We start from the raw sequence: 121,896 nt of genomic DNA, 5'->3' as shown, positions 1-121,896 counted from the left end.
AGGAAGGTATAGAAAGTGATATTCCTGCAAATTTTTTAGTCTGCTTATCCTGAGTTAGGTGTTTGAAGAATTACTCATACTGCCACCACTCCTGTTACCTTCTTTCTTCTTCACTGGACCAGAAGGATTGTGTGTCCAAAGTCCATGCGCTAATGCTGTTGGGAATTTTTTTTTCTTGGCACTCTTTTAATATCTACCAATCAATCATGGTTTCAGTGTCACAGGTGAACATATGACTCTCTTTATGACCATAATTTACCATCTTCTGGTTATTTCCAGCCTCTCAAACTGGTTTCACAATGTGACAGCTCAGTGCACTTCAATGAACACTTTAGTCACCAGATCTGAATTCATTGTCTTTGTATGTGGCCGTTACAGCATGTTAAGCATGTATGTGAAAAATCTGCACAAATTATGCAACGCTACCAAGTCAGCAGAATCTTAAAAGAAAAAAAATCTTGAGATAAAGAAAGAGGAATAAAACACAAGTTACATCTTGGAAAAGAATCCAAAATTTCCAAAAGGGACGTGTTGAAACAACAGTCTCAACACTTTTATTGATTAAATCCATGGAAACTACATCCAGCTGGGTTTTTCTGCTGTGATTTCTGCACCTTTAGGACTGCCCAGTGGAATCAGGATAATTGAGTCAGCATGCATGTACTGTACTCAGAAATCATGCAATTATGGCTTCCTCTTTCCAGAGAAGACAGTGTCATCGTCAGAGTTACTACTGGATATTTATCACTTCTCATCTGCGGTCAGCAGAAGTAATGACATGCAGTTTGGGCTGTGAAGTGCATGAGAATTCAAGCTCCTGTGGTTTCAGAATTTGCTGAAAGTGCAGTAACAGAATAATTCAGGCAAAGACAGAAGAATAACTACAGTATAACCTTTGGAAGTATTAAACCCGTCTGAGTGGAATTTCTGTGACTGTAAGGATTATTTACAATTATTTGATGTGTGGTTACTTATTAGTATTACAAATTGATCATCGATGAGGAAGAACTTAAAGTGCATGCACTTTCCAAATGTGAATTTGTAACAATTTCAAAACACCTGCCGCAATCTGGAACTTGAATGGGGCTCTCCCATCAAAGACAGCCAATGTCAACTTCTGCCTCAAATAATGACTACCGTTTGATGTTTTCCAGAGAAAAGGTCAATCACGCTACATATTCAGTTGCAACCTCAGCAAAAAAGGAAAAAAACATTTCCCAAAGCTCTGGGTGAAAGGATTCTGACAAGAGAAAGTACATTTTTAGGAAGAATGTAGGGAATTGGATGTCTTGCTGTATGCAGCAGATATAATTTATTTATCATACTTATCACGGACCACTTTAGTTAAACGAAGGTTGGTATTTCCAGCTACAGAAAATTATAATTGGCAGTGTCTGTTCTGAAAGCACATCCCCGCCCTTCTGTGTGCATAAATGGAAACCCAGAGGGAGGGTGAGACAGAAAAGAACAGACATTAGTGGCACAGATACAACACTGATTCAGAGTCAAGTATAAAAAAAAGAAAGAGCAGCATAAAAAAAGAGGAACCTGGGCTGGAGTTAGGTTGCAAAGCAGCTTTGAGATTCATAGCAACTGTAAAGTAAATAGCACGCCATACGTGAAAGATGGCATTTGGATGGTATTTGAGCAAAGAGCTGATAAGAGATGTCATGTTGACAGTATATGCCATATTTGCTGTGTGTACATTTTTTCAACAACAGCTTAAATCCCACCAGCTGTGTACATATGAACCATATGAGACGGCAAGCACTTCAGAAAACTTTTTGCTGTATTGTCATCAGCAGACTAGATTCAACAATTTCATATCAATAACTTTAGAGGGCATCATTTTCTTGAGGCAGTGTGACAACACCATTAAAAGTAATTGAGCTTGCACTCCACTGTCCACATTGTTATTCATGACAAGTCAGTCCATCATGTCATTAAACAAGCATGTTGGAGGCTTAGTTCTGTCAGCGAAATCCTCACTGCTGCTCAGACTCTCAAACCTAGCAGTGAATTCTTTGACAATATTGCCAGTGGAGTTCAGTGAGCCTGTAATTAATTAATTAGTAACCATTCATACGCATAGCTCCTGCTGTCCAGTGTGTACCAACAGAAGCAAAACCATTAAAACTAAGTGCAACCCTTGTTTCTTGTTGTGTTACCGTTCTCTGCGCTCTTTGAGCTGTGGGTATGGGGCAGGAAACAGTTTCTCTTAAAAGTATCTTCTACAGATACCCAAACGCACACAACACAACCCAACACAACACAACACCCATTATGTTTTTCCACTTGTGTGCTGTCCTTTTATTTTTAATGTTTTCTAATATTTTCCCCATTTTCTTTCCCCCCTCTTTACCACTCCCATCCTTCCCACCTGTCAGCTTTGGAATTGCTAAATTACACATGCACTGATGTAAATAATAAAATAAAATAAAATTAGACTAACATGAGGAACCTTTAGAAAGGTTATAGAGCAAATATCTTTAGCACAAAAGTGAGTTCAGATCCTGATTCCTTTTAATTGGTGGGCCACATACAGCCCACTTTAGTCTTAGTCTTTAGTCCAGTGAAACTCTCTTTTCTGTCAGTGTAGAGAGGTTTCCTACACATTTAATCCCTGAGATATCTTAATGGGCAACAGTATGTCTCAGTTTTTCTACATATTAAAGAAATGCAGCTGTACAAAAAACCAAAGAATTCACCAAACTGTTTCTGTTGTCCTCTTGTAAAAAACTTGAATATTACATTTTATCGATTACTTAATTACTTTGGTTTAGCGTGGATGGCCAGGAGAGTGTTCTTTATCAGTAACAAAAGCTGTAAAACTTATGAAAACATAGTTAGTCCAAAGTTAATGCCCTCACATTTTTGCAAAGGCATCCAGTGGGCCAGATTGGAATCTTTACTGGGCAAACTCTGGCCCTGGGCCTTATGTTTGACACCTGCGCTCTATAACAAACACCAATACATCAGGACAGTGTTAACTCAAAGTTTTGCTCAGTTGTGTTCCCAAAACACTCAGGATGTTACACTTTCATCAGTCCCACCATAAACACTATCAGGTAGGAACCAAAATTAATGTTCATATGATGCTATAACGAATAAATACATACATAAAGTAAAATAAATAAATACATAAATAAATAATGAAGTTAAGTGCTGTAAATAATAACAAAGTAATTGATTATATAATAGTTATGCAAAGTCATAACATTGCGCAGCACAAAGTGATGTTCTGTTACATTAATAACTGAGGTTACATAAGTTTTATGGGTTCTTCAACATTTCTGTGACGCCATCAGCTGGTTGTGTAGCTCTTGACCTTCTGCAGTGATGCTCTTCTGTCTTTTAGCAGGAGATGGCGCCATTTTATCAGCTAATTCCCCAAATCCACTCTGGCTCCTGCGCAGTGGCACTAACAAAAACATAATTGCATGATTTAATACGATGATGGTAATCATGCTCTCAGCGATGATAAGCTTCATACCTCCCAGGTGCCTAATTTGGTTTTAATAGCTATAATCTTTCACATGATCTGCGCCCTGCAGATGACTGGAATTCTATTATAATAGGGCCCCTCTCCCTTCATCTTTCCCTAAAATGTGTTGACGCTCCTGCGTGTCCTATCAAAGTTCTGCATGAAGGAGACTCTATGGAAACAGTCCAACACTTTGAGTCACTGTTAACATTCCATATCAGCCTCCCTCTACAGTTACACGACTGATACTATCACGCAAAACTGGGTAAGGCTACAAACTCAACACAAACATTCACGATTCACACGTCCATTCAGGACTATGAACACACACAATTAAACACAGTGCTGCGAATATAAACACACACAGACGTGCCAAAACCATCAGCAGTCCCTTTTTTCTGACGCCAATCAACATTTTATAGATAAAATTTACAGGTGCAGGAGTCAGACACACACACACGCCTACAAACTCCCTCAAAAACACATGGATCTGATTGCAGCGCCAGTGGCATTGCTCAGAATAGCATCAAACAGAGTGCAGCGTCGTGCATGTGTGGACCTGTATGCTTTAGTCAGCCTATTTCACCATATTAACCCTCGTATATCACACTGTCACTGAAGAGAAAATAAGCGAAGCGGAGATCAAACACCTGAAAAGCTTTGTCTTGGTACGACAGCGAGTATGCCGTAAAAGGGAGACATAATAAAGTGTTTGGGTGTAACACTTTTAAATGTACTTGTCCTCTTAAGAACAAGATCATATGTTTTTGGATAACAGGATCGTTTTTACAAACAAACTGTACTGTGCACCCCTCGTTTCTTCATATTGGTGCAGCGACTAATTGAAATGTGCAAACATAAACTTTAAGGATTCTTGGAGGACATCCACAGCTCATCTCTGGATCTTGGCTGCTTTTTGCTCTGATCTCTGTCAAAATGATCTTCTTTAATACTGTTGAAGTCTGGGCTTTGGGGAATCCAATCAATGATTGATAGATAGTGTTCTGGTTTTCCATCCTTTATGCTTTTCCTGCAGTGTGTTTGGGATCACTGTCATGCTGAAAAATAAAAACTCTGCCATATGGTATTTCATGGTGGATCAGAATCTAATAGTTCTTATAATTCCATCAATTTTGACAAAATCCCTAACTCCACTGTCAGAAATGCAGTCCCAAACAATGATAGCATCCATTTTGTCTCACAGATAGCAGTAGACACTCATTGTTATACCTCTTTGATCATGATTTGAACCAGAACTTTAAAATTTGGATTCATCGCTCCATAAGACCTGTGGCCACTGATTTTCAGTCCAGTTCTTGTGTAATTTGGCATACCTCAACATTTTCTCCCCATTTTCCTTGCTTAAAAATAGCTTCTTGACATCCACCCTTCCACCGAGACCATTTTGATGAGGCTTTGGTGAACAGCAGAGGGATCAACTGAACAGCCAGATGCATCTCTGAGGTGTTTTTGTGACAGGCCGCTTGTTACTAAGCGCCTAATGACATAATTTAAAACTGGTTCTTTGCCAAGTTGTTATATGTAGTCACGATGTAGTTTATCCCTTGAGTTAGGTGCCTTTTTAAAGCTCAATTCATTCATGGGTCAGTGTTAAGTGGCTTAACAAGGACTGGACTGAAAAAAGAACCCTGCTTATTGTTAGGTATTGCACTACTAATAGTACAAATATTAAAGCCACACTAAAACATTTTGAACTGAAATGTTTCATTTTATTGACTACTTTTCCTGTTTTTATTTTTTGGTAAGGAGATTTTTCTCACTGTATGTCAGCAAGCCCTGCCACAAATGCAGCTATTTTACACAGTTTTAACACTGGTGTAACATGTGATATAAACACGTCAACCTTAGTACAACACGCAAATTGTAAATATGGAATAATCTGTAGTCAAATACCTTATTTACCTGAAAAAAAAAGCACAAAAAGCATGACACGTTTAAACCGAGAGCATAACCTGTTTAATTATGAAGGCACAGAGTGGATGGGAGGCATGCAAAACAGATGTGCAGGGATATCTTAAAAAGATTGTGTCACTGACTTTTTGATCTAAAGTTTGTCACGAGGAAATAAAGGATGGTTCTGAAGGTGTGTTACAGCAATGACACTCAACCCTGTCCCACCAGGCTCTTATAAAGCTTCGCTGAACTTAGTGACTGAGCTCATCCCTAGAGGGTTATTATTGTCTCATACAAACACACAAATAATTCCACCACCCTGTTTTGTCCACTCACAGCAGCCCCTTTTCTCCAGCCTCTTGCCCCACCCGTGTACCCTGGACCCCTTACCTCATCCACCGTCCTCTGCTGTTCTTTTTTTCATTCATTCTTCCCTTTGTACTGTGAGATGGAGAGAGGAAGAAAGGGAAAAGGGGTGGGGGTGAAGGTAAGGAGAGAGACCTTTGGTTGGCTTTCAGGTGGTTTCACATGAAAAGAGAGCACACACCTAAGTTGCCGCCACCGGTAACCCATAGCGTCTCACTTGCTTCCGTTGAGTATACCTGAGTTAGCCTTCAATTGCCTCTGAACAGCCCAGGCATGCACACATAGAGACAAAGGCATTGTGAACACAAGAATCTCTAAATGCACATACAAGTGTGCAGACATACACACACACACACATAAACTTCTATCAACTTTCGGTATGTGGCTTAGATTGGAGAGGCACTGGTAGGTGTTTGGTATGCAGGAGTATAGTGGGGAAGAGATCTTGCAAGAGGGCAAGGGATGTGGGTGAGGAGGCGTGCTGTTATGGAGTGTGTGTGTTTTGTGGGAGTGGGGGGGGCTCTGTTTGCACGGCTACTTTCTCTGATCTCCCCCCTGAATGGATGCTTCTTGCCGCAAGGAGTTCAGGTAGCTTTGTCTGTGTGTGTGTAGTTTATTCCCAGGTAGACCACGGTGAGTGCTCTCAAGTTAGTGTCAGGTGTCAGGTAGTTACTTGTCTTCGTGTCTTCAAGGCTGCCATTGCTTGGATAGTGTTTACAGCCCACAGAGCTTGGCGCAGAGGGGGGAGGAGTACGCAGGGAGCACTGGCTTTGATCTGATGCAGACTGATAGCATGCGTATGAGTGACTGAGTGAGTGTGAGAAAGAAAAGTGAGAGATATAGATGAAGTATATGAGTGCATGCGTGCTTTTCCACTTGCAGATATTTGAAAACACGCGAAACAGCTTAAACATTCACGCCATGAGCGTGAATGTTTAAGCTGTTCATTCACCACAGGGCCGGATATAACCTTTCTGGGGCCTTCAGCAGAATTTTATTTGACACCCTTCATTTTTAACATGTTAATTGTACATTAATAACTCACAGTTCTCATTATTCCCAAAGTGCAGCATATACTGGTCCCATAACAGATTCGTGATTTCTGCAGAAGCATTAACTGAGACACTCCAGTGTGTTTCGGTGAAAAGGCGATGTATTTGTTAAGACACGATGGGTGTGTGTGGCCCCGAGTTTGATTAAAAAGAATATTTTTTTTAGTTTTATTAAGAATTTGGTGTTTTAAACTATATTTTACTCATTAAGTTGTCCACTTTTTACTCAAACAATAATAATTCTTATATTTTCATTCTTATTCCTTATGGATGAATCCTTGAGATATATAAACATATAGCCACCTGATGTTTAACAAAACAAACAAACAAAAAAATTCTGTTATTATTTAACATTTTGTAGCTGAAGAATTCTAAAAATGTCCAAGTGAGTGTAGTTAACCAGTCAACAATGTGAGACTTTTTGCTGGGTAAAATATTTACTGAATATATAAAATATTATATAAAATTTATGGAACTTTATTTAGCTTCTTTTTTTACAGAAATGTGTTGACAGCTAACGTAGCCATATCACACTTTCCATCACTGTTTCAGTGAATATTTCAGTCTTGGGAAACAGTGGGAACTTTTTTAGCATCGGAAAAACGAATGCAGCAAAATTAAACTTGTAACCAAATATCAGATCTATCAGAAGCAAGATAACAGATCCTTGACTTTTGTTCCCTCAAACAGCGACACATTAACAATATAACATTCCCATGTGGGTGCACAGAATTACAAACGAGTAGCGACCATCTTGGTTACCTCCATTGTGGCAGTCTTGGTGTTAGTTCGCTACATTTACCTGTTGTAGCAATGAGTCCAGCGGATACTACACCACAACCTGAAACATAAAGGCTGAAAGGGCTTATTAGGGAGTTGTGAATGTTCACACCACCTTGAACTTGAAATGGGCTCCTCCAGTAGAAATGCTGAATTATGTAGGAGGCCACACAGCATGTTACTTTATAACACAATACAACTTAGGGAGACAAAACCAACAGCAGCAGCTTCACATAAGCAGATTGTTACTTTGTTCTAAATCACCTAGCTTCAAAACATTTTAATGAAAGATGTTCATGGCTACATGAATAAAATGGAAACTAGAAACCTGGATATTTCTGGAAATATGCCGACTTGTTGATCATGATAACAACATGATAGATTTTCTTCCTATACTGTCAAGAATATAATATCATGTGTGCCTACATATTATATGTGATTATATCAATGTAGTACTTTAATAAGAAATTTTCTCCTGCTAATGCACGGCAATCTGCGTTAAACTGCCTCACATTTAAACATGCGCAAATGCATTTAATCCGTCAGATCAGGTGCAATTTGCGCAAATATGTAGCACACCGGTCACGATTTTCTATTTGTGACTAAGTATAAAAATGAGACCAAAGAGACCATTAACAGATAAAGACAGAGAAAGGCACGGAGACAGGCAGGAGACCAGACACGCAGGTTTTTACACTATGTGTGTTTTAGGGCTCCCCCGAGGCCAGACAATTAGAGTATTTAAAAAGATGACAGAGCTCGATGCGCAAAAAATGGGAGAGGTCGAGAGCTCAGGGAGTGGAGAAGTTTGCAGGTGTATGAAGAGCGTGTGTATGTTTAATGTGTGTGTGTGTATGTGAGTGTACTGTACGATCACACAAGGTGTGCCTGTGAACAGTCTTTTTTATGTGCATTTGAGGTACTGAAGAATAAAAAAGACTTCATAGTAACTCACGCAACATTGTAAAACTGACAATACACAGCCGTAACCCGCTTTCCACTACAAAGAAGAAGAAAAGAGAGAAGAGAGAGAGAGAGCACAAGAGAGAGAGAGAGAGCGTGAGCAACACACAGAGAGGGAGACATTGTGAAGAACAGCTCTGAAAGAGTTTTTGTGGGACTATAACAAAGGCCCCTCAGAAAACACAGTGGCATAGGAATGTTAATTAATTAATGAGAAACTATTCAGCCTACAGAGGATAGTGGAGAAAGAAAGACAGAAGGGGAAAGATGGATAGACATACAGAGAGACAGACAGGCCGGAGGGCCAGAAAAGATCTGTGTAGTTTTGCATTTGAAATAGCACGCTGTGCATGGACTCTATGTCCGGTATCCATGAGTGGGTTTTCAAACCCTTTCAGGGATTGTGCTTGTCATAAATTTACATCCTTGTACTTGTACTTGGCTTTGCATCTTTGCAGTTGTGTGTGTATAACATGCAGCATCTGTCAAATGAAAGCCTCGCTTTCTCAAGCCTCACTTTTCCAAGAACTGGGAAGCAGCCATGCTTTCCACACTGACTGCCATTTTTGAGTTAATTCACCAATTTTCTTTACTGGAGATTTTATAAGTGCGAGTGGTTACTTTTATCATCTCTTGGATGACCATGTGATCCCTCCAGTAAAACATGAAAATAGCTAAAAGTAGAGCTATTAGGGATAATCAGTATAGTGTTTTATTGTACTATTTTTGCCTATTGGAATAATAAATTTTTTTTTCCCTCTTTCAGCTTCTTACAGATTAGCACTAGATTAATACCGGGAGATAGGTTTGAATGATGATAATGTATACTTTATAGATCCCCATGGGGAAATTACTGTCTCTGCACTCAGTGAAGCAGTGGGCAGCCACTCATCAGGCACCCGGGGAGCAGTGTGTAGGGACGATACCTTGCTCAGGGGTACCTCAGGGTAGCTGTTCAGTGGATTCGAACCCCCGACTTTCCGATCATAGGGCGACCATGCTACCTACTGAGTTATCCCTACCCCCAAATGACAGAACAAAATCTGTACTGCTTTTAATTCCAAGTCAGTTTTTCTTGAGCTGTTATAATTATAAATTGCACCATTAGGCTCTTATGTAACATTCGGTACTTACAGGCGCAAAGCATGTAAAGCTCAGTTGTGTAACAAGGAGATTTATGCATTATAATAAAACAAAGTGAGGTTGGATGAGACTATTGTCAAGATTCTGTGGAAAAACTGTGAGTGAGCACGGATAGGCTGCCACTAACTTGCACTTCTTCAACAATTCCAAACTCTCCTCTCTATAGACTGGAGTGTGTGTGTGTGTGTGTGTGTGTGTGTGTGTGTGTGTGTGTGTGTGTGTGTGTGTGTGTGTGTGTGTGTGTGTGTGTGTGTGTGTGTGTGTGAAATGGATATGTGAGATCCTTTGGACCGGTCACTCATGATCTGTAATTTATCTATGGGCATCCATGTGCATGTGTGCATGTGTGCATGCTTGCATGCGAGCATTTTTGAGTGTGTGCAATTGCAACATTCCAGCAGGCAGAAATCTGAGAAGATGGGACTTACGAGACACTCGATTCTGCTCTTTCTGGGTACTGAGGGGTGCTGAAGTGTCAGAATTCCAATTTCCTTCAATCACTTGCAAGCCATTGGAACCCCCCCCCCCCCCCCCCCCCCCAAAAAAAAAAAACCCAAAACAAAAACAGGAATTTCTCATTGCATCCAAGAAAATGTTTGTATCGTAAGACATATTTATCACAATATAGTTTACACATGTAAGTGTCTGCTTTCATATGCTTTCATATTATAGGCATGAATTCATGAAAAATTCTTATATGTTCACTTGATGTACACTTAAGTTGCACGTGGAAAAAAAGATAACTGGCACATCTGAGTTCCCTTATTATGACACATGTAAGCTTTATGAAACATACTACATAAAACATAGACATTCACTTTAGTTTTTTACTATGTATATTATGGGCCGTCACAACACTCTGACCCTTTGTATCACTCTCATACATCCACACACACTCCTTTTCATTCTGATTCTCCAGAGCTTGCTTTTTCCATTATCTTATATCAACTGAAAACAATACCTCATTTTTCTCCAAGTTTCCCTCACAAGGGCTTTATAAGGCCTCACAATCAATCTTGTCGCACACCACTGTACTGCACTGTATTGCAATTACCTCGTTCTTCCCTTTTCCCTTCTTCAAACTGCACACTCACCCTTTCTCTTCAGACTTCTAGCCTAAGTAAAGAATGGGAAAGGGAAGAGAGGGAGAACGAGAGGGAAGAGTTTGAGAATCGCGGGTCCCTCCCACTTTCCGGAGATGCTCCAGCCCATCCCTAAATTGTGGGCCAATGAGCGTAGCTCATTCACAACTCATGCGCTCCTTCTACAATAGGTAAGGAGAGAGAGACAGAGAGAGCAAGAGATACATACAAGGAGAGAAAGAGAGAGGGAGAGACATATATACAAGGAGAGAAAGACAGTAAAAAGGCAAGGCCAGAGTCAGAGGAAAGACAGACAAGAGGGAAGAGGAGTTAGATAAAGTTGAGCCAATGGGACTGAAGTAGTGACAGAGAGATAGGTAAATAAACAAAGATGAATAGGTCAGTGTCTTGACAGGACAGATTTACAGTGCGGACAACCTGCAGTGAAGAAAAGGATAGGAAGGGGCATTAGAGGAGCGACGGGAGTATTTAGAAGAGAAGAAACTCCTCATTTATCAGCGCTGCATCTTAGAAAGAGAGTGAGACAAGTCGGGAAACTCCACAGGTGTAGATGCAGACAGGTGGTCAGTCAGACATGCCTCTTGTGCTTCTGTTTCTCTGTGTGGCCGGAGGAGTCTGGGGGTCCGCCCCCGGAGCGTGGGGGTACGGACGGATCCAGGACAGACAGGGTACAGCGGCAACAATGTGCCCATCTCCGTGCCACTGTGAAGAAGACGGGATCTTTATCATGGTTGACTGCTCAGAGATGGGACTATCATCTGTGCCAGCCAACCTCAGCCCACTGACCACATACCTGTGAGTAACACATCACTGTTAGAACAACAGAGGACTCTCCGGTTGTTTCATTATTAAACCCTTTAAGTTTTTCACCCTGTGTTTCCTTGACCTCACTAATCATCTCCCTCGTGTTTTGAGTCCTAACCTTGATCTTCAATCCTCCTCTCACTCATCTTGATCTGGTACCCATTTGTTTCAGTGTTGTTTGATAAATGAATTAATGCTGCCGAGATGTGGCTGGTATTCCATCATTTTGTAAAAATAGAGCAGTGGGCAACAGTTGGCTGGATGTGAAGCACTGGCATAGCCCACATGTAGATAAAAATGGACAGGCGGGAACATGTGTACGCAAGGGAGCGAGAGAGAGCGTGTGTGCTGGCCACTATGGCAAAATAACTGGACCACTTTCAGTGTCAGGTTTCTGAGCTCCAACTGGAGACATGCCATGAGAGAGACTGTGTGTTTGTGTGCACACGTGTATGCTGTGCCTTTTGTGTTTGTGCTTACACATGCATGTGTGTGAGCTGCAAGCACTTGACACAAGCACGTTTTTGTGTGCGCGTGAATCAAGAAGGGTTTGAACACAGATGTCAAAACGTGTAAAAGGCTTTGCAGTCTGCTTTGCCACTACTCTGTGTCACACTGTGTTGTAATTAAAGCACAATGGCAAAGTAGATGAAAAGAACAGAAACATGTGCAGGAAAGGGTCATTTAATTATGTTTTTTCAAAAAAATATCTTGATGAAATAACTCCTTTCGTTTTTAAATTAAATTTGTATACGTTGGCTAGAGCGCATGGCAGATGCTGTAAATACAATGAAAAATGTAATTGCCAGCCACTTTAAGGGTAATAAGAAGCTCTAGACATAATATTATATAAAAGATAGTTTCATACACCACCCTGTCGTGGCTTAAAGCCAGATCTTTCAAACTGCTTTACTGCGTAAGACCTCAGAGGACAGATTACAGACACTTTGTGATAACTGATACTAAAGTCATAGAAGTCAAATCCAGGAAACAGGGCGTGATAGAGCAGCTCTCACTAGGGGCTCTGCAAGTATTTCGAGAGCAGAGGAGCAGAATTCGGGAGGAGGGGAGAAAGATCAACAGTTTATGTAGCAAACGACTTTAAGAGAGGTGCATAAAAGAACTCCGCTTGAATGATGCTCGCCTCTTGTGCTGTCATGGGAGCCTGTGATGGCCAAATGCTCTTTTGAAAGTTAAAACACATTTAGAGTTTATGGTGGTGAAATATGGTCTCTTACTGCGTCCAGGAATCGCTCTACCTATGAGAACATCAGGCTTTTGGCCTAACAATGGTTGCATGTCACACAGCTACGTCAGCACACGTACACACCCAAGGCAGGCTTGATCTTAAAGGGAGTGCGTTGAGCCTCTCAGTCCTCCTCTAAAGTAAAAACAATGATGACATGAGACTCCCTCGGTGGAGATCTGCGCTCATCTTAAGTGCTGCGCCCAAGCCACACACAAACATACAGATCTACACACAAACACACATCATTTCCTACAAACACAAGCTTAATTGTTCATTTCCCCTCGTTCCCTAACGGTGGAACTGTACCAATTAGTGAGTTTGAGGGCTGATTTAGAATAAGATAAATAAACTCAGTGACCAACCGCACACGCCCACACACAGTCACACACATTAGTTGTAGAGGAGAGAGAAGATGGAATGTGGGACGGCAGGAGAGATGCCACAACGAATCAGGAGAATGCACACGAAATGTTTCCTTCTTCAAACACAAACAAAACAACAAAACAAACTTCTCCCAAACTCAGATACTGCACTGAAAACAACTGCAGCCAGCACAGCAGGCTGGAGTTTCTCATTTCATCCTCGAGTATAAAAGGTTACAACAGCGGTGAGCCGGTCCAATCCCCATCAGGATCTGCAGAACTGTCCAGCACACCCTGCTGCGACGTGTACTCTGGATTAGCCTCCAAGCACATACTGTAGGCTGTCGAGGTCACAGGGATTTGCTTGGGAACAGTCCACATTATAAACCACATCCACACAACTCTGTGAAAGTATATGACATCATTCGGCCATGTCATCGGAGAGCTCTTCAAAGTGAGCCGAAATGCACATGCTAGCGACTTGAGAGGAGAAACCAGGCGATGCATGATTCACTCGATTTTCAAGTGTTTATTTGCACACTTGGACGACCCCACTGCATATGGGCATAAACATAATTAAGTCGTAATCAGGGAAATTTTTCTCTCTTTTTTTTTAAATCATAACACCGAGGCGACTACAGGTTGACTCTGCAAGAGAATTTTGCCACTGGGAGGCAAAGGCGCTTGGAGCTGCTAGCAGCGGAGTGGGTAGAGATTTATGGCAATAATTGTTTCCGTGGGCAATGCTTGAAATGAGCTGTCATGTGAGATCATTTGAAAGACCTTCTCTTTGATATCGCATTAGGAAGGAAAGGCAGTGCCCCGGGGTGCTTGTCTCTGTGAGTGTGTGTGGATGTGTGTTGAGTGCGAGAACACCGTGTACGGTAGTTTGGAGACCTGTGTGGTTTAATGTGTAGCAGCAAACAAGTCAAACGGCCATAAAGGATGGTAAGTAGTGTGACTATCACAAATCTTAGTTAGGAGCAAGTGAATTAGTTGGCTGTCACCCATAGACTTATACATAGTTAAAGCAATGTTTTTTTTATCATCCTGAAAATACTTAATGCCCTCGTTATCTGTTTAATATGATATCCGGTAATATTTCTATACTCTCTGTTTCTACGGTTGTCAGGTGCGCATGTTTACACGTCTCCCACTTACTTGAACAGTGTGAGCGTAAGTGGAAAAGAGTGTATTTGGGTCTGGGGTTGGACCGGAGTTGAGAAGCATTTAGGTGATGCCTAGTGGTAGCGGTAAGTGCGGTGAACTTCTAACAGTGTTTTGGCTGGGGCCAGGAAACCACAGCTAGCGCATTACCAGACAGAGGAAAACTGAGGAGTGTGTGAGCACGCCTGCATGTGCACACGCGTTTCTGTGTGTGTGTGTGTGTGTGAGTTTGTGTGTGAAGACCACCCAGATTGCAAAGGGGATTTTTTTCTAGCCAGTGGAGGTGAAGCAAGAATCTAAGAATAATGGAGAGATAAAAATATGATTAAAAGGGAACCAATTGGTGCCACAGAAATAAATGTGCATTGGACAGCTTTGAACACTCTGCTTAAGCAGGGGCAAAAAAATAAATCAATAAAAATCACACAGACACATACACACACACATTCTATATATACGCATGCAGGGGACAACATCCTGCCCCTGTGTGGCGACCGTGGCAGTAGCAGTCGTGTGCGTGTCATTTAGCCATTATGTTGATGGAATGATTCCTATCGTGAGTGACCGGGGCTCACACTGTAAACATCATGTCTGCAAGAAAAAGAGAGAAAACAGAAAATGTATTTGACAGAGAGAGAGGGGAGCATTTGGGAAAAAAAGAGCAGAAATAAGTGCATAGAAGAAAAAAGAGAACAGTGTGTGTGTGCTTGAGTGTGTGTATACAAAGAGTGGAGGGTCCTCATAGAGAAGATATCAGCTCCAGCATCAGTGTCCTGGCTCCAGACATCTACGGTAGCACCCTGCCTCAACTACACTCCCCTCCTACCTCATTTACCCCCCCCCCCTCCCAAAACCTATTCATCTACAGAACAGGTGTCGGTCTGCTCACGCAGTGCAAATGTGTGATCCCTGTGCAGTGATTGATAGAAAAAACCTAGCAATGGATACACCTTAGGGCAGCGGAATAAGAACAGCACAGGGTGTGTACTCAGATGGTGTCATTTCATTTTTTTTCTTTAAGGTGTTAATGTGCATGTCAGTTGGGGAGGAGCTGTTTAGACTACAAGCCAAACAGCTGTCAATGGTGATCAGAGAGTTGTACAGAGGAAGAAATCAACTGCACCATAGTTTCCTTCTTTTCATGCTCTTCATCCTTCATTAACTCCTTTGTCCTCTCCTCAACTCAAACCCTCAAAGTGTTAACTCAGCGCTCTTCTACAGTAGATTCCCTGGAGCTCATGCAACGAACACTGGCTGAAAAAAGCCACTTCCGATTGCTAAGTGATATTTATGCCAGAAGGGTGAAGGAACTGCACTGGTTTGTGGTTTCCTGAGAACGACCTGGGAGGCTTTTAAACGCTGCTCAGGGACAGACGGTAGGTAGGCAGGTACAGAAAAACAATGGAAACAATGGTAATTCCCTCAGGAACAGCAAGCAAAGAAGACACAGAGGCCATAGTGTGCTCTACCGCTCCACATCCTGTCCTTTAGAAAAAAGTAGAAAGCAATCACGACACAAGATCTTGAAGGGAACTAGGGTGGAGGAGGCAGAGAGCAGAAAAGCAAAGTGGAAGAGATTTTTATAGTTTATGTGTACAAGAGCCTGCACATGATGGGCTTATGGGGACTGAATTAAACTGTTTGGCCCTTGTTGGTGTTCAACCAGTGCCCACTGACTGAATATGTAAATCTGTGTTTTTCGTGTGATGGCAGTGTGACGCAAGTATGACACGGGGCGCTAGGAATGTTCTCCCTGTGATGTGCGGTCGTGGGGTGAAGGCCTGCTTCTGACTGAGAGAATTCAGATTGGCTGCATGGCCCAGATTCCTATTCTTTCCAGCTCAGGGAATCCATGGGAATATTTGTTTGTGTGCATGTGCACGTGTGTGTGTGTGTGCGTGAGCGTCTGTCTGTACTGTATGTGCATGAAACTGTGCAAGTGCACTAGCCCTCTCTTTTCCACTACAGAGAAGGCATTGTCCTGTCCTGGGACGGGGCACGCCGAATGTCACCAACTGTCCAAGTGCATGTCCATGCATATGTGGATCTATGTGTCTGAATGTGGCATATGTGCATTTGATGAGACATTTTGAAACTGTTTATTGCCTAAAAATACAAGAATTTCAAACAGGATTTTATACTTCTGCAAGAAGATGCAGTTACAGCAGCTCAGGAAATGCCCACTTTTTAGATAAGCCTATCACAAACTACAAATGTAATGGCTATTTTAAGAAGCAAAAACTGTGTTTTTCTGATTAAAACATCTAAGATAACCTGATTATGTGCTAGAGTAAAAAATGCTCAAATGGATTGTGCAGAAAGTTGGATTTATTTTTATTTTTTACATTTTTTAAACAATTTTTCTAACCCCCATAAAAAAGTTTGTAACTTTGTTTTTTATTTAATAGGAAACTAAAATAATAGATCCTGTGACGAGACATGGGGAAGAATGTTTACATGAGTGTTGACAGCAGAGTCCAGATGAACAGATTCAACTTTTGGAGATTTACTTTCCTGGATGATTGAGAATGCATCAAGACGTTGACAGCAGAGTGTGCATGACATATCTCTCAAAGTTCCCCTGATACCTCAACATGGGTCCGTCTGTTTCTGTCTGCCTATCTTTGTGATCGCTGGCCAGACCTGCAGAGCAAAGTGGCTCATGCGGGGCTGGCAGTGTGCAGGTGATGACTAGTAAGAGCTAATGATACTTAATGCCCTTTCAAACAACATACACACACACACACACACACACACACACACACACACACACACACACACACACACACACACACACACACACACATTTGCACGTACTCACAAGACCCTCCACCCACATAGCAAGCAGGTCTGGTCCCGATCTGGTATCAAGCCGGCACTGCTGGTTGACTTCTGGTATGATAAGACGTATGTCATCCAGATATGGGCCAGGTCTGGCAATGATGCCACTGTTCATGCAATGGCATACCATATCTGGCTCGATTGTGGTTTGGGTTATGTGGCATAGGCCCATAGAAAACAGGACTGGCCCGGATCTGGCATCAAGCTGGCACTGCTGACAAACTGGTGTCATGGCAGAGTGTATGTCAACCAGATGTGTGCCAGGTCTGGCAATGACACCACTGTTTATGTGATGGCATGCCACATCTGGCCCAATTGTGGTTTGGTGTATGTGGCCCAGGCCCATAGAAAACAGGTCTTCCCTGGATCCGGCATCAAGCTAGCACTTCTGACTGACTGGTGTCATGGCAGGGTGTATGTCAACCAGATGTGGGCCAGGTTTGGCAATGATGGCACTATTTATGTTTCTATTTTCCTATTTTAGTTAGAAGACCCAAATGTCATGTTGTGATACGATACTGCTATGGTAGCCAACGTTTCAAATGCAGATTTGACAGGTTTGTGAGTGTACACTTTATCCAAAACCTAGTGACGGTTTACTCATCTTTGCCAGTGGGTGGCTGTAGCTCAGGAGGTAGAGCAGGTCACCTACTGATCGGAAGGTTAGTGGTTCGATCCCTTGCTCTTCCAGTCTGCAAGTCTGTGTATGAATGGGCCAGCACAGGACCACCAGTGTGTCTGCAACTGGCCCATGTGTGGGCCACCTCTGGGCCACCAAAGGGCCGTCATTCTTTGCCGTATGTGGGCCATGTGTAAGTACATTGTGTGGGCCAGATCGGGGCCATACCAATTTTGCTATGTACACATTGCACATAAGGAAACACACAGGCAGCAATAGTGGCGCGAACGCACATACTCACTTAATGATGGTTAATGCATCAAAGAATCTCACAGAGCAGAGATGTCACTACAGTGCTAGCTGGGATAAGGTTGAATGGTAGACTGGAATATTAACTAAAGGGAACAAAGCAGCTTTTACAGACACATGTAAATGTGCACACACGCACACAAACACAAATACAGTAGCATAGCCAAAGGGGGATATTGCACAAGAATGTACAAGAAATTAAAGCAGGGATGTAGAAAACAGAAGTTTGAGAGATTAATGATGGGGGGGGATAAAGAACAACGAAATCTTTTCTCAGGACGTCTAATATTTGAGGGTTAGTTTGACTGATCTGAATGCAGAAACAGCAGTGAGCTCAGTAGGATTGCATAATTATTGGTAAGACTACATCATTATTCTTCCTAAGCCTGGACTTCACAGGTGAATTTTCCATCTGTTGTGAAGAGGGGAGGGGGGAATTCTGTCAGGCTTACTCAAGTCTCGATTACATATCTGAGAAGAAGCAAAAAAGGAAATCTGGACTTTTTACATGAATGGCAAGAGGCCAAACTAAATCTCTTTAAACCAACAGCAGCCACATGTCTTCATCGGTGTGGGGTAAGATTTCATCAAGCGCTGATCTAAGTTGAGTTCTAGATATTATCCGTGGGTACTCTTTAATATATGGAGCAGATGACCTGATCGTGGATCTGTGAGCGCAACAGCAAAGGAGCTTTTTGAGCCAGCAGTGGATTTGAGCAGCCTTCTAACTAGATCCAGTGTCCTCCTGTTTCTGCCATTCAACCAAATGAAGTCATAATAGAGCCTGACACTAATACTCATCGGGTTTCATTTACTGTTGTGTCCACTGCTGCGAATCTGCCTTGAATCAGAATGCAGAAGGGGGGGAGGACACCTCTGTAAGAGATACCCATTCAGGAAGCGATATAATTTGTTACCCTTTTCGACACATCTTTACTATTTTTTAAAGAGTTCATTGGCATGCTATTGTCTTTTAATACTGCAAAACTCATAGCTTCGATTAAAAAAAAACGTACATCATGTGACAAACACGCATGAAAACTAGACAAAATATACATGTCAAAACAACACATTAGTGGAGTACGGGGAGGGCTATGAATGCCTTCCTGCCTTCCAAAGCTATGGCCTACCCACAACAGCTGCCTGTCATTCCTGTCCACATGTTGTAGGCAGTTGTATGTTGTGTAGCGCCGACTGTTCCAACACTTCCTGTTCCATTACTGAAGTGCTTGACCTTTCACCCCCCACCCCCCAATCTCATGACAGTGTGTGTGTGTGTGTGTGAGGGCAAGTAGCGCACATGAAGTGTGTATGCGCACGTGTTTATGTGCGTGTGCAGTATACCAGGGGTTGAATGAAGTCCCAGAGGGCACGAGTATGTTTCCCATGACATGGCCTCAGACTAAACAGCTACTCTCTCCACCCAGACATCCGCCTGTCATTCTCCTCTTAACCGCAGCAAGCAGAAAAGAGCACAACACACAGAAGCATCTCCCTTTTCTGTCTCATTATCTCCTCTTTTCTCTTCATCCCTCCTTCTCTGTTTCTCTGCACTTTTGTTGCAGAGTCCTCCCCATGGCCCTCCTCATCCAGGTGAAAAACTTCTCCTCGCCCTCTCGCTCTTTGTCCCCCGTGAATGAGAGAATAAGAGAGGGAAAGATAAAAAGAGAGTGCCTTCGGACACAAAGGGCAGTGTACCCCTCCCAGGAAGTCTGGGAGAGAGGGAGAAAAAAACACATCTTTAGAGAAAGGAGGAGGGGAGGACAGCATTGTACCCTCCTTCCTGACTCTTGTGTGTGTGTGTGTGTGTGTGTGTGTGTGTGTGTGTGTGTGTGTGTGTGTGTGCGCGTGTGTGCAACCTCATGTGTGACCGGGAGAGAAACTGAATGCCAAAGCAGTCAGTCTATTCAGATAGAAAAAAAGCAAACACACTTAGACCTCACCCTTGCATACAATACACACATACACACACACTCACACACTAATGCACACAACTATTTAGACCCTCTTTAAGGCGGCGCCCAAGCACTGACTACCAGTTGCATTGTGTGGAATAAAAGATCCTCTTTCATCGTGCCTTAACTGTTTCAAAGAACTAAGCGGAGAGGATCAGACTGAATCTAACTGAAGACATTACAGTCCTAATCGCTGTAAAAGACAGCCAAGGTGTGGCTCAAGCAGCCCTAATGCACAACTCCTGCCCTCAGGGCAGAACTCTAGGTTGTTGATTTCCACTAAGGTTCTGTTACTCTAATGTTCCTCACATATAAGCCACCTTCAAAGGTGCAGCGCTTACTGCCATTATTGGCTGTTTGTTTGCTAAGAACTTCCACCTGAGCGAGAGAGATTGGGATTGGCAGGGAGGCAAAAAAGAAAGAGAGACAGACTAGAAAAGGAAGTGAGAACGAAACAAACACCACAGAGTGTAAGTTGGTAAAATGTATTTATATAGCACTGTTCACAGATAAAAATCACAAAGTGCTTCACAATAAAACAAGAGGCAAAACTATATGAAAACAATGTAAAACAATCAAATACAACATAAAACAACAAACTAATTAAAAGCTTGACTTCAGCCACTTTTTAAGAGTCGGTGGACTCTGTAAAGTGCAAAGACAGTGGAAGAGATTTACACAACCTTGGTGCCACTGCCTGAAAAACCTGATCCCCACGAGTTTTGAACCGAGCACATGGGACCAGTAGCGACCTCTGACCTGAAGAACCAAGAGCTCGGGAAGAAGAATGAGGTTTCAGCAGGTCAGCGATATCCTGGGGAACTTTACCATGTAGGGTCATAAAAGTTAAAAATACATTTTAAAGTGAAACCTAAAATTTCCTGGCAACCACTGAAGAGAAGGCAAAACTGGAGTGATATGCAATCTTCTGTTGCTGCAGCCTGAAGGCGATCCAAAGCTGTTTTGTTGTAACAAGTAAAAAGACTGTTACAATGATTCAAACGGGAAGAGATGAAAGCACAAATAATGGTGGTGTGGCTCTGATTAAACTGATTTTTTGGGAGGTGAAAGATCTCTCAATATTTTTTATTCAATTTTAAGGTTTAGTAGCAGTAGCATACCACAAGTCTTTTCATACAGGTTTCCCTTTCTTTTTTTTGTTTGAGGTTGGGGCAGAGGGATCTATGGCCTCAATGTGAAATGCATCATATCATATCACCCCCCTACTTACGCTCTCTTTCTCTCACTGACACATTTTAGCAATGTTTCCAGAAACAGGCACCTGACTACTGATCATATCTGCCCTGGTCTAAGGGTATATTCACTCACCAGGGTGGTCCATCACCCTCCTCACAAAAACAGCAACAACAAAAAACCCACACCTGGAGTATGTGTGAGTGCCTGTGGCTGTAGCGTGGGTGTCTATGTTCCGAAAAATAAACAATGGCATTTTTCATATGATGTGGCGAGTTGTTTTGCTGCGCTAAATCACCAGCTTTTTGTCAGAAATGCTTCCAGTTTGAAATTGGTTACAGTGGGGCTAGGGGCACATTCACACCCCCCCACACACGCCGCCTTTGATCACAGAGCCGATAACATACTTCAGTAGTTCTGTTGACGGCGAAGTGGAAATATGATAAATCACATTATTCTAGCTACAGGACAGTGTAACCTCATGCTCGAGTTGAAATCTGAAACAGCGATGGGGAGAGAAAGAGCGAGTGTGAGGGATAGAGCGGCATAAGAGAGAAAGAGAGAGAGAGGGAGGGACTGAAAGGGCCAGGGCCGATGAATGGAAATGTACCCCTGCTTCTCCATGCTTCCGTTCCTCCCTTAAGACATGCGACTTGCCATGGTTACTCTATCAATCACTGCACAAAGCAGTCAGATAGTGCTTTACCTTTCTTCCAATACCAATTCCTCCTCCCTTATAGTCACACACAGACGAGCCTACACGTACACACATCAGTCGGAGAACATTGTGTGTCCGCAAACTGCGAAACGATGGAGAAATAGAAATGGAAAAATTTATCAGTTTCTTTTCCCTTCTCAGTTCCACACGTTACCGTGCTTAAACACGCAAAAATGCACACATCTGTGCACATGAAGATCCACGTCTGTTCCGTTCCCACCCCGGGGGAAGACAGGAAGAGATCACAAGGGCTTTGTCAGAGAAAAAGGAGATAAAAAGAACTGTTATAAAAAAAAGAAGTGCGTTTTGTGGGTGTGTTTGCGGATGAGCGCGCGTCTCCGCGTCGTCTTTCCTGCATGCGTCCCAGCGCCGCTGAGGAATCTTTAGTTCGTCAGTCAGCAACAGGAGTTCTAAGGAAAGGCAATGGCCTGTGCGCCTCTGTCAGTTGAAAGATGTGTTTTCCTGCGAGCAATATCAGGCTGTTTCTCTGACGCCGCGATGGCCAAGATAGGGCAGAACGTTTCCCTGCTGAATACTCACATGAAAAATGAAGAAAAGAAACCTCCACTCTATCCCCCCCAACACACGCACACACTCAAACGCTCTCACAGCAATCCCTTTCTAGGTCCCAGCAGAGTCCATGTATGATGTGGTGAAACTGCAACCAGGGCCTGCACCCACCACATGTGCAGGCTCAATGGAAAACAATAGGGGTGTGAAAATGAGCGACAGACATCTCACCACACACACCGCAGCCACCTATAAATGGAAATAATATTGTCCTGCGCACATAGACGCAGATACTGATACACAGACTTCTCCCTCTCTTTCACAGAGCACACGCGCGCGCGCACACACATTAGAGATGCCAATAAAACGGGGACAGTTCTAATTGTGAAACTCCCATAGCCTGCAAAATCTTCTGAGCGCTGTCTTTCTCATTACTTTTGCGGCCGTTTACTTGCGCTGAAAATATCTGCACGTCACAGCGCCAGCCGACACAATGCACATGTGGTAGTCATCAATCATAATTATCATGGTTTAAAAAAGCCACAGCTGTTATTTGATTTTAAAAACAAGCCATAGCACAGTGCCTTCCAACGATACGTCAAGTTGTCAGCGGAGGCCTTGGCCTGCACTGCAGAAATGTCTCTCTCTCGCTCTTTCTCCGGCTTCCCAAACGAGCTTGTTGGAGAGCGCAGGCGAGCCGAGCTGCATTCAACCTTTTCCCCATGACTCACCGGTGTGTGTGTCTTTATTTTTAAACATTTTCTCTCTCCATTGCTGTGTGTTTATTCTGTCTGAGCGAGGCCGCTGTTATGGACTTCACACAACGTTTGTTTATGGCTTCTTTAATCAGGACCAGATAACGGAGAGTTGTCTCCATCTGTGGGCGCATCCCCAGAAGCTGGGTGTGTATGTCTGCATGTCTGCGTGTTGCTCCCCTTTAACAATCCCTCCACAGTGTCCCAATAAATATTCTCCCTCTGCAGAATATTAGCGCCCAGAAGATGAATCGGATTAAAGTGTGCACGTGTCTTGTTCACGCGCCCCCTCCCCTGCGCTTCCTGTGTCATACGTGATGTCACCCAGTCTTGATTACTGTGTTACTGCTTGCTTGCTGCGTCATCTCCATGGCAACTTTGTTGTCACTTATATTGACCTCAGACCCTAATCAAGCAGAAATGTATTATAGTTGTATTTATTTCAGAATTACTGAGCAGATACTGTGTCAAAGAAAAACTGTTGGCTTTTCTGAAATACCCTGAAAAGCTGACGTCTGACATTGAAATTTAGCATATTTGGAAAACACTAATAGGAAAATGAACTTTTAAAAATGTTTTTTTGACAAAACTATCAACAGTTTAGCTGTGTAGATCAGTGGAAACCATCTTTTAGGACACGCCATGTCACTGAGGTATGGATCTCTCATTTCTCCTTATCACTCACAGATTCTCAGTCACTTTTTTTGTGGTGTATCTCAACTCTGAGTCCCCTTCTTTGCTCAGCAGCCATGCACAAACAAAAACACAAGACTAACAAAAGAATATGTTAATGAAGGGAAGTGAACATGACTGAAAAGTTTGAGTGAGGGAGCAAAAGTTTTGGAAATGTCTCAAAATTCTTGCATGTCTTTTGCACAACGGTCAGCCTGTCGGTGCAACATTCCTTCATTTTCAATATCTTTGAAGTTTTTTTGCGTAGTGGACATTTAGAACCCTCCTCCTTCACTGCAACATTTCAATGACATTTACACCTAAGCTTTGACTAAACCATTCTCTAACCCTTCTTTTCTTGGTTTGTATTTTTTTGGGTGGGTTTGCTGTCGGGCTAAGGATTACAAACCTTTTCACAAACCTTCTTCCAGTTCACTTTTCAAGAGCTGTTTATATGACTTATAGCTAAATCAATGATTGAAAGTTGGTTGATCCCTAAGGAAGGGTAGCTACTCTAAGCCACAAGATTTCTAAGACCATCATCATCACAGACGCTCATCATCACAGTTGGTATGATCTGTCTTGGTCTACTGTTGATAACACTACGATCAAGGAGCCTAGGACTGGATTACAGACAACCTGTGCTATATTAAAAACCTCACTGGCACTCACACATTGTGTTTACTGTATGCAGTAATTTGTTTGCTCATTTCTTTAGTCTTTTATTTGTTATTCTGACATTTTTAATAAAAATTGAAGATTGAATAAGTGATCCAATAAACATGAAATGGCACCATATTTACCCCATCCCTCCTACCATGGAGGTTATGTGACTGGTTTAGTTTGTCAGTCTGTTTATCAACAGGATTACTCAAAATGTTACGGACGGATTTGCATTTGGCTCAGATCGTAATGATTAACTTTTGGAGTTGATCTGGAAGTCTAAATCTGGATCCAGGACATTTTTGGAAGGCTTTTATACTACTAAGAAACATGAGAGAGTTCATCTTTATATCCATCTTTACAAATAGATAAGAAAAAAACTGGAAACATAGTAACATAGTGTGTCATATATATACATATTTGTATATGATTAATCTAGAGCCTGATATACTTCTGGATCCGTGTTGGGGGAAATTCTCACTCTTGCTGGAGGTATGCAGCCTTGGACTAGCCTTGTATTTACAGGTGCCCGGTTTTCATTATAAGCAAACACAGTTTAGATTACACAAACATGAATAAATATCCTATTCCTCTGTAAACATTTGACAAACCATTATTGAATGTTTTCATACCCACATTATTTACTTTAGCTTGAAGTCTCCTTCTTATCCTCCTTTATAGGCCGAGTGCTACCTTAAGGTACATTACTTTGAGCTGTCAGTATGCATTACCAAGCATACCAAACAAGCAGTAAAACATTCCAACAACACAGGGCCTTGCTCATTATTTTATAAGCATGAAAGACAAGTAACTACTAAGATTAGGTCACTAACATCAATGCAACAGTGAAACCAAAATATTGAAATCCCTACAGAATGTCATTAATCTTATGACTGAAAATATTCACACTGGAAGGTCCTTGAATAACACCTTGAACACCTCTGTCTGTTGTCAGACCCCCCAAGAGTTTACATTCGTGACAGTGCCTTTATTATACTTTCTTAGGAAAATATTAATTGTCAGCAGATGCTGTAGAAAAGGCTCTGTAATGATCTGACCTGCAAAGTTTCATGGCACCCTGCTAATGTTGCAAGCTCATCGCTTGGTAAGAACAAACCCCCTCATTACACGTGACACATGGAGCTTATGCTGTGTGTTATCCTTGATGGTGTACCAAATTTTTGTTATACTGAATTTGACTCGTCTGCTAATTATGACAGGCTACTCAAATACCCACATTTTTTGAACCAGGCACAGTTTTTTTTCCATATCTCCCTGAAGTTGGATATAGATCACGCCTGAGGACAGATCCGTCCAGGCCCCCTGTCAGCTTGGCTGACTTGACAAACAAACAGGCAGTGTGTCAAAACTCCCAACTGCAAAGGGCTTCTGAGAGCACAGTTTACACTCGCTAGCCTGGTGGTCTGGCTTTATGAGCAATGTTAGTGTCATACACACACACACACGCACAGAGACACGCAAATTCAAGCCTCACTCCTGAAGACTCATGCAAGACCCCAAGGGCTGTGAAAGCAAAGAAGAGGTGATGTAAAACCTTCTTGCTTTCCCCGTGCTAATCAAAGAGATGACCTTACATGACCGAGTTAAAAGGTTATATATGTTTTCTACCAGAGGCTGACACATAAGCTGTCTCCGAGTGTTAAAAAAAGATGTGAAAAAGTGTGTGAGTTTAATGTGTGTGTGTGCACGCATGAGTCTGAGCATCCTTCACCTCTCCCTCTTTCACCGCAACGCAGCTGCGTCAACACTCACCCCTCAACACACCCTCTCACGTCAGAGTGTGTGTCAAAGAATCAAAGAAATGGAGTGTGCCTGTGTTAAAGCAATGAACAAAGGGGGAAGGAGGTGGTCTCAGGAGAAACCTGAGGAAGAAGAAAGAAGCCAAGAGACTGAGAACGGGAAGGAGAACGAGATAGATAGGAAGGGGGGACCGAGGGGTCAGATCTGAGAGAAAGTAGAGTGAGACATCTGGAAAAGAGAAAGAGTCACTGGGACGAGGAGGAAATTACAGCTGCCCAACAATGATTCATTGGGGAAAATTCTCCTCTGCATCTCCCTCTCCTCCCTTCAGTTCTCAAACCTCTCTACCTAACCCTGTAACCTCTCTCTGTGTACTACTCCCTGCTCGCGAGGATTGATTTCCATATGAAAAAGGCATTCGAAACATTTATAATTTTACGTCTCTGAGCGTTTTCAAAGAACATTAAAAAAGCACGCATTGACTGACTCTTTGATTTTCCCCGTTTCTCTCTCTCTCTAGGGATCTGAGCATGAACAACATCAGCGAGATCCAGCCCAGGGCCTTCCACCGACTGCACCTGTTATCAGAACTGTGAGTGCACAATCATTCAACTCACGCTCACTTAATGAACCTGCACTGTCACAACTCATGCATGACAAGAACCAGTAATTCCTTGAACCGCTGATATCCACAGACGCCAGAGATGAGGTTGATGATTCTGGCCCGCCTCTGATCTCCCCTACCAAGAAAGTGCCTGAAGCAATATGCTAGTATATCCTGGGATGGCTGCACAAAAGGGAGAGCTGAGGCGAACCTGATATTCACTCAGAGATCAAATATATGGTCTTTAAAGCGCAGGTTCTGTGCTCGGCATCCAAGCCTCTGCTTTCTTGCCCTCCTTGAATTCGGTTCAGCTGGACAGATCAGCAGAAACAGTACGCTCGTAGACAAGTGTACTTGCCAAGATAAACACACACTATGGGAGACTTTTAGGATAGCCCTGGGACAACAAATAATGCACAAAGATTTCCACCTTTTTTTCTACATAGAATTAAGTATGGATTCATTGGAATATCTTTAACATACTTCTCTTGGCTGGTAATAAATATAGCTTTATTTGATAAAATGAAACTACATAAACAATATGTTAGACTATAAGAACTCTAAATTTTTTCGACTACCATAGCATATGCTACAGAGGAAATTTGGCCGGCGCTTTCAAGGTAAAAAAGAAGTAGTATTGGTTTCAGTCTCACAGGGCTGTTAAAAGAATACAAGGCGCAGCAAGTTTGCAAAACTTTTTTGAACACATTCTCAGTCAACCTTGCCGATATCGGATCCGACTACTCAAACCACTCAGCAGAATTCCGCTAAGTCTCAGTTTGACAAAAGCTGCCTACAGACTTGCCCTCAGGGCGTGAATGTGTGCGTAAGAGTGTAGTGTGTTTGAGTTCAAGGGGGCTTATGCTTGTATGTCAGCATTCACGTGATTATTTCACCTCTGAATCCTGCAAACTTTGTGTGTGCGCATGTGTGTGTCTGCGTCGGGTGTTTGAACAGTCTGCTGTTTTCTTTGCTAATTTGCGCAGCTGCAGCCTGTGAGGCATGAGCTAACGATGATGAAAGCAAAAAAGTTAGCCAGGCGGCCGCTACATTTCCTTTGAGTTGCCGTCCAACTGTGTCCGAAGAGCAGAACGAAGTGAAATTATGTGACACTTTAAAAGCCGGAATATTGAATCGACGACTTTGATTTATTGCAGCTTATTGAATTGCTGATCTGAACTTTTGCTGTTATAAAAACGTTACAGGTCAGATATTGCTGTTGGCGTAATAACGAAAACCACGCAGTTCAGGGTGGTGCTGAGCACTGAAGCTGACATTTGCCTGCATCGGGTGGGGGGAAATGGCAGGGGTGGGGGTTGAAGTGGGGCCTTGGACACAGCTCCATCTGTAGTGTTTGTCCAGGAACAACCCTCCCAGTGTTTTACAGGCCCATTGATCTTGCTTCGTCTGCATAACTATCAAGTTCTGACACTTTATGGAGACTTTTTGTTGCTTTGTAATTCTTCCAAGGAGTATGTTCCTTCCCTGAAGCCAATTTTTTTTTTTTTAGCCCTGTTGACCATTTCAGGAGATGTAATGAGACGATCATGACATTTCAAGGGCAGGAAAAACGCTTTTTAAAAATATTAATCTCTGTCTGAAATGGTTTAAAGAGACAAAGCGATAACAGGTTGTGTTACACTTAGAAAGCTCAGAAAAACAAATCAACGCTCTCAACACAAACATGATTGGTTTGAGAGAGACAGCTTTTGATGTGGGTCTAGAGAACTGTTTGGTAGCAGGGAGAGGCAAGGGGCAGGCGTGTTGTGACTGGTAGAGTGATAAATTGTTTGATGTTGGGCTCTGCCTCGCCGCCTGCCCTCCCTTACTCCGTCTCCCTCCCACTGAATTCGTTTTCACAGTCCCCCCCATCTTCACTTCACTTCACTGCAGGCCATTGCAGGCCGTGTAGTCTCTGCCTTTGACATTTTTTCTGCTCTCGCGTCACATTTTTACAAACTAAAACAAATTTGCTGATGGCAAGAGTTTCAACATTTATCCTGTGCTACACTACAGGAAGGTGAGGGTACAGATTATCTCTAAGAAGCATTTGAACACAAATTGTGTCATCCCACCTCTTATCTCTTTGCTCAGTTCTCACCTCTGTAGCTTCAAAGTGAATAACAGCTAATCCCTTTGAACCTAAAATGAGGTGATCAAATTAACTCACAAAGGTAGCTAATCTTACTGGGCTAAACCTTCCTTTGATTCACTGCACCATTAATATTGATAATAAGATGTGAGCATAATCATCCCTCCCTCCAGCCCTTTCCCTGCCTGTAAGTCCTTATTTCTACGTCTCATTCAATTGATCTCAGATCCCTCTTATTAAGCCTTCATTCAGCACTTTGATCAGTGAATTTTCCTCTTAATTTAAACACAAAAACATGCACGCAACTGTCAGTCAGACGAAGCTTGAAGAGAGGCGACTGCGTGTCTGTGGATTAATGAGAGGGCAGCAATGCCCATGCTTGGATATAGACTCCAAAACTGGTTTCTTATCTACCCGCCATATCAAAGACATGCCCTCTTTTTTAAAAGTTCTGCTCTAAAAAAAAAAGAAGCCATTTTCTCATGAAGCGGTAACTTGGAACTACCAGAGGACAGCTTGGAGTGAGACTGCCCTCGAAGATGTTTTTTTCTGAAAACCACATTTAGCAGGGGACAGCGCTCCCAGCCTATCATCATTATCAAAGTCCATCCCTGTTTGTAACTCCTGATCTCATATTTCACTCTGCTTTTGCCTTTAACTTCCTTCATAATCAGCCACTTGCGTCGTGTCTCCTACTCACCTTATCATTATCTGTAGCTGTCTAACACCTCGTAATTATAGAGGTGAACTGACACCACTTCAAGTGGCCTGACAGGTTTAATAATCTGGCTTCCCATCATTGGTGACTTTGCCTCTTTTGGCATACATCTTAATGTGCCCGGAATATGGTGCTAGCTCGTCTTATCTTCTGACACTCTTAATTGGATCCAGTCATATCGGAGCCCTCTGACTCCAGCTATCACATATGAGATATGAAATCCAAATGCAAGAGTAGAGAGGTGGTGAGTGGAGGCCAACGATGCCCTGCTTGTCTTTCTCTTGGCGATAAGATTGTCTGCTGATAGGCCAGGAATATGACATGGGGGAGGGTTAAGAGGTCAAAGCGTTGGCTGGCTTGATGTTCGAGGTGCAGCACCCAGCCAAGACTATCTAATATAGACCAATTCAAACTTTTCCTCTTAGTGTTGCCAGAATGGTTCATGTGTTGCCCACAAACATGCAACCACATTCAAAGGCTGACGCTCCACGTGTCTGCATTTTACTCCCTCAATTTCAGAGGTTAATGGCAGGTTAAGTGGTTGACCTCGATGTCAAGTCAAAGGTCATCTGCTCACATTTCTTTTGACGGGCCAAGGTTGTAAAACATGCGTGTACTAAGCACTTACATAAAACACCCACGCACAATTCGCCCTCTCGCTGATAAGACCTGTTTATCTCCTCTGTCTCCCCTTTCATCATCAACTCCTATCACCTACCCTGGTCCTGCTACCACTATGACTATCACTACCTGAGATAGTGTGCCAAAATATGATGCTGTCTTTGTTCCCGAGGTCTTTAATCTGTCGTCTTGTTTATTATTTTGAGGCAATAGAACGAGATGATACATAGAATAATCAGCAGTGGATGTGCTTCAGCGAATCCCTCCCTGATCGGCCCAAATAGGAGGGTGGTCTCACCTCTGTTACCAGCAACACCCTTCTCCACTGTACCGGCTACACTGGCTTCTGTTATGTTACCTATGAATCATTTTACAGTTGAGGTGGAATTTTTATCTGTGGAGCACAGAGGCCAAGAGCAATTGTAACAATCCTCAAATCAAATTAAAAGAAAGAAAGAAAAAAGAAGAAACAGTTGGAGCCATGGTTTGACATGAGCAAGGCGCCTTTCATTAGAAGGAGATTGATGTGGAACGACTAGGAGGCAAAGTGTGGAACATTCACTCAAACGTACGATCATTTACACACACATAAATACACACTCTGATTTAATGGAAACAGTTGGTCAGTGGCAATTGCCGATGTTCTGCTGATGTCTATCAGGAACGTCTGAGCATTTCTTTCCCTTTTCAGTATCCATCCTCACCATCGACGTAATTATTCATTTGATAAATGACGTCGGCAAGGAAAACACGATTCTGCTTTATTGCTGTGTTGGCTACAGTTGGGCTGCAAATAGAGAATGGCTGCACAGGCAGTGGGACGTGCACAAAATACCACTGCCCTAACTACAGTGTTTGTTTTCTAAAATGTTGAATTACTGGCATCCGTCATCGTCCACATTGAAAAATCACTTATTTCTCTTGCTGCTACATCAAAGCCTTTTAATGCATACATATATAAATAAGTATATTATATATTAAAGACTAGCTAAAACAAAGCACTGAAGGCTTTTTTTTATTTCAGAAACTTAGATGTATCTCTGGAAATCGACCTAAAAATATCCCTGTTGACCAGATTGTGGAACTGCAGAAACTCAGAATGGTATTTATTGTCCCTGGAGACACATTAAAATTCAATCAAGGGGAAACTGAACCAGTTTTTCTTGAAATTACGGATAAATATTGGGAGTGTCATTGAGTTGAATGCTCAGAAAAATAACTGTCTGTCATACGTCTGTCATTTTTGGGAAATCTATATTGAGATTTCATGTGGCACTGTTTATGTCTGCGTGAATAAGTTTTGACTGTGGTTTGACTAAATGGCACCACAATAGCTTGGACAGTGATCAGCTCGCTTTGTGTTCTAGCGAGCTGATGTGTGTGTTTCTGTTGATAAATACGAGATCTGTAAAAGTTATAAACTGAGCCGAGTGTGAGATTTGGCAGGCATGGGTGGAGCTGTGTGGTTTGCCACTGCACAGTAATACAACAGAGACATGTTGACATGAGTGTCAGATGTCAGAGGGAGTTTGACGGTAGCCCTCGACCATTTACCATCTGGATGCTAGTGGCTTGGAAAGGCAGACAGCACACTCTATCAATAATTTAGTATCCTGGCACTGTTGGTACAGCTTTTCCAGAAGCAGGCTGCTTAGCATTAAGCTGAAATGTCAGGCAAACATCACCTGTAGAGCAATTGTGTGAGGTGGAGGAGGGCTCCAATGAGTAACTTATAACTTCTTGTGTGTGTGTTTAATAAAAGTGGGTGGTCTTGAGTTGTGAAGACCAAATCTGTGTTTAAACTGCGCTTCCAGCTTGTGACCTTGAGAGTTATTCTGCTGGACTGAATGTTATTTATTTGGACATCTTATACACACACTCACAAATGACCATTAGGTGCTGTGTTTGATAAACAAACTGATTGGATTGCTTGTGTGAATGCGTGTGGTTTCTCTCCCCCGCTGTCCTCAAGGCCCCTTTAGAATAGGCCCGATTTACCCTCAAGGACATGGAAATTAGCGCACGCAATGTCTCGCTGCACACATGTGTTTGTGCGCACACATATAGTATACACCTTACTATACAAACACGCACATAAACACACTCACATCCACACATATACTTATGCGGTGCACTTGTTGACCCAGTCTCATTCAATTCAGTCTTTACTCACTCATCGGAGCTCCCAGGATTGGTTAAGGTTTCAGGGTGTGCCTCGGGCCAATAGCAACCACACTGAAGGGAATAGAAAATTCTTATTTGCATACTGCCCCAACAATAACCCCAAAGCAGTCTGGGATGAAGTCACATCACAGCCTAATCCAAAAAGTATCGAATAAAGTACGTAAATGAACATAAAAAAAGCTCTTCTCTGGAGACTTGTAACTTTTTTTGTGTCTATGATTGTATTGCAATTTTTCACTTTTAGAATTTTGCTTGCTGCTTTTTAAAATCCTTGTTTCTCTTTTAGGCGTATCTCAGGGAATCAGCTGAGGTATATTTCAGGCCTCGCCTTCCAAGGTCTACACAACCTCAAAGTTCTGTAAGTAACTTCCTCCACCCTCTCACCTATACCACAGCCCTGGTTTAATCCCCATCCCTAAACCGCCACTGTGGGTTTATCCCACTCTATCCTTTGAAAGGGAACTTGCCCTACCTTGAATGAAACACACAAGCCATGCATCATTAACTGCAGTTAAATTTTATGAGATTGGGGAGACATGCACTGCTTGCAGCACCTTTATTTCTAAACAAGCGCTGTTTCACTTGCGAGGACACACACACACACACACACACACACACCCTTACAGGTGTATTGCAGGGACCTCCCAGTCACACCACCCACTGAGATTACAGAAAGTGACAAAAAATTTACCAAGAACTCCATTCAAAGCTGTTCTCTTAACACCACATTTCTCAAACTGTGTTCATTGCCTTATGATCCATGGCCACCAACTGTTAGAGCTGCTGTGAAGTATTAAATCATAAAAAAAAAGTGCAAAGCAGCCACAAAACTCAGAGTACCTTTTGACTTGTGAGCGCAGGATCTAATGAGTTGCAGCCATATTTCTAGTTAGCGCAGGACAAGGATTTTAAGGAGATTTTCATGAGCATTGGCAACCCCCTCAACTCTTTTTGGACCTTGGCTGAGAAAAGTTAGAGAGGCAATTCCACAGAATATAAACTTAGCTAGCAAACTTGTGGTTTGTAATTTGAGGGAATCTAGAGAATTACCAGGCACACCAGTTGATCTTCTTTCACCTTGTGCTGTGAAACTCACTGAAACAGAACGAGCCAACCGCAATGAACGATAGTGGGAAATACACTATGTCATATACACTCGACACTACAACGCAAAAGGAAAACTTTGGAGGATCTCTTTGACCTCACGGTAACTGAACTATCCATTTAATTTCTTAACATAACGGTGAAGGTCTCCCTGTGTTAGACATGAAAATACTGCTGACCTTGTCTAGGTTAACCACAAGATCCCTGCTGACTCTCACAGGCACACCACACTCGCAGAGGTTGAACAGGAATTCTCCCCATTGGGAAATTCTTTGAAACAGGAAAATATATTAAAAAAACCCAGAAAAGTTATATAAATAAATGTGAAAAACTATGCTATTACATGCGCTATGTTCCATCCTTCATTTACAGCTAAATAAATAAACACATGCGCAAGGAAATGTTTTAATTATACTCGGCACTAGTGGCATCAAATTTATGTCATACTCGCGGGGGAGGAAAAAAAAGAAGCATTTGTCAACAGTGGAAATACGATATAAGATTACTATCACACAAGACACGGAGCATTCACAGAGACAGACTACCGTGGCACATTGACCTCCTGGTGTCTATGTGACACACCGGAGGCTTTATGAGCCTGTTTAAGTAGACTTGTCACAATAAAACTGAAGAAATAGTGTGCGATAGATAGAAAAAGCAAGGGAGGGTGAGTAAAGAGAGAGGTCTATTGTTTGCTTTCCACTTCCTCCCCATTTTTGCTCCAATCTTTTGAGAATGACATCAGCAGCCCACCCAGGGAGGTTCTCTTTCTCTTTTGCTCTACCCTTCATTCTCTGCTTCTCTTCAAGCTTTCACTGGCCCTTTCCTTCTTGTGTCAGATTTCCCTCACTATGAAATTTTATGTCCTGCCCATTGCACTCTCACTCTCGCTCACTCATGTGCACACACATCCAGTACAAAAACGTCATCAAGTATAGACATGATGCATATAGCTGTGTAATATGTGTGTGCCTTGTAGGATGCTACAGAACAACCAGCTGGAGAGACTTCCTGATGATGCTCCTTGGGACCTACCCAACCTCCTGTCCTTGTGAGTCTCCGTCTTATACATATACACATTGCACTCATCTACTCATCCAGCAGTGAATGAAACATCCCCTGGCCACCTACGCATTTCACTAATAACCACAATGCAGGTATAGGAGCACTGCTGACAAATGACAGACCATATCCAAATGGTGGCTGCAATAGTTGTGCGCTCAGTGCTGCTGTACTGCCTAATGGAAGAAGTCACAGCCTGATTGTGTCAGTGCAGTCCATGGTAGCATCTGGAAGCCATGAGGGAAACAGCAGACACTGCAGGCCAGCGAGAGCATCTCCAATGAGCTGTGAAACAACCCCATTTTCCATCAGTTCCCCCTCTCTTCCTCCTCTACTCCTACTCCCCTGTTCTTCTCCCACCACCCACACCGCTATCCCCCTGGCTAATGAGAGTGTTTGGTGGCCTAATTGTCTAATCTGCGGGGTCAGTGTATGTGTGTGTCAGTGTGCATGCGTGTGTGTGCATGTGTGGACCACCTCATCTGCAATTCCTCACTGGTACCCCACTCTTCGAACATTGTCCTCCACATGTACTCCACGTCTCCACTTTCCAAATGATTAATTCCTTGCAAATATCCATAAAGCCTTTTCCTTCATCGCAAAGACACACACACACACATACACAAGTACACACACCAAAATTGCTGGGGTTGTAACACAGGAGGGGCGTGCATGTCTAACTCCTCTACCACCTACAACGTTTCCCCTGTCTGGTATTAAGCAGGCCTGCACCCCTTCAGTACAGTCACACACACACACACACACACACACACACACACACACACACACACACACACACACACACACACACACACACACACACACACACACACACACTTTGTTCTGGCAGACACATCAGTGCAGACTGCTCTTGTCTGAATTAACAAATTGCTGTCATGATGATGTCTGTGTGTCTTTAGGTCTATTTGTCTGCATGCGTACGAGCACAAGTGTGTGGTCTTCACAGATTTTTTTCTTTTAGCAGATAGAAATTGTCACAAGTAATGAAAAACACACATGCACACACACTCATGCACGCACACACACAGAGTACACAAACAGAGCCAGTGTATAGAGACGCACCTTGTCATTACAGTAATGATAAGCTGAGCACAGAAAGATTACTGGAAAGGCTTTGGAGAGTGAAGCTTGTCGGCGCCTCTCACTGACATAAAACACACCAGGTAAAAAGAAAGAGTCACATGGATTTTAAATTGGTATGAATGTATTAAAAGAGGCTTTCATCCAAAATAAATCATGACTTAATCTTAAACAGCAATTCTGTTCTCAGCAGCGAGATTGATTCAAGAAATTTGCCTCGCCACTTGGAACAGGATAATTACAGCACACAGTGTGAGTGCTGTTGCTTAATTCGGTGCCATCATAAGCAGACAGATGTGTTTTGGGTCCTTACCAAAGGGTTAAGTAGTGTAGCCTTATCAACACTCATGAGTTTCACAGGCAGATTTAAATCAGTGTAACCAGGTTTAGGGAAAATGGACTACATGGCAGTAAAACAGCCCCCCCCCCCCCCCCCCCCCACCCCACCCCCTCCACCAAAAATCCTGGTTGTGTAAAATTTTGGCCATCTGGAGAATTGAACAAACAGAAGCAGTACCCCAGAGCTCCAGGATCATTTAAAGGATTTTTCTCTTTCTGTCTCTGCTTTTTACTCTGGTAATCATACGTCAGACTTTGATGTGATGGACAGGAAATGTCTGCTTTATTAGCTTTTGTGGAACATTCCTGGTTCTGTCTGGACCTTCACCAGACCTGGCAGGTCCACTCGAAAAGGAGGAATTATTATTTTACCCTGGAGAACAACCCAGAGAAAGCAGAAAGGCCTTCTGTAGCTTTCATCCTGTGATTTGGGTCAGGGACAAACAATGTCCACAGTTGCAGGATACGGGGTGCACAAGGGCAACTGTTTAGCGCTGCAAAAAGAAAAAAAAGAAACATGCGCTGAAAACACATTCAAAAGTATTTACATATATGGTGGTAGGTGCCTCTGTGTGTGTGAGCATCTGCCAGTGTATACAGTTGCTCTCCTGATGGAAAATTCCCCCAGGCAGACAAGTCCAGAGTTCAGAGTTCAAGTTCAGATTTCACTTTGAAGATGCTTTTTGTTTGGTAAAACCTCCGAGGGGGCGAGGAGAACTGGAGCGCAGGAATCAAAGAACCTCGGCAGAAGATTGATAAGGAGGGGATGTTTGAAAGATGAACAAGAATTAAGGACTGAGATGCAAAAGGGATTCAAAGCAGCTGGGGAGTGCGTCAATAAAGATATAAGAAACAAAATGTGAGTGCGAGAGAGGCCGGAGGGAGGGAAAGGGAAATGAATGAATGAGTGAGTGTGAAGGGCCAAAGAAAGAAGAATAGCAGGAGGAAGTGGTCTCTCTTGTCAACTCCGCCCTGAGGGGATCATTCATCATGATCGGCAGTGTGTGTGCGTGTGTGTGTGCGTGTAAATGTACACGGACGGCGTGTCCACACTCATGGCCTGTGGGTTCAGAGCACAGAGCGGAGAAGGGAACAAAGGTTTGTTAGAGGTTTTTTTTTTTTATAGTTGAAAAGATGAAAGTGCACATGTGGCAGTGTGTGTGTGTCTGTGTGTGTGTTTGCTGTCATAACTTCATTGGCTGTAAGAAGTCGCATTTGCCTTTGGTGGAAATTTCAGAGACTGCAACAGCTAGACTAAACTGGGAAAAAATAAAGAAGCTGAAAATGCTTCCTTCTGTCTTCTACCTTTTCCAGACACTCAGGGAGTGTCACAACAAAAAGAGCACAAATATAAAAGACTCACCACAATCATTTCCACATTTTTGCAACTGTCATTTTCTCATCTTACATTTCACACATGTCTGTGCTGGTGAAGCTTCACGTGGCTTATTTAGCATGGGAATAAATCATAATGAGAAACTTCTAAGAAGCTGCAGTAAAGATGAAAGAAGCAGAATAAAGGACGTGTAATTCTCATAATAACCTTCCTGTAAGCCAAACCGTTTCAGTGCCATGACACACAACCACTAATGCGCACAGAAGCACAGATATGCATCCACATGAGCAAAAATACTGTACTCAGACTTGATGATTATCTCGTTAAGCTCAGTTCCTCTCACCCTGCAGGCGTCTCGACGCGAACCTGTTGTCTGTGGTTCCGGCTGAGGCTTTTAGAGGTGTCCGCTCCCTTAGACACCTGTGGCTAGATGACAACTCCCTAACGGAGATCCCAGTGATGGCCCTTGACTCTCTGCCCTCTCTGCAGGCCATGACGCTGGCGCTCAACCAAATCACACACATCCCAGATTACGCATTTACCAACCTCTCTGCCCTTGTGGTACTGTAAGTTGCATTTCACTGTGCGTTATTTGTCCTCCGCTGAGCTGAAAGGAATGTTTCGACATACTGTGGAATTGTTTTTGTTTTTTTTCATGAAATTAATTTCAATTTTTTTTGAAAAATGTCTGTGTCGTTTTTCCAGGCATCTCCATAACAACCACATCAGGAGCATGGGCTCGAGATGTTTTGAAGGTTTAAACAGTCTGGAGACACTGTGAGTATCCAATTCATGCATTCGCACTGAAACACACAGCCGTGCTCACACACACACTGTTGGACAGTATTAAAAATAACAAAGGACGTTTTAACAGTCTGACACGCACGCACGCATGCACGCACACTGAAGGGAATGCATTTCTTTGGCCTAAATGAGCACCTCCTTGTTTCCAAAATCACCACTGCAGGCTTTTTGATTACAAAGCATCAGCAAGTATCAACATTCATTTGCTATAGTAGTGTTTACAGCAATCACATTGCCTTAGTATAACCCAAGATATTTGAAAAACTCCCTAAATATAACCTGAAGGAGGTAACACAACCAAAAGACTCACATTATGTGCCTCACTAAAGCCTTGATTGTTGTGTGTGAGTGTGTAGGTGTGCTTGTATGTGTGTAAAGCTGGTTGGTGTTACTTGGAACACCTGAAAAAAATTGTGTTTTTACAAATCATATGAAACAAGTGCGCCAAAGAATAATGAAGTGTAGTGCTAAATTGTAAAGTCATAATAATGATTAATGTCCCGGTAATTTCATGAAGTGCCTGAACGTTTCTCAAAACCACAACCAACAAATGAGTGACAAGAATGTGAAGATAAAAAAGTCCTCTTTGATTATTTTAAAGCATCATCAGCGGTGTTTTGAATGAGCAGTTGCTAGCCAGAGTTAAGGTCAAGTAAAGACTACAGGAGAGAGTTTTCGCGAGTACGTGCCGTCGCCTCAATTACTACCTCCTAACCACACACCAATATGGAAACCGCAGAAAACTGACACAGCTTCATGAAAGAGGTGGGGAGAGAAAAGAAATAGTGTCTCCTGCAAAATTCATGGTGGTCTGATGAAAACACTTTGTCTGGCATGCTGCTTAACAACCTGTTGAAGTGTTAAAAAAAAAAAAAAAAAAAAAGCAAAAGCACGGCTTTCTTTTTTTTATGAGTGTCTGGGCACATGCATGTGTGTGCACATAAGTGAGTACTGTCTGCCTGTGCAATAATACAGCTTTACGCTCAACTTGAAAGTCATTATCAGTTCTGGGAAATGTGAGGAAACACGGCGTAAGGCGGAGGAGGAATGGTTAAGGGGATGAAGGGAAACTGGAGATTGTGAAAAAGAGGGATGGAGCTCTCTGGACCAGAATAGTGCGTGTTAAAGTGTTTGGACTGTCAGTGGTGGGGGAGAGATAGATGACTCAGCGGGATAAGATGACAGGTGTCATTGACGTGGGGATTGCACTGGTATGATGGGTTAATCTCTCACAGCGGCATTGCTTATGAGAAATACGAGAGACCATCTGTATCGCCGCCACCCTCCCCAACCCCTAGTATGTATTATAAAATCATTACTACGAGGAGCCGTCCAGAGGCCTGCTGGAAAATGCAACAGCATATGCAAACAAGACAGAACAGACACCGGCAGACTAACATTTCACAACATTCGCTGGAAATACATACATATATCTCTCAAAGTTCTTCATCAAAGGTATTTGGCTACTTGAACAGAATAAAAACAAATCCAGTTGAATAGGACTTTAGGATATCCTTTGATCTTGATGGCTGGAAATCTTCAAAGGAGGCTCTTAAGTGCACACATGCCCTGGCATACATTTTAATACACCAAAGTACATACTCGTATACATGCAGTCACATGTACACTACATTTTTCCCATGCACAGAAGGGCTCTAATGTGCATACTTGTGTAAAGAATGGAAATACAGTCTAGGAACTGTGTCAAGCGCAACTATGTTTATCTTATTGAGTGTGAAAAGCTGATTAGACAAAACCCTGAATAATTAAGACAGAGCGGTAAAAGGTCAAGGGTCACACCCAAATCTAAAACTACACTTCGCCAATGTTTGATACACTAATAGTCTGATATGCATCAAAGTGAAGCACAGTTTTAAAGAATATAAAAATGCTTTGGGTAATTTAGGGATCTACTTCATCGCATAGTTAGGCCTTTACTCTACTCTCAATCTGACACATGCCGTGGAGATGGTGGAGAACCAAGATAAGGTCTGCAAACTTTTTTGTGAGATCGATTGCTGGAATGTTAGATAATGGCCACATCTTTTCTCCATCTCACCAACACATTTTTCATACAGGTACATCTTAGAATTAACGATAGAATTGGTTGAATTTTTTTACTCCCTAAGAAAGAGGTAATGGCACTCAATTCAGTTCAGTTTTATCTACATAGTGCCAACTCACAATGAGAGTCACCTCAAGGTGCTTTATACTGTAGAAAAAAGAAAACCCCAACAATCTGACAACCCGTATGAGCAAACACTTGGTGACAGCAGGAAGGAAAAACTCCTTTTTAACAGGAAATACCACGCTCAGGGAGGGGCAGTCTTCTTCCAAGAGTAGTTGGGGGTGAGAGGAAAGAGAAGAAAGCAGCGAGAAACAGAGTTTAGAGAGGAATGAAGAAGAAACAGTGTGTTACGTGAAGCCCTGCCCACCACCAGTCTAAGGCTACTACATAACTAAAGGATAGTTCAGGGCACTGGCCCTAAAATCTTCTATCAGCGACACACACATACACTCAGACAAAATTTCTCACACACATAAACATATAAGACCACATACAGTATGGATGGTTTCCATCATGACTGGGACTACATGTGTTAACATGCTGTTTTATAATGACTGTTTATCTTACTGGTTCTCTCACAGGGATTTAAACTACAATGATCTGCAGGAGTTCCCTGTGGCCATCAGGACACTGAGCAAACTTCAGGAACTGTGAGTACACACACACAGACACACACGCAAACACGAAAAACACACCTGCCCGACATGACTATCATGGTTGCGTTATCCCGAGTAATCCCGTTAAGTGATTTTAATGTGGCACTCGGATACAATCTCTCTCACCCCAAGCAGGTGCTGGCTACACACCCACGCAGCCGCTTGCTGCACGTACACACAGGCGCACATGCACACACACAAGCCATGTTTTCCCTCCGCTTCAGCAGATGTTCTGCAGCGCGCCTATGTGTCACAGATACAGCGTATGTGTGCGTGTTTACATCTCATGTATCCAAAAATGCTTTTCAGCTGTGCAATGGCAGGTGCAAGATGAGAACATATGACTTACTTCTCAATCGCAAACACACTCTGTCCCTCATCCAAACACAAACATACACACAGAGACACCAAAATAAATAATAATAATGATTATTAAAATAATCAGAAACATATTTACATAGAACTTGACTAACATTGTCTTTTTTTTATATTTGCAGGGGCTTCCATAACAACAATATCAAAGCCATCCCTGAGAGGGCCTTTGTGGGAAACCCTCAGCTCCAAACCATGTGAGCTTTAATGCTGCTATCTGCACATATTAGACAGAATGACAACTGAAATTTCATCACCATCATGCCATTTACAAAAACAAATTATTCTCCGGGGCTTGACGTGATTGTCTTTTTCCTCTCTTTTTGTTGCAGTCATTTCTATGAAAACCCCATCCAGTTTGTGGGAAAATCCGCTTTCCAGTTCTTACCTAAGCTGCACACACTGTAAGTATGCGGTCAGTAGGAACCATTCCAGTGAGTTAGCCCAAACACTGTGTAAATCATCTTCTGTCCTTTGCAGTGAGGGTTGAGTGGACATGTGTAATGGCCTACTGAATGATGTTGTGTTAGCGTATTGCTGTGCTGTGTGCTGATGTGGTAAGAGAGAGTGTGTTGTAAGAACATGTTGAATGGTGTGACTTATGATGTCTAGTGAGACAGCCAAAGCAGCCTGTGTTGATGTTGGAGAAAAAGTTTGATGGATGAAATGAGCTGTTAGACAAGGTCTGTGTACATGCGCGAGTGTGTGTGTGTGTCTGTGAGTGAAAAGAAAGGGGGAGTGAGAGAAACAAAGAAAAAGACAGTCGTCTGACACTTTTTTCCTTGTTTGACTGTAGCTCCCTTAACGGGGCAACCCAGATTCGAGAGTTTCCTGATCTGAAAGGAACCACCAGCCTGGAAATTTTGTGAGTCTTTGTACCCTTTGCACCTACCCGTCCCTCCCACCCACACAGACACACACAAACACTCACCACTACCACCACAAACCCACGATATATAATTTCACTGAGTGAGCCTTTAAAATGTACAGTAAAAAAAAAAAAAATGTTAAAACACGTTGATGTTCAGGACAAAATTACAAATCAGAATCCACATACAAGAGAGACAAAGAGCCAAGAAAGATAAGACCGGGCAGGAAAGAAACTGAAGGAAATAGATGGAAATGTGTGTGTTTAGACTTTAGGGGAAGCAGGGAATGAAGAGGAGAGTCAGGGAAGAGTAGGCAGTTATGTCAGCCATTGACAGGTTTGGCGAACCTACACAGCTGCCTGTCTCACCAAGTTACACTCGCTGGACTGGAGGATCCTTTCGCTTGCTTGCACTTCAACAATGATCAGAAGATCCTCTTCTTTTTTTTTCTTCCCCTATAGAACGCTGACTCGGGCTGGTCTCTCAGCTCTCCCTCTGGATCTGTGTGAGCAGCTGCCTCGCCTCAGAGTGCTGTGAGTAGATACACACCAAGGGGAGAAAAGTTAGAGGTACAAAATCTGATACACACAACTCAATTGCGGAGACTTGTACCCCCCCCCAAAAAAGCATGAACTTGCACAATCACATCTCTGTGAAATCCAATCAATACAGAAAATTATTGTCCTGCCGTGTTGCCTTCCTCACAGAGCTGACCATAATTTCCCACACCATAAATCCACAGCTGGTCACTGTGTATTGTGTTTGTGTACTGTTGCAGGGAGCTTTCTTACAACCAGATAGAGGATCTGCCCAGCTTTTACCACTGCTCTGCACTGCAAGAGATGTGAGTTTTTCGACCCCCTAGACAGTCACACACTTACTGTATCAAAGGCAGCAGTTTTCTCAGTTTACCTCTGCACATAGTGCTTTGGTTACATATAATCCTATATCATTTTCCTAACAGAGGGTTGCAGCATAATCAAATCAGAAGGATCGAGTCAAGCACCTTCCAGCAGCTCACCTCTCTAAGAGCACTGTGAGTCAACCTTTACTTTGTTTTAGTCACAAGTTGCACGCGATATATTTAGAAATTTGTGGTTTTTATAAATAGCCATCACCTTCAGGTAAGGATAGTGAACTGAAAAATATGCAGACTGGTGAAAAATCAAAGGAGAGAAAAACAAAAAATGATGCAACAAAACATAGTCCCTCATTATGCTCATGATGATGGTGCTCAGGAGCACTATCTAAAGGGCCCACGTCAGTCCAAAATCTCTTATTTTGTTTGAGATATGGTTACCATGAACATGATACATATCATTTTCATAATACTCTAACTGCTCAGTGACCTTTTGTACCCAAGAGACATGGGCATTAGTAAAGATTACAACCTTCAAGATAGAATGATTTCATCACATATCTCCCAGGACAACTGTGTTAATGTCCTGTGCCCATTCCCAAAACACGTGGACCCAAACAGAAACACCATATTTTAGAGACATGGTTGTATCCTGAACTGAAATCTTTGGGTGAATTCTGCAACAGCAAAGATTGTTGTAGACGTATAACTTCCGGCTGGCAAAGTCAGCAAAACATATATATAAATTATATACATAGTACCAGAAAAATTTCCCTCAGGCATTTCTATATATCTGCTGAGATGCAAGACTTGCTTCTAGGACTCCAAAACCATCCCAGTAAATGCCCTGAATACTGCAACAGAGTTACCAGATGTCCTCGCTATGAGTGTTGCAGTTTTAGGTTGTTCTTTTAATTTGTCACCCATCTGTATATGTTATTAATAACCAGATAGCAGGAGATGACAAAACAATGAAAACAAAACTAAATTTGATGTACCATTGAGGTTTTTTCTTGTGAAATAACACATAGTTTGAACTTTGTTTCTCTAATCATGTTTAACTGAAACAATATGTAGAAGTCAAATCATCTGTGCTATAATGAGGTTTCACAACATGACCCAAGGACTCTGATGCCAAAACGAAGGAAATCATTGGTTGTTGGATTAAACAAGACTGTAGAATTATGACCTATTACTGACATCTAGTGGTGATACACAGCATTGCCAAGTGTGCGCAGTCATTCCAGGCACTTTCACATCATTTTGATTCTTTTTGTTGCTGTTGTCAGTGATCTGAGCTGGAATATGATCGAGAGTATCCACCCAGATGCCTTTGCTTCGCTTCACTCCTTGGTTAAACTGTGAGTAAACTCACTAAGACTCCTCTACCTTTCATCTTGTTCTCCCCTCTTTCTGAGAAAAGCATAAAGAATATATGCATCTCAATTAAACCTGGGCAGTTTATCAGAGTGTTGCACTTACACAAACACTCCATACTTGGCTGCGTGCTCCACCGAAAACCTGTGGACTTTTGGCAGAGTTTGCAGCGAACATTAAAATCCATTTATTGTTTGAAAAAAAAAAATCTCTGCATGGCAAGAAGCCTCAGCTCAAGTCATGCCAATATAAAATTACTTCATTGTGTGAAGACTGGTTGAAGTTTGCCTGGCTAAACAAGCAGATAATACATTTGACAGAAAGTATTATCTGGAGTCAATCTGATAGAGAGTCCTGTCTACACAGTTTAATGAATCTATGAGACAAGGACATTTTATCAAGGACATCCCACAGCTTTATCTGAAATAAAAACACATTTTACAAACATTAACTTGGCTTGATTTGACATGCACATTACTTATTTCACTGTCCTTCTATTTTTCTCCTAGGGACCTGACTGAAAACCGTCTGAGCTCAATACCTGTTGTAGGTTTGAGCGGTCTGACCCATCTCAAGCTGAGGGGGAACACAGAATTATATGAGGCCTTCAATCCTGATAACTTTCCCCATATGAGGTAAATACTCTATCCAGAATCATTGAGTGCTTTCTTTAACTGTGTGATCTTCACATGAAACTTGTATTTTGCTTTGTCCCAAAAAAAAAGAAAAAAAAAAAGATCGCATCCCAGGTGTGTATCCTGTGGCTGTGAGGAAAACGCATCCCTTCCCAACCCTTAAATTATCCTTCCTCTCGCAATTTTCTATTAATATCGTGAATTTACCGAAAGCTGCCAACTCTGACAATTGACTAATTACAGTGTATCCCTGCAAGCCATTCCTGAGCCGAACTTAAACAATGATGGAGTATTTGTTAGCAGCAAGTTAAATCTTGTTACAAAGATCCCTGAAGGCCTGGAAAGGTGCGATGAAGTAAAAAATGAAGAGGAACTTTTAAAGAGATTGGAGATGGCAGCAGATCAAAGCTCTGTGTTAGTATCACTGTAGAACATTGCCCAAAACAGAACTTCTGGCAGACAAACATTTTAAAAGCACTACAGGTAAAATAAATGTTTTTTTTGCAGACATCTACACCAAAGTCAGCAGATCTGGACATCAGCAAAATAAATAAATAAACGCTTCACCTAAGATGAACTGTTATCATTATTCAAAATTCAGTTATGCTTTCATACACTGAAGCTTTTTTTTTGGTCTATTGTTACCATCCCCTCTGTTTATAAAGGCTACGTGTGTCCAGTATAACACAAACACCCGGTCACTATAGAATATATACCTTTAATACCACCATCTACAGTCAAACTGATTACACATCAATCAAAATGTGGTTTAATGTAAATACAAGCAACCTAACAGCAACAGGAACAAAAGCACTTGAAGCTGCTGGGAAACAGTTTTAAATTGTGCCTAAAAGAAACGTAGATAAAGCTCACGTTGAAAGAAACATCAGCCAGGACTTGCAGTTTTGTTGCCACCTTATTATGCTCCTGTTTTTCTTCTGTTTTATTTTCAACACTACTCTCATCTGATTGGTACAGGGTGATAGAGATGCCTTATGCCTACCAATGCTGTGTGTACGGCTCCTGTGATAGCTACAAGCCAGCCGGTCAGTGGGACTCAGAACAGAGCAGCACCAGTGAAGACCTGCATAAGAGGACTGTAGCCATGTACCCCATCCACACCGACACTCACTGTAAGACAACACATGCTTACGGTATCTGTGAAAACATACACACAGTATGTCAAAAGACTTGTAACATATCAGATGGGAATCTGACAACCAAGTGTCTATACCTGGCCGTTAAGGACGTGTCAGATCCTCACTGAAACCACAGTGACCTAAAAACACACAACACATGCTGACCCCTCCATTCCTTCATTCCTGTGGCCAGCATAAAATATAAACACAAATAAATCAAAATGAAGGTGAAATTAACCCATTGAATCTGCGTGATTAAAGCAGAAAATCAACAATTGCTGGGTGTATTCAGAAAAATAACAATCAAGAGATGAATAAACCAAGACATATCACTGATTAAAATTTATTTACCTTTAATTGCTAGAGAAACATGCCAAGACAATCAAAATTCATCCAAGCGCCAGCAATCTTCTAGAAGTGTCTATTTTTTGTCTGTGGAAAAGAATGTTATATCATTACAACCCCCTGCAGCTAGTGTCACACATAATCTGCATGGGATATATTGTGTATAAACACTTTCAGAATAAGCTCCCAATATAGTTAACACATGGACCTTGTGGAGGTTTGATCAAAAAGGAAATCTGAAATTCTGAATTCTGGCCCTAAAAAAAAAACGTTTTCTTTCAGATGACCCAGATTTGGAGGAGTTCCAGCTGGAATTAGAGGAATCCAAACTGCAGGCCAGCGTCCAGTGCACACCAACACCTGGTAATGCAAATGAATGCAAATGAGTTTTATTGTAGGGTATGACGCAAGTAAGCCATAAGTTCAGCGTTTTTAGCTAATGAGTTACTGTTTTGTGCTGTTGCAGGTCCTTTCCGTCCCTGTGACTCTCTGTTGGGCAGCTGGCTAGTTCGCGTTGGCCTGTGGTGCATCTCCCTGGTGTCTCTGCTGGGGAACTCCATCCTGCTTCTGTCTCTCTTTGGCTCATCAGGCTACCTGTCACCACTTCGCTTTACCGTGGCTTGCATGGGGGCTTCAAATCTACTGACCGGTGTGTGTATGTGCACCCTGGCCCTTGTGGATGCTCTCACGCTGGGAGAATTTGGTCACCACGGAGCCCGGTGGGAGGGGGGTCCTGGTTGTCAGGCGACAGGATGGGTCTGGGTGTTTGCATCTGAGGCCAGTGTGTTGCTGTTAACTCTTGCAGCAGTGCAGTGTGGTGTGAGCGTGACGTGTGCGCGCACCTATGGGAAGTCCCCATCCCTCGTGAGTGTACGCACCTGTGCACTGTTCTGCCTCGTTCTCTCCATCACGCTTGCTTCTCTCCCACTGGCAGGAGTCGGGGAGTATGGGTCCTCACCTTTCTGCCTTCCCTCACCCCTGCCACCCCCATCTTCTCGACTGCCGTCCTCCCTGGGCTTTCCCTTGGCCCTCATTATGATGAACACCCTGTGCTTGCTTATAGTCACAGGTTCACACATCCGCCTTTACTGGGAGTTACTCAGAGGAGAGTGTGAGGGCTTGTGGGACTGCGCTATGATCAAACATGTTGCCTGGCTAATATTCACCAATGGTCTTCTCTATGTACCAGTAGCTTTCCTCTCACTTTGTTCCCTTCTTGGTCTCCTTTCTCTGGGGGAGGAAGTACTAAAATCAGTCCTCCTGCTTCTCCAGCCCTTGCCAGCCTGCCTCAACCCTCTCCTCTTCCTTCTTTTCACGAGAGACCACTCTCAGCTGTTTTTCTGGCCACGCCCCAAAGCACGTACACAGCTCCGTCGGGACCACACCTTGGACTCGTTGGTTTCCGTGGACACAGAAAAGAGCTCCTGCTCCGATTCCTCAACACAGGTGTCACTCACTGATGCCACGTACAGTGGAGGATCTTCTCTCCAACCCCGGCAGGATCCGATCAGATTTTCCCACTGCTCCTCCACATCCTCTGTTCCTCTCATCCCTTGTCAAATACCTCCTCCCACCGCCAGAGATAGAGAAAGGGTGGCAGAGTGAGAGAGAGAGAGGGTGAGCGACTGGTGATTTCTGGAAAGTTTGGATCAAGATGTCTATCACACTGCCATGTCTCTCACTCTCAACGTCTTACCCATGAGCCTCCAAGCTAGCTGTCTGAAAAGCTAGGACACCATATGAATATTAAAGGACCATCTTCTCACCGCAGAAAGACTGCCTCTGGGTTCAGTGTCAAGCTCCTCAGAACATTCTACACTGAAACTGTTACTACAGAGACTACAGAGTACAGAGAAGCTGACAAGAAAACAAAGAGCCTCTGAAAGTGGAGAGCGGGACTAAAAGGTCCTTTCACAGAAAAGACTATTCAAGGAAACTGAATAGGACAATGACATTACTTTTTATATAAAGGACAATTTCAGACACATTTCAGTGGACTGAGTCATGGGGAATAGTTCAAATCCACATGGAAAATGTAAGCATTGGACAAATCAGTGATTTCGCCTGTGGGGAATTTAGGTAGCACCAATAGATCTTTGTTTATATTGAAAACTGATGAAAAATCCAACTCAGAAGATGCAGGTTGTTTGGTTCTTTTATAGGTGGAGCCATTTTTTTTTTGTTTAAATACAAATTCTATCCTATTGCTAAGGTCTGTTTAAAAAAAAAAAAAAAAAAAAAAGGAACTCATCACACACACACACCAGGACAGTCAGTGTAAGCTAACAGTTTTCTTCCACAGATGTCATTGTCATATTGTACTATGCAACTGTATAATACAAAGGTTGTTGTAAAAATGCTACTCTTTATATGGCAGCAAAGTGCCACAGGAAATGGGCCGCACATATATTTTCATATGGTTTACATGGTTTGATCTCAAGAAAAGCAACACTATCCAACAGGAGGCAAGCAGTCATAGAGACTGAATGGGATGTAGGTATTTTTCTTACAGACTTTAGAGTAGGCTAGCATTATGTACATACAATATAACTACCTCTGAACTAGCATGGTATTGACTCACTACAGCCTTATGATGTTTGTCTCCCCTTTTTATAAACAGCAATTATATAATTTTATATTATAAGAAATAAATCCTTAGCTTGTAAAAACAAATGTACTATTTAGGATGTACATACTTTGTATACAACTGGTTAAGCATATTTTTGAATAAAATTATCATCTTCATACTATACACACTCCAAGTATGCGCTTATGTTACAAATCTGAGACACCTCCAAACTACACAAGAAGCCCAGTCACTCTCTGAAATACATTATTAAAATGAAATTTTAATATCACAACACAAGCACGCACATTATACATACAGCCATCCACATTTTTATACATTAACATACATTTAAAAACAGGAAGACAAGTATTACATCTGTGTATAAAATTAATACCACAGTCCTAACAAGGTGTCAGTTTTATCAGGCACGAGTGAGGTGGAAACTACACACAGGTTCTCTTTGCTGGATCTTCTGCTTCCTGCTGTACACTGTGCGCTTCTCTTTTTCGGGTTGATGCTTTCTGATCAGGAGTATTTTCTTTGTTGCCATCCACAACACCCTGGGGGGAAAAAATGCATTAAAAAACCCCCCAAAAAACCCTACTCCTCCTAAACCAGAAAATCATCGAGTCAGTTAAACTGCTGGGGTACTGATCTGGTAAGGTAAGTAGCAGAGGGGGTTGTTAATGAAATTATATACAGGTGCACTACAGGTGAAAATATAGCGCACCCTCATGACATGATGTTGTCTCAGTTTTTTCCACCACTTTTGCATTTGGTTGGGGTCAGTGTCACGTGGCATGAGTAATATTTGGATCCCACCAGAGGTTGGCCAGCTAGTTACAGATTTCCCCCCCCCCCTTGAGTCCCGATTTGTTTTCAGTGTTCCTTTAGTTTTTCTGAGCAGTGCAGATGTACATGATGCACTCCATTATACTATAGTTACAGTAGGAAAAACAGTGGCTGGACACTGTATCATGATCAAAATTGTTGCAACCATGTGGAATGACCTTGCAGTCTCATTGCCTCCAATTTGAACGCTTCGAAGAAGCAGTCTCTGAAGCAACCTTTTGCTGCCATCCTCAAAGCCGTAAAAAAGGGACGAAATTGATCCCCTTCCATTTTGCAGCTGAATGAGGGCAAGCTGGTAATAACATGCAAAATGTTTGTCATAAGTAGTAAGATTAGTAGCAAAATTCCAAATCTCTTGCCACCTGTTTCCATAAATTCAGAAGTTCCTCCACAAAGTGACATGATTGCTGCAGGACAGCAATCTAACTGCAAAATGCCATAGGTGCTTGACAACTTTGCTTTTATACAGTAAAAATTGCCAGTTCAGTTGCTCTGGCTGACTGACTAACTAACTTAAATCAGCTGTCACATGCTAGCAATCTCTCTGTGTTTATAGATTAGAGAGCAAATATTTGCAAAACCTTGCCAATCTTTCTGGGAGTGATTACAGTCAATCTGAATTGTTTGGACAAGTTGCTTCCCTCTAGGCAATCTGTGCAGTCACCTTACAATTGAGGAGGTTTGTCCAGAGGTTGAGCATGCAACACCCTCAACCCCCAATCACAGAATGCAAAAACAATTCAGTGCAATTACAAGGAGGTTATTTTCACTTTAATGCGACTGCAGAAAAACAAGTTCTATTTACTTGGCATATAATATTCTATTGCAGGAGCACAGCACAACCTTGTGGGTCAAACAGTACACACAGCTAATACATTAACAGTGTTGTGGAGCAAGTGACAGGTATCATGTGACAGAAAATAGAGAAACAGTCAGAGTGTAATTACATTAAATGATTAATAATTATAATTATATTATATTATATTATTAAAATGAAAATCTAAACCGCACATAAATCACAGAAAGTCCTTAGTAACTTACAGAATTCTTCTGGATGGCATGTTCTCGTGTCCACTTCCTGGCCTTCTCCATAAACAGGTGTTTGTTGTATTTGAATTCCGATGACTAAATTACGGGGAAAATAGATAAATAAAAGTACATATAAAGTTGGATTATAGAATCATTCACTGTGCTACAACTGAAAACAGCTGCTCTCTAACCCAACAGGTTTTAGGTTAAAGGGGTTTTTGACTTGCATCTAAACAAGTCATTTTGGCATTTACCACACTCCCGGACTTGCCTTTAATTACTTAGGATACCTTTTATTTCCAGGGATGAATTTGAATCAATTAAAAACTGAACTATGTATTTTAGTCAAGACAATGTCTTTAAAAGTTGTTTTTTTTTTTTTTTTTAAAGAGCTACTGTTACATGACAATATAGGTAACTCACAGTTTTCTAAAAAATAAAATAAACCACCACAGACAGATTGTGTATGATAGATAGTTTGATATATAGGATGGACAACAAACTATGTGTGACTCACTATATCAGCCATCAGTGGGTCGTCTGGATTTGGCTCTGCCATGAGTAGCTGTATGGAAGTGAGGACTGTGGAGATGTTTAGAGATGGCTTCCAGGCACCCTGAAAAAAAAAATCAAATAAATATAAAGACAACACTACATCTGAAATGTATAAAATGCAACATATATCCTTGTGTCCACCATGTAATGGTGTTTAAATAAAGAGTTTATTATGTACTGGAAATCTCTTATAACCTTTGGTGGCAGTTTAAGAGCATCATGGCAGATCCGTCCTGAATTGTCAATGTTTGGATGGTAGATTGGAGTCAAGAATCGTATTTTGGGAGGCTCAAACGGGTACCTAAGAGAAAAAAAAAGCATGTCAGTCCTGCTAGAGTGGAGTGAGAACATGTAACTAGTAGAGATAAACCCATCAATGTTAAAGCTCAAAGAAGAAGTACCTCTCTGGAATCTTGACCTCCAAGGAGAAGACTCCACCATCATAAGGAGTTCCTGATCCACCCAATATCTCTGGAACATAAAAGGGGTTAAACATATGGTCATGTATTTGATATATTTTAATGACAGGATCCACTGCAAAAATGGATGCTATGTCAGAGTGATTTTAATCAGGTGAAATATTCTGAGTATATAGTATAGGTAAATGTATCTTGGCAATTTGTTAAGTACACCTGTTCAACTGTCTGATAATCAGCTAATCACGAGGCATCAACTCAGTGCATTATGGCATATAGACATGATCATAGCAACCTGCTGAAGTTCAAACTGAGCATCAGAATCGGAAGGAAAGCCGATTTAAGTGACTTTTTTAGTGCCAGATATGGTAGTCAGACTCTTTCAGGACCTGCTGATCTACTGATATTTTCCACATAACCATCTCTAGAATTCACAGAGAAATGTCCAAAATGAAAAATATTCAGTGAGCAGGAGATCTCTGGGTCAAAATGCCCCACTGATTTCAGAGGTCAGAGGAAAATGGCTACGCTGGTTTGAGCTGATAGGAAGGAAACAATCCAAAAGAGCCTTGATGAACACATAACGCATCAAATTTAGAAGCAGACGGGCCACAGGAGCAGAGACCACACTGGGTACCGCCGCTGTTAAAAATTACGATAGTTCTGAAGGCAACAAAGAGGTCCAACCTGGTACTAGGAATGCACATAAGAAAGTGTTTGGTAAGTATAGCTTTAGTCGTTTAAGTGACACAGTAGTACATACGTGCCCGGAGGTCGTCTATCTGATCTTCGGTCTGCCAGCATGTTATCCCAGGGGGTGGCTCGGTGCTTAGCATTTGAAGTTCACGTTTCAAACGAGAAGCCCTCTGCATTCTGAAAAACAGGCAGCTGGCTAATTAGCGTTACACTTAAATGACTCGAGTTCGTGGGTCAGTCTCCACACACGCTTGTAATTATTTAATCCTAAACGTAGAACATTTATTGTCAAATTGCTCAATGAGACAGTGGTTTGTTTGTGATGTTAGCTGACTTCTTGTGACAGTCTTGTGATGCTGAGCTAACGCCTTTGCTTACTAATGTGAAGGCCGAAAAATAAACACCTTCTTAGTCAAAAAAGTCTAATAACAATTTGTCAGGTGGACAGCACCTCTCGTTTACTTACTTTTTATCAGCTGTCCACTTGATAATCACTATCTATCTTAATCGAAATTTCAGTTTCACAGCTCTCGGCGAAGAAGTGTTGTCGACTCTGTTTTGGATTTCCCTCTCCTTACGTAAGCACCGCCCGCGCGCCGTTCTTCTTCTTCTTCTGTTGAATTTATTCAGATGAATTACCGCCACCGTCTGGTCCCGAGTGTGAGCTACCAGGAGGCTGCTTCTGCGTACAAATAACACAGCATCATTTTTATTTTTAATTTAACAGTGTTACAGTGATCAACCTGCAATCCAGTAGCCTCTCTGCTTGCCCCTCGAAACACTGGGCAACTAACCATTCATGTGTATGTGTGAAATATGATTCTTAGAGGATACTAAAATCACTTTTCATTTATAGCCTTACAAAAAGGAACAAGAAGCATCTCCTGGTGACTCTCTGGTCTCTAGTCAGTATTTACTTTTAAGGTAATAATTGTGTATTTTCAATATATTAATTTAGTTTTCTTTGTTCTTTTTAAATGTAATTTAAGAGGTTTCAAATAAGGGTGGCATGACAAATGTATACTTTGATTATACAAATATTGTCTAGGAGTAGGTAATGGATAATAGGTACTGATTTGTAAAAAAAAAAGGGGGGGGGGGGTTAAAAGACTTGAGCATATGATCTAATATTGCACAACAATTTACACTACTGTATATCTAACTAACAAAGCAGTTCATCATCTTTTTCTTGACAACACTTTCTTTAAAGATATAGGCATTTTGGGTCAACTTGAATGAAAAGAAGACACATGTGAAATGTAAAAGTGAGATCAGAGGTCAAATATGAAATTATATTTGGAAGCAAACTACAATGTGATACTGACCCCATATAACAGTATCATTTCCTAAATGTTGCCAGTACAAAAAATGCAGTAGACTTTATTTTTATTAAAGTTTGACCTTATTTAACCGCGAAGAAGAAGACAGAGGTCCAAAGTAATGTGATATTTATAATCCCCATGTATAATTAAATGCCTGTATGTCTATATGAGAGTAAGAAACATAACTGTAATAAGTAACTTGATATAACATTATCACTTGGACCTTCAGATCAATCTGTTGACCCTGAAAGAAAGGACACAGGTCAGTTATGACATGACATTTTAAAATCTTTAAAGTTAAGATGCTTTTTGTGGACTTTACATCCATCAATCATTAAGTTGATGGATGTAATTATTAATGGATTGTTAACACAACCCCACTTTACACATCTGCAATCTTTGATCAGAATTCATTCAAAAGCTTTTGAGCTATCGTGTTTAAGGACAAAATGACACACACCCCAACGCTACCAAATATATCGCTTTCTTGGTGGAGCTGACACCATGATTTTTGTTTTATTTTGACAGCAGAAGCACTATAAGACTTTGGTATCATCTTGTGTGTTTTATTCTTTCTAATTCTTTTATTCCTGTTTTCCATTTATTGTATGATTACACATTCATACAGTTGAGTTCCTCCATAGAGTTCTTCATTATGTTTTATTTCCACTTTTCACAGTAATGCTGTTTTGAAGTTTTAAAATCACCATACTGTATATTGGTACTGATGTAAGAACATTGCACGTAGGGAATGACAGAAAATGATATAAAAACTTCTCATCTGTATATGTTTATCATTATGATAAGTTCAGGTTTATCCATCTTCAAAAGGAAGACCATTAATGACTGATGTAATCACACTAAACTTCACAATCGCATAAGTAGTGTAGATCAGACACAATCTTATTTGAAGGCAGTGGCAAAGATAGCCTGAAAAGTAATGTTTCTGTCCTGCTTGTCCTCCATTTTAACATCAGTGAAGCCGGAGTCTCTCAGAGCTGCCATGTAGGCCTCTGGGCGCCAGTTTTCCCCTGGCATCACCCCCTTCGCTGCTATCGTAGCCACACGAGAAAGCCTCAGAGTTGTGACCATCAGGGCTCCTGGGTGGGTTAAAAAGATGGGGAAATTCAATTTGAGAATCATTATTTAAAGACAACTTTTGGAACTAAATCTGTAAATAAAGTTTGCCTGACTGTCATGGCATTACCTGGCTTCATCACCCGGTGTATTTCTGCGGCTCCTTTTCTAAGATCAGGCCAGAAGTAGTAGCAGTTACAGTGAAAGACTTTATCCACAGTGCTGTCTCCGAGAGGCATTGCTGCTACGTCACAGTGGTGGAGCGTCACTTTTTTACTCGCTATAAGTTCCATCATTTGTTTCTTTGCCATCTGTCAGAGACAGAAGAATTACAATATTGTCCCTGATTAGCAGCTATGCTTTTCTTAGGTTTTAGCTGCCTGCTCAGCAGTGCTTGATTTTTATTTATTTTTTTAATATACAACCAAGGTATGCAGAAGAACGCACAACACATAAAACCTTAAAGAAGGTGGGCCAGACCACACCAGGTGCGATCAGTTAAGAACAGGACATTTGTTAATAGAATGTTAAATATAATGTCAGTATTACCTTTTAATTATATAGGTTTACTTATGGTAGAATGCTGCATGTAATCATTTGTGTTTAGAAGTATGTAGTTGATAGTATCCTGAAAGGATGTCTCATCCTAGGAAGCTTGTGTGCATTCCAGAGCACTCTGGCTTTCACACCCACATCCTGGGAGCATGGGAGAGGTCGTACCTTGTCTTATTGTTTTATGGTAGGATACACGTATCTATGTCTGTTTTACTCTAAGTGCATTTTGTTTAGATGAACTGCTGGACTTCGAGGCCAGCAGGGTTAGGAAGTCATTTTATGACCACACACACACACACGCACACGAAGGGTATTCTTTGTTCACATGTATACCTATAAGATGTCATATGTTAATGAACCTATGCATATTCATGTAACCACAATAAAAGAGCAGTGTTACGGGAGAGCGGACGAGAGCAACTGAGGTCAAGCGAAGGAACAGCGCCTGTCCAGTTCTCTCCCGTGCACGTTAATTTATAAAACCTCTCTGAATGTCATTTATTCCAATCTGAGTTGAATTTACAGGAAAACTCCTAACATTTATTTGGTCCTCCGAGCCGGATTTAGGACATAACGTTTTGTGTGCTCCTACGGGAAAACCTCATCGAGTCCTGACGTCGTGAGAAGCCCGCGCTGAAGTCTGTCGACAGCTACTGTCTAGGTACAGTATAAAAGACCAGAGACGTGAATTCGGGTTCTGGCTGGCGTTATTACAAGTGGTACACGGCGTTGGGGGTTGATGAGGCGGACCTGAGAGACCGGCAGTGAATCAGCAACCAGGTGAATATTGACACTCTGAGACACCTCGCGTAAAACGTTTAAGCTCGCCCAGAGGGGTTGGTAGCATTCCTAAAAGTAAAGGCTCGCCTGAAAGAAGGCTGGAAGCATTTTTAGGCGGATTTCTAAAAGTAAAGGCTCGCCTGAAAGAAGGCTGGAAGCATTTTTAGAAGGGTTTCTAGAAGTAAAGGCTCGCCTGAAAGAGGGCTGGAAGCATTTTTAGATAAACCTTGTCCGTAAAACGTAGTACGCGTTGAAAAGGCCTATTTTGTGTTGTTGTTGTTGTTGTGTGAATGACTGCAGAGCAGGCGAGGTCTGTGACACGGTTGTTGTTGTTATCATGGGTTCCCGAGCAAGTAAGACTGTCTCACAGGGAGACGACACATTATAAGGATTTACTCCCTGCAGTGCGAGGTATTTATATGCTCATAACTGTAATCACCGTAAACCAGTGGTTGGAGAATGTCACATGTTAAAAGTTGTCAGAAAACACAGCAGCCTCGAAGAGCGTGTGGAGAAGGCCAGCCCACATCAGCAGCCTTTAAACTATGCTCTGGTGAATGGCTTCCCCCACCCCTTGCTGACACAAAATATTTAGATGATTCTTTAGCTTGCCCTGATCAACAACAGCCTGTGCTCCAGACCACAGATTTGATTGAGGTGGATAAGTGTTAAAAGTAATCTGCATTAAGCTTAAGGTTGCTCAAATACAGTACAATGACATATGAGATGAAGTAAAATAGGCAAATATTTTACCTAATTACGTGCATAGAGGCACTTGACCTGTTTAAAAACTGTCATTCTAATATGAGCCATTGTTGAGATATAGAGCACACCTATGAAAACAACTAATAAGCTGAACCCTGTATAAAACAGCTAAAACTACATGATGGAGAAGCTGAAATTAATATGTGTAAGTCTTTGCCACTGTGGGCAAAAGCACGCAACCACTGTGTGAGGTTGCGTTACTGTCTCTTCTGAGCTGATGAGCAAGCTACACATTATCAGATCAGGAGCTGGCTGAGAACTCATCAAAGAAAGGGGAAGAGAACTATGATAACTCGAGTATGTAGCGTATCCGTGAGTTCAGCTTCTCCTTTCAGATGCGCAGCAGTTTTCCTGCATCTTGACTCGTGTGTAGAGTGTTCATAGCATCAGCATCATGTTTTTGTTTATTTGCTTTGTTGGGTTGAAAAATAATTAAATAAACTTGTGATCATACTTATGGATCACCATGGCACATGTCATCAGCCATATGATTATTTATGCAGATGAAAAAAAAGTGAGTGTGAATGTGCCTGACGTCGCAGTGTGTGCGTGTGTTGTGTAAACGTAATTGTCACAAATTATGAGAGCGGTGATTCTGCAGGTCACCAGCTAGTGTAAAGAAAAAAGAGTAAAAAGAGACAGAATCTACATTATAGATGAAAAAAAAATCATAGGAAAAAGGTTTTGTGTTTATCAGCCAAGAACAATCTCATTTTCTGCTTTTAAGAAAGGAGAGTTCACGAAAGACAGAGAGAGAGTTCTGTGTGTCGGTTAAGCAGTGATGATAATAATGAAAATGTCTTAGTTTGTCACTTTCAGATGAAAAGCAGACCTGGATCGATTTTCCACATGCAGCAGTTGGAAGAAAGTTATAGTTTAATATCATTGGAAACGTTCAGGCCAAGTTTCTGGCTAACTTATTTACAGCACCATGTGTCCCTCAACCTCACAAGCGAGCTCTCACTCCTCCCTGAAGACAAGGAATGCAGCCCCAAGAGCAATAACATGGCAGATAAAGAGACAGCAGCAAAGTCCTGAGCAAAGAGACCCAGCAAGCAGCAGCAGTGTGGACAAACAGCATCAGAGAAGAAGAGCAAACCCATCATCCTGACTGATTGATGCACAAGCTGCAAATTCACTGTGCTTGTGAAAAGAAGTTTAAGGAGAACTGAGGAGACTGTTGGAGTTTGACATTTGCCACTTTCTGAGTAAAATGGCAAGAAGAGACAGTGGAACACAGGACAAAGCTGAAGAAGAACTGCCGGCTGTTGGACTGTTGAAGTGGGAGAGGACAACAGAGTGAGAGGAGGTGAGAACACAGAGGAAAGCTATTGTTTAATGTGGGAAATCAAAATTTCGGTTAGCAAACCTGGGGAAAAGAAAACTGACTGCTTAAGTGGAAAATTGTGAAGGAATCTGAAACACTGCAAAAAGAAACATATACAAAATCACGCACACAAGCAGAACATGCATTAACCCTACTAACATAAACACAAGAGAGCTCATGAAGATTAGGCAGCATCTTGAGCATGTGAGTCTGTTTATCATCTTGTCCAAGTCACCTCGTGTGATGCAAAGACCAGTGGACTCATAGCACGTTAGTTAAAAAATGATCAATTAATAGCAGAGAAGTGTGTAGGAAAGGCAGCTTTAAGAACATGCCCTGCTGGAGATGCAGCTCCAGACACACTGATTAAACCTGCCTAATAACACAAACACATATGCAATGAAAATCAGCTTGTTATCTCTCATCAGTGTTAAAATCATGTCAATTTAACAGACTTGTTATTAAATGCTGAATTTATCCAATGCTGACAGTTAACTCTCTAGGTTGCAGGACAACAGTTTAATTTTTGTGGGAAAAAAGATTCTGGTTTGAACAACCAGTGATCGGACAATAAATTTAGTTGTTAATATAGTAAATTGGGAGATGCTTTCTGCCTGATTGATGCAGCACAAAATATTTTACTGTATGAGGGAAATTCTATTTTTGTGATAATATTTTGAACATGCATTTCTGTTGTCCTGTCATCTTAGTGGGTTAATAGCTGATATGCAAATTAGTTGGTCGTTCTTAGATTAATGAAAAGTGACTGAATTCTAGCACGAGTGAATGAGATGTGTTGGAGTTTGTTAGAGTGGAGACTCTAAAACACTGAGTTTCCTGTTGTGATGTGTGAGTGAATCCTGCACCCAGATACACAACTCTGAACATATAAGAACAAACTTTTTTGTGAAATGTATGACAACATGTCACATGTTTTATGAGACGGGGAAAAAGGAAAACTAAATAAAATCTGTGGCCTAAATGAGTAAAAAGTACAGATTAAATTCATAGCTAATAAGTCATGAGGCTTATGTTGTGTGTTGTGCGGCTGATGGTTGGTTTGGAGTTTATTTAGCTGATGATTTTTCTTTTGTTGTGAAGTTGAGCCTGCCAATTAGTATGATGGTTTGATAAATCATGCTAATGGTATGATTTACCCTCCTGAGATGAGGAGTGTGTGTCATGATTTAACAAGGCCTTTTTATTTTGATACTTTCACAGTGCACTGAAAGTTTTGTTTGATAATCTCTGTTTGAGCAGATCTGCATGATTGGAACAAAAGCGCTAAACGACACGTTGTCAAGAAAATAGTTGCAAACCGCTGACTTTCTCCAAAATATTGAAATGGGCTCAGGAGAAAGTCACTTATCTGGGATAATTTGAATGAAAGTCCCTGTTAAAAAGGATTCAGCGAGATAATCCAGCCTAAATTCTTCTTTTGAAATTTTCTTCTTTCTTTTTCTTTTTAAAATGACGTCATTTTGCTAAGAGTGGAAACTAAATGCGCAGATAGGTTCCACTATCAGCAAAGAAAGAATGAATGAAAGAATGAATGAATGTATGAGTGAAAGAGAGAAAAAACTGACTCACTGGTAAAAGCTGACAAAAGCTGACAAGACTTTACTGATGTAACACAACGGTGCGCAGTTAACCCCCACCTGACAAAGGTGCAGATGAATCTATGTGTTTCTTTTTACAGGAGCAGAAAGATGACAGCAACATTCGAGGTTGCGTGAGCTTTGGCTGTACCGATTTTGCCTTTTAAATGCCACTTTCTGTGTTTGCATCTACCAGGGGTGTTATTCACTACCTTGTGTTGCTCACAGAGGTAACTGTGAGAAAGTGTGTATACACCTGCGCAGCGCTAACATTTCTAGAGCATTACAGTTCTTCATGTCAGTTGATCATGTGATTTATACCAGGATAGCTGGTTGATGTTTTTCTACTACAGGATTTCTGGGTTCATGTGTGAAGAAAACTGTGTTTACAGGTTATGAGTTGGTGATGCTGTTACACTGTGTTGTTGGGGAAATGTGAAGGTTATTTTGACGATGTGAATAACATGTGAAACATTTCCTGTGTTGAAACTAGTGTCACTTGTGTCCACAGTTATGGTTGGCTAACTTTATGGTCTTTTTACAGCACCTCTGGACCCTGTCAATTTGTGCCTGACCTCCAGGATTGTCCATGTGTGTTGCTAAATGTTTGTTTTTCTAAGTGTACATGTAGAGGATTCAGCAGAGACGGACAAGTAACATGAGAATGCAAATGAGAGATACAGTGTTTATGGAATAGTTTAATATGGGGCTCATTAGCTGGCCACTACTGAGCTCCTAGTGATAGCTAAGTGGAGTGACTTTGCTTAAGGGAAGTCACCGATTACATTAATGTTAACTGAGTACATGGGATGATCCATGTCTGAGGCAAATTATGCCAATAATTGCAGTTTACTGATTTGAGAAAACCTGCACATGATACTTGTCCTCTTGACGCTGAATGCTTTCATACTCGTATTATACAATTGTTTATAAGTGTGAAGGTTGATTTTACTTCTAGATCTTGTTTTCCAGGCCATGATGGTGTGTATGCAGGCTCCTGGCGGAGCGGGGTTTTAAGCAAACCTAATATGCAAAACACACTAACATCTTTTATTGCAGGGTTATAGGTCCGGGGTGGTGCTGCTCCAGAGGGGGAGACACCCTGATGTTGCCTGGGACATGATCTCGCTAACTTTTTATTTCAGACAGGAATCTAGGTTTGATGAGTTGACTCATGGGAGTGTCCATGCGTCAACAGGAGGGGTCCAGAATTACAGAGTTACATGAAACTATCTTTTTATGTTTTCTAAACTATATTTTTATGATTTTTGCAGTGATTTTTGTGTGATTAACAGTTTATTTACAGGTATTAAACCTATGCAAAGTGGTGCATCCATGTTCAGATGAGGTTTTGATGGTCCATAGATGGAGCTCACTGAACTAAAGAATGTGGTTCGATGATGATTGACATGCTTTCCAGATAGAAGTTTTTTCCTCCTAGCAAGGAAATACAGGTGCAGCAGTCTTGCTGAAAGGAATCTCTTGAGAAATCTTCTGAGGCCCAGTGAGAAGCGAACCCATTCCAGGCATAGCTGACAGCCAAGGCAGTGGTTGAGGTCAAAGGTCGAGCTGTTTGGGGCCCATCATGAGATCAGACTTTGGAGCCACAGCAAGGACCACGAAGCTGCGTTGGAATGAGAGCTGTGCCAAGGGGTCTTTCCAGAGACCAACAGAGGAGATTGTGGACGACAGACGGGCACCTGAAGGATGAGGGGAGCGTGCCAAGCTCCAATCGACAGCGCAGGCGGATTTCGAGGATGGCATCATGATTCTGTGAACAGCACGGAACCAGAAGCTATGGTGGTGATGACAGCAGTTTCCTATGAACATCACCTAATGCTGTGTCACTGTACTGTGCATACGATGGCACACTGAAGACTGCTGGGATCATAACAGCAGTAAGATAACTGGATCCAGCACCCTTTCCACAGAGTTTTTCCTGCAGAGAATGGACAATGGAGGAGTCATAAATATCCCCCACAGGACAAGGAGGCCTGAAGTAAGGTGATGGGGGTTGGCAGAGGCCGTAAAATTCGAGCGAGGTCTGCAGCTTTCAAGATAGCTGAGACCCATGTTGACAAACAACAAACTCAACTGGTATGTTTGAATGTTTATTCTACATACATTTGGACTCTGATCCTATGGACAGTGATGGGAACAACTGGAAGAGACATATATGCGGCACTGCAGAACTTAATTGTTCTGCAGAAATATGTGGCAGACCACACATTAGAAGGATGACTCTGGAGTTACAAAGGGAAACAATTTTGCTGATAAAGCTGCAAAAGCAGCAGCCATAGCAACCACAGTCTTAGTAACGACTTATGAAAATCACACTATCCCACTGTCTATACTGCAGGATGAACAAGAAGCAGCACGATTAAAAGAACAAACGCAATGGCTAAAACACGGAGCATTATTAGACACTGATGACATATGAAATAGCAGGAATTCCCATTCTTCCCAAATCATTACACAAAACAGCCACTCTAGTGAGCCATGCTTTAAATCATGTCTCGACAGGAGGGAAGATGATCTCTATAATAAATCAACAATTTTACACTTTATTTTTTAATTTTATTTTTTATTTTTTAATTTTAATTTTGAAACTTCAGTAAAAGAATATGTGAGAACATCTATGACCTGCTAAAAACACAATACTTAAGGTTGAAGCTAGGTGCTAGAAAGACTACTTATTGGAGTTGGACTATTTTTTACTTTTATTTTGTGACTTTGTAACATGTATCCTGCCATGTCTAAAACTCATGATTAACCGTATAATAGTTTCCAGTGTTACTGCATACATAGTTGTGACAAATGATGATAATGACTCTGACCTGTTGGAACGTGAAGATTTTGTGTGATTAATGAGGATGTGACAGAAATGTACAACAAGATGTTACATAATGATATCTCATTTAAAAGTTAAACTGACAACAGGAGGGAATGTTAATAGAATGTTAAATATAATGTCAGTATTACCTTTTAATTATATAGGTTTACTTATGGTAGAATGCTGCATGTAATCATTTGTGTTTAGAAGTATGTAGTTGATAGTATCCTGAAAGGATGTCTCATCCTAGGAAGCTTGTGTGCATTCCAGAGCACTCTGGCTTTCACACCCACATCCTGGGAGCATGGGAGAGGTCGTACCTTGTCTTATTGTTTTATGGTAGGATACACGTATCTATGTCTGTTTTACTCTAAGTGCATTTTGTTTAGATGAACTGCTGGACTTCGAGGCCAGCAGGGTTAGGAAGTCATTTTATGACCACACACACACACACGCACACGAAGGGTATTCTTTGTTCACATGTATACCTATAAGATGTCATATGTTAATGAACCTATGCATATTCATGTAACCACAATAAAAGAGCAGTGTTACGGGAGAGCGGACGAGAGCAACTGAGGTCAAGCGAAGGAACAGCGCCTGTCCAGTTCTCTCCCGTGCACGTTAATTTATAAAACCTCTCTGAATGTCATTTATTCCAATCTGAGTTGAATTTACAGGAAAACTCCTAACAACATTGTTCACTAGTAGATGCTAATTTGCATGGGCTTGATAGAAGATTGGAAAAACTTTGCATGGTCTGATGGTTCATGATTTCTGCTGTGGCATTTAGGTTCCTTGGATTCCTTGGTTTTAACGTAAAACTCATTGTTGCAGCCATGGGTAGCACAAAAGTGACCCCCTTAAACTGATTTTAGTCTCATTATATTCCACTGAGTTATTGGTTCTGTTAATAATTAGCTAGCATAAACTCACAGCATCAGTGGAGACATCAGCGACATTAGTGATGTCACATTCTCCACTGACACAAGATGGCGCTAAACATGTTTTAAAAACTTTAAGCGCTTATTTCTTAAATCCAGCTACACAGACAGTGTTACATCTATGTTAGTTTTGGAGAGCAGGGCTCGGTGATCTAAATTCGATTTTAAACATCAACTGTTTCATTTTGACTTTAAATGGCCTCCACATCATCTCAATTTAAGAGGATACCTCTGAGATATGGTGGTATGGAAATATCATTTCATGGGTGTGCAGCAGCCAAATCTGCAGCAACAATGTGATTTTTTTCCCCCATCTCAATATGGACCAAAATCAGAGAAATGTTTTCAGCACCTTGTTGAATCTATGACACAGATAACTCAGGCAGCTCTGAAGCCGGTACCAGCGAAGTAATGAAATAAGTGGCCAGTGTGTGTATTTTATCTGAAATAATTTTATCTGAAATAATGCATTAAATAATGCATTATTATAAATGTGTCTGCTTTAGCAAGGCTAAAGAGGCCACAACAAAGCTTTGTGCTTTTACAAAACTCTTTTTCAAAGACACTCTTTGTAACAGTAACAACCCACATTTATTAAATAAACTTGGATTTGACTTGTTTATTCCACTCTTTATACCTCACCTGATGCATATACTCTGAGTAATCCACCCCTATAAGGTGGCCTGTGGGGCCCGTGAGCAGTTTGGCTGCAGACTGTAGACCCAGACCGGGGCCATGACCCAGCTCCAGCACGGTGTCCCCAGGTTGGATGGCACACAGCTGCACAGCACTCTCCTCCAGGACCTGATTGTAAGCTGTGAGCCACTTGCTCACCAACCACCCTGCAAGTGATCGTGTGGGACGGCCCAGCTGTTTCCCCAGTTGTTCAGCCCACATGACTGGGAAAAAAACATTAAATATTTGGCTAAAAACTTTCTGCTTTCAGGTTCAACGGTGTTCAATGTGAGGACACAGTGTTTAAAATGTTATAAATGGTTTGCTCTAATTCCTCACAATGGCTAGTGTGGCTGGACTTTGCTTATCATTATTTGTTGCGCAGTTAATGTTTAATCCGCTGATTTCTTTTAAGCCAAGTAGAAGTTTATTAACATTGTTATTACTGAATAACCAATTAAAGTTGAGCACTTGATTGAAACTTGTAGATTTACAACAGACTCAAGCAAAGTATCGGGCCATAATTTTTCTCCGTTTAGGAGTCTTCAAACAGCTGCCAGGGTGCCCTAATGCTCATGCAACACCGCAGTTCATAAACGTACACGACAACATGGCTGCCCTTCTGACTCTCGGTGCCAGTTGCCCGGATAAAGCGCTTACCTACTTTCGTTTACAGTCAACGCTCGTCGGTTCTCAGCCACGCCACTGTTTAGTCTTCCTGGTAGTGGGAGGAGCTTGTGCTTCATCGGCGCACGCGCTGCTCCGTTCTGGGGTGTCCTACACCTTTTAAGTTTTAACACTCTCTCTCTGGCACTTCTTATCATCGACCACTTCCTGTAGTTTTCTTGTATTTTCTAGCCACACGGGTTACCGCTCATGTATGTATTGCGTAATAGCGAAAAAGAAAGACAGAAAGAAAGCAAGAAAGAGAAATAAAACACTATTCAAAAAAATAAAACAAAAATAGGTGTCACCTTCCCACCACCCACATTTAATTTATGAACGAGAGCGTCTGTTGCAGTGCTTCTGTAAATATACTACTGCATGTCTAAACAAGTGCAGTCAAAGGTTTTGGAAATGTCCTCTGTCGTTTCTTCCTCCAATCATTCTATTTTGCACACACCCCCCTGCAGGGATTATATTTCTTTCGTTTTCATTTCCCGGAAGGGTCGATTGTGAAAATAGTAGCGTTTAAAAAAATCTTCGAGGGTATTCGTCTAAAAGTGAGTTTTGTTTGAGACGTGACCCGAAGTTTTTTTTTTCATTCGTTTAAAAAAAAAAACCCTGCTCGTCTGCTTATGAGGAAATCACTCTATTTTCTGTGCAGTCGAGCAGATTAAAGGACATTTCCATGGAGAGCATTTCCCCGTCACCTTTGATCAAGGTAAGTTAGTCTTTCGGGGGCAAATCTTTTAATGCTGTGTGGTCTAAAACAATAAACCTAGAATTCGATTCAGTTTTTGTTTGAGCTTTCGTGCCTTAGTCGTTGGACCGTGACCAGCAGCTGTTGTTTATGAGTGCTCTCTGTTGCTCAGCATTGCTGGTCCAAAAACTGCTGAGTACTGTGACTATAGCCATTTGTATTGATGTTTTGTAGCAAGAAAACAGTCCTCCATCGATTATACGTGAAAAGCAAGTCAACATTCATTCCACTGTGCATCACTCCCCACCTACCCAAGATCCTTTGGTTAGTCCTCCCACTCAAGAAGACTTGTGGCATCTGCCTGGAAGGCTGAGTGAGTTAAATTATCCTCTCTTTTTGACTTATCTAGTCTACTTATCTGTTAATATTAATTGCAGATATGACTGCAAATACACATATGCAGCACCTTCTGCAAGCACATTTGATTTGAAATGCATTTATTGTTTCCAGGAATTAACCCGTCCCTGTGGGATAAGGATGATGTTTCCCTGTGGCTCCACTGGGCTCAAAAGGAGTACTCGCTGCGCCGGCCGGAGAAGGGGCGATTTGAGATGAACGGCAGAGCCTTGTGTCTCCTCACTAAGGAGGACTTCAGACGCCGCTGCCCCAGCTCAGGTGGACATGAGTTACGTAGATAGAAGTCACCTGTTTCCGTGTATGCATTTTCATATGAAATCCCTCATTTTTCTGCAGGTGATGTTCTGTATGAGATCCTTCAGTGTGTGAAGCAGCAGAGGAGGAGTGTGGTATGTGACCCGCCTAACACGACTCCTCCCGTGGCAGCTGGACACCTTCAGGGTCCGGTCAGCTGCCAGGTAATCGCTCACACAGTCCAAGAGCCACAGTCTCCCAAAGTCAGTGGCACCCCGGGTGAGTAAAATTAAGGAGTACATTTATGAATATATATACTGCTATACTACAGTTCAGTGTAAAGGCAGACAGATTTATTTGTACACAAGTTGTAGACAAATGGGTAACTCAGAGTGCTTTACATGGGGCAAAATAAGAAAATGCATTAGATCATCAATAGAACTTAAAAAAATGAAAAAATAGAGTAGAATTTAAAGAAATTACAAGAAATTTAGCAGTGTGTTGTGTACAGTAATTCAACAAAGACACACAGGGAGAGAGAAATGTTTTTGTTTAGATTTGAATGTGGCCAGTGATTGGGCACACTGAACATTACTTGTTGGTCTGTGTACAGAATAATAGATAAAAGCACCTTTGGTTTGGTTCTCATTAGAGGCCCTGCCTCTTTGTAAAGTTTTAGGAGACCGACAGGATCTCTAGTCTTCAGGAACATTTATATCCACATAAGAACTTGTTTATTCTGGTTGGATCGTGGGTGTGAATACTTCCTGATCTACCACATGTGCAAACATGTCACGTGGGAATCCTTTCTCTTTCCCACTTTTGTTTTACTCTACATGTGAGGACATCCATTGACTTCTTATCCCCAGAATTTAAAGACTGATGCTAATCAATGTTTGCTTACCCCTAACTGAAATGCTTTCCTTTGCTCTATGCTTTTTCTTCACATGTGAGTAATAGTGATTCGCTGGCAAAGATGTAATAAACCCTCATTATTTTGTGATTGGGTACTTTAAAAGATTGACTTCTCTGCAAAAACTGATTTTATTTGCTTACCTAATTACATCTCCATATGTCAGATGTGTTAAGCAGTTATCACATAATTTATAATGATGAAGAAATGGAAATGCTGAAGTACCAGAACCATAAATGGTGTATGAGTACACTACACAAAGACACACACCCACACACTCCCACAAATGTTTGTCAAGCAAAAAAACTGTATGATCTTTCCCAGAAAAAGAATGTATTGGCCAATGGTCTGCAGTTTCCTGGAAAAAAGTGATCCTTTAACTCTCAAGTTCAGAACAATGACTTTGTTCTGTGCCCTGTCTGCTAGAAGTAAAACAGTCTTTGTGTTAAACATTAGCTTGTGCTAAGCCTGATATTATAAAATGTTCATGTCGCTGTAAAGTCACTTTTACTTTCACTTTAGCATTTCACATTTCCTCATATTTCTGACTCACAGTTTTACCCGCTTTCACCACCGCAGTGTTGGCTGCTGTCGGGGCCACTGTCAGCAGCCAGCCAAAATCAGTGTCACCCCTTACAGATCGCCCCATCTGTTACACTTTGTCTGCGCCACTCACACAAAATAGTGAGTATGACAAATGGCCATACCAGAAATAAATTGTCCTGCAATTCCTACTGTTTCAGAGGCTTCATTTCTGTGCCTTTCTCTTTGTTGCATTCTGTGTCTGTGTCTCTTAGACGGATCAGCGGGTACCTCAACATTGCACCACAATCAGGATGAGTGTAATCCCCAAACGAAGAACATCATCCCAGAGCCTCTGAACCTCTCCAGTCGAGATAAGCCAAGGAGTCCGCTGCACAAGGCAAACGGTCGCATCCCAGGTATTGTTACAATAATTTGTTGACTATTGTGCTCTTTACTCATGTATTTAATCACAGAAAAAACACACGGAATTGTTAAAACCGTGTCTCTTTAAAAAGTGAAGAAAAAAAACCTCATATATCATAAACAGCATTTTATATACTATCAGCAAATGCACACTCACCAATAACATGAACACAGTCAGTTTCCTAGAAACAATTTTAAGTCCAACACTTTGGATTTGTTTGTGAGGTAAAGAGCAAAACAGACACAACATCCTGAAGCAATAACCCAAAAGTGGACCTGCGCGTTAAATATTCAATAGTTAGCTATTTTATTCTTTTGTTATATCTAAATGAATGCTCAAAATGATATATTAATGTCAGGCTTACAGGTACACTTGTGGTGAGAAATTTCCTTTCCTCGTCATGGGCATGAATGTCATGGTAATTTGAGGCTTTTAATGATTTTCTTTGAACTGTTCTTTCTCTGGCTGGAATGATTGTACAACATACATCTTTAATGACTTTAAAATGCAGAAATTGAATGGACAAGTTTAAAGTTATGTGGATTTTCTCTGATTCACACAGGGAGAAAAGTATACATACATTCATTTAAATCTCTTAATAAGTGGTGATGAAAGTCCTACACTGTTGTTTAACTACAATTGGTAGTTTCTCTTTACCAAAATAATAAAAAAGAAAGAACACAGATAGAATTTCAGAACTTCGGAAGGTCTCTTGAAATTTCTAAACAACTCCAGATTCCAATATTATCAGCAAGTGTGTGTAAGTACAAGTTATTCGAACGAGTACGACTACTCTTAAAACCTGGATCCGTGCCAGGAAACCGACTAATTCACATGAATTTTACCATTTCTGCCAAGAAGAATGGTAAGTGGCTTGTTGATGGCTACTAAATGCATCTTGCTGTGGGACATTCAACTATATATTAGTGAGCCTGTGTATATATACTGTTGACCCTGTGTGGATTAGAGAGAATCTAAAATAAATATAAACTTGTGTACCTAGTTCTTGTTTTCTAAAGTCGTTAAAGATATCTGCTGTACAAAAAGAACAGGTCAAATAAATCATTAAAAGATGTAAATTACCATGGCATTCATCCACATGATTAATGCATGTACACTTGTGACCACACCATTTATATACGTGTTTATTGGAACATGGCACTGAGATTGAGAAATATACTAAATAGTACTAAATTGAACTTTAAATACGTATATTTAATGACAGTAGTGTAAGTTTTGCCAACATGTGTGTTATTACTCTTTTAATCATGGCCAGAGTGCAGGCTGCTGTGGGATTATGTGTATCAGTTGCTTTGTGATGACCGTTACCAAGAATACATTCGATGGGAAGATCCGGACAGCTTGGTTTTCAGGGTGGTGGACCCCAATGGATTAGCACGGCTCTGGGGAAACCACAAGGTGAGTTCCCAGTTCTCTGTGCTTTATCCATCAGGAAAAATGACTACACTGGCAGAGAGAAAAATAACAAAACAGAAAAAAGCAGGGAACATTGGGGAATAGTGAATAATGTAGTGCATGACTTGCATGACTAATGATGCATGATCTCTTTTTACAGAACCGAGAAAATATGACCTATGAGAAAATGTCCCGGGCTTTACGGCATTACTACAAATTGAACATTATCAAAAAAGAAAGAGGACAAAAACTCCTTTTCAGGTCTCGTCTCTACTCCTTTCTTTGTCATCCCCTTTCTATTTTTGTCTTAAATAACATTCAAACTCATCCTTCCTGCCTGTTCGTCGCCTCCATTCAGATTTCTGAAACTCCCTCAAGATATCAGGAAACAGCAGGTCGAGGCTCCCGGCTCCCTGGAACACACTCCACCTCAAGATGGCGACTTCCCGGACTCCAGTCCTACACAAGAGTTCTCTGAAGACCATTTTGAGGTTTCCCCTGATCGGACATCTCCACAGCCTCCTCCGACTGGTGCACCAGTGAGATAGAATAAAACCGTGGATCATGTATAGCAACACGGCTCTTACTGAATAAAATAGGAGGTTGTAATATATTTATCTTGTGGTTTGAGCTTTCAGGGGAGGAAAAAAAAAATGCATGTACAGTCTGAAAAAACACAGTTGTGTTGTTTACTGTGAGATTATTTTAATTTTTTTTTCTGAATCAATGTGTGTATAACTGTGATCTGGGTAAACACTAATATTAAGAGTGAGGAAAACTGTGAAATTAATCACAGAATTATCCAGCCAGCAAAATAATATTCAAGACTTAAAATTATCTGCTTTGTTCAATATAATCACATAACAGATCAAAGTTATTTTCATAAACTTTACAGGTCTTGCAGCTATGGGTTGGAAATGACTACAGTCCAATAACAGGTTAATAAGAGTTTAATAACAGAAAGGATACATAAGAGAGGATAAATAACTGTTTTTGTTTTGAATGCTGGTTAATATGCAAGATTGTTTCCACCACTAGAAAAAAATTGCCATCAATAAGTCAAAATGTCAGGTTATTATTGGTACGGTATCTGAAAGTTTCAGCTTAAGTAGTAATACCTTGAAATCTTCAGCGTAGCTCAGAATGGGATTTTTACAAATTGTTATTTTTTTCAGTGGTGGAAAGCAGCTTTTTCTACCCGTAGGTTAAGTATTTGGTGTTTCATTGTGTGTGTGTGTGTGTGTGTGTGTGTGTGTGAAAAGTTTGCATTGAACTTGCTTTGGAAAAATAAATATTTTATAACGCATATAAATATAGTACTAATTGTGTGTGGGGTTTTTTTTTTCAAACAAACAAACCAAAAAAAAAGAGTCATGAATTTGGCATGCTTCAAAAGCTGAATATTAATAATGTATACTTTATTGATCCCTGTGGGGAAATTTCTCTCTGCATTTAACCCATTCACTCAGTGAAGAAGTGGGCAGCCATTGGGCGCCTGGGGAGCAGTGTGTAGGGACGGTACCTTGCTCAGGGGTACCTCAGGGTAGCCGTTCAGTGGATTCGAACCCCTGACCTCCCGATCATGGGGCAACCACTCTACCTACTGAGCTATCCCAATTATATATGTTGATAAAACATTTCATATAAATGTTTTTCTGAGATGAAAATTATAAAGTTAACTTCTTATGACAAGCCAAACGTCAGGACAAAAGTAGATAGTTGTTAAACAATTGCAATATTCACGCTTGACAGTTGAATGGTCTGAATTTTACCAGCAGGGGGTGCTGTTGTCAATCTAATAGGATTTACAATTCAATGATTCAAATACTCGTATTTTCTACAGTGGTTTAGCTGGCTTTTGAATATTTTTAGTCTTAAGAAAAAGACAAAAAGTCACCACATGTTATAAGATAGGCAGGTCTTAAACAAGACTGGCTGAGCCATGGCTGATTTACTCGTCATCTGCGGATGCTCATCTTTTATTACACCCATCTTTGACAATGCAATTTTTACAGTTATGGGCCTAAAAAACATTTTGACCTATTAGGTATAATAACTTTGTTCAGTTGGAGCTGTAGAATTCGTAAAATAGAGGCTTGTGTAGAGTGTTTCACAGGGTTTTCTAAAAAGGCATCTTACATATCCATCTCCACTTTGTCAGTTTGATGTTAATTAAACAGATTAGACAGATGGCAGCACAGAAATAGGAATAGACTGTAAACTGACATTTCAGCTTTTTTTGTTCCCACCTGAATGCAAATCAGTTCGATAATTTACTTATTCAACATGTCGATTTTATCCGAATAGTATAAAAGCCGCATCTGTTACATTAAGATTAAGTTCATTTGAAACTGTCTAGGTAGCTGGCATGGTTTGAGCAAAATATCAGAGCAGCTTACATTACATCATGGTTTTCCTTCAATGTCTCCTCTAATATCTAACACTGCAAAAATAAGTCAGCTTTGCTTAAAAAAATGCATGTAAAGTACCAAGTAAAGTAAAGTTAAGAAAGTTAGAAAAGCTAGTTTATTATTGGTGTATAATGCTTAATGAGGTACACAACACACGCACACCAAATTAATTTAATTTTTAGAAAGTCAAGAGTAGCCTACTTGCAGACAATAGTGACATTATCTGTCAGGAGTCAGACATCTCATATGACTCCTGTGTCCAACAGGCAACACTGCATGACGTAAAGATCAGGCGGAAGTCAGTAATTGCTACAGGAGCCTGGGTCATGCTAAATCACTGTTTCCAACTTTAGAAACCACAAAACATTAACAACCAAGTGTTAACATGACTGAAGTAAAGATCACAACTCAACAAAATGAGTGTTTTAATCTTAGACATTAACAGTCCCATTAGTCTCCAGTGCAGAACCTTCTATACTCTGAAATATCAGTCAAGTAATTATAAATTAAATATTGACTATGACTCCTATATATGATACGGATAAACAAGAATGTATGTAAGAATGTAAGAATGTATCGCAGAAACGTTTTATTTGCAACAGCTGGTAGTTTATCAGTTTATGTGCACTCAGTAAAACTTTCCACCTTCTCTCATCTTGTTTAAAGTGTTTTTATTCAAATAGTATATATGTGAAAGTATTTTGGTTTATGCATTGCAACCATGGAGCTACACAACCTCCCAACATTAGAAATCCTTATTTTACCCCCTGTTCACATGAGCATGACCAACATGCTATGTCTAATTGCAATGGATTTAAAAACACTGACTGTGAAACCCTCTCCCAAGATCTGAGTGGATAGTTCATCTAAGTTTGCCTTAGCTTGTTCTCCATTTCTTTTAAAAAAAAGTTTTTCTCCATTTACAATATTTAAACAGATCATTGAAAAGCCTTAGAAAATGACCCCTGGAGTTTCCAGTTGTCAGTACACTGAAAGTCCTCAGTCCATCTCCTTTTCTGGATCAGGCTTCCTGGCCACCTACCAGTTAGGGGTTGCCCAGTGCTTCCTACATTATGCACCTTGGATACTACACTCCGCACCTAGCATCCTTGGCTCATCTGCTGGATCTCTGGTAGCAGCTGCTGTGGTTTGTGAAATGAATCTAAGTAAGTGACTCTTTCTTATGTTCTGCAATGACTTCTGTTGGATGTATTCATTACACATTTATTCCCCCTATCCTCTAATTTACAGTTACCATTCGGGATGAGATGATTCATTTTGCCAAGAAAGTGAAGTCTTTTACCCTTGGACCACTTAACCCCTCAATCAAGTTTTTTCACTGGCTGGAATGTATTTTAAACAAGCATCTTCCGTCTAATGCACACCAACTGGCCAACGGTCGCCTTGCTGTTACCATGACCCGTCTGACAGATGGCGAGCAAATTCTCATGTCTGATTTTGACTCCAAAGAAGATGTAGTACAGGTAAGTTTGCTCTACTGTTTTGGAGCTCAGAAATAAGAAAAGTAAAAAACAAACCTTAATAACCATGTTGACTAAAAACTGTTGTGTGCTGTGTTCAGGCACTGCTTTGTAGCTGTTTTTTGCCTGGTTACTGTGGTTTTGTACCTCCATCATTCAAAGGAGTAGTGAGTATTTGGTGGCCTCAAAAATTCCCTCCACGCACCTTGTGAGCCCCGTTTTCGAAATAAAAATCCCAAATGTTATTCTCTGCTGCAGTTCTATTTGGATGGTGGCTTAAGCGGCATTCAGCCTATAGCACCTGGTTCCTCCAGTCGCACATTGACCGTATGCCCATTTTCTGGAAAGAGTGACATCTGCCCTGGCGACGCACCATGTGGGCTGGACATTGTAACGCATGGTGTCACTTTCAAGGGCAATTTGGACAACAGCTTCAGGTTCATCAATGCCCTTTACCCAACGACTTTGGAGGTCAGACCCAAACTATATGTCGCCATATCCTATACTGTCTGTATCCTCATCTCTATTCTCAATCTATTATTGTGTAATAGTAGCAGTTTGTGTTTAACATTTTTAGAAATATAGCACAGGAAATTAAACATTACATTACAAAACATTACATTATTTTTGATCTTTTATTTCATTGTGTCACATTTAATTATGTTTATGTCATTTTTTCCCCCTCCAGAATATGGAGGAAGCCTTTCACAGTGGCTACAAAGATGCTGTTCATTTCCTTCAGAGTAATGGTGAGTCAGGTGCTAGTCAGAGTTACAAACAAACAAACAAACAAACAAACAAACAAACAAACAGTTTTTCTTGGCTAAACTTAATCTGCCTAACTTTCTCTTTAATTTCTTTCTCTCATGTTCAAAACTGTCCCAAGGGCCACTTAGCGTTAATCAAAATATCACATGGCTTCATCTGGAAACCATGGAAGATGAAGAAGAGAAGAAGAAGCTGGAAAACGGGACCACCAAACTGACATCTTTTATAGACAACGGAACCATTCAGATGAGCAACTCTACTACACAGGAAGCTGCACAATATCCTCCTCTCCATTTTGATACAGTGAAAAACGGTATGCTTTGAACACACTCACAGGCACAAATATTACTAATAGGGAAATAGCAATTTTATAGCAATGTAAATGAAATTTGACGTTGGTCAGTTTATCAATGTGATGTCAACAGAACGATGAATGATTTAGTACAACGAAATTGAACCAAAACATTCATATTGTTCCACTTTGCCTTTGCAAAACTATCTTTGTTCATGTCTGCATTTCAGTGTTGCTGGGCAATGTGATGACTGATCTGAACATGTTTGGACTCCCTGCAAGAATCCTATCCTACCTGCTCCTGCCCCTCATGCTGTCTTATTATGCTGTACTGCAGAATAGGGACAGGTAATGAATACACTGAACACAACACAGACAGGCCAGCAGAAATTTTGTGTGCTGTGAAACTCTCTGTTTTTGTTTGATAAACAAAGAAGAAAGAAAAAAGCTCAATCTTTTCACTAATGACCATAAAATTTCTGAGATGATGTAATCATCATGAGGTTGCTGGAGAATTCCTGGAAATGGCTGCTAACTCTTGGCAAAGAAATAGATGATGACAGAGTTCTGTAATTCCTATATTTGTGCAAAGACGTAATGTGGTAATGTTCTCGTATACCTTTTAGAATTACTGATAGCAGTGCTTTCCATTCTTTATCATTATGCAACATTACATTAGCTGAAGCTGTATTTATCTCATTTTAAATTCTGGTGAGGACCAGACGATATTTCCTAATATGTAAAACCTCACAATTAAAGACAGCGTATTTTCTTTTTCACATTACTGTACTTGTAGTTTGTTATTTACTTTTTATGCTTCAGTAACATCTGTTATGCAGATGCAATCACTGTGACCTCTCTATTTCCACCAGGCTGGAGTTGTTGTTCAAGCAGATGCCTGAGTTTCTTCTTTTGACTTGGCACACCATGAGAGTTTTCGCCTTTTTCTTTTTCGAAGGAACTGTCTCTACCTTCAAGAAGAATATAAATGAAAAGTAAGATGGCATCTCTTATCTTAAATTATTACACTGTTTATTGCGTATAGGATTTATATAGAATTATTTTACTTGAAATTTTAACAGTTTTCAATCTCAAGTATTTTAGCCAAACTCAACTGAACTTGAATATCTGTGTTTTAGCATCATGCCGGTCATCCGGGCGCTGTGGCAGAAAGACCAGGCACAGTCTGAGGCATCACAAGGCCGGAGGCAGCCATCATCTTTCAATGAGTTTTCTTCACATTCAGAGAATGCCAGTCAAAAATCATCTCAGGTTTACAAGAAACCAAAAAAACAGTCTTTGTCAAATACTGATGTAAACAAGTGAAGTGCATTCTTTGTACACTTAGTCAAACATACTTTGTGAAGTGAAGCCTGTATGAGTGCAGATTTCCATTTAACATGTTTTAAAGTGTTGAAGGTTGAGTTTAGAGGCTTGTAATTTACAAAAGCTGAGTAAAATATCTGTATCTATGTTTTCATACTTTTGAAATTGTATTGCTGAGGCAGTGGAGTGCAGACCTTCACCGAGGTGGCATAGTTTTGTCATTATTGGTTCTTTAACACTCAACATTGTGCTGGATGTATTGTAGAATTCTTTAAAGAATTTATGAAGAAGTTATGAAACCAACCAGTCAGACAAATCTATACCTGAAGGTGTTTGACCTGAAGATGGTATGATGTAAAAGGTAATTGAAAGGTGGTAATCAACCCTTCAGAATCACTTTAATTTCCTTGGAGAACATTATAACTACAATCTTTAAAATGCACTATGGTTAAGCTTTTCTAGAAAAAAAGTCAACATGGCTTAGTCTTCAAGGAAATTAATGAAATGTTTTATAGTTTAAAGTCATTTTTAATACCAAAGCACAAAATGTGACAGCGGTTGTGGTATGTCTGAAAATCAAAAAATTGCTCCTGTTTTTCTACAGTAAGTGCTCTTTCAGAGTTTAAAAATCAGAACATCACTGACAAAAACACTCATGGTTACGAATTTAGCTGCAGGGTGATGGTTAGTCCTGTGATGAGCTGTTACAAAATAGGGCTCTTTCATTTCTCAGCCTTTTCAGGGTAATCATTACCTCACTATCATTTTACATCGATTCGGTGGTGAGTCTCCGTTGCCTATGGCATGTCTTCATTTCATTTCCAGACCCAGCTTCATAAAGCTCAAGGAATTCTGGGAAAGGGCACAAATACTAATGTGTGACATGGCAAGTTTGATGTCGAAGGAGCAGAAACCTACTTTCTAAGGCTTATTTGCCTTGTATCAAGTCTTTGTGTTGCTTTTCTAAAATTTAGCTGTTAATAGCTCCTGTCTTCCAGTCTGTGCTTGATGCTTTTGGTTTCATTTGAGCAACCTGTTGCTATAAATTAGGCTATATTCAGTTGTAGCCTTAGGACCTTCTTCATGTTTGAGGCTTTTCTGCTTAATGACATTTACAGTATTGGGATTAAATTAAAGTAGTTTTTTTTTTAAATGATATTGTGTTTGAAAAATAGATTTTATTCAAAACTACAAAATCCACCAGGATTTTATCTCAGTTGCTGAAATGTGAATCATGTCACGTGCACGTGCCTGCTGCATCTGCTTTTTCATGCTGTTCGGGAAGAGTACAGTGTATTTTTAAATAGCCCAGATACATTCTATACATTTATTTTATTTTTATTTTTTTTACAGAGGCCAAAACATTTAGACTTCAGCAATGTTGCCATTTGTAGCTGTTGACATTGATCGGTCTGTAAATGTCCGACCCTATACTTATTCCCGGATTCTCCGGCAAAGATTTTTCAGTAGTTCATGTTAATATTTGTAGCCTTAAATATAAGATTCAGGAAATTCAGTCACTGTTGTCAACAAACAGTATAACTGTGCTGGCTATCTCCGAGACTCATTTAGACGCTGCCTTTAAGAATAATGAATTCGAAATAAATGGTTATAAGTTGTATAGCAAAGACAGAAACAGATTTGGTGGGGGGGGGGGGGGGGGTAGCCCTATACATTAATGATAATATGGCAAGCAAACTACGAATGGACTTAATGTTTGATGATCTGGAAATTGTGTGGGTTCAGTTACACCCGCTCTATGGCAGGGCTGTATTAGCAGGTTGCTGCTATAGACCCCCAAGTAGCAATATGTTGTATGTAGAACGAATCTGTGAAATGCTGGAAAGAGTAACTGAGGAAAACAAAGACATATTCTTATTAGGAGACTTTAATATCAATTGGTCAGCTCTTTCTTGTCCTTTAAGGAAAAAGATAAGTTCATCAGCATCGACTTGTTGCCTGTCTCAGATCGTCAACATTCCCACCCAGGTCACGGTCAACGCAGGAGGTCATAGGTCATCATCATGTATTGATCATATTTATACAAATGTTCCAGAGCATTGCTCAAATATTGTTTCTGTTCCAGTTGGTTATAGGACCATAATCTTGTAGGCTTGACCAAGAAAATGAAACCACTGAAAACTGCACAAAATATTATTTTTCACAGATCATACAAAAATTTCAGTGCAGACAAGTATATTAATGACGTAAAGGAAATTCACTGGACTGACATCTGCCTCGAGCGTGACCCTGAAATGGCATTATCTATGTTTATTGAAAACTTTTGCTACCTGGCTGACAAACATGCCTCCTTAAGGAGATGTACTGTTAAAAGAACTACGCACCTTGGCTAGATAATGAACTTAAGGCTGCAATGTCAGAAAGAGATATAGCAAAAGTAAAAGCACATAAGTCTGTCAGTCCACAAGAGTGGGCAAGATATCGTAAGTTAAGAAATCAAGTAACTAAATTGAATAGGTGCAAGAAGAAAGTATATTATCAAGTTAAGCTCAAGGAGACCAATAAGGACAGCAAGAAGGTGTGGAAAGTTTTAAATAATATAATGGGTAGAGATCTTGCTCCGGTGGTGTCACACATCTACACGGATGGAACGTTTATAAGTAAAGCTAAGGATATAGCCAATTATTTTGTGAATTACTACAGCAATAAAATAACAAATTTAAAATCTAATATGAGCAGAGGCGATCCCACCTTATCACGGCGTCTTATACAAGATGTTATCATGAATAATAAGCAATGCCAATTTAAGTTTGAGACAGTGAGTGTTGAGATGGTAGAGCGTTTATTAATATCACTTCCTGACGATACATGCTCCGGCTCTGATAACATAGACAGTAAACTGCTCAAAGTTGCAGCCAACTTTGTGTCCCTTCCTATATGTCACATATTTAATAGATCTTTTGCATGCAGCTTATTTCCATTGCAGTGGGAAGAATCGAAAATAATTCCTATTCCTAAAAACAAGAATGAAGTTTTTAATGGTCTCAATAGCAGACCTATTACTGTTCTAAATAAAATTATGGAGAGGATTGTCGATGATCAAATTCAACATTACTTAACAGAAAATCATCTACTCACTCAATTTCAACATGCTTACAAACCTGGTCACTCCACCAGCTCAGCTCTCATTCATATGACAGATAACTGGTATAAACATCTAGATGATGGGAACCTGGTCGGGTTGGTGCTGCATTTGATTTGATAAATCATGATCTCTTAATAGATAAACTAAAATGTTATGGATTTTCACCAACTGCTTTGTGCTGGATGGAAAGTTATTTGTCTGGAAGAAGGTAAAAGGTTAATTATAATGGTTATTTCTCTGAGGGCTGTGAAATAAACTGTGGTCTACCCCAAGGCAGCTGCCTCGGTCCACTTCTCTATTCAGTTTTCATGAATGATCTGCCGTATGTCCTGAATAAATCTCATCTTGTAATGTATGCTGATGATTCCACCATGTTTTATTCAGCCAGTGGCAACTCTGAATTGACCAGCGAATTGCAACAAGATTTGCTGAACATATTTGACTGGATAAGTAAAAATAACATGATTTTAAAGGTATCCAAATCCAAATCTATGTTAATAGGAAATAGAGTACGCTTAGTCAACAGCCCACAGCTAAATCTTTCCATAGCTGGATCGGTATTAGAACAGGTCACCCAGATTAAATTACTTGGTGTTACCATAAACCACCACCTTTCATGGTCTTAGCACATCGACTCTGTTATTAGGAAAATGGGACAGGGCATAGCTATGGCTAGGAAATGCTCCTTTTATATTACTTCTTCAGTTATGAAAGATGTCATTAATGCACTAGTATTATCTCATCTAGAGTACTGTTCAATCATTTGGTCAGCAGCTAAGAAGACAGATCTGAACAGACTTCAGTTAGTCCAGAACAAGGTGGCCAGATTAGTGTTAAGGTGTTCATACTATACAAATATCGATAAAATTCATGACTTTCTTGACTTTCTCTAAAAGCCAAATTATACTATGGCTTACTTGTATTTTTAAAGAAAGCAAGACTGTTAAACACACCATATTTTTTTTCTGCTCAGTTGCAGTATCCAGACGAAATACATAATCATAGTACACGATTTTCAACAAACCGCAATTTGGTAACTCCTCCAGTTAAAAGCAACTTTTTGAAAAACTGTTATATTTAGAGCATCTTTTCAGAGGAATAAGTTGCCTTATGCAATTAGAGAACTAGCTTCTATTCATAATTTTTAAAATCACTTAAAAGCCTATTTAGGCGGCTTTTAATGTATTGTAAATATTGTAAGAGGGCATTGTCATTTGTAATGGAAATTTGTGTATTTTGTCATAGTGTTATTCATACTTATATGCTTATATTTTCACAATTGTAAAACCTTACTGTGGATGTAAGAGCCAAATTGTGCAGATATTTTGCATCCACTTTATTGTGTAATATTTTATTTGATTGTATTTGGTGGTTTGGGCCCCAGGAAGACTAGCAACCACTGTTGTGGAAGCTAATGGGGTTCCTTATAAATAAGCAAACAAATAAACAGAGATGACAGAAAAACACATCAATGGTGTCAAGACAGGCTTAAATCGGGGGTGTGGCTTTATTAACGAAAGTACACCGCATTCTCGGGTGACCATCTAATCCACCTTTCACACTCCTGTCTGAATGGTAACATGTGTTGACACAGAGAGGAACAGATGATTTTGATCTCTCAGTTCCATGTCCTTTTTCATACAGATGGCCTGCTACCTGCAGAGAGATCCTCTTATATAATAAATGTGGATGGATGATACAGATAACACACACATCTGGTGCTGTTCCGCATCAGCCACTGATCCAGCCAGTCAACTGGCAGTAAGCTGGCTTTGCAAAGAAAGAAAGATGCCCTTGCTGGTTTTTCAGTTTTTGAGAGTATGTGGCAGACTTGTCATATAAAGACAACATGGGATAAAGGTTGGAAATACACAAGTTCTTTTCTTTGTGTACTTGTAACGTTAAATTAAAAAACTTCTGCCAAACTAGGTCATAACGTAATGCAGAATGAGATTCATCCTCTGTCAGGATACAATATGTAAAAAATTTAACAGCATTCTCAAAAAAATTAAATTAATGTGTGCATTTTCCATTGGGCCCTGAATTATATATTGTTGTTTTTGTTTTTTGTTTTAACTGGGCACTTACTTGTCAAACCCTCTGCTCAAAAGCAATAAAAAAATTAGGACTGACATCAATAAAATTGAGTTCACATTACTCACTGTCTCTTTAATGACAATATCTCTAAAAGTACATTACTTGTGATTGTACCAGTGATTATACCATAGAGTGTTTGCTACGTGAGGAGAGGAATAATTAATTCTAGGTTTTTTTTTTTTTGCTTCTTTCTGAAATTTCTGTCACTGATAAAATGCTGCAGAGACACATCTGGAGGTTGACTTATTTTTTAATGATAGTCTTATGCTTTTTTGTTGCTTGAGATGATGAAAATGGGTTTTGACAAATACTGCCTTAAAGGTATAGATGATCTCCATCTGGTTCTCTGTGCTATTAAAGCACACATGCATAGATAAACACAACGTCAAACCAAGAAAAACACATCAGATATATCTCTCTCAGTAAAAATATGTATCGAGTGTTTGTGTCAGAGTTTATGCTTGTTTATCTTTGCCCAGTGTCACTGAAAACAATTCTACAAATGAAAGTGAGCCAAAATCTCTCATCAAGTAAATACAAAAAGGCATTTTTAAAATTTATGATTTCATTTATTAAGGAAAAAAGCTCTCCACGTGTCTACCTGGCCCATGTGAAAAAGTAGTTGCCCCCTAACGCTAATAACTGGTTGTTAGATAGGGACACAGGGGTCAGCCATACAGAAGCCATATAGAAGGAAATACTAAACAATCAGGGAACTAAACTGGGACCACAAGAAACTAGACCCTATAGAAATAAACTATAGACAAAGAGAATTTAATACATAATTCATAATACAAAACGACAAAAACACAGGAACTCAAAACACTGGGTCAGAAAACCCAGGACTCTGACAGCTTGAAAACAAGAAGAACATTAAATATGTTATTATTATTATTATTATTATTATTATTATTATTATTATTATTATTATTATTATTATTATTATTGTGTTTATGTACAGCTGTTTATGTCTGTGTTGTCATACACGAGGGAAGAAAAAACTGCCGAAAGGGCAGGTTTTTACTAGTTGAATTCATGAATAAAAATAATTGTGGCTCTAAGGGTATCAATGCTGATTTTGTTGTTGTTCTACTTTTGTTGGGTCTGAAATGTCATAACAACTATTGTATTGATTACCATATAATCTGTAAAAAAGGATAAATGCTACTCACTTATGTGATGCAACAATGTTTCCTGTGATTCTATCAGCAGGTCATAATTGGAATTTCATTAATTAATACCTGCAAAGATAATTCCCATCATCCTTAGCATCATCACTGTGACCTTATTGACAAGTTCTTACAAAAACTCTAAATCTTTTGAATTTAGAGCCTGGATGATTAGACTGAAGAAAAGTGTCTTATTTTTGCTTTTGAGCAACACTAAGGAATGCCATTTCCTGGTAAAGCAGAATATTAGTTTCCTGTTTGACCTGTCTGACCCTTAGAACTAAACTTCATCTAATCATCCTTTTTAATTTAAGTTTTTCCTGGTGACTATTGCATGTGTGTAGTGCCTCCAGTTTAGGGATTTTTGGCCTCAGTGTCTAAATGTAGATCTGTGTAATTTCAACAATCAAATGCTTTGCTTTATTTTATTATTATTATTATTTTTTTTGCCTGTCATATCTGGCACTTTAGCAATCAGAAATATTGTCCTAAGGCCAAGAAAAATGCCCAACAGATTTATTTTCCCAATTGGACCATCATGGCTTTTGCTATACTGGTCCACTTGATTGTCATAGTTTATTTGATCTTTATTATCATTATATTTTTATTTTAAGTCAATACAATTAGAAGGGACAGGACCAGAGGACGGGAAAGAGAAAGAAGAAGGAAAGAGAAGTTGGTAAGAGAGTTAACAGAAGGAGAGGAGAAAAAAATAGAGGAGAAGAGGGATAGAGAGAGGACAGACACTAAAAATCAGCTTGATCACCTGCTGAAAAAAAGACACAAGCAAAAAGCAGACAACACAGTAGGGAAACCACAGCAACAACGAACATAACAGTAATGTTAAATAATTAATAAATATGATTATTTAAATAAATGTAAATAAATTGAATATAAATAAATAATAAATATTGAATGTTACTGAGCAGCATACAGTACTAATAATGCATGATATGTTTAGATGCAGCAGCCAACCCAGACAGTGTGTGCCTGTGGGTACCTGTTTGTACACCTGTGTGTGCGAGCTTGTTCGTATTCATAAAGTTCTACATATAAGTGTCTAATAGCAGGTGTAGCCCTGGCCCCCAGGACATGAAGCAGGCATGGACGAGATCCAGGCTCCAGACATCTAGATGCCCCCCAGACCACGAGAGCCCAAGGAGGACCACTGCAGAGGCAATCGTGCCACCCACCTAGAAAAGAGCTGAGGAGTGCCTTGGATGGGTGTCACCCAGCAGCCACGGTGCAGAAGTCACAGGGCTACGCCAGAGCAGACCAGGCCCAGATGTCCGAGATCTGAGGGGCCCCCACACTCAAGGGGTCCAACTGAGCTGGGGGGGCTTGGTCAGATTTGATTTTTGTGGTTAGAAAAGCTGATGAAAGTTGATAATAGTTAGTAGTTATTTTAAAATAAAACAGATTATGTGGTGTCACCATTCTAAATCTTTTTTAAGCTGTAGCAACCCTGTTTGTTGTATCAGGAAAACCAGTGAAATGAATATCAAAGTATTATCTACTGTTTAATATGCCCTCATGTGTGAGACATAAATAACAAGAGCCAACTGCTGTGTATCTCATGACTGGATATGGTGAAACACTGTTGTGTTCTGAAATTGTTGCACAAGAACGTGGTTTAACCACCGTTCCCGTGTTACCGCCTCATGACTGGCAGATAAGCACAGCGGAAACTCTTCACAGATGAGATGATTGTATTCATGCTGATGTTTTCATGCTGTTATTCCCCCCTGTCCTCCCCAACCCCATCCAGAACACGATGCTTCCCTCTGCACAGTTGAATAAATTCCGCCTGTTGTGTTGGCCTTAGGTGATCCAGCTAACCAAAATGAAAACAGGGTTTTTGTTTTGCATGTGGCGTTGCATTCTGCTGGTCCCTGAAATTGAACTTTTTATTCACAAGTTGTTTTTGATTACCTTCTACATAAACCCATTTCTACACAGTCTTGCCTTGTTAATGGTTTAATGTTTGACATTTTTCTCATTAAACTCCATTTATACCATCTGACAATTTTTAATAGAAAAAACTAAAACAAAATACCCCCCCCCCCCCCCCCCCCCAAAAAAAAAACAAAAACAAAAAAACAAAAGAAGCCTAAAATCAATCACAAGGAGAAAAACAACAACTACAACAACCAGTGAGCCAATAAATCTGTCAGGGTCTGTTCTGTAATGTATGTATACACACCATGACAGCAGGATCACCGGATGCAGTTAATTATGGATGAAAGCACACACACACACACATGCACACACACACACACTGAAGTTCAGAAGAGGGACACACCAGTCTTCACAGAAATTCTCTCTCCCATGTGTCACACAAACTCTGTCTCCAACCTAGGCTCATTGTGCCCTCCTCAGTCTTCTGTCATCTATCTCGCTCCGTTTATCTCTCACTCAGTTGTGGAATTTTCCATCAAAGCAGCTCGTTAATGATGGAGCACCCTCATGCATCTTTAAGCATTTGACAGGGATCTTCCACTGTGCAGTTTCAGCCCAGTGCTCACACAAATCACACACACTGAAACCACTTTTTCTTTATTTAATGTTTTCTTTTTTTAATAAAAGTCAGCAATGTAGCTACTTCGTTTTCACTCTACAATAATAATAGAACATGAAAAACAAAACCAGGCCCAATCCTCATTTGATGCTTAAATGTTTAAAAGTTATGTGATTCAGTACATATCTTTGTGGGTATTTACAACTGTTTCGATCCATGTGAATGAAATCCTGTCAGAGATTTACATCGTGTGTGTAAATGTAGACAACCTCCTGCTGTCACCTCCACCTACACAATGACAAGTGTTGAAGCAAAAAACACAAAGCGCTCCCTGAGCCAGTCAATCAAAATGTTATTTTCGCTGTACCTGAATTGACCTGACTGTTGATGGCTGCTGCCATCATTATGTTTTCAAATTCCACTATATTCCCATCTTGTATACATGTGTGTGGTGCCCTCTGTACATGCATAGGACAGTGAAATATTTATGCTTTTTTTGAGGTTTTCACATAAGTATAACTGATTTTATGATGGCCACAGCACCACAAAAACAAACAAAATAAAATAGACTAGTTATACATTATAAAAACCACACATTATTGAAAGGATATTCCTTTAGGATAGTTGTGAGGGGAGAGTGAGAACCAAGAATTCAAAGAAAAAAAAAGAGGAGACCGTCATGTCTTTATGAAAAGTAAAAAAGTTTCAGATGCCATGGTTTGACATTTGTAAATTTATATATTATTCAATATATATGTTTCTACAACAAATCCTGAAGGTAATCTGGAAGTATCTTTTACTCTGTTTGGGTAACCCCTTGGATTATATTACCAATTACAATTTTGATGAGGTATCTAGTGTCTGTAATGGAACACAATTTTAGAAACCTAACCAACCTTGCCAGGGATGTAGTCGGATTGACTGGATGTTGTTAAAACCCCACTCCAAGAGAAAATGGGACACACACAAACACAAGCCAACATAAACACATTCTGGATAAATAAGCAGTAGGATTAATATCAAAAGCTGTTTTTACTTCTAGCTGATTTGATGGCTGATATTTTGATTTAGCATTTTAGATGGGTAAGTCCTCTTTAAATTTCTCTCGTAATCCATGTTAGCGATAAGGCTCAATTGTGTTACTAGTGAAAATACAGCTGTTGCAAGCTTAGAGACCTGAACCGTCATCAAAGACAACAATGATGTATTGGTATGAAGGCCTCCTCTTAATCTGTTAAACGAGGATAGGAAATTGGTTTAGCATTAATGATATGAATGAGTAAAGTCCTTGAAAATATGCCTGTTGTCTTAGAATACATAGCAACAGGCACCAAACCAGTTCCACTGTATATCTGACAACAATAAAAACAACTCTTAATCGGAATAAAGAACTGCAAAGTGTGTAAACCTGACAGTTAGATGAAAATCATTTCACTGAAATGCAAGTATGAAAACACAAACTTTATTTTTGATGCTTCTCTTTCTAGTTTCTGTTGTGCGATTAAAAACTTGTGCTATTTTTTTGACCCTCTGAATTTAACAGGCATTGCTGTGCCTATAAAAGTCATCATAGTTTACATTAAAATATAACATAAAAGTACAACTGTTTAATGTGAAATTTTAACTTCTTTTAGTGGAAAAAGAACAGGTACGTACTAATAATAGATATAACAGATTGCATTGCAATTATCTAAAAAATGATATGGTTTACTGTGCAATTTTCTATACTAACAGACCATCCAAGCTCCATGTTGCACTCCAATGTGTCGAATCAAATTCTAATATTTTATTTTTTATATCACTTAGCAGGTATTTGATGCACACATTCAAAACAAGCAAAAGAGAGCAACAACAACAAAAACTATCTGTAAAAATACAATACAATGTGCCATTTGTTAATTAGGGAATTTTCTGTATATTTTTTTAAGGTTTTGTTTTGTTTTTTTTTGTTTTTTTGCTGCACCTGAATGTGCAGTGTTTAAATTTTTCAAGGATTCTTTTTCCACTGTACTTTTTAACCACACTCTGAATTTTTCCATTTATGGAATTATCAGTTTAAAAATATAGTGTATTGGCAGGACATTTCCTGTTTTTTAAGCATTTTTTCCACTATAGCTGTTAATTCAGCCAACAGGAGTAGTGAAGTTTCTTTAACAGACAGATTTGCATCGTCGTTAATGTGAAATGTCACCCACTGCCTTTGTGATAATAATAATAATTTAGATTTTCATAGCATCTTTCAAGAAAGAAAATTAATCAACAGGGGTTTAATGGACAAATGTTACTCCTTTTGCATACTACATGATGGAAGTAGTAACCTTTGTTCATAAAAAAGGACTTGCTAACTACAATGTGCTAAAGTTCATCACAATTCTGACTTTTATTAGCTTAATGTTGTTCTTCTTGAAACTCTAATTATTGTATGATTTCCATTGTGTGTGTGTGTGTGTGTGTGTGTGTGTCTGTGTGTGTGTGTGTGGACGGGTATTAACATCTTCATGGGGACCAAAAATTGGTAGTTTACTATACTTGTGGGGACAATCAGCCCTCGTGGGGACCAAAATCCCGGTCCCCACGAGTTTGAAGGCATTTTTGAGACTCAAAATGTGGTTTTAGTGTCAGGGTTACAATTAGGTTATGGTTAGGTTTAGGGTCAGGGTCAGGGTTAGGCATTCATTTTTGATGGTTAGGGTTAGGGTAAGCGGCTAGGGAAAGCATTGTGTCAATGAGATGTCCCCACAAGGATATAAATACACACATGTGTGTGTGTGTGTGTGTCTGTACGGGTTCTTACTATTTTGGTGGGGAGAAAAATCTGAAATTTACTATACTGGTGGGGACCAAAATCCAGGCCCGCACAGGGTTGAAGGCATTTTTCACATTCAAAATGTGAAAAAGCAGCTAGGGAAAGCATTATTTCATTGGGATGTCCCCACGAGGATAGCAAACCAGACATCTGTCTGTGTGTGTGTGATCTTTGTGTGTGCCAGATATCTGTTTCACTCGCAACCTTCTGCACCTGCTTGTAACTTATCTATATGACAGTCCACTACCACAGACCAGGTGGCGTGTGAACTCTCACCTTCCATCTCCTCCCAGGTGTCATTCAGTCCTCCTTTCTCTCTTTTCAGTTGCAGCTCCCTTTTCACTCATTGCCCTTGGATGCCTCTCATTATGATCATAATCTGGGTTATATATTCATTTTTTGAGGTTCCTGTTATAGAAATTTCCTGGAGAAAACAACCTGTTTTAGTAAAGCAACCACAAAGTCATCTGAGGAGCAAGAACTCTCAAATAGTAATCATCTGTTCTCTTCAGCAGCATTTAATTTGAAATGTCAAAAGCACTGCTTGTTTTATTGTTCCCACTATGAATATTTATATTTTATTTAGGCACAGTTGGTGTGGAGCACCTACAATTTCATTGTACATGTACAATGACAATAAAGGGCTATTTTATTCTAACCTTGCAAAATAACACAGCATTTGTGATGTGACACAGGAGGAAATTCAGCTATTGCTAATAGGAATTTCTTGCAAATTCAAGGTTAGAAAGACTGTTGTTAATCATCGAACATGCTGTAATCTTCATTTTAACTTCATTTTCAAGATGAATGTGTAAAGGCACACTACAACAATCACACAGTCTGTCAGCTCATGTGGTCGTGTTTACCATATTCTCTGGTTACGTGTATATATGTCACTCAGAGCCACAATTGTTGCACCGACAGTCATCATACCAACTTACTCTAATAGCATATCTTCACTCAACTACTCATAATCAAGGCATAATTATATAATAAAACTGCTTTCTGAAGTGTATATATGGGGAAAAAATCCAACTTTAAGATCTATTTTAATGTGTTTTATACATTTCTCATTTCTCATGAGGTGTGTGATATCTTTTAAATTTGCATTTAAGATACATTAGTAATATATAAACATTTTCTTGAATGTCTGTATTAGATATACATTCACTGGCCACTTTGTACACTTTTACACCCTTCAGAATGCCTTAATTCTTTGTAGCATGGATTCAGCGAGGTGCTGGGAATATTCCTCAGTGATTTTGGTCCATATTCAGATGATGGCATCATACAGATGCGGTGAACGAACACCCATGATGTGAATTTCCCATTACATCCCATCGCAAAGGTGATCTACTGTATTGAGATCTGATGACTGTGCAGGCCATTTGAGTACAGAGAACTTATCATGTTCAAGAAACCAGTTTGAGATGATGTGAGCTTTGTGACATGGAGTATTATCCTGTTTTAAGCAGCTTCATGGGCACACTCTGGTCATAAAGAGATGGACATGGCCAGCAACAATATTCAGGTACAAGCTGGCATTTAAATAATTCTCAGTTTGTTCTAAGCCACTTAAAAGCCAAATGAGAAAAATCCCCCACACCAATATATCACCACCACCAGCAGCCTGAACTGTTCATGCCAAACAGGGTTCTTCCATGGTGTTTAACAAAATTTGATTCGACCATCCAAATGCTAAAGTAGAAAATGAGACTCATCAGACCAGGCAATTTTTTCACAATCTTTGATTTTGGTCAGCACGTCCAGATTGTCGTCTCAGATAACTGTTGGTAGTCCTGTGCTGCTATAGCCTATTTAAACTTCAAGAGGTCACAATCAGTGCACATTGCTATTATGTTATGTTGCAGCAATTCTGGAATACTCGGTACACAATCATTAACATCATAAAATCTGCAAAAGCAGAAATTTTTAATCACTCACATGATTGTGGTGTCAGTGTGTGTTTGTATCGCCGTTTTTGCTGTTCACCTTTTCACCCTGTTAAGTGTCTTCTCCTTTTCACTGGCAGTGATTTGGTTTCTGTTCACTTTAGCCTCATTCACTTGATGAGCACTATCATGAGGATTCATGAAATTGTGCTGATAAGTGAAATTTATTTAAAATTAATTTTATTATATAGACACAATATTTTGTATTATTGTTTGCTAGATCTGGAGAATCCAAAAATACCTACATGGTTAAAAAAAAAAAAAAAAAGACTATATGGCACCAGTGTTTTGATAACTATATTGCAAGTGGGCACAATAGACTATTTCACTGAGTCCACATTTAGGCCTACACCTAATGTGCAGTACAGTTCAGATGATCCACATGTACTTTATTGTACTGGTTTATTTCACTGACAGGAGTCTTCGGCCTGAGATGAGGTGTCATATCTACAGAGAACAGTATCAGGTGAAGCTATCTAGCAATATAAGATAGCAGACTTCTCCATGTGAACCAGAGACTGGCATCCTGTTGGTACCTTACAGACTACTAGTGTTTGTGTGTGTATGGCACTAGCATTACAGTGAAAGCAGAGACTGCTTAATGAAAGTCATGACGAAATCTTATATAACATTGGGGATTTTCTTACCTGAAGGGGAACACAGAGGGAATACAAGAAAGTTAACTCCTCTCTATCGCCTTTTGTGTCTCTCACAAAACATGCACACCTATGTATCTCCATTCACACAAGCACAACTTTCTATAAACACACCAGTGCATATAAAACATGAGAAGAAAACATTTAAAATTAGAAATTAGAATATGGGTAGATCTTCAGGTTATCTTTCCACTATTATTATTATTACTGCTATACAATATGATGTAAAATGTGAAGCCTTATACTTATAAAATTAGCAAACATGTAAGTCTCAGTCATACAGGCCTAGAGAGCGATCGGTGCAAGGGGCAACATTTTTTCCCAGTAATCTGTGGTTGCCAGGGAGGTCAATGACCAGTCTAGGCCTGCGCGACTTGGGCTTTAGGAATCAATTTCACAATGATAGCCAACAACGTCCACTTGCCAGATGGTTGGAGAGTACACATTTTTCCCCAGAGATTTCAGTTGAGTGGTTACCAGATTGTTGCTGACCTGTCTCTAGCCTGTGCAAGTGGTGCCTAATCCAGCAAAGATCCATCTAAGGTGCAACTTTTTTGTAAAATTGGCATGTACACCAAGCTACATATAGACATTCAAAATTCATCCCAAAGGTAAAATACTGACATTACTGATACTTACTGTCAATAATGTGAGGCTACGTCTGTGTCTGTAGGCCTATTATAAGCCAATCATCATCCATTTCTAATTAATGAAAGTATCCTATATTGCCAGGATAGTTCTCCACCTGATAAAATTGAACCCGGGTGAAACAAGGGAACAAGTAAATCCACATCTAAGCAAAGCCAAATTAAAACCCAGTAAATATCCTGATGCATGAGTAGTTTAGTAATAAGCTAATTGTGTAAAAACCTTCAAAGATCACATTGTGTAGAAAACCAAGTAATTCCGATGGGTTCACTTGTTCTTGCCACCGTATAATCTCATTTTCATCATATGCTTAACCGCCACACTCTAAAGTGTGTCCAAAGTTGGACGTTATGTATTTTGAGATAAAAATCATATCCTTGGATCCTGATTAACATCAAATTTTCTTTCCAGAATTTATTTTTATAAACCACTTTTTAAAGACGCACCTCTATGTTACGTTGCAAAAGCACAGTTTTTAAGTTATGGGATAACAGTTCCCTTTATTTACCTTTATAAGCAATTATCTTTGGCTTCTTTCATCTCTCATTCATATTTTCTTTGACATAGAGAGGAATTCTCTATAACTGAAGTTTCTTTGTCTACAATAAGATAGTGAATGAAAGGAAAAAAAAGATGAAATCCAAATTTGGGAGAACTGATGTGACCCCATAAAGAGTGTAGATCCATTACACTTCGCATAACTTCTTTCAAAATTCATTTAGATCCAGAATATTATGTTGGACACTCCTTTTGTTTTTTTTGTTTTTTTGAAATAACACACAAATGCATGAAAGGGACAAAATGGTTATAACCTTTATAATACCAGTCAAATATGAAATCAAAAATACTGAGCATATATGTGTGACAGACATAGGTATTACAGTGGAATTATATATGGCATATTCAACAGTATCCCAACATTGCATGATTTAAGGCACTCCATTACAATACAACAAATAAAAACAACAACTATATGAAGTGGAATCAGTTTGACTGTGAGTTGTGGAGAATCCTTACTTGGTCAACCCAGTGAGAATGAATGAATACTTCACAATTATGATTCACTTTTTGTGTAAATAAATAAATAAATATGTGATGGCTCTAATCTAGACAATAAGCACAACACAAATTAGACTTTGAAGACACTTAGAGGAAAGGAGTGACCTTTGTTTGTTCAGAACTGGCCAGCAATTCAATCAGTTTTGCAGAGTTGCAATTTTAATCGGAAAATATAGAAGATTTCAGTTAAGCAGTGAGATGAAAAGTGGGCCATGTGAGGCATTGCAGATACTGTAAAATATTATATATAAGTATCAGTTTTTGAGCAGGAGAGAATTTATTCCAATAGGATGAAATGTTGAATTATTAGAGATTAATAAAATACATTAACAATGTGACAGTTAAGAATTTTCTTTACTTTAGATGAACTTTAAATGGTTTAATACTTTATGGCCCATTAAAATGCTGTTGGAAAGCTGTGTTAAACATCCTCAAGGAAAAAAATCACAACAATCAACTTAATGGGCACAATGTTGTAAACATTAGGATTACTGGCCAATGCAATGAACAGAAGACCAAGGTTTCCTTTAAAAGGATCTGTTAAACATACATGAGAAGTTTCTCGGGTGTGTGCAACCTAAACACCTACCATGAAATATAACAACATGAATTCCTAAACATTAATATGGGGAACTCATTTTCAAAATGTCATTTCCATATTGGACAAAAAGAGGTAAATGTGGTACAACCAGTTTATAATTAAAAAACATATTTTTCACAAGGTGCAGTGCAGATCTAATGAATCCAACTGGCCACTCTTAACAGTGACTATTTAATTTGAGCTTTAATATTTACTGCTTAGTGGCAAAGTTTCACCTCCTATTGAACAGTGTTCTTCTGACGTCAATTCCCTTTGTCACTCTGCCAGATCCCATTGGCTTTATTGAGTGAGGTGTTGCTACCCTGTGTGGTATCCTTTATGGCTTTCTCAACAGCATCAGCCAAAGGCAACTTGTCCTCTGCTTCTGCCTCTCTATGGTAGAAATAGTTGAAGTTGGAAACAATGACGGGAACAGGCAAGGCAATAGTCAGCACACCTGCAATGGCACACAAGGTGCCCACCATCTTACCCCCCATGGTGATGGGACACATGTCTCCGTAGCCTACAGTGGTCATGGTAACAACAGCCCACCAGAAGCCATCAGGTATGCTGACAAACACTGTATTTGGCTCATCTACCTCAGCAAAGTAGATAGCACTGGAGAAAAGGATAACTCCAATAAAGAGGAAAAAGATGAGCAACCCAAGCTCACGCATGCTGGCCTTCAGAGTCTGTCCCAGGATCTGGAGTCCTTTAGAGTGACGAGATAGTTTGAATATACGAAACACCCGCACCAAACGGATGATACGTAGAATGGCCAAAGACATGTTCTGCCCTGAGCTTTCTGCTGGAGTTGTGGCCAATTCTGTAATCACAGTGACAAAATAGGGGATGATAGATATGATGTCGATAATGTTCATGAGGTTGTGGAAAAACTCTCTTTTGCTAGGGCAGACCACAAATCGCACACACAGCTCAAAGAAAAACCAACCAATGCAGGCAGTTTCAATGATGAAGAAAGGATCAGAGAAAGTTGTGGGCTTTACATCAGGCGGACTCACAGAACCTCGCGATTGGTTAAAGGGTTGTACTGCTGTGGGCACAACTGGGTCGGTCTCATCTCTGAATTCTGGTAGTGTTTCCATGCAGAAAATAATAATGGATATGACAATGACAAGGACAGACACCAATGCTACACCTCGTGCTGCATTGGAGCTCTCTGGGTACTCAAACAGCAGCCAGAATTGTCTGTACACATCATTACTAGGAAGAGGAATCTCAACGTCTTTTAAGAATCCTTCATCTTCTCTGAACTGCTCCATGGCCTCGTTTCCAAGCTCATAGAACAGAATTTCATCTGCAAACACATCAAGGGGAACGTTAGCTGGTCGTCTAACTTTACCTCCTGACTGGTAGTAATATAAAATTCCATCAAAGCTGGGTCTGTTCCGATCAAAGAAGTACTCATTCCTCATTGGATCAAAGTATTCCATCCTCTTCAAAGGGTCCCCTAGAAGTGTCTCAGGAAACTGGTCCAGTGTTTTAAGCTGCGTCTCAAAACGAAGACCGGCAATGTTGATGATGACTTTCTGATCTCCATCATCCAAGCCTCGTTTATCAACAAAGAGATCCTCACAGCACTCCTTAGCAAGCCGGTTAAAGATCATCTCACTTTCCTTGCTGCCCTCACTGCTTAGCAGCAGTTTAAAGTTTGAGATCATGCTAGCACAGCTGCTACGCCCCTTTCTAGTTGGAGTTGGCATCGTCGGGGACTGTGGTACTGTAAGTGTCTGCGGAATGGGTGAAGATGAGGTCGATTCCCAAATGTATGGGGGTATAGGGCTGCAGTGGGAAGGTGTAGGTGTTAGGTCTGTGGCTCTTAGATGGTAGTTGCTGGTTGGGCTGCTGTGCTCTGGGGGCGTGTCCACTGTGAGAGCTGTGGTCTCATCAGCATAGGTGTCCACCTCATCTCCAAGGTTGACAGCAAGGTCATCCAGGCTCTCAAAGTCTACCAAGGCCACCTCCATGGCTTTGGTTCAGCCAGTGCAACACACAGACTGACAGATGGGAGGTTCACACACCAGAGTCAGCAGCACCAGCAGCGTAGCAGAGCATTCAGGCTACAGTGTGACTGACGTAAATACAAAAACTCCTTCAACTTGTTTTTTAAAAATCCAGTTCCTGTAGAGTTGAAGAGGAGAGACAAAGATTATCAGTGTGTTTCTGTTAGCTGTACAGAGCTCACCAAGACAAGCATCAGGTCATTAGAATATGCCATCTGAAAACACAAATGCTAGTTTCTTGGAAAATTATTTGGAAACAGAAAGTGAGAGACATAGTTTAAGATGAAAAGAAACAAAAGAAACTGGGAACAAGCAATGTTATCTACCAGCAATACAGCTAGAACATGGGAGAAAGGAGAAGAGAAAAAACAAAAAGTAGTACATTCTTTGCTGTTTTTTTTCTTTTGCTTGTTGTGGCAGTGGCACTGTGATGAGTCATGTAACTCTGAAAACAGCAGACATTAAATAGAAGAGCAACTAGTATTTTGACGCAAGGGTATACAGTAGGACCTGATCTTTACATGTTCAGATATCTCTGACTGATCAAATCATTATCAAATTGTTGACATAAACTTTACTACTATTACTTTAAATAAGTAATACTAGTTAGCAATTCATATTAACCAGTGCATATACTGGACACTGAAGTTATTTTAACAATCAAACTGAAATGATCACAAAAATAGCACCTGGTCAAAGAAAAGGGATGAGAGCTGCACAACCTGTCATGACCCTGAGGGTTGTAGGAAAGGAGGATAGTCCGAGGTAACTGGGACTCTGCATACATTAGTGCATAATTAACTGACTGTGCAGTGATAGCATGGACCTAGTTTCTACCAGACGCCAAGGCTCACATTTAAACTCCACTGTGCCATATATTTTGTCTTAGCTGTAAAAATAAGCTCTGTTCCAGCTTTGCTCTTTATATTTGTATTTACCTGTGTGTGTTTTTTCATCAGCATTCACATAGTATGAAATAGTAAGGTTGTGTGAAAGGTGTATTTGTGCCTGTCAGTGTGTGTGCCTGTGTGGGGTTGTACTGTATAGGTGTGCGTGTTCTTGTACTGTATGTGTGTGTGTGGGTGGGTGGGTGTGCATGTGTGTGCGTAACTGTGTGAATGGGTGCTAAAGCCTGCAGATGTTTAATTAAAGACTCCAGAGATGAGTCACCACCTAAAACCAGAGCCAGTGATACCAATCCTCCTGGGAGACAAAGAGAGAGAGAGACAGAAAGCCAGAAAGAGAGAGCGAGAATAACGAGGATGATATGAAAATTATTGGGGAAATGGATGTGGGTGGATGGGATGAGGATAGCATTGCAATAAAAAGGAATGTGTCAATGAGACAGAATGGGACTTGATAGGTGGGTGGATGGATAGACGGGATGATGAGAGAGGACCCCTGACAAAAAAAAGGAGTCTGATCGATCAAAATCAGGCAAATAATGGGCAGAAAAATGGGATACAGAAAACCATAATGGTGACTACTGTCTTTCACAGGAATAAAATATGAAAAAAGGATGAACAAGGCCTAAATAATTCTTTAGTATTGCAAAATGTTAAAATCATGTGCTGAATCATATGATATGAAAAACGCAAACTGGGAAATCATACAATGGAAATCTCATTTCCTCTTGAGACCTGACTGGAACAAGGTCAGTTTCCTCAATTGGGACTTTCTAATGATCTTGAAACAGAATCTGAAAATCAGGCTCAACTGTCAACTTGGTTTTATATTAATACTCAGAAATCATTGACATAGACCTGCCAAACCAATTTATCAACATTTTCTGCCCCAAACTAAATGTACTTATAGTGTTCATTTTCATTATTGCAAACTAAATTATTAAATGACTGATTCTCAAAGCACAGATTAGGGCAATTTTCATAGTTTGGCATTCTGCTTATTCCTAAACCAGGGTAGAATCTAAAGGAAGACATATGATATAAAGTTAAATATGTTTCAACCACTCTAAAGTCAAATTTGCTTCCCGGACCCTTTAATGTTGAGGAATGAACAAAGTAATCAATAGCAAGAATATTCCCAAACAGACTCACACAAAGCATATCAAACAAGCAACAAACACTTTACCTTCCTTTGCAAGAGGTTTTTATACCATCGGCATCAAAGAATAAAAACAAGAGTAAGAGAAAAAGGGTCCTCCACAAGTCCAGCCGCTTTCCCAACTTTTCACTTGGGATCAGAATGGTCAGCCTCTCATGGACTACTTTAGGTAACCTTATGCTTCAGTAGAAACTAGAGCTGTGGCAAAGGGTACAGGCATAACGATGCACACACACGCACAAACACACAAAAGCAAGCATGCTCACAGGCCACAGAAAAACAAAGTCAGCAGTGGAAAGCAAACTCATTCTCAGGATTGTTAATTTTGCGTGTGTGTGTGTGTGTGTGTGTGTGTGTGTGTGTGTGTGTGTGTGTGTTTGTGTGTGTGCATGCATGAGTTAGATTGTTTCTCAAACCATGCATATCATAAGCTGTCTGTCAGGAATCTGAGTGAGGTACTCAAAGCTTTCTAGAGTGGAACATTACAATTAGATCCTCAGATTTCTCCATGCTTGACTTGGGCCACACACACACACACACACGTCTGTTGTTGCTATCCTCGTGGGGACATCTCATTGATATAACGCTTTCCCTATCCACTTAACCTAACCATCCAAAATGCATGCCTAACTCTAACCCTTTCCCTAAACCTAACCATAACCCAATTGTAACCTTGACTGTAAAACCACATTTTGAGTGTGAAAAATGCCTTCAAACTCAAATTTAAGTAAGTTTTAAGTACATTTCAGATTTTGGTCCCCACTAAGATAGGAAAGCCGGTACACACACACACACACACACACACACGTATTTTTTCTGTTTTAATAAAAATACGGTCGTATCCATATCTGAGTTACTTACACTATCACAATCAATAATTGATTTTTAGCAACTCTCACATGTTCAACATCAGAGGAGTAGAAAGAGTGATGACAGAGTGACAAGGGCAGAGAAACCAAAACCTCCATTCTCAACCAACACAGCCTTCCATCTTCCACTGCCAACACCTCCCAAAGCTTTCTAAAGGTCTTTTTGTTTTTGTTAAGCCAATTGGTCGTTAGGCACTTTGTTAGAAAAACATATGGTTTGTTCCCATTTCTTTTGCTGAATCTGCCAATGCCAAAAATGACACAGCCATAAATAGTATTTCTGCACCAACAAGCTGATTGTCAAAGAGGTATTGGTCAGAAACTTTCCATGTTTCAACAAAGTAAAAAACTAATCAGAGGAAACTGGAGAAATGGAGGACAAAAGAAGTCACAGACCTGACACAGTACCCGGCATTTGCTTCAGGCCTTTCAGTACTGTTCACTGAAACCTCATCAGAAATGCTGGAAATACTGTCAGTGGAAGGGTGACTGTCAGAAGCCATTCTTAAGGGAAGGAGATGTAAGTATGCCAAATTACACAGGAATCGGGCTTAAAATCAGTGGTAACAGACTTATGAAGTGATGAATCCAAATGTAATTTTGAATATGGAGATGGACAGGAAATGCCTGCAGACACTTACTGTCTACAGGCATTTATAAAACAAGATGTAGCCTCTCTCTCGTGGTTTGGAGCTGCATTTCAGCCAGTGTTGTTGGGGATATTTTCAAACTGATTATGAATGCAGAAAAGTACCATCAGGTTTTAATCCACCATGAAATACCAACTGGAAAGCATCTGATCTGCAGTGTTTTTTCTCACCATGGTAGTGGTTACATATATTAACCATGAACTCATCTGAGTGTTTATAGCTCAAAACTCACTGGTAGTAAAAAAGAAAAATAGACAATTAATGAACAAATATTTAATGGAAATGGAAGTGATAAATACTTCAAATACACAGAACAGTGAAAACAAAATATCTTGTGTCCCTGACTATGACAGGACATCGTAAAACAAAGGTTTCATATGGGCCAATGTTAATGCATCGTGGGTAACTATTTTTACCATGCTATTAATATTCAGGATATCATATTGCGAAAAACTCATAAGTCCTTGTTACATATGATCCTTTAATGCTCACAGGAAAGCCCAGCACACAACAGAAAGAGAGAGAGAGAGAGAAAAAAAGCATTTTCTACCACAGCATAGGGATTTACATCCAAGCTATGGTAATGCATGTTGCAATGAGCAGTAACTTTTAGTAAGCTATCCCTTGTGACTTTATCACATGTGTGTAAACATGAACAGATGTCAAGGCCGATCTGGCTTAATTACAACCCAATCCTTTGCTGGTCAGCTGCAAAAACATGTATATTTATGTCCAACATTTAACTTTGAGAGCTGCGTTCATTTGGTGAAATGATTCCTTTTCTGTTTTAATAAAAATGAGTGTATGCTATATGAGCCAACATAACGCCACAGTCACTGAACATGTGTGATACACATGCAGTGTTTCCACAAAACAATATCAACTTATTCAGAAAAACTGAAGCAAAATTTAACCTTTACACATTCACAGCGTGACAAATCATGGAGGCTCTCTCAAATGTAATCACCAACTCATTTCCAGCAAATCGGGTCTGTTTTAACAGTGAATCAAGCTTTGTCTAAATCTAAACATCGGAATAAAATAATATGTAGTAAAAACTATTAAAACAAAATGAAAGATTTACACTTTGTCTGTTAAAAGCTGTTTCAATTCCACTTAGCTCCTGTAAACTAATTGAAATTTATCTCCTCTAAATGATGCATTGTAGTCTTTGACACAAACTGCGCTTTACTGAAGAATATTTGTGATCACAAGAATAAATTTACAGCTGAGCACAGATGGTGTTTGCTCACCAGTGTGCACTAATTCCTGTTAACTTCCCTTTGTGCGTAAAGAACTAGCATAAAACACTCTCTTCCTTTAAGGCCCAGTAAGTACAGTATGGTTGACCTTGCATGATGGACCCTGTGTTATGCTCCTGGGATGAGGTTGGTGGGGTGGTCTCTGGCTGTGTGAAGGCATTAGATGATATTTTTGGATCAGAGTTTTGACCCTATTAAGAAGATTAATGCAGGCTGAGCAGCTCAGTGCTATAAGCCGAGGGATCTTTTCCGTCAGATTAACACAGATACCAGTGAGTTCACACACAAGCATGAAACACACACACACACACACACACGCACACACACCCAGATGTAGACACATGGAAAAACATAATGCCCCCGGAGTTACTTATTCTAAATTCACATTTCTGTATCGCTCACACAGAAAACTGAATAAATTCCGTAAGAATGGCGTGTCTTAAGAATCTCCATCCCCGAATCCAAAAATGTTGTGATTCTGTAAATAAAAACATGATGCAATCATTTTATTCACAATAGAAAAGATATCAAATTGTTAAATTGAGAAAATTAACATTTTCTCTTTAGCAACTACATGGGCTCAAGAATGCTATGACTAAGTTCCCTTTCTGTTACTACTGTACTTGGTTGTAGAGTTTTATTTCCAAAGGTGGCAAAAGTACAGATACTTGTGTTAAAAAAATACTCCACTTCTTTACTCAAGTAAAAGAGATACTCAAATGGCTCAAAGTTAAAAAGTAAAAAGTATCTCTTTAAAGAACATTTCTACCAGCTACTTTTTGTGCAAAAGAAATTGAACCTTGTGCTATATTAATGTAATAATAAAAGATTGTTGTAGTGATGCGGCGTGGCAAATTTCAATGAATCTCTTTACTGACCATGAACGCCAGAGCTTCTGTGCACCAGTCTAGCATAGTGCGTTACCATAAACTTCACGACAGTACCACAAACTAACCTGTTCCCAGAGATACTTTGTGTGAGAAACTGCACAGTAACTGATATTTGTTGATCAGTTTGAAAAGTTTCATTTGCAATTACCTGCCACTTAAAAAATGTATTCCCTTTATGCTTCCTCCTCTTTTGTTACCTATATGCTAACCACAACTTATGGACAACAAAAGCACCATTCATGATGAGTCCAGCCCACTTTAAACCCTGAGCATGTGTTATTATTCCTTTTATTTCGATTCAAATAAGTTTGATATCCCAAAAGCAAACTGTGAAAGAAAATAATTTCCCCCCAAATTATATGTATTACTATACAGTTAACTATACAAATTGGAGAGTCCGTCATAGACCTCGTGCTCCACTTTTGGTGAGTGATAATTTAGCTTTTTATTGGTATGTTACTTCGCACTAATTAGCAGGTATTTGCATTTGTTGACGGGACTGACATAGTTGTAAATTGATGCATGCACTACTTTGCAGATCATATGCTCTAGCTGTGTATTGCCACCAGGAGGCACTGTCAGAATTCTTATTTGTGCCATTGTTGGTCCTTCAGTCTGCTGTGGAAAAGACTGCCACTCCACTTCCTAGTTACACCCACTTTTTCAGCATTCAAGCTATGAATAACATCACTCCTTTTGGCCTATGCCCTATAGGCTTTTTGGCGGACGATAAGATACTCTGCTGCTAATAGTAAATAAAACAGGCATTTTCCATAATGTTTATAGAGAAAGCATTTTCAGTAAATCACTGGCATATTATTATGTTAATATCTTGATGCATGCTCAATCATCCAGCAAAGGAAATCCCCAAAAGTTGTTTCTGTTCATCTGGACGTGGCGTTTTCATTGGGAAAACCCAACCTTATAAACAGTACATTTGCACAATGACTGAAACTAGCACCACTGAATGACCAATGGCCTGTGAGGTCAGTTCCTTGATAATTAAATATGCAAATTGTTATGACTATTGCCCAACCAGGTTTTGTCATGACAACCCTTCTTGTACTCTATTTTAATTGTACTATATTGTCCTGTTATCTTATACATGTTTTTGAACATTAAACATTGTATCAGCCTTTGTTAGAAAAAGAATACACATAAACTAGACTACACTACAGATGTTTACTGTTTACTGAACTCCAGAAACTCAAAAACATGCACAATCGGATGTGTTTACTGTACACTGAATGAATCGGTATCAGTTATCATTCCAAAGTATACATTAAAACATGTTTTCTAAACACTTTCATACAGTAACACGGATGGCAATGGAGAATATATTTACAATCATCAAAAAACCATTATCCAACACATTTTTAAAATGACCTTATCTCGTCTGGTTGAGCAAATTACTAAACCACTTACTGAAATATGAATTACCAGTGTCCATTTGGTAATACAGTTTTTATAACCTGAGCCAAATGCAGCCTTTCAATAGTGTAGCTAAAAATAGATGCACAATTGACCCTCAGTCTCTGTCTATACAGTATTTACTGTTCCTGAGGTCATGTGTGTGTTGTGCGTACTTTAGCAGTATAAATTTGAACCTGAACCTTTGATGTAAGAAGGCATGTCCAATTCAATAAATGAACATGTCAGAAATATGAAGTCCCAAACAAACACACAGTAATATTACTAGAAAACTTTATTAATTAATGAAAAATCTAATTATTAATAAATTGTGACTAAAGCATAAGAGCATTTTTGTTTTCTTTTATCTTAACTATTAAAACCTATTTTGCATCAGTTATTTATATTTAGTTGCTTATATTTAGCCACATAAACTGTGGTGGCTAGATGATGCTGATGCTGTTTATCATGATTATTATTTAGCAAGTACATAATAATAATAATAATATAGTGTTTACATCATAGTTATTTATAGTATAATGTTGTGCAATGTAGCAGTTCGTGGGTCTAAATGGAGATAAAAGTTAGGTGTCTTATGTTGTGAGTATATCATGTTGTGATAGATTTAAGAAGATTATCCTAAGAGAAACTATGGTTTGGTTATCAACTACAGTTTAAGGCCTGTCCATATGAGCTAGAGTATGTAAAACATCTGGAGACAGTTGCATAACCCTCTGTGTAGAGGGTCATACAACTGTGTGTGCACAGAGAAAAAGATGTGCAGGTGAATTCTTTTCATGTTCATAAAGCCGTGCATCCTCTAATGTAATTCTCAGTCATTGGGAAGTTGTAGGCAATTAGACAAGTCTTATTTCCACACTTATCTTTAGCAATGGATGCAGACTGCCCTTTAATCAACCATTTCAGTGTGAAATTCTGTTTGCTCCTGACATTTTTAATCATGGGTAGAGCAATATCACCAAATGTGAAATTGTTATATGCATTATGGACATCAGGAAAAAAATGAGTGCAAAGGAGAAGAAAAAGTAATGAATTGAAAAAGAAAAATAGAATATCAAATGTGTCACAAAAGCAAAGGAACAATTAACAGCAACAACAACAATAATAATAATAATAATAACAGTAATAATAATATTAAATTACAGAATTTAGAGCATTTAAGCTTTTTACAGCAAAATCATCCAAACTTCTTCATCCTGGCGTTGTTCCCGCTGGTGCAGGGTCCGCTCTTCGGCAAAGGTTTCTCCATTTGGTTCTGTCCAAGGCGTCCTCAGGTGATGCGTTGATGGTCTTAATGTCCTCCTTAATTTTGTCCATCCACCGTTTCTTCGGTCTGCCTCGAGGCCGGCATCCTTCTGGGTCGATCATCATTGCCGTTTTTGCTACAGAGTTCTCATCGCTTTGAATCACGTGTCCATACCACCTCAGGCGGGACTCGAGCATCTTTTCCTTAATTGGGGCTACACCTAGTCGCTTCCGTATGTCTTTGTAACATCCGTCTTGTAATTCCCAGGCTCCATCGGAGCATGCGCATCTCCATGGTGTTTAGGGCCTGTTCATGTGTGGTCAATGCGGGCCAACATGCGGAACCATACAGGGCTACTGGGCGGACCACCGTTTTGTAGATTTTTCCCTTGAGTCGATCTGGCATTCTTCTGTCACAAAGGACACCAGTGACCTGTCGCCATTTTAACCAGGCTGCATTTATTCGTGCTTGGACATCGGAGGTTATATTTCCATCGTAGCTGATGACTGAGCCCAAGTAGCGGAACTCTTCTGTCTTCTTCAACTCTTCGTTGTCAATTATGATGGTGCCTTCAGTTTGGGGGCCTCCTTCCAGGTATTCGGTCTTTTTCGTATTGAGCCGCATACCATATTCATCGAGCCGGGTCTTCCAGAGCTGCGTCGTCGTTTGGGTCTCTTCTCTGTCTTTGCTGGCGAGGAATACGTCATCGGCAAAAAGGAGAGACCATGGATGAGGTAACTGGAGGTCGGCCGTGATGGTATCCATACATAGAATGAAGAGGAGGGGTGACAGAGCTGACCCTTGGTGGACCCCAACACTAACTGGGAAGGGAGGTGATAGTCCAGCGGCGCATCGGACTGAACTGGTGGCGTTGTCGTAGAGGAGCTGTATCCATTTGACGTACGCCTCAGGGACACCATGCGATCTTAGGGAGTGCTATATGAGGTCATGGGGTACCCTGTTGAAAGCCTTTTCAAGGTCTAGGAAGGCCATATGTACCGTCTTGTTCTTTTCCCTGTGCTTCTCCAGCAGGAGGCGGGCGGCGTGTATGGCGTCAGTTGTTCCACATCCCTTTACGAAACCGCATTGGTTGGGGGTGACGTTGACAATTTCCCGAAGACGTGCATCGATGACTCTTTCAAATATTTTCGTCGTGTGACATAGTAGGTGAATAGGACGATAATTTGAGCATTCGGCTACATCCCCTTTGTTCTTCCATATGGGTATGGTAATGCTGGTCGTTCTGGCCTTCGGGACTTCCCCTGTGCTGACAATGTTGTTAAACAGTTCTGTCAGGATGGCCGTTCCCGGTCGCTCGAGAAGCTTCCAGACTTCGGTTGGGATATCGTCTGGTCCAGTTGTTTTTCCATTTTTCATCTTCTTGACGGCCGTTTCCACTTCAGCGGGTGTAATAGGCGGGACTGGTCCGGGTACTGGGTCGGCGCTTATAATTGGAGGGTGGGGGAATTCTTTGTTACTGATCTCTGAAAAGTAGTTGCTCCAATGCCTTAGTATGGTTGGCGGATCTCGGAGGACCTGATGGTTATTGTCCTTGATGCATTTGACTTGACTTGCGCTGAGCGGTGGCACGCCTTCGCGAGGTGGTAGATCTTGTTCACTCCTTCTGGTGTATTTGTCACGGGGTGGAAAGGGACAAGTTACCTAGGGTTTTTTATTGTGCATGTTTTGCTGTGTTTTACTTTTTTTAATATTATAATATTGTACAGTGTTTATTTTTATGGGTTTTACTACATGTTTTTATGGTATTCATTGGTGACTTGTCCTGGAAAGACTCCGCCCCTCCCTGATTATGAACCTGACACACCTGGGAGGTCCCAGAGGCCAATAAGAGAGCCTGGCAGACCACGGAGAGACAGGCTTGAGAGACAGAGGCATGGGAGACGAGGTGGCAAAAATGGTGGAGTGAACTGTGTCAGGCGGCGGCGGCCGCAAGCCCGGATGGGGGCCGGTGAAGGTTGCCGTGCAGGACTTGGGAGGAGACGATGCCAGCGAGCAGAGAAGCGGAGGGAGCTGTTCTGCTGCTGGAATAACTGGAGGCCAGATCACGGTGGGGAATCAGTGGCCAGAGGGACAGCACCCTACCACCCACGGCGAGACGGGCTGGTGCCGGTTGGCGTGCTACAGGAAAGCGGCAGGCAGAGTTAAGAGCTCTGCCCATCCGGGGTAAGTCTCGCGACTTATCCCACTATAATCAACCGTAGCCACTAATAAGAATAGTGACTGTCGCTGCCCCTCTCTTCCAGCACTCCGGAGCGGAAACGCTGACAGGACGGCAAGGACCGCGCCGGGTTTTTCCTTGCCCGGCCCAATTGGCTGGATTTTTAACTTTTAGTGACTTTTACGCCATGGCGGACGCCACTGGACTTTTAATTTTTATGTTTTATTGATTTTTATTGTGAGTTTTCCCTGGCCAGGGTTGTTTTAATTCATTTTACATTTTTAACTGTTTAAATATAATAAATTATATTTTAGTGATATAGTTTTTTTAATTCAGTCTTTTCCCTTGACTGCTCCACTGCTCCGTCCGTTTTTGAGGAGGGTTTCCCTTCTAGAATAACACCTGTGTTAAATCACAATCACATTGCCCCGTTACATAATTGGCATTGTCGACACAGGATACGGAGGAGCAGTTGGTGGTAGCTGGGGGAATAGCAAATATGATGATGCATGTCTATTCTTGTGCCCCAGTATGTCTGAAGTTTAAAGGGTTAGGCAAAATAAGAAGATGGAGGATAGACTGTTGGAGCCAAAGCCAAGGACCCCTGAGCAGATGGGTATGGACAGTGTGCGCAGGTATGAGTGTTGGCCACAAGAAGAGTAAATGAGGAACTTCCGACCTAGGTTGTCATGGGAGGTCATTTGCAGGGTTGCGGGATGTAGGGTAATGATTTGCTGCTAGGCAGCAGTGCTTGGGATTAACCCTTTAAAGCCGGTCGGAGCGGGCACGGTTCGTTGTGCGTAACTATTTTTAAATCCCGGTAGCACTGCAAACACGTAAGCTAGCGCAATAATTTTTTTTGCATATGAAACCGGAGGAGTTGTACTTACATTTTATGCCATCAGCTTGCCCCAGGTCACAGTTTCCTTCCACATATAGCTTTGCAAAAACTGCATAAAAAGCACTTCCAGCAACAAAAACATAATATTCCAGAAACACGCTTTGCCGATCCGATCAGCTGTTCGTAACACTCCCTACGTCCATCAGCGCGAACTATCGCATGTCCGCCGTGACATGCCAGAAACCGGAAGTGACGTCATTTTGCGGAAATGTAGTTTTTTACCATCGGGGCCTTATGAGCCTATACTTGTGTTTTTAAAAGTTATGTTTGACTTTATGACTTTCTGTGTCGTTTCTGGGATGCTTAGGACTCATATTGCACTGCTGGAAATAGTTTATTTTGATGCATATGCTGTTTTTTTGCAAATTTGCATTATAATATTTATTGTCGTTTTTCCTGCAGTATATAAAATTGGTGTATTTCAAAAATAAAACTATGAAGACACTTAAAATAAATTTCCTGTGGTGGGAAACTAGTTTGTGCAACTTTTTTGTATTTACAGATTTGAGGGATAAGCCTCTTAAATTTCTCTAACTAGAAATATATGTTAAAAAAAACAAAAACGATTTTCAATTTTTTTGTAGTTTATTGCACTTTTTTGCAATTTATGTACTTACTATGCACTTAATGCATACATATTATTAAAATTTGGGTTATAATGGTTGTATTGATGTATATCAATTTGAAATGCTCCCAAAAATGGCACTACAACATGTAAAAATATAATATAAGCTCTGGCGGACTTGGTTCTATGGTAGGTCTTAAAGGGTTAAGCATGAAGCCCAGGTTAGGCCTGGAAGTATCCCCACAGTAGCAGCTAGGTGCAGTTTAGGACCTAATGGCTTCCGGTTAGCTATGCTATGGGGACGTGAAAGGGATTGCTCGTTGTGGCATTTGACTGTATGGCGCACTTTGTTATATTTTCGCTTGGGGGTAGAAAAAGGAACCGGACTCCAAGAAGGTTACATGACTGGAAGCTGGGCCTTAGCAGGGACTGCTAATCTTTCATTGTGGGGGGATGTCACGGGGTGGAAAGGGGCAAGTTACCTAGGGTTTTTTATTGTGCATGTTTTGCTGTGTTTTACTTTTTTTAATATTATAATATTGTACAGTGTTTATTTTTATGGGTTTTACTACATGTTTTTATGGTATTTATTGGTGACTTGTCCTGGAAAGACTCCGCCCCTCCCTGATTATGAACCTGACACACCTGACAGGACGGCGAGGATGCCGCCGGGTTTTTCCTTGCCCGCTTCGATTGGCTGGATTTTTAACTTTTAGTGACTTTTACGCCGTGGCGGACGCCACTGGACTTTTAATGTTTATGTTTTATTGATTTTTATTGTGAGTTTTCCCTGGCCAGGGTTGTTATAAATTATATTTTAGTGATATAGTTTTTTAATTCAGTCGTTTCCCTTGGCTGCTCCACTGCTCCGTCCGTTTTTGAGGAGGGTTTCCCTTCTAGAATAACACCTGTGTTAAATCACAATCACATTGCCCCGTTACATATTCAGGTCGGCGTATAGTTGGTTGTAGTGGGCTGATCTCGCTTTTGCTACTGCTCTCTTTGCTGCCGATTTTCTAGTTTTGTACTGCTGGTAATCAGAGTCTGCCAGTGTTTGACGCCATTTCTTAAAAGCAGCCTTCTTTTGCTTGACGATCTTCTGCACTTCTTCATCCCACCACCAGGTCTGTTTCTCAATAAAGCGTTTCCCTGGGTTGGTCTCTCCCAGCACGTCATTGGCAGTCCTTTGGATCTGTTCGGTGACACTATCCCATAGTGCACTCGCTGATTGGCCGGGGTCGGTGGTCAGCTGGTTGAGTCCCATCTTGAATTGGTCTTTGCTCTTGGGCAGCCTCCACCATTTGATGCGGGCTGGTCCGGTTGTTGGAGGGCGCCGATGCTGTCCAATATCTAGGTGCATATTTAGCACTAGCAGTCGGTGTTGCGGGGCAACATTGTCAGATGGAATGACCTTTGCGTTTGAGATAAGGTTTATACTGCTTCGGCGAGTGAGCCAGTAATCAATCTGTGTGAACCGCCCTCCACTGGCGTAAGTTATCAGGTGAGACGGGCGCTTTTTGAAGTAGGTGTTCACTACAATGAGGTTGTGGGCTTCGGCAAAATCCAGGATTCTGCAGCCTTCTTCGTTTCGCGTACCGTATCCTTGTCCACCATGATGTTGTTCATAGCCATCACTTCTGGCCCCCACATGACCATTCAGGTCACCGCCTATGACCAAGCATTCTTCTGGCCGGACTGAGCGTAGATGGTCTTCAAGTTGTACCCAAAATTCATCTTTGGACTCATCTGAGCACCCCACTTGTGGGGCGTAGCAGCAGACCACTCGCAGAGCTGTCTTTCCGGAGTCTATTTCAATTGACATGAGACGATCACACAATCGGTTGACGAAAATCATCCAAACAAAATAAAAAAACAAAAATAATTGGCAATTATCTCCAAAGCACTTGTACATATTAATACACATACACAAAAAAGTATTAATAGTATGAAAACTTACTTTTAAAGGAATAGTACTGCATTTTTTTATATATTCATTTTCAGAGGTTAGTATAAATAAATACATTTGTTACTGTACTTAAGTAGAATTTTAAGGTATCTGTATTTTTACTTGAGTATTTATTTTTTTATTTTTCATTTATTTACTTTTTACGCTTACTCCCTACATTTCAACACAAATACTTACATTTTCAAAACAGGCTCGTTTCTGTAGGTTCAACTGTATCATTTATAGAGCTTATACTCTGGAGTTAGAGTGGGCCAGAACAAGTGCAGGTGTCAGTATGTTGTAGTCAGCTTCGAGCTAGCGCTACGGAAGAGGAACGTGCATAAAGGGAGAAATATTTCAACATGACATAACGTTTCTACAACATTTTTCTGAGCTAAACACACAAACTCTTCGTGTGCACTTTGTCACACAGTATGTTGTTAGCTAAAGGTCCAGCTGCTGTATTTCCAGGGAGCGAAAAAAGTGAGAGCTAACTTCACTCAGAGATGGAGAAAGATGGAATGTACATCTGATAAAAACACAGATTTAGGGATTACATGGAATGTCATAATTTTTAATCACATATTGGATCTGTCAATTAATCAGATTTAATTTACATTTATACTAATGATGCTTAGATTCGCTGACTGAATTCAATAATCATGCCAGCTTTATATTTCTACTGCAAAGACAATATATAGTATACTGTTAGTGTAGGAAATGGAACTCAGCTGTGAAACATCTGCTTGCGTCTTGTTGATTTCAGTTGTGTAAATCCACAAAGAGCAGCAGGCCAGCTAATCACAGCCTGTCCACTAAGAAAATCTAATGAAACTCACATTAGAAATTATTGTGAGCTGTTAGCAGTGTTGGGAAGGTTACTTTTAAAATGTATTCCATTACAGAATACCGAATACATGCCCCAAAATGTATTCTGTAACGTATTCCGTTACGTTACTCAATGAGGGTAACGTATTCTGAATACTTTGGATTACTTAATATATTATCATGCTGTTTACAACTACATGAATGTACTATTGCTGTGATTTATTACTGTTACTGAAGGTCCGCGGCTCCGAACCGTAGTAAAGGGACCTCTGGCTATTACGGTGGGTTCCGTGTCGGGCTCGTAGCTGAAAACTAGCTTTACTTTGTTGTCTGGGTCAACTTTGCTAGCGAGAGACAGAGAGAGGCGTTGAAAGGCTGCTCCAATGGAACTTATTTTTTCCGGAGGAAAACACGAACACAGTGTACAGTCGAGTCTTAATAGCTTACTTACAAATGGGCTCGTCAGGCACTCTTCTTGGCTGCAGTGGTTATTATTATATTTACATGCTTCCAGCTCCCGTTTTTGCTCCGTGACAGTTCGGACTTTTCCTTTCTCTCCCTCCCTCGCTCACAGACACATAACGTGTATGGTAGTCCATTCTCGCTGCAGCACGGACTACACTGCCCATGAGGCTACATTCTTTAGGGCCATGCCTGTAGCATTCTGCCTTTTAGCTTAGCACAACAACAACAACAAAAAAGCGCTCTCTCACCCAGGAAACACACTGTGAGAGAGCGTCACCCTGTAACCATGGCAACCGTAACGCTGCCGCCTGGAACAACAGAGCGTAGCTGTCAAACAAACCCAAACAGTCCTGACCCGCGACAATATGAAACAGGAAAGTACCGCCGTGTAATCCATTTATTTCAACAAAGTAACTGTATTCTGAATACCACCTTTTTAAACGGTAACTGTAACGGAATACAGTTACTCATATTTTGTATTCTAAATACGTAACGGCGGTACATGTATTCCGTTACTCCCCAACACTGGCTGTTAGTATTTTCCCCCACTCTGAGCCACGACAACAGATTTTAGTGTTCCTCCACCTGCTGAATCACACTTGAAACCCCAGACTGTTCTCATTTTTCTGTTTAGGTGCAGAGGCAAAGTAACCTCTATTTATTTTTTCTCCTTTATTGCTTGTGTCCTAAATAACAGATTAAAGATGAGTACATTCATTAGAATTCGAATTTAGATTTGAATAAATTTGTATTTTCGCATACTAATATTTTGTATTACATTAATATAGGAGAAGGTCTAACTACCTGTGCATAAAAATAGATTGTAGAATTGTCCTTCAAGGAGCAACTTTTGTACTTTTTCTCTGTACTTTTGGCACCTTCGTTCATTTTGATTTGTTCTGTCTAAACATACTTTAAGAAGTCTGGAGTGCAGTAAAATTCAGATATAGGTAACTTGACAGATGCTTACTTGGAGTAGATAATGGATAATAGGTACTGATTTGAAAACAACTGGACATGGATAACTTGAGTTTTTTGTGTAATATTACTAATTAGGCAGCTCATTCTCTTTCTCTTGACAACAATTTTAAGATATAACATTTTGGGTCAACCTTAAAGAAAGATAGAAATGTAAAAGTGACATACAACAAATGCAGCTGAATTTTAAGCACAGTTTTAAAAAATAAAAGACATTTTATCTTTCACAACATTCCCTATGCTGTCAATACCAACAATGGCAGTAAAGATACATATATAGCTCTACATAGCATTATTATCACTTTGACCTTCAGATCAATCTATTGACCTTGAAGGAGAGGTCAGTGGTCAGATGGGACATTATATTTTTTAATCCTTATGCGGTAATTTCTATATGTTGACAATACACACGGCATAGTTTTGAAGTTATGGGACTTTTTGTGTATTTTTAACCAATAAACCATTAAGTTGACCTTAAAGATACTGGTAGATGTTAGCCAAATTTTCATACATCCCGACAACGTTTTATCAGAATTCATTCAAAACTTTTAGAGCTACTGTATTGTGTTTACAGACAGAATGAAGATAGGCATGCATGTGTTACATGCCAACTCCTTTTGTAGAATTAATATTACAATGATAAGAAGGAACACAAACTGTGAAATCTTATTTGTTGTCTCTTCCATATCAGGCTTTACTAGCTCTAAAAAACATGAGTAAATATGGTCTAAGGTATAAGTGAGATATTAATTAATTCTTCTGTTTAAAAAAAAATGTTTTTTTAATAGGGTCAACATATGCCAGTGTATTTGTGGAAAAGGGGTATGGGTTTTATTTGTCAATACAAATTGGTTAAAACTCTTTACCAAGACATAATTCTAAATGACAAGTCATCATTTGAAAGAAAGCTAGGAAACACACTGATCTGCAACACGACATCAAAATATTCCCATATTAAGATTTCCTACTCCATGTGTTTGCCTGGAGCAGATTGATAATTTAAGTGCAGTCTCCGTGAGGCATTCATAAGATGTAAGCTGTTGATGCTGACATGGGTGTGTCTGCAGGCTTCAGGCCAAGTCTCAGTGCACAACAGCTGGGACTAAAATCCTCCCTTGGCATTTAGACAAGACACACATATAACAACAGCAACAGCCAAAATGAATTCCTAGTAAATTAAAAACTTCCTGTGGAGCATCTTAATGCAAAATAGTAGGCACAGTATCTATGGAGGCAATTACATGAGTCTAACAGTGCACAGTGTTGACATTCACTCAGATGAACAGATTCAAATGACCAAGATGTTTAACTGTGATAAATCACAGTTAATTTACAGTTTCTTTCTCTCAAACACTAAGAAGTATAACAGCAATTCACATTTTGTAGGCCAATCTAAACAATAAAATCAGCAGAATTAAATAATAGCAATCCAAGCATAAAAAAGGAAACAACAAGCAACCACCAGCAACAGTAAAACCAAACTTATGCTATGTGGGGTTCTTCCTACTAAAGCTATTTTAAGATGTTCCAAAGACAATACAGATCCTTTCTCAACCAATACAGAAGAGCGTGTGGCCCTTCTTCCATGAGTGATGTTGAGCCATGGCTGCAAGAGCTCATAAATACCCTTTCAAAAGTTAAATGTTTCTCAAGGTTATGTTTTTAATGCCCCCCCTTGTTATCTTCATGACCTACCTACCTCCTGCCTTCCCCATGGCCTGGCACTTTTCCTCCACTGTGGATTAAGCCTGTTTCAGTTACAGAAATATTGAATTATTTTTCAGAAGCCTTTTTTTGTGGCAAATCCAGACAGGGAAAATATGGCCATCTGGTCTGACTCTATTACATACCACTAATCTCAGGTGGCATACAAACAAGCAACACATCCACACGCAGGCTCAAACACATACGCACACATACAAAATACACTGTGCATATTGTGCGAATTTTCACCTGTATTTCTGAAATTACCATATGACACACTGTACAATTTTTCATCCATCTCTCGTTGCTTGAAAAGCAACGAGAGAATAAGTCCATGTATGCATTGTATCTACAATCTCTTATATATGAGCTCAAGTGGAACATAATTCCACGTAATTTCCTTGGGGATTAATAAAGTATGTTGATTCTGATTAATAGAGTAAATAATATCATTTTGTTGCCATTCAGAAGAGAGTGCTAAGGACACCTGTGCAGAGCTCATGGCTTTAGTTTTAGCCACTAGTTGAAAGTTTCAAAAACACAGATGCTAAATATGGGGAGACATAAATCAATATAATATTGATAATTGATAAAATTATTAATACAAGAGTGAATTTAATGGTGCTGAAATTACTCAAATGATCAGTATCTATAGCCTACTTCACATTCCTTGGCAAGGAGTATTTTTTTTTTTTTTTTGGGGGGGGGGGGGGGGGGGGGGGGCATCAATGCACCAATAAATGGAGCTCCACAGCTTCAATCTAAATCATTTACAAATTCAACTTATTGCTTACTTTTTGTTTTTAAGAAGCAGGCTTTTAGCTCTATGGCTGCAACAATAAAACACTCTAAATAGCATCTCTTTTTTTTTTTTTTTTTTATTTTATTATTATTTTTTTTTTAAACCTGTCCCGTTTGGTTCTTTTGCCATCAGAATTGTTGTCTAAAGGCGAAGAAAGATGCCCAACGGATTTACTTTACCAAATGGACCATCCCAGCCTTGCCGTAATGGTCCATTTGATTTACCTTTTATTGTTTATTTTATTTTATTTTATTTTATTTTTTTACTTGCTAAATACGGGACAGGGGAAAAGAAAAGGGAGAAAGAAAGAGGGGGGAAAAAACAAAACAAAACAAAAAAAAAAACAGCGGAGAAGAGGGACGGGGATAAAGGGCAAAAAACAAAAACCAACAAAATAAGCAGACAAAAAATACATATATCGATCACCTGTTGAGAAAGAAAAAAGAAAACAAGCAGAAGAAAACGAGAGTAATAGAATAAACAACATCACAATGATATATGGGAATATAACACTAAATACTTAATATTAAACATTATTGTGCAGCACGTAAGGTCGACAGCGCACAGTGTGCTTTGAGGTAGGAGCCAAAAAGGGTGTAGTTTGTGTGTGTGATCACCTGTGTGTACACCTGTGAGCATGAGCGCGCTTGTATTTAAAAGGTTCCTTAATGTAATGATCTGCTAGAGGGTGTGGGGGGGCACAGTCCCATCCTCCAGGGCATGAAGCAGGTATGGAGGAGATCAAAACTCCAGACATCCAGAGGCCCCCAGAACACAAGAGACCAAGGAAGACCAACAGAGGGGCAGCCGCGCCACTGTCCCAGAAAGAGCTGAGGAGAGTCCCAGATGAGGGATCACTCAGCAGCCGCGGAGCAGAAGCATAAATAGCATCTCTAAAATATGTTGAAAGTATAATGTCACGTTATAGGACGTTGCTCGCTCAGTCTTGACGTAATGTGAGCCACTGTTTTCAAAGTTTCTTCTGTTTCCCTCCTTAACCACAATAAAATAAAAACCCAACCATTTTTTCCCGGTTTCAGCAGGACCATCGTTCAGCACTTCAACCGTGAAACAGATGGTAAGCTGAAGGAAGCTGTGCAACTTTAGGAAAGTTGCCTACCTTGATTGCCGTGACGATCGCGCAAACTTCCGGGCGTTGTTGGCGAAAGTTTGATGCGCCGGGCCGTGCAGTGCCGATGGCATGATGAATGTCAGCTGGATCGACTTAAAACCACAATGCGCTTTCTGTCAGCCCCCATGCTGACCGCACCGACAGCACGTACGGCCGAGGTGCCCCGGCCAATTACCCAGGGGCCAGATGCGAGAGTGATATAACAACAGCATGATTCCGTTTAATTTGGGCAATTCCCTAAAAATCCTTGTTTTTCTTCGTCCTCCAACCAAATCTGTCTCTTTATCTCAAAAGGGGAGGAGAGAGGGAGAGAGAGGGGGAGAGAGAGAGACTGAGAGGCAGATTAAAGCCCCAACCTCTGCCCATCTGTTTTATGCTCTCTTGGCTGCAACATCACGATAACTTTCTATTTTCATTTCTAATTACATTGCTGAAGGAAGGAGAAGTCTGATTCTCATTTTGCCGTCATATGTTACACAATGCTTTTAAAATGGATTCGATTTTTTGGGAAATGTTTGAAAAACAGTAGGTTACTCCACAAATTAAGCAGTTAAGCAGTGTGTTAAATTACAATCTTAAGGTAAATAATTCAAATTTTCTTGTATAGGTAGGCCAGTAATTAATGCACTGTTGAGAATAGTACAAGTCTTTTGACAGGTTCACTGACTGGCGATCATACCACTTAAACGGGATGATGCCTAAATTACTCAGACTCATACTGTTTCCTTTCTTGCCTGGCAGGTAAGGAAGAAAACAGTATGAGTCTGAGCCAAACCAACCATAAAAGCATCAGGCAGAGAGGGAACACAGAAACCTGCTGGAGCTCAGTGCAGGGTTGGTTAGGATAAAATAATAACATTTGCAGACAAACAACTCCAACATTTAGAGACATATGGCATGCAGCAGTTTCTTGGAGTATTAAGTAAGAACCTCAAGCTGTCATAGCCACTGTGAGTTTCTGCATGCTGCCTTTTCTGTAATACCATTGTCACGGGTTGCTGGGGCAAGCCGTGTGTGAATTATTTAGGACCCAAGATGCGGCAGCTCTGGTGCAAGTGAGTTTATTAACCAAATGTGGATACAACAGAGATGGCGAGGGTGAACATGAAACTAAGAAAACCTAAACTGGGAAAAACTAACCAGAAACAGAGATGCAGGGAGGCACAGGGAAATACACAGAATGACGGACAGCGAGACGCAGACGAACCAGCAAAGAGGACGAGACCAAAGACACAGACTAAGAAACGCGAACTAAACACAGAGACCTTACTACACAAAAGGGGATACACCGGCAGGGATAACACCAACATAGGGAACACAACTAAACCCTGGGAAACCAAAACACAACAGTCATAATACATAAAACTATCAAAAGTAAAAGTACAACAACCAAAAACACTGGGTCACTGACCCAGGACCATGACAACCATAATAGGCGACCATACACTCACTGGCCACTTTATCTGTACACTTATTCAACAGTAACTGCTTTTAGGTGTGCAGGGATGGTTAAGATCAACTGCTCAAATTGAAGTTGAGCATCAAAATAGGGAAGAAAGGTAATTTATGTGACTGAGTATTTTAGAAACTGCTGATCTGCTGGTTTAGGTTTTGCAGGTATTGGTAAAAAAAAGAAAAAGAAAAAGCGAGAGAATATCCAGTGAGCAACAATTCTCTGGGCAAAAATGCCTTGTTGATGTCAGAGGTCAGAGGAGAATGGACAGACTGCTCCAAGCTGATAGGAAGGTAATGGTAACACCAGTCCTGTTGCCAGTTCTCAGGAAACTAAGGCTATAATTCACACAGACTCACCAAAAATTGACAGTAAAAGCTTGGATAAAGGCTGCATGATTTGATTAGTCTTCATCTCTGCCTTAGATTTGAGATGGCAAATTTTAGATGGTAGAGTCAGAATTTGGTGTAAACAACATGAAAGAACACATTCAACCTGCCTTGTATCTGCAGTTAAGGCTGACAGTGGTGTTATAATGGTGTGTGGGATATTTTCTTTCACCCTAGGAAATTTTCACTAGAAATTTTGACATGATTGTGGCATGAAAATCAAATTTAGTGGCAAAATCAAAGCCATGTTTTTACACATATGCTGTTGTTACATGCTGTAATATGCAAGAAGGTCCTGTTTTCAATTCCACCATCAGTTTGCATGTTCTCCTCGTGTTTGCATGGGCTCTCCCCGGGTACTCCGGGTTCCTCCCACAGTCCAAAGACATGCAGTTAGTGGGGATAGGTTAATTGATCAATCTAAATTGCCCATAGGTGTGAATGTGAGTGCGAATGGTTGTCTGTCTTTGTGTGTTAGCCCTGCGACAGACTGGCGACCTGTCTATGGTGTACATGACAGCTGGGAAAAGTTTCAGCACCCCCCACAACCCTGAAAAGGATAAGTGGAAGTGAATGGATAGTTAAAATACATCAAATGCAGTAAGTATACACATGTGACATATAATACATACACTCTTCTTTTTATCAGAAATAATTAAATTGTTGTTTAAAGTTACACAAAAAAAACAGAAATCTGCACTTTCATGAAGCACTTTTCACCAAAAATTTAAAACTATTTTTTTCCTGATTTATTGGGTTAAGTTACAGCTTTTACTGAAAAAACACGAACATGTTCACCGAATTATTTTCATAACTTGAAATGCAAGTTGTAGAAATTATATTGAATGTTAACCGAAGCTAGGCTCAAAGTGTTAATGCTAGCTTATTTTAATAAACAACATTGTCATATGCAAAACTAGTGTAGCACTAGGGGTGGCAAGACATTATTTTAGGTGGCACATGCCACCCCTGTAGATCCGCCCCTGACTTTGGGCTCCTTAGTACCAGCAGCTTTATTGTTCAAACAACAAAGCCTCGAACAAGATAACATGCTATGTAACAAAGTTTAAATCATCTCAAACTGCCTTTTTGAGCATGGCAGTGAGTTCACTTTACTCAGATGACATTCACAGTCACCAGATCTCAACCCAGTAGATCACCTTTGAGATGTGATGAGGAATGGTTCCAGCACCTTCCTACTGGCAAGCTGTACCTAAAAAAGTGGCCAGTGAGTATTCATATTTCCTGAGGTGTCTCTTCCTGCCAGTTCAAAGTGTCTTGAGCGGACTGTTGTAGTGAAATAGCACTTAACAAATAAAATAAATCAGAAATTGAATTAAATATGTGAGTAATGTTTTAAGGTGGAATTCCCACTTACTTACTCTGATTTCCTTTTATTTCCAACACTTGCCGGGAACCCATTTTACAGAGCAGCCATTTAGACAGTAAAAGGATAAAGCAGGTGTTACTAATTAAACTAATGAACATTCTGCTCCATTTAGATGCAGACCCCAGATTAATGTGAAGCACCTGGGTTTGTGTGGTTTTTCATTGGAAAACAGTTCTACTGCACATTTACTGAAGCTCCATCTTGCATATTATATGAGCCACTCAGGTCAAAAAGATACTCCTGCTGATTAAATAAGATATACTGACTGCAGAGCTGAGTCCTAATGTTTAATCATCAGTATTTAAATAGATGTGGCTGGCACAGATACTTTCACAGGCTGCCCTCTTGACCAGCGCACAGCCTCAGGCTGGGGAGGGGAAGCCACTGTCTGGGATCAACACAGTCGCATGAGGTTGATATCCCTGTAAGGATGTAGGCTGCCCCCTGTAGGCTACTAGTGTGACTGCTGTTTGGGAAACAACAGTCTAAGCATTTATTTGTGTATAACACCAGTTTAACCTGTTACAACACCATCCACACAGTATATTTATTCATGATCATGTGATTTTGATCACAACAGCATAAATTTTGATCATAACACATTTCCCACCATACATGTGTCCATCTGCTTCTCCCTTACACTAGTTTCTTATCTGTTTATTTAAGAAACGAAATGAAAAGTTGTTTAAGAGTCATTTATGAATAAAATGTATGTTTGTAATACATTGTATGCTTTTATTTTATTGTAATTTCCCCACTTTGAATGATTTTTTTACTTTTTCAATGTCTCCCAGACCTAGAGTAGCAGTGCAGAAGCCTAAAGTGATAAAGAAAACAGACATAAATGAGCTGGGCTACTTCCCTTTTGGACATAAATCATTGAAAACCACAGTTAGTTAGGACATTTAAGGAAACTGTACAAATATGATAAACACAAACAGAAACATTACAACCCCAAATTCGTCATTTAAGTTACCAAAAATAGCTTCTCCTGATCCTTTCCCAAAGATAAACCCTGTCTGTTTTCCCATAGGCATTCTTGAGTCAGTGGCCTATGCATTTTTTCGCTAAATGGACTTAGATTAGCAGACTGGCCACAGTTAGGTTATGTAACGATCTCATCTACATCTTTTTAAATCTGAAGTGAAGAGAGCAGATATCCATTTTGACTATTCACTAAGTGTAATCTTGTCCTAATTTCAGTGTTATGTAGCCTACGATTCATTTGCAAATACTTAGGATATGCCCTCAGATTTATGCTGCATCATTCAGCAATGTATAATTTACATCACTACTCTGTTTGAAGACTGGAGTTACTCTAAAATATAAACATGTATCTCATAGTTTTCTTACTGCTATCCAGACAACACAGGCACACATCCATCTGTCCATTTTCTTAACTGTTTTTTTTTTTTTTTTTAATTTTTATTCAAAGCCATATGGGACTTGGAGGCTATCCCAATTATCATAAGGAAAGATGTAGGTTACCCCCTGGACAGGCTGCCTGTCGATCATGGGGCCATTTCTGGATAAGTCTGTTTGTTCGTGTTTTAACAATCTCAGTTCATACTCATGAGCATTGCTCTCTTCTTATGGGAATCCTATGCTACATGTCTCAGCAGGCCTGAGCTACTGGGCTTCTCTCATTCATTCACACTTCTATTTTCCCCTCCCAAAGCTGTTACTATCAACTCTTTTTTCATTCGTGTGACAAAAATAACTCAGAGAAAGCAGGGCAAGCCAACTACAAAGACAACACTTATGAGACAATGGGATGTGATAGGAAAACATAGGGAAAAAGAGGATTTCATGTAAGTCTGTTGTATCTGATGTTATTACAAGAATTTATCATGAGATGAATACGTTTCTGTTTGACACCCTTTTAGAAGGCTAACTGATATCTTCAATGTGCTATATCCTTAAATGATGAGGTTTTAAAGCCCTTATTTTCTGTTTGAGGCAGATTAGTGATGGAAAAATTACTCAGATATTAGCTGATAGATGCACAAATGTGCATAAAGAACAAAGGAGCACTAACCAAATTACTTAATGTGTGTTTGATGGAAATATGACAACACATGCATATCTGAAATTTTTTGTTTGCAGTGTTGTAAGAGTGGGATGGAACAAAAGATACAGACAGAAAATAATTTATTCACTGACACAAAGTTGAATCTATGAGAAGGTTGAAAAAAGCTGCAGAAAGACAGAAAGAAAAGAACAAGAAAGAAAAAGAAGTCCAGAAAGGGGACAGGGCATGATTGTTGAGCTTAGGAATTATTAATGGAAGTAGGATATATTAAGACTCTAATACTGTGCTGAATCTCAAATGTGAGCAATGACTGGGTGGAGGACAAGAGGAAGTAGATATAATTTGCTCCCCTGACTTACTGGCAGATAAACAAAACCAAAAAAAGCAAGAAACATTTCTCAAATTGACATATGTAAGTACTAAAAAAAAATATGTATGTATGTATGTATCAGAAAAGACTAGTTTCTTAGTTTCTTGGTACTGCATTATTATTATTATTATTATTATTATTATTATTATTATTATTATTATTATTATTATTATTATTATTATTATTATTATTATTATTAGTAGTAGTAGTAGTAGTAGTAGTATTTCTGATCTTATTTTCTGCTGCTGGTGCTTTTCATTCTTAAAAGGGATACAAGCTGGTCCAACCTCCTATTTTTTGAATAAGATCACATTAGTTTTGGAAAATGTCTATCTTCTATGCATTAACCTAAAACAGAGAAAGTAATAAAATCATTCCATCAAATAAATAAAATAAAATATTGTTTCAGTTAACACTGTCATGCCACCTTGTCGACACCAGGGGGCAGATGAAAATAACGCATGAAGGAGGCATAAGGTTAAGCAGCCCACTCAAGTCTGCCAATCCAACTAATAGAAAGCCACACAGCTAATGAATGAAAGGCACTTCAGTCAGGTTCAGTTTATGTACCAAACCCAAGAATGTTGATGTGTGTTCCAACTTTGAAACAGTCTCACTGCCTGCAAATTTCACACTTGAGGAAATCATGAAAACAGCAGGATTTGCCGATGCCATGTTCTATTAGTCAAACAAGGTTAAAAAGGAAAGTAAATTGATCATTTATCAGTTTGTTGTCTGAAGTAGTAACCAGTGTCACTGTGTTCCTATTATGTGGAAATATGACATAATGGAACATGAAGCCCTGAGTGAATATGTCTTTTATCCCTGCTTCATAATGCTCGATTATCATATCAGTGTTTTGTATCCTGGATTAAATTAGTCTTAGATATCTTAGTGTGCTCTCAGTGGCTTGTGTTTTATTGGTGTGTGGGTGGGGACATTTACTGGAAAAAATGTAGATGGAGAACTGAAAGAAAGATCAAAACCACCACCTGGGGGATTACACAAAATATTAATGTAATGAGGTTTGTGAGTATGTGTCTGTCTATAAATAAAGATATAAAGATAAACTAAACAATGACTGTAGGTGTGCCTTATAGTGGAGCAGTTTTTCGCTAGGAATTCAACACTACAGATGGACAGATGAAAGACAGATGGACCACAGTAAGACACAGGAAAGTTAAGAACATTAACAGTTGAGTCCTTGTTACGCCGCCATCACGTGTCTCTGTTATGTGGATCGATTTATTAATGGGTGTCAAAGCAAGTAAGCTGCAACAATTAAAGAGAATACTGAAGGTTAACAGGTCACTGGAAGCAAAGGTATATCATGAAAGCTGGCTATAGATTTTATGTCAAAGCTATAAATAACATCAGGTCATCTAATGCACAGACAGGCTGTCAACCATCCACCATCTAATATCTGGCATATTAATTAACCTTTTTATAGGTTTATGTATTTATCTTTGTCTTCCTTACCCAATATGATTATGGAGTGTACACA

General features: G+C 40.3%; 6 protein-coding genes and 1 pseudogene across 8 annotated transcripts; 3 read left to right on the top strand and 4 right to left on the bottom strand.

The window, feature by feature from the left end:
• The first annotated feature begins 10,969 nt into the window (after window positions 1-10,969).
• On the top strand, window positions 10,970-49,348 carry LOC134619358 (leucine-rich repeat-containing G-protein coupled receptor 6). Its single transcript, XM_063465148.1, has 18 exons — window positions 10,970-11,600; window positions 26,905-26,976; window positions 32,890-32,961; window positions 34,687-34,758; window positions 37,896-38,111; window positions 38,251-38,322; window positions 40,999-41,067; window positions 41,571-41,642; window positions 41,778-41,849; window positions 42,242-42,310; window positions 42,776-42,847; window positions 43,093-43,158; window positions 43,279-43,350; window positions 44,463-44,534; window positions 45,060-45,185; window positions 46,164-46,318; window positions 46,952-47,032; window positions 47,136-49,348. Exons 1-18 carry the CDS (start codon window positions 11,356-11,358, stop codon window positions 48,272-48,274), a joined length of 2,814 nt encoding a protein of 937 aa, XP_063321218.1. The 5' UTR covers window positions 10,970-11,355; the 3' UTR covers window positions 48,275-49,348.
• A 193-nt stretch (window positions 49,349-49,541) lies between these two features.
• On the bottom strand, window positions 49,542-54,373 carry ube2t (ubiquitin-conjugating enzyme E2T (putative)). Its single transcript, XM_063464539.1, has 8 exons — window positions 54,295-54,373; window positions 53,253-53,468; window positions 52,854-52,963; window positions 52,076-52,145; window positions 51,870-51,975; window positions 51,637-51,735; window positions 51,132-51,215; window positions 49,542-49,798 (listed from the first exon to the last, which is right to left on the bottom strand). The coding sequence occupies exons 3-8, from the start codon at window positions 52,960-52,962 to the stop codon at window positions 49,682-49,684; spliced, it is 585 nt and encodes a 194-aa protein (XP_063320609.1). The 5' UTR covers window position 52,963; window positions 53,253-53,468; window positions 54,295-54,373; the 3' UTR covers window positions 49,542-49,681.
• A 376-nt stretch (window positions 54,374-54,749) lies between these two features.
• On the bottom strand, window positions 54,750-65,446 carry zgc:194242 (uncharacterized protein LOC100005854 homolog). 2 transcript variants are annotated; one of them, XM_063464818.1, is made up of 4 exons: window positions 65,327-65,446; window positions 64,630-64,886; window positions 55,316-55,496; window positions 54,750-55,208 (listed from the first exon to the last, which is right to left on the bottom strand). In XM_063464818.1, the coding sequence occupies exons 1-4, from the start codon at window positions 65,406-65,408 to the stop codon at window positions 55,012-55,014; spliced, it is 717 nt and encodes a 238-aa protein (XP_063320888.1). In that variant the 5' UTR covers window positions 65,409-65,446; the 3' UTR covers window positions 54,750-55,011. The 2 variants fall into 2 exon arrangements, with proteins under 2 accessions (XP_063320888.1, XP_063320889.1); XM_063464819.1 differs by having other exon boundaries at window positions 65,323-65,410.
• A 498-nt stretch (window positions 65,447-65,944) lies between these two features.
• On the top strand, window positions 65,945-71,212 carry etv7 (ETS variant transcription factor 7). 2 transcript variants are annotated; one of them, XM_063464714.1, is made up of 9 exons: window positions 65,945-66,046; window positions 66,260-66,398; window positions 66,536-66,700; window positions 66,779-66,955; window positions 68,169-68,273; window positions 68,387-68,530; window positions 69,815-69,957; window positions 70,115-70,215; window positions 70,313-71,212. In XM_063464714.1, the coding sequence occupies exons 1-9, from the start codon at window positions 66,014-66,016 to the stop codon at window positions 70,500-70,502; spliced, it is 1,197 nt and encodes a 398-aa protein (XP_063320784.1). In that variant the 5' UTR covers window positions 65,945-66,013; the 3' UTR covers window positions 70,503-71,212. The 2 variants fall into 2 exon arrangements, with proteins under 2 accessions (XP_063320784.1, XP_063320783.1); XM_063464713.1 differs by having other exon boundaries at window positions 68,145-68,273.
• Window positions 71,213-73,323: 2,111 nt separating this feature from the next.
• On the top strand, window positions 73,324-76,232 carry pnpla1 (patatin-like phospholipase domain containing 1). Its single transcript, XM_063465025.1, has 9 exons — window positions 73,324-73,531; window positions 73,617-73,849; window positions 73,948-74,013; window positions 74,105-74,317; window positions 74,535-74,595; window positions 74,733-74,927; window positions 75,137-75,254; window positions 75,779-75,901; window positions 76,046-76,232. Exons 1-9 carry the CDS (start codon window positions 73,324-73,326, stop codon window positions 76,230-76,232), a joined length of 1,404 nt encoding a protein of 467 aa, XP_063321095.1.
• Window positions 76,233-92,003: 15,771 nt separating this feature from the next.
• Window positions 92,004-114,998, bottom strand: kcna10a (potassium voltage-gated channel, shaker-related subfamily, member 10a). Its single transcript, XM_063464451.1, has 2 exons — window positions 114,747-114,998; window positions 92,004-94,965 (listed from the first exon to the last, which is right to left on the bottom strand). The coding sequence occupies exon 2, from the start codon at window positions 94,809-94,811 to the stop codon at window positions 93,087-93,089; it is 1,725 nt and encodes a 574-aa protein (XP_063320521.1). The 5' UTR covers window positions 94,812-94,965; window positions 114,747-114,998; the 3' UTR covers window positions 92,004-93,086.
• On the bottom strand, window positions 103,205-108,726 carry LOC134619256 (uncharacterized; annotated as a pseudogene).
• Window positions 114,999-121,896: the final 6,898 nt, after the last annotated feature.

The sequence above is a fragment of the Pelmatolapia mariae genome, linkage group LG20, assembly GCF_036321145.2.
Source record: "Pelmatolapia mariae isolate MD_Pm_ZW linkage group LG20, Pm_UMD_F_2, whole genome shotgun sequence".
Taxonomy (NCBI): Eukaryota; Metazoa; Chordata; class Actinopteri; order Cichliformes; family Cichlidae; genus Pelmatolapia; species Pelmatolapia mariae.
This window is presented reverse-complemented; position numbering and strand designations above follow the sequence as displayed.

Coding starts and splice junctions, on each gene's coding strand:
- LOC134619358 (XM_063465148.1), top strand. CDS start 11,356: ATGCAGACAGGTGGTCAGTCAGACATGCCTCTTGTGCTTCTGTTTCTC. Junction 32,962..34,686: donor CTACACAACCTCAAAGTTCT/GTAAGTAACTTC, acceptor TGTGCCTTGTAG/GATGCTACAGAACAACCAGC. Junction 42,848..43,092: donor CTGCCTCGCCTCAGAGTGCT/GTGAGTAGATAC, acceptor GTACTGTTGCAG/GGAGCTTTCTTACAACCAGA.
- ube2t (XM_063464539.1), bottom strand. CDS start 52,962: ATGCAGAGGGCTTCTCGTTTGAAACGTGAACTTCAAATGCTAAGCACC. Junction 51,216..51,636: donor ACCCACTGATGGCTGATATA/GTGAGTCACACA, acceptor CCCGTAATTTAG/TCATCGGAATTCAAATACAA. Junction 49,799..51,131: donor ATGCCATCCAGAAGAATTCT/GTAAGTTACTAA, acceptor TTTTCCCCCCAG/GGTGTTGTGGATGGCAACAA.
- zgc:194242 (XM_063464818.1), bottom strand. CDS start 65,408: ATGAAGCACAAGCTCCTCCCACTACCAGGAAGACTAAACAGTGGCGTG. Junction 55,497..64,629: donor ACTCAGAGTATATGCATCAG/GTGAGGTATAAA, acceptor TGTCTCTGACAG/ATGGCAAAGAAACAAATGAT. Junction 55,209..55,315: donor ACACCGGGTGATGAAGCCAG/GTAATGCCATGA, acceptor TAACCCACCCAG/GAGCCCTGATGGTCACAACT.
- etv7 (XM_063464713.1), top strand. CDS start 66,014: ATGGAGAGCATTTCCCCGTCACCTTTGATCAAG. Junction 69,958..70,114: donor GGCTCTGGGGAAACCACAAG/GTGAGTTCCCAG, acceptor CTCTTTTTACAG/AACCGAGAAAATATGACCTA. Junction 70,216..70,312: donor GGACAAAAACTCCTTTTCAG/GTCTCGTCTCTA, acceptor GCCTCCATTCAG/ATTTCTGAAACTCCCTCAAG.
- pnpla1 (XM_063465025.1), top strand. CDS start 73,324: ATGACCCCTGGAGTTTCCAGTTGTCAGTACACTGAAAGTCCTCAGTCC. Junction 74,928..75,136: donor TTTTGATACAGTGAAAAACG/GTATGCTTTGAA, acceptor TCTGCATTTCAG/TGTTGCTGGGCAATGTGATG. Junction 75,255..75,778: donor GTACTGCAGAATAGGGACAG/GTAATGAATACA, acceptor TATTTCCACCAG/GCTGGAGTTGTTGTTCAAGC.
- kcna10a (XM_063464451.1), bottom strand. CDS start 94,811: ATGGAGGTGGCCTTGGTAGACTTTGAGAGCCTGGATGACCTTGCTGTC.